The sequence below is a fragment of the Vidua chalybeata genome, chromosome 8 (genome assembly GCF_026979565.1).
Source record: "Vidua chalybeata isolate OUT-0048 chromosome 8, bVidCha1 merged haplotype, whole genome shotgun sequence".
Classification (NCBI taxonomy): domain Eukaryota; kingdom Metazoa; phylum Chordata; class Aves; order Passeriformes; family Viduidae; genus Vidua; species Vidua chalybeata.
In genome coordinates, this window is record NC_071537.1 from 5423106 (window position 1) to 5567284 (window position 144179).

Here is a 144179-nt window from a genome sequence, read left to right on the forward strand (position 1 = left end):
AATCCTAGGACTACCATGGACTAGATACAGTCAAGTTGCCTGCACAGAAGTGCATCGCTGCAAACGCCCTAAAGAATTTAGGTCATGTATTCTGCCATAAATTTTAATTGCCTCTTAATGAAACTAAACTTGCTCATTGCAGCAAACATCCCAAGACTATTCCCTTATTAAATTATTTTCATATGGATACAGCTTGAGAAAAATAGAATTTCATTGGGAACTGCCTCATATTATTCACTGGTAAGCTACAAGAATTGAAATAACATTACTAAAAGGATTTCAAAAGCATTCAATAAAGACTCCTTTAATAGAGGATAGGTGTGAGAATTAAAACAATCTACTAATTGCACAATTTATCCTGCAGTGCCTCCCATAGGGAGGAAGAACATCTGTAGGTAAAAATAATTAGATCTGTTTTTCAATAGGAGACCACAGTGAAATATTGGATACTCTTTTGAATAACTCCAGGCTCAATTCTCCCCAAAACCACAAGAACTTTACCTTGCAAAGGCAGAAAAGCCACTTGGGTAGGAAAAAAGGATGCTTGCAGACTATTGTTTGTTTTTCCAGATTGAATTAAATGAAGAAAACTCTCCCAACCCTTTATGGGGCTGCCTGAAAAAAACACTTCTAATCTAACATATTTCTGCCCTCAAATATAATTTATAGTTTGGGTGCCTCATGGGTTTTTATGAGTCTTTTTGAGGAAATATACTGAGACCTAAACACTAGCAAGACTAGTTTTATTTCAAATTACCACTATCAAATATGCCTAAATACACACAGGTGATTGGAAAAGAAAAAAATAAATACATGGCTCACTGCTCAGACTCCTGTACAAAACCAGAAAAACCTAAAGAACACCCCTGAAAGCCACAAACTTGGGGAAGACTGAATCAGAAGCAATATTTCCAAAAACTCCAGAAGAACAGGATTAAACCTGTGGCAATTCTGATAAGTTACTTTTATCTTTTATTTCCTACAGATATAATCACACAACATTATAGTCACAGCCACTTAAGCACAGCAATTACAGAGCAATCACTCTTCACCATCCATTTTTAAGTAGTTTAGGTTCCAGAAATCACAACTGTAGTTCTGTTTGGGGTTGTTTGGGGTATTTTTTAGGCAAAACTAAAGAAAGGTAAGCAGGGATGGAAGCAATTCTCCAGAAGTAGAAAAAAATATTAGTTCAAAAGTGCCATAAGTGTTGTTCCAGGTGTACCAGACCAGGCAGATTTGTGTTGCAGTGCTCCATGGTGCAGAGGAGCTGCCAGTTTGTGTCAAAGCTGCCACTGCAGAGCACAGATTCCTTCCCAATTCCCTCAGAGCCACACCATTTCCACCACAAACCACGTGCAATATAACATTGAGCCACAGCCAAAGCACATCCCAACAATAGTTTGCATTATATTAGACTGATTTCACCAGCAATCCTTTTCCCCTTCAATCATTTTTTTTTAATCCTTAATCATATTTATTCATTGTGGCAAGTGTCAGACCTCATTCACTCATTGCCAAGCTGGTCTCAGCCACCCTCTGCAGCATCCCAGGAGCTACAGAAGCCCCCAGCTCACTTGGATCTCTGCTGTGAGCACAACCAGGGCTGAAGCAGCTGCACTTGGGAGCTCCTGTAACCCCCCAGGGCTGCAGAGATTGAGACTGATGCAACTGCTCCTGGTCTGCAGCAGCACCTCTCACCGTGCCACACAGAAAGCACAGTAAAAAACACCAAACATCTTCTCAAAAGTTCAAACAAAAGGGCAAGCCAGGTGTATTGGGTTCCTCTTTTCACTCACTTCCATGATGTGTTATGCAATTATCTTATTTCTGTGCAAAATATAAGAATAATTTTCTGAATTTTCTCTTGGCTTGCTGGTGCTGAATACTATGGAAAGCTGCACTGGCATGAGCAATAAGCTTCAAACCATGAGCAGATTAAAAAGTGCAGTCTAAGGATGAACAGCTCCTCAAAAAATCAGTGTTTGCTACACCCCCAAAAAGGGACCTAGAATGAGATTTTTCTTATCAATCCCATGGCACCGAGCCAGAACTATGTGATTTTTAAGGTCCCTTCCAACACAAACCATTGTGTGATTCTGTAACAGGGGAGGGATGGGCAGCAGTGGGAGGGAAGGGATGGTTTCTAAGCTGCTTTGGTGACAGCAGTGGCTGCACAGCCCCAGCACCACCCACACACGTGACAGCATCACCTTGCCTTGCACATCTGTGCCTTATTTTCATTTGCACAAGTTATAACCAGATAGGACACAATCACTGGGCTCTCTTGAGCATCAAGACATCAAAGGATGGTTGCAAAGCACCAGCAGAGCTTCAGATGAGAGGTTTCATTGCCAGGAAGAGTGCTGGTGATAGAAATCTGGGGGAAGATGTGCTCAAACCCAGCCCTGGTGTGTGACACACCCTCAGGGAAGTTAATACAGAGCCCCACAATTAAAGAAATTCATCACCCTCCCATCTCGTGCCAGCTTTTTACCTTAATGCAATGCACAAGGAAGACCAAGGAAAGTAGAGAAACCAAGGAATTACTTTGACAAATGTTCCCTTTCAAGCCCTGTCAGCCTGGGGAAGCAGGTAATATTTCTCATAGACTCTGCAACTTGCCAAACATCCAAGATTTAACTGCCAGGGCATAACCCAGGTGCAAAGGCTCAGCAGCTGCAGGCTGGGAGAGCCCTGTGCTGGGAACAGAAGCTGGAGCAGCTGGAACCCACCAGCCCATCCCAGGAGCCCACCCTGTGCCCTGCTGCACCAACACCTTCCACAGTGGGAGCCCCTGGAGCACAGCACAGTGTGAAGAACAGAACAAAGGGCAGAAAAACCAGGGGCTCAGAGGTGATTAGAGGCTCCTACAAAGCATCTCTTGCAGAGCAGCTCCCTCACTGTCCCCCACCTGTGACACCAGGGAGCTGAGGCACACAGAGCCATCCCAGCCCCTGGGAACTGGCCACTTGGTGGAACCCAGAATGTCCCTTGGACACTTGGATGTTCCAGGCCCAGGTCAGAAGCATCTGAGACCCTGGCATGCAGCCAGAAACCCCTGTGGCTTTGAATCTGATCCCTGGAACAATTTACCAACCTGGCAGGAAGAACAAGAAATCACAAGAGTGATAATATAGAATAATAGAAGTACAGGGGTACTTTGAGTGCTGTACAGGGGGGGTTTAGGCCTTGTACAGAGGGGTCTGAGTTTTGTACATGGGGGTCAGAAGTTCTAAGATGGAGGGATTTGGGCGTGCCCTGTCCTCCTTCTTTCTCCTTCCTATCCCCCATGTTCATGGTGATGTTGGCACTCACAGATTGGTTTAGAGTAGAAAGTCACCATTCAATATAGGTAATAATAATTAGAGAAAAACCATAAACATTTAACACATAATGTGTGATATAAAAGATGGCACCAGCCCCCTGGGCAGTCAGAGAGTGTCAGAGACAGTGTCTGTGTGTGTGCCTTTGTCTGACCTGCTGAATGGACAGCAGCAATTCAGGAAGAAATTCTTTTAGTTAACATACAATAAACTACCTTGAGACCAGACAGCTGAAGACTGCTGAGTCTTTCTTTGAAGGCACGGGTTGGAAGAGAGACTTTTCCATCTTTCAGGGCCACCCCAATCTGGGGGTGAGCCCTGGCAGTCACTCTGCCTGGTCTATTGCCCTGGCCACAAATAGAGAATGAGCTTTTTACTTCAGTTTTTAATTTGCTTATTGCTTCTCAGAACCCTCACCATGAGAAGCAAGCCATGAGGCCATATTTTCTAAAGCAGCTCAGATCACAGGGTAAGAGAAAACCAAAGACACAGTGGAAAAAAATGGCACAGCAAAATCCATGATCTAAACTACAGCTGAACCTCAGCTGCAGACCCATCCCTGGCTGACCCTGCCATCAAAAAAGAGCCAAGGGTCTGTAACTGCAGAGTTAGTCCCACTTTCCTAAGACAACAGAAAATTTAAGTGCAAAATATTTATATTCAATTTATTGTGCAGAGTCACAAGCCCAAGTACAGCCACCCAGCCTGTCCCAGGGGCTGGCCAGCAGCAGCCCAAAAAACACTCTGACAACACCAAGAGGGCAGAAAACACCCCACCAACTTCCTCAAAGCACTTTAAATTTAATTCTTTTTTTCATAAAATCAAGAAGATTAACAGAGAATATTAACACTGAGCTCAGGCATCCCCCCCTTCCTGCTCCTTCCAGCTCAGCTAAAAGATTTTTATATCAGCTGTGGGGGGGGGAGTCAGGGATCACTGCTGATTTCTAAGTTTCACCTGGCCAGGAGATCAGGCACCAGCTGGGATGGGGACTGTTCTGTCTCAGCGTTTGCATGTGTTTTGTATTGCTGTGATTTGGCTTTGGGATTGGGAGGTCCTCTTATGTCAGACACCTCATCCCTTATAATTACTATAATTACTATGCCACCTCCTCTCAGAAATACTGGCCTTTAGAGTGGAAATGAAACTCCTAAACTCTGATGCCACAAACTGAAGGGTGACTGCACTGAGGCAGCAGCACCACTTTTTCACTTCATGGAATTCTAATGTTTTTCTCTATTTTGACAAAAAAAATAGGAGAACTATTATTTAAAATAATAACTATTCACAAAGTTGTTGCTAACACACATCATTGCCTTCTAAAACAGCCATTTCCTGAAAAAAAGAAGAGAAAGAATAGCATCATTACTGGAAAAGCAAGTTTTGAAAGAGTCACTTTATTTGGCATGGCAGACACACTGTGCCTTTAATTTGGTTTTTGACAACCACACAAACGAGTCAAAAAATGAAGCAGGCATGAAATGGATGGTGCTCTCTTGAATCAAAACTTCTAACAAAGGTGGTATTTAGGTTTCAGTTTCTTCTGTCACACAATCAGCTGTGTGCCTTTCCAAGAGTCACTCACTGGGAACTGGAATCGCTGGAAACAATTTCAGTGCAAGCCCAGAGCACACTGACCAAGGTGCAAAAGAGGGCAGAGTCTGTCCTGGAGCAAACAGCACTTGGGGGAAATTATTCCCAGTTAAAAGGTTCATTATGGCTTTTGAAGCACTTCTGCAGTAATGGGAAAAAAAACAATAAAAAAGCTGAATTCTTCCAGTAGGCTCTGCCTTTTTATTCAGCTGATCGAAGTGGGTCCCATTTCCTGCTTCTTGGAACAGAAAATTGCTTTTTGAGCTGAACTTTTTGGCACTAAACAGCTTTATAATTTTTGTCTTGTTTAGAAGGAACATTTTAGCAATTTTGTTGAACAGCAGAAGAAAAATAATTTAAATTTCTTTATGTGAGATAACTTATGAAAATAATTTTTCTGTACAAAATTCATTAGAATAACACATTAAAAAAAACCACACAAAGCCATCAGCCTTGACATCCAGAAAGTTTGTATGAATATTTTTTTAATTATTTGAGATGGAAATCCAAGCTTACAAGATCATCACTGTAACCCTGTAACACTGTGACCCTATTCATATAACATGAGTAAAGGACCTGAGGGCTTTTTCTAGAATTCATATTTAACAATTACTTAATTTCTTGTCATTACTGAAAAGAAAATTCTGGCAGTTTTGTGTTTCAATTATTTAGTGATACATTTGGCACACAGGCATTTCCCTATATAAAATTATGACACTTTCAGACAGGGATAAGTTGAGTGTTTTCTTGGCTGGGCACAGTGCCTGGCAAAATCTAATTAAGTATTAAGGAAAAGTTTCCCTATTTCATATTGAATGCTTATATTTGTCATTCAGATCCCTTTGCTTCCAGTATTGGAATAAAATATTAAAGAATGCAAGGTGCAAAGGTGTCCAAGAATCTCCAACAACAATTGTATCATGTGCTGTTAAAAATAAATAAAAGAAAACCAAATAAACATTGTAGAAAAAAAAATTCCTAAAAGTGTATCATAGCTCATATTGCATTTGAACAAATGGATGATGATGGAAAGCACAGCTTGCTTTGTACTTGAATACTGATGGTTATATCTGAAGGAGTTATTTTTCTGAATAAAATAGGTTTTGTCTATTTCAGGCAAGCAGTTCCATTTATGTTAGATATTTTCACATGATTACCTTAAAAGACCATGTAGCTTATTCCAGCTTTTGCCTTGATTGCATAAATCAGCAGTTATTTTAATCTAAGTGGAAAATATTCCGACTTGAGACCCAAACAGGGCAAAACTGTCTGCTGAGCCATCTATGTAGCTTTAAAAGCTCCGTGTTATCCCGGCTGTCATTTCTGTTTGCCTCAGAGGGGAAAGCTGTCTTTGATCCCATTAGCCCTGCTGGAAGAGCAGCCTGGAACCAGCCAGGGCCAAGGGAGCAGCTCCACTGGTGCTGCTCAGCTGGGCTGGCACTCAGCCTGAGGAGTGCTGGGCTTTCATTCCTGCCACACCAACCCCACTGCTTCCCTGGGCCTCTCCCCCAGCTGAAGCCCCTGCTCTCAGGAGCAGCAGCTGAAATAAAAGCCTTTTCCCAGGATGTGCTGGCCAGCAGCACCTGAAAGCAACAGGAGTGCTCTGAATGGTGCCCTGCGGGGTCAGGAAGGATTTGGGACCAGGAGGATGCAGGTTTGGGGAGGAGGGTCCAGCAGGGAGCTGAGGGCAGTGCTTGGAGAAGCTGTGAGGACACCTGAGAAAGATCATGGAAACATGGAATGGGTTGGAAGGGACCTTAAGGCCATCTCCTTCCACCCCTGCCATGGCAGGGACACCTCCCACTGTCCCAGGTGCTCCAAGCTCCATCCAGCCTGGCCTTGGGCACTGCCAGGGATCCAGGGGCAGCCACAGCTGCTCTGGGCACCTGTGCCAGGGCCTGCCCACCCTCCCAGGGAGGAATTTCTTCCTTACACCCAATCTAAATCTGCCTCCTTCAGTTTGAGCTCATCCCCCTTTGTCCCATGGCTCCATCCCTTGTCCCAGGTCGCTCTCCAGCTCTCCTGGAGCCCCTTCAGGCAATGGGAAGGTTTCTGAGATCTGCCTGGAGCCTCCTCTTCTCCAGGCTGGACTTGCCCAGCCTCTGCCCACAGGAGAGGTTCCTCATCCCTCTGAGCATCATTTCTCACCATTTTTCCAGATGTTTCCCAGGCCAGCAATAAGCTCTTTGTTCTTTCTCCATAGGCTTCCGAGGTTTTCAAATGAGGTATAAAACCAATCCTCTCTGCTTTGCAAATAATTTCTCTTTCTGTTGCCTATTTTTGTCTTCTAAGCTCCAAATGAAGCTTCCAAGCTGGTGCTGAAAAAGGAGCAGGAGCGTGGAGGAAGGGCTGGTGCCATGTCCAGAGCCTGCATTTGGCTCTTTTCTGCCCAGTGCATGAGGAACCTTTCCAGAGCTGTGATATGGATATTCACACATTAAATTCAATGCTATGACCCAAGACTCTCCAGTTTTTCCATTTCAGTGCAGCTGGCTCATCCCATCAGGGTGATTTAGGCTTCAGTTGCTTTACTTTTTTCCCCAACCAGCTGGAATTGGCCACTTAGTCACCAAAGTTGATATGGTATCCAGCAATATTAATTAGTCTGTCGAGTAAGCCTAATAAAGAGCAAAGCTTTGTATTTCTCTATTCTATTTCCTAATTAATTCACTGTATGCACTTCACAAAGTGTTTTATAAGGAAGCAGATACAAGCTGCCAAGACTTCTTCCCCTGTAAAATAAAGGCTCTGCTGCTTGTATTGGGAATAATTTTAGCAGGCTGAAAAAAACAGAGTAAGGCATTGGACAGAAATAAGCATTGGTATTGAAAGATTAGATATATTCCAGTTCAGCCATGGGATTTTGAACATTTCATTTCCACCAGGGTCTCATTTTATGAGCATATAGATAATTTTGCTATGGCATGTGACTGAGTTGATTTCATTGCTGCATTGTCTAGAAGTATCTAAATTCCCAAGTAAGGAACAGTGAGCTATGGACAAGGGGATTTCCTTTTTCTTGTCTCATCCACAATCCCTAAGGAGTCCCTGCTTTGCTGTCAGCCACCATCATAAGCTGGAACAGTTTTTAAAAGTGAGGAAAAATACTGAAGTTGTTTGGTTTTGACACCCCTCAGGGAATGGGTGACACTCCACTGCCACTCCTTTGGGCATGGCTGGAAGGATTTATTTCATTTTTCAGTTTTCCACCATCTCATTTTCAATTCCCTGAACTTACATGTGAGATTCTTCCTTAGCAGATATCAACCTTAATGCTGATAAAAAGTTAATGTAAATGTGATCTAGTTTTAGGGTGTGTTTTAGTGGTTTTGTTTTTTTGTTTTTTTAAAGCTTTTATTTCAAGTAAGATGTTTGATGGAAAGAGCAAAACAGAGGCAAGGGAATTCTCCCTTTGCAAGCAAATGTCATGCAGGAAGGCTGTTTTTATTTGGCACAAATAGTTTTTAAAATATATATATTTATTGTTTGACTCCACACCTCCTGTCCAGACTCCAGATTTTATCCCATAGCTTCAGTCAGGCTGCCTTAAATAAGCTTTCATAGAGTAAGGAAAGAGTTGGGCAAAAAGTTAATTTGAAGCAATTTTGATCTATGTGATTACACATGCCTGACAGGAAAGACAGTGGCACAGAACTAATAAAAAGGGAGGGGGGGGGAAGCTGGAGAATGGGAGAGGAAACAAAAAGGTAAAAATGGGTTTAATGCACAAAGATCTATCATGCAGAGTTGAAAAGCCAGACTGTGAAAAGCCAATTAGTGCACCAAATATGAAAAGCACCCGAATTAAGTAGAGAGAACATCATCAAAGAGAGCTGAGATAGGGATGTTCCCAGCATGCAGACATAAAGACATTGCAGATGAGTATATAAGAAAATGTTTTTAAAAAGAAATGAAATGCAGTGGGAATTCAGTAAAAACAAGCCTGTAATGGGCAAATGATAGGCTGTGAAATAAAGTAGAAAAGCCAAATCTTTATAGTGTCTAACACTGACAAAACACTTTAAGGCTGAGTTTATGAGGTTCTGTGCCATAGACATTAAAATTTAGAAAGCAGATTTGCTGTTTGATGCATGTTTTTATTTACTCCCTTGGAGTGTTAATGAGCAGAAAAATGGATTCTGGTATAATACCCATGTTACCAGAACAAAAAAAAAAAAAAAAAAATGGACCAACATTAGCATTGATGTTTTAAATGATTAAAAAATGTCTTGAAAATTGTATCTCCTATTAAGCAACTTGGATGCTCCTTTTGGTCTGAACACACTGAGAACTGCTTTGATATAAAAGTCAAATTTGTAAGTAATTTTTCTGCATTTGGAGTGGTCAGCTGCTGGCTTTTATTCAAAGGAGATCAAACAGAAATGATTTTTCTAGTCCTCTTCCATTTGGATAAAGAAAACTGTTTAGACAGTAAAATAACAAATAAAAAGTTGCTTGAGTTTCTAGCAATTACTGACAGAAATGGGTTTAAAACCCCAAATACAATGAGAAAATATTTTAGCAAACTATTTACACTGAGATATGAGAACCCTGAATTAAGGAATGTGGGTGTTTCCTGCAGGCTAAATGAATCCTGTCTCTGTATCCTTGAGTATTTCATATTTCTGGAGGCAGTCAGTACCAAAAGCTAATGTCAACACCCAGGATTCTCATTGAGCTCAAGTTCATATTTTAGTTCAGTCACCATGCCAAGATGATTTGCAGTGCATGTGGAAATTTTGCTGCCTGCTCTTCACATGAGGATTTTTTTCTTTCAAATAATAAATTCCCTACAGTCAGAGGTTAGCTTTGCAATCAGGACAGTAAATACTGAATTGCTGTGAAACCTGAGCACTGCCTTAATCTTTGGGATTTTTTTTTTTTTGTGGGTTTTTTGGGTTTTTTGTTTGTTTGTTTGTTTGTTTGTTTGACCTTTAAAGATGTGACTTCTACCAGAGGTTTTGCTCAAGCTTTGAGGACAAGACTGATCTGTGCCCACAGCGGGGGCTTGGAATGAGATGATCTTTAAGGTCCTTTCCAAGCCAAATCATTCAACAATAATGAATTAACTATCTCACTCTGTGAATTATGTCTCACCCTATAAATTAACTATCTGACACACCAAAATCTGTTTTTCAGTCCTGGTTCAAAGATTCCATCATGAAATATGATGAGAGACCTGGCAGGCCTTGGGTTGTTGCTTTGCACAACAAACCACAGGATCACAACATGCTGGATATTTCACTTCCCAGTGAAAGCAGCTCCATGAAGATTCCCTAAAGAAGTTAATTCTAGCTTTGAGCTGAAATGACAGCTGCAGGTTAGTGGAGACCTCAACAAATAAGTATTGCTGGAGGAATGAACCTCCTGCAGCTCAGCCTCCAAGAAAACACATCCAAAGCTTCAGATGAACCAACTTTGGCTGTGTTAGAAATGCCAATTTTGTTACTTCACCATCTCTGAAACGTTGAATGTTTGATTTCACAGCTCTTCAAGTGTTATTCTAAAGCTGTTGACTGAAGACTGTGTTTAAGCTCCTGCCGATGTCTTTCAATTTATTCAGCGTGTAAAATTCAAACTTTTCCTATTTTTCTGTGACTAGTTCTTTAACCCACTAAAGCCCAACATATTCTAGAGATCTCTGATAATTTTCTGAAGAATTTATATAGCTATTTCTGTGTGTCCATGTAAAAAATATATATACATATATGTGTGTATTTACAGAACCTCCACGCTGACAAGTGTTTTTGGCATGAGAGAAATTCTCTCTCCTCCTGTTTTGCTGACTGAATTTTCAGACAGCAGAATTTTTTTCCTAAACTGAGTATTCAATTCACTCTATTTTACGGAGCAAATAAAGCCCCTAGCAGATGGCCAGCCAAGGCTATTACAGGCTGTCATTGCTTCCCACACCCACTTGTCCCTCCAGATTAGGAAATACGACTGAAGAGTTGCTTTTCCTCATGCACTTTTTCCTATTTCCGTTGCCAGTGAACAGATGATGCCTCGCAGATATCTCCAGCTCTTCCCCAAACACTCTGCTGCCATTCCAAGGGGTTGCTTTGCTTTCCTATCTCAGAGAAGGAAAATGGAAGTTTTAAAGAGGTAAAACACCTGCTCCCTGCAAAAGGGAGTGCAGCATTTCACAGCACAAATAAAATCTGGTTGGGCCAGAACTTGAAGAAAAATCCGATTTATGCCCAAAAAAATGTGCTTTCCCCAGAGCCATCAGTATAACGTGTCCACATCCACCAGGAAGATTTCTGCTGCAGAGTAATCATTCACAAAACAGACTCACAGGTGGTTGTAGCTCAGGAATTTCTCACAAACCAGGCATTTGTTTCTTCATTTCCAGCCCTTTCCTTGTCCCCCCTTTGCCTGGCAGGACACTGAGGCACAGCAGCACACCCAGCAGTGCAGGGAAGCCCTGAGGCTGGCTGGGAACGGATGTGATCGAAGCACAACTTATTTCACAGTAATTAATCCATTTTTCACTCCTCAGTGCCTCCCCAGTTTTGCTGTGTGTCTGCAGGTCGCAGGAGAAGCAGGGTGATGGAGGAGCCAGGGAGAGCAGCAGTCAGGCACCCAGCACACCCTGAGCACCCCCTGACTCTGGAACCTTTGTTATTTATTCAGGGCTGTGCTGTTTCTATGATTAGTGCTATATTTGGTATTAATTAGTTCTAACTTTTAGCCAGCTGGTTCAAATTTCCCATTAACAATTTGAGTTCCACCACTGCCACCCCTTTGGTCACTGTCCCAGCCCCAGCACCGCAGCAGAGGTTCTGTGGGAATCCCTAACCCTGCACAGCCCCTGGGCCAGGCACTGCTGGCTTTGTTTTCATTTCTAGTGATTAAAACCCTGCAGGACGCAATGTAAATGCATTTTGGTGACACGCCCTTGCTCCTGGTCATGCTTTGTGACCTTTTTGTCAGATTTTAGCATAATCTCTGAGGCTGGAGCTCTGACAGTTTGTGAGGGTGCTTGTGCACACAGCAGCTTCAGGACCTGGGCCTGAGACACACACAATTTCAGAATAAAAAGAATTTTTTATTTTATTTTATGTTTTCTTATTTTTTCTTTCTTATTTTTCCCCCCACAACACCAGTTCTACAGCTAAAGTTTACAGTCAATGGAAAATGAAAAAGCAAAAGTTGGCATAGTCAGACTAGATGGGGCTTCCACTTGCTGACAGTGATTTTTTTTTCACCATGAGGATTAAGTAGATGTATAAATACTTTCAGAATTAGCTTCCAAACACCAGATGGAAAAGTAATTGGAGTCAATGTAGAAATCTGTATTCCAAATCACTGATATATCTTTAATTCAGGGTTACAACAGGTATCTTTCGTTTGCATTTCTTATCTCACCTCTCATCTCTCTGGGCTTTATCATGCTCAGTGATGATGAATCATAAGCAGTGAAGGATATGGCTGAAATTCCCTTTCAAAATGTCATTTACAGGGCAAGCAACAAGGCAGAAGAAATGGTTTTTTTTTTTTGCTTATGAACTGAGCAAACTCACCTGGGAAGATTAAAGTGACAAATAAATGTGCCATTTCCCCCTGCCACTCTCAGAGTGACTTTCCAGAACAGAACCATACTTTAACTTGAAAGCAAAAATTACCTTTGCCAAGTAATCCATAGTAAACAATGTGATTTTAATTACAGCTCATTAGTTTTTGTTTACTGTGCCTGGGAGACACCAGCCTGTCCTGATATTCATCAAACCCTTTGTGTGGATTGCCATTAATTTTAATGGGATAAAAATGATCCCTTGAAATCCTGTGTTTTAAAAATTTAAGTATGACTTTCAACTCCTTTAGTATCAAAAAGATTTCTTACTTGCATGTTTTTGCAGACCCAAAAGGCTTGAGAACAATCCCAATGGGGCACTGCTTGCTGAGTTTAGTGACAGGTACTGCAGAAGCAATTAAAAGCTTGATGTCTTGAGTAGCTGAACGAAAATTCTGGTTTTCTTTTGTGTGCAGAAGGTCACTAAAGTGAATTTGAAGCTGGTGTGATAGCACTGGATGGCTTCTAAAAACCTGACACAGAGTTAGCAGGGTTTGACAGGGTGTGTCAAATGATTTCTGTGGAGCTCAAAAGACTCATTTCTGATAATTTTGGAAGAAAAGTGACACAAGAATATGGAAGTGCTTTTTCAAAGTTTGATAGTGAAATAAGCTTTAATAATTTAAGCTCATCCATGCCATAAATACCAAGCAACTTCACTCTGGAATTTCTAACCCAGAAGAGGAGGCCAACACTAGCTCAGCAGAAGATAAAATGAGTTGAGGAAAAAGTTTTTGATCATAGTAGTGGCCTCTAAAGCTCTGAGGAGGCTCAAAAAGATAACATCAGCTTTTAGGAACTGTTTGACTTCAAAGAAATTGCTGTCACAGAAAACTGAAAATTGATGATCCCATTTCTCTATCTTTCCCAAGCAGGTAGTTCAGAGCTGCTGTTGCTGTAAAGGGAGCATCACTCCTTAAAATCCTAAAGTCATATTCACAGCCTCTCAGTAAGGGTGGAAAAAAGTGAAATATTACCATGGAGAGAAAGCTGGAATCCAGAATATAAACCACTTTTACACAGGCTGCCCCTGGTTCTGGGTTATCCTCAACCATGAAAGGCTAGTGGCTGCAGAAGGCTGCAATGAGCAGAGTCTTTTCCTCTTTCAAAAGGTTTTTCCTCTTTCTTGCTCCAGCTGACCATTCCTGGGCTCTACCACAGTGAGCTGATGCTTCACCTGCCTTCAGGGCTGCTTTTTTTTTTTTTTTTTTTTTTTTTTTTGCCAGTCTGTGAGTTTTTTCTTTCTTGTTCCTCTTAGTCCAGTAGCAGGGCAAAAGTTAGAAGGTAGTGATATAACCCATGAGAGAAGAATGGAATAAAAATTACAGTTACATGCAAATAAAAAAAGGAGTGGTTTCCATTCCAGAAAGAATTGTTGGGATTTTACTCTTTGTTATTTATTCAGGGCTGCACTGTTCTGTGATTAGTGCTATATTTGGTATAAATTAGTTCTAACTTTTGGCCAGCTAGTGCACTAAGTATTTGTATTGCAAGCTGCCAATGCAAAAAGGTACAACATAAATCAGTCCATGTGCAGATTGGAAGGAACTTGATTCTTTTCTTCCCCCTCATTTAGCAGTGCTAAATGTTTTCTTCACTCAGAAGTATGAAAGATTATCTTAAAGTTTTCAAAATAACTCCCAGGACACTTTAATCAGTGTCTTAAAGGATGCAAGCAAACAAGAAGGGTTCAAAAAACAGGAATGACAAAAGCCCAGGCTCTGAAAAGGCTTTTTTAAAGGAAACAAAGCCTCTGTGAGCATCACTCTCTTTCAGAACTTTAATTAGGTCTCTGTTTAAAGTACATCAAAGAACAGATGGTTTTCACAGTTAATAGGCAGCTTGGAACCATTCATTATCAGTCATCCAATTCTAACCAGGAACCCCAAGAGGACACAGTTTAAGGCCAGACCATCTTTCCCAAATGGACAAGCCTGTATGCTTGTTTCTAACCTGGGGAAAGGCAAGTATGAGGAGAAGAGCTAAAGAAGTGTTTTCCTGTAATTGGAACTTTCAGCTTTTTCCATACAGAGGCCATACATGTCCTCCTGTCCCAGTGGTCAAACATTTATAAAGACCAGTATCCACCAGAAGGACAGAATTCACTCTGGTTTTGAAAGTCAGTGTCAGATGTAGGAATTTGAAGCAGACTCTACCTAAAGTACAAATCCTTAATTCCAGGATCTTTTACTGGGCTCTGAATCTCATCCATGTGATGGAAGAAATCCCAGAAGAAACAACCAGGTTCAGAAAAAGGAGTTTCAGTTTGATTCTGGTTTTCCTTAATAAGTACACATTACACTGATGAGCTACAGTAATGATCCTCTGAATTTAATCCCTGTATTATCTATTAACTTAGCAGGAAAGTTCTGTTTAAGTTTAATCACTGTCTGTGTTCCCTCAGGTGAACTTTTTACTCTTGAATTCTTTACTGGGCTCTGAATTAAGTGCTACATAATAACAACCTCTCTCTTCCCTTCAAATCCCATAGACCTTAATGAAGTTCTCAATACCAAATAACTTTGCAGTTTCTGGATGTGGCCAGAAACTGAAAAGGTTCAAATCAAAGAACCAAAAAGAAGGGACCTTAAAGCCCATCCAGTGCCACCCCCTGCCATGGCAGGACACCTCCCACTGTCCCAGGCTGCTCCAAGCCCCATCCAGCCTGGCCTTGGCATTTCCAGGGATGCAGGGGCAGCCACAGCTGCTCTGGGCACCCTGTGCCAGGGCTCAGCACCCTCACAGGGAGGAATTCCTTCCTAATATTCCATCTAAACTTACTCTAAAAGCAGATTATTTGTTCATATTGGTTCATTGTCTTGATAGAGAAATGGGAGCAGGTTTTGGATGAAGACATTGACTTACAAAAAGATGATTGCAGTGATCAGATCCAGACACTCACCACCACCTCCCAGTGCCTACAGTAACTCCTATACTTCAATGTGTTCATTTTCTGGCCTTAAAAGAGTCTCATATCATAGCAGTGACAGGCAGCAATAATAAAGCTGCAGTTCTTCATGTGTGATTTGAAAATAACAAAAGAAATTGGATTTTTGATTGATTTCCCTAAAAGAAAAAATCTTGATTGCTTGGAAATATAAAAGTATACAGCTTTGTAACTATGCATTTATATAACTGCACAAAATAAGCCTTTTTATCCTTTACAGGGAAACAGAAAAGAAAATACTATATTTTTCCAGGTGAACTCATTAAAGGCAGTATTTAGGAATTGAACATTTAACCTTTCTTGCTATAGTGATGCCACAGTGATGTATATCAAAGATTCAGTTTGTTCCACTGATTTTTATCTCTTTTTTCCATAAGCTATGTATACTGCACCATCTTAGAGACTGAATTTTTTATATAGGGATATAGGAAAGTGAACTTACACGTATTTGTATTTTTTGGCCCTTAATCATCTGTCCTAGAAAAGCAATGAGCAGGAATTCCTGTGAACAAAATGTACCTTCCATTTAAAAATAAAGCAAATTTTAGTAGCTGGCTTCAGATAATAACAATTCCTCCTTTTAACAGCTAAATGCTCCAGATGGGCATTTTCCACTGTGAGAACAGAAACCATTATTCCTGGGTAGCATGTAAAGCCAGCTCCAGTAGCCTGGTGAACACTGATGCTTTGGTGAAGTGGATTCTCTGCTTTCCTGGTGGCTTGCAGGGAAGTGCTGATGTTTGCAATGAAAAGCTGCCATCAAGCAGCTGAGTGTTGTCCCATACACCTGCTCTGCTTGGAAATGTTCACCTAAGTTGCATTTCAAGGTCACTTCTTGCCTGAATAGTCAGGCTCTGTGGTTAGATGAGGTGCAGAGCTCCCTGGAGCTCCTGCATTCCTCAGCTCTGCTTTCAGTCACAGCACACAGGCAGCCTTGCTTCCCTTTCTTCCTGCCCTCAGCTGCTTGCTGCAGCTCTGTGGATCTGTTCGTGGGAGGGGTTGAGAAATGAAACTCAACAGGTGGTGGGATTGCTACTGGCAGCCCATTTATTATCATTAGCTGGTACAAGGAAAATGGTGTTCAAGCAAAACATTAAAAAAATAAATAAAGCGAGTGACAGGGCTCTAATCCCTGTGTTTGGTGTTATTTTTAATTTCTACTAAGCCTTACAGGAACTATTCATCAAGTTCTTTTCCTGAGGAATTTTTTCTCTGTGTACATTCAGAAGACAGAATTTGCAAAAGTTATACTGATATGGTATCTATTTAGAACAAAAAAGGGGAGAGTGATCCCTTTGCTTCATTCCAAAGTACATCAAGAGGAAGGCAATCATTCCCACTGAGCTACATCAGACTGAGACCAAAGACACACAACAAACACATCAGTATTTAGCACAGTGGAGTTCTACTGATGTTAACAAAAGACACCGAACCCTGGGAAATATTACACAACAGGTTGAGCCTAGATTTAAAAAAAATGTATTAAACCAGTCTTCTAGAATATATTTTTACCTGAATCATGCTAAGACTAATTAGACAGATTTTTGGGTTCATTTTTCTTTTTTTTAAGAAAGAGGAGCTGGTGTGTGGTCACTTTGCTGCAGATTCCTGGTGGGACACTGACCCTGCCTGCTTTAATCAAGTGCTGCTCCTGTAATAACCCCTGCAATTCCAACAAATCAGGCAGCAGAAAAAAAGCAACACAAAATGGATTTGGAAAGGAGCCCCCATTCCATAATTCTCCAGCTGAACCCCAAGCCCTGGCTGCTGCCCTGCAAAGTGCAAAAGTCACCTGTGAGTGCAGGCTGGGGAAGCAGCAGGGCATTCATTCCATGTCCTAAATCCAGTGCACCTGTGGATGCACTGCTGGAAACTGCTCCCCACCCTGGGTTCATTGGTATGCTGCTCTGCTTGGGATGTCAGCAGCAGAACATGCAGTGCATGATGAGTTTAGAGAGGATTTTGGAGAGTGAACTAAAATGAGCTATCACAAATGGCAAGTGCATTGCTCTGAGTGTCACAAACATTCATTACAGCAATCCACCAGCTCCCTAAAAGTCTCCCCCCAGGCTCTAAAGACACGGGGGGTATGTCAGCTTAATTATCCAGGATACTGTGCTGCCACTGCTTCATTTGAATATTTTCTATGGTGTTGTCTGGGCTCTGGGGCAGGGTCCCACTTTCTGATGTTTTGGGGCAATACAGTGCTCTCTTCAGTACTTAAAATTTAACTGAAAGTCACAGCTCAGTTGGATAAGAGAGCTGCCCCAAATTGGTCCTGCCTGAGGAATTCTCCTGTTTCATTCACAGTAACCTCATTGCTTCCACCTAGTCTGAGCTTAAATAGAGCCCAGGGCTGGGGCAGAGGTCTCAGGTCAGGCTGTTTGGTGTCACTAAGGCTTTTTAGTGCCCTCAGAATGGTGACAGAGCTGTGCCAGGCCCTTGGGTGGTGCAAAGCAGCTCCAGCAGTGTTTAGAAGTGATGCAGGCATTTTAAATTACCCTGCATTGCCTCGATCTGCTCTTTGAAGGAGGCAAAAGGCGGAGAGAAGGAAGAAGGGGCTGAGACAGGCTCTGCATGTCCCCAGCAAAGTGTCTGCAGGTGTCAGAGAGCACCAGGAATGCACTCACGTGTTACAGAAAGGGTAAGAGCAACCAAAAGAGAGAAGTGAAGCTCATCTAGGTTATATTTTTGGATCTTTCTGCTTTCATGTCAGTGAGTTGCAGCTGCAGCTTATAAAGGTCCCAGATAAGATGCAGTCCCCCTGAAGCCCCATGGTAGCTTTGCTAATGGTTCACGATATGGGAAATGCTGATAAACAGTGCCAGGAAAAGGAAAATGGAAATCGCTTTCTCACCTCTTAAGATTGGTTAAAAAAATTCATTGTTAGCTCTAAAAATTTCATAGCATGATGAAATACAGTACAGTGCTGCGTGCTTTTCACAGAATCAGAGGGTTTTAGGGAGCACAGTGTCTCACCTGGTCCCACCTCCCTGCTCAAGCAGGGCCATCCCAGAGCACAGGCACAGGATTGTGTCCAGAGAGTTCTGGAACATCACCAGTGAGGGAGACTCCACATGCCTCTGGTCTCTATTCCAGTGCTCAGTCACTGCTCAGGGAAGTTCTTCCTCATCTTCAGGTGGAACTTCCTGGGCATCATTTTCTGCCCATTGCCTCTTCATGGTGTTAACAGCAAAGAAAATTTTTAAAAACCCTAATGGCTGCTGGTAGCAAAGTCATAGTTAATGATTTTGCAAAGACCACCCACAGCAATTTTATTTACTGTCATGTTTGGCTAGTGAGCTTGCAGGAAAATTGATCCTATTCTACACTAGAATAGCTCAAATTTTAGCAGAGTAAGTCGAGAAAGAGGATGGTGGTTGTTGGCACAAGTCCACCCCCTTTTGTACAGACACAGGTGCTTGTACAGAAAACTCCCCCAGCAGATCAGGTCACCAAGAGTACCTGGGTTCATCCTGCCCTTGGCTGGAAGTGCCACGTTGTGGTTTGAAAGCAGAGCTGTTGCTCCTGTAGAACCAGTGAAGCTCAAAAATAAGTTTGGGCTGAACTTCTTTTCAGAGCTTTGCTTATGAAGGATCCTGAAGGTGCTGTAAAACAACTTTATCTTTTCTTATGTACAAAGATTGCCTTTAAAAGTTTAGACTGTCAATTCTGACACATGTATAGATGAGTTTATAGTTTTATGATTCAGCTGGACTGGAGAGAAAACATCATCTTATGCTGACTGGTAATAGTAGAAGCTGTACTTGTCTCATCAGTGTAAATGTATTTTTTTCTTTTTCTAAACACTTTAAGGATTTTCTTCTAATTATTTTGTTACATTTTAATGAGGCATTTTGAATGAAGTTCAATTTTAATGCATGTTGAGTTTGCTCTGTTAATTAGGTCACTTCCATCTATTTTATACAAATGTTTTGGTTGTAGTTTTATACTTCCTGCAAGAACACATTGCAACCATTACTTCCTATGAGATAACAGAAATGTCATAATTTCATGTTCTGTATTAGATATAAATGGAGCTGTCATGCAATATTCCATTTCTGACATAAAACCAATAAACCAAGAGAAAAAAGAAGGTAAAAAAAACACTAAAAAAAATCCAAACAAAGCTGTGATTGATGGGCTGATGTGAGCTAGGATCCCCATGAATAATGTTAGTTACACAACATGCCAAAAGACAGAGCTTCCAAAGGGAGTGATTTTGTGATTAGTTGTAAATTGTAATCAGGACCAGAATAGTTCCAGGAATTAAATGCTGCTAAGCACAGAAATGAAGAAAATTGAAAACCATTCTCATGTTAAACAGGGCTTTGTTTTTCTTGGCATCATATTTTGTGGCAGCTGTCCTGCCTATAAAGTATTGATTTGGGGGATTTTTTAAATTGACAGCTGAAAAATCTTATTAAAACCGAGCCCAACCTGTGCTGCTGATAGTATTCCATATTATTAAATCCAAAAGAACTTTTTAAAATTTGATTTTCTCTTCGGTAATTTACCACTCACATATTAAATGTCTTGGGCAATAAAAACATCTGTCATTATTTTGCTTTCTGGATTGTCACATTTTAACTGGGGTTTTTAACATGTGAAATGCTCAGAGAGGTTTGTAGGTAAAACCATTCCTTTCATTTCAACAAAATGAAAATACAAGAAAATAATTTAATCAATATTTGATCCTACAGAATGAATTTTGCCTTCTCACAAAACATAAGCTATCTGACAACATTAGTAGGTACAACTGAAGTGCCTTAGAGAAGCTTCTGAAATTTGGTATTCTAGACCAACATGACAGAATAATTAACCCAGGCCATCTAGGTTGGGAGAATTTCAACCTGTAATTCTTTCCTTAGTGCTTAGAGTTAAAACTAAAGGGAGAAAAAAATCATCAGCGTTTGGTTTCACGTCTTGCACAGAAATTCACTTACACAAGGTCAACATTGCGTGTATTGTTGTCCCATGGATTGTCTGCACTTGCTGATAATTCATTCATTTTCTGGCTCATCAGCTCTTCCTTCCAAGAGATTAAATGGCCCTTGAGTCTCCTCAAGAAATATGAGACAGCTTGATTGCACAGGGATGACAAGAAGGATGAATGGATTGAATTTCCACATGACTCCTTCCTTTACTTCTCTTATTTCTCTGCTTCTTGGGAAACAAAAGATCTGTTGCCAGTGCAGGAAAAGCAGGATAGATCCATTGGGAGGTTTTGCTTCCCAAAAACAACTTGGGCCAGGTGAAATTTCCCTGTGAAGGAATCTTTCAGGACAGGAAAGTGCTGCTGGCTGTGGGGGACTGGCACAAACAGGAGTCTCTCACACCTATCCATTTTTCTCTGGAAAAATTCTTGCTACTGGTCTTTCCTTCCCATGTCAAAGAAAAAAAATTTAATTCAGTTCCATGGTTTTGTTTCCCTGTTCCTGAATAAAAATATGAATGAAGACCCCCTCTGAAACATGCCTTCTCAAGAAAAGTCTGTGTGAGCATCACCAATTTATGCTGCAAGACAAATTATTGTCTCAGAGCAAGATAAAGTCTTTTATTTGACCTCTTTGACTCCTGTATCTGACTATTTAATGCAAATAAACACTTATATTCCCCTTTACATCTTGGATCTTAAAAGGAAGGACCCATCATGGCTAGTTTTACATTCAAATAGGACTTTTGGTTTTGCTGCACATTTTTGTGACCTGCCTTTGCAGAGGTGTGGACTGAACTGGCCATGCAGGGAAGGGCAGGAGATTATCAGCAGGGCTTGCTCTCCAAAAACATGCCAAGCCAGATCTAAATCCCAGTGAAGCACTAACAAACTCCCATTCTCTTTCAACTGGCTTTCCATTTCTGATATGATTAATCCTCATTTTATATAGTATTTCCCACATTCCATACTGGGCATGAAAATAGCTAATTAGGTTCTGCTCAAGCAGCCTCAAAAAGGTAAAATTAAAACAAGTTCTGCAGTGTGTGTATATATATATAATGGCCAATACTAACAGAGCTCCTAAAAGCTGTAATTCCCCTTCAGAAGGAAATATCAGGGCTTCTCTGCCACAGTGCAGGGCAGAACCTGGTCTGGTTTTGAGCAGAATACACATTTAAAGCTGCTGCTATTTTTGTAGGACATGAACACACACCATGGACATAGAGTATCAAGATCTCTGGTTTACAGTACAGGTTATCTCATGGGCACCATCCCTGCCTGAGTAAAGGCATTGTCATTATCTCTGAGAAAGGTACTTAGAGTCATTCTCTGGTGTATATTAATAATGATACACTAATTGAATCCTGAAGCTCATTGCTCAGAAGCAATGGATTTGGGGCTGATAGTAGTATTTTATAGTTTTGGATAGAATGCAAGTGAGAGTGTTGCCAAGATAAACTCAAGGTTTGCTTTTATTGCTGGCAGGCATTGCAGGAGCTCCTTTGTTAGAGCTGGAATTCTGCAAAATTTATCAGCACAAAGCTCAGCCCCAAGACCTTAACTCATTGTGCTGAAGGTGAAAACCTTAATAATCTGTGCTGAAATTCCCTTACTAAAGAGAATTTAAGAAATTCCTTTCCCTCCTGAAGGAATTCTTTCTTGAAACTCAGCATGGAAAGGTAAAGATTGTGGAGTGCATTGTTATTTTAAAGGGCCCTCAAGAGAGCAAGAAATGAGACATTTATTCCCTTTGCATTGCAGGTTGCCACTGGCACATGAAGTTTACCACGGGATAATGGGCAAGGTTGGACGGGAACACTTCGTATCCATAGCAAGCCCTTGTTAAAATATTCGCAGCATATTTTGGAGCCAGACAGGGTCAGACACACCACCAAAAAACTGCAGGGGACACAAAAGGAATGGCACTATTCTTGTTTGTCCTCAGACGTGCTGTGCATGAGTGTGGTTTGGCAGGCGTCTAGAAGAGACTCTTTCCCCTCTATATTCCAATGGGATTTTCTGATCACTCTCTTGGGTACCTAAAAAGACAATTCATCCAGAGCTCTGTGCTCTTCACATAGACCTTTTCTGTGCAGCTCTGGAGTCAAGGGATCGTGGAGCTCTGTAACAAATCTTGGCAAGTGGCGCATATTCACTGGATTTGAAAGTTGGTACATTCCTAAGGGAACTGCTTACAAAGATGACAAGCCATCTGTCCCTACTTCTGGTGTTTTCTCTGCTACCATAGCCATAAGTTAAGGCAGAAATAATGTTTCCAACTCAAAAGCCTAATTTGGGCTGTAAATTGTAGGTTTGTAATGATCAAATCTAGATGAAGCCAAGCAGTGAATATTTTTTACGTTGCCCTTTGCTGGTAGGAATTTCTTCTTCTAGCACTGACGTCTTGCAGATCACTGCTCTGTTATTTGCATTTATTATGGTATATTATCACATCACCAAGTCCACATTCTGGACTCCTGCTTGTTTCACCCAGATCCAGGATTATTTACAGGTACCATTCTGCTGCACTGGCTGCTCTCTCCCAGTGGATATCCTATTATAATAAATGTGGGCAGTGTAAAAAAAACATGTTGCAGAATATTGCTTTGAATAGCAAGGGTGCACTGGAGAGTTACATACACGGACACCTGGAATGAAGAGCAGTAAAAGGAAAATATTATTTCATTTCTCTACAGACACATTGTGTGGGCAGAGCTGAGCCCTCCTGCAGGCTCTGAGTCCTCACAGCTGACTCTGACCAGAAGAAATGAGCTTGGACTCGAGGCACCAGGCAAGGAAGGGTTTTTGGAATGAGGCATTTTCCTTGGGCAGGATAAGGGGATAAGAAGCACAGCAGAGGCCCAATCATGCTCCCATCAGGGGCATCCCAGGTACTGTGCCAGGCAAAGAGCAGGAGCTACTCAGCCACAGGAGGGTCCAGCTGCCAGCACAGACAAGTTCTCTGCAAAAGGTTTTTCTACTTTGCTCCCAAATCAGTCCTTCACACTGTTTTTCTTAACAATTTCCAGCAATTAAGGTTGCAAAAACTTTCCTTCATCGTCCTACCATCAGCTTCAATTTTAAATAAATTTGGTGAACTTCAAAATCCTGACCCCTGCTAGTGAAAGCACAGGAATGCCTCAAGCTTTCCTTAGGGCTGTGGCTGATAAAGGACCAGGGTTAAGCTCATTGACTTTATGCCTGTTTTGAAAGAGTTTGTCCTTCCTACAGACTTCCAAAGTTTCACTGCTGGCCAAGCCCAATGTTTTTAGTCTACAGATTATATTAACTTCTGCTGAACTAATCCCTAATTGCTTTACCCTCAGTGCTTCCAGTACAACATCTGATATGATTAGCTAGGCCATTAATTATCTTGTACTTTAACTATGAACCTCCTGCTGAAATCCAAGGAAAGGTCAATGCATATCTGGAGAAAATCATACCTAACAAGGTCCATTTATCAGCAAATTAGGCACACTGTGAGTTCAGCACACACAGACTGTCCAAAGGGTTTTTACTCCTGTGCTAATGGTACATTAGATTTTTAGCTTGTAGTCAACAGGAGACTGCCTGGCTAAAAACTTCCCATGGACATTAGTGAACAAAAATCCTTTCTACATTATAACAATGACTCAGATTAAAGAATGCAAAGATATTTGTTAAGTAGTCCAGTCTGCACAGATACCAAATGGCACCCGAGGAGCTGCTGTTGCAGACAGTAAGGCTGTTATATGTTTTCAACCTCAAATAATAAAAAAAAAATCGTTGTTGCCACATAAACCTCCCAAGGAACAGCTTGACAAGCATTTGCTTCCATCAGTGTTAGTTATTTGCTTCCAACTTAGGCTGGCCTAAGTTCCACAGCCCAAGCTGTCGCCTCTGCTGTGGCTGAGAAGTTCTTTGGCTCACCTGAACCAGGAGCTGATGCAGAGGAAAAAGCTTTTTTTCCCTTCTGAACTACTTTTAACGTGAGTCCAGGACACCAAGCAGCCCCCCAGCTGCACAGACACATCCAAGCAGGTAGCTGAGTGACCCAAACAGGGAAAGATCCTTGTAGGGTAATGTTACTACTCCAAATATGTCAAAACAACACCTGAGTGATTGCAGAATTAATTACTGAGTTCACATTAGAGTAAAAGGAGCCTGACACAAGCCCTTTGAATGTAACACAGAGGCATTTCCACCCCTGCCTTGAATCTGCTGTGTCAGGGGTCAACTGCAGCTGGCATTTTGAACTTAATGCCATTTAAAAGAAGGGCACCACATCAAGGTCATATTAAAAATAAATTTGGGACATGATAAAATCACTCAAGTGTATTTCAGTTCAATACATCTTTGAGGGTTTATAACTTGTATAATTTCTCCTGGAGGAAGGGTTAAGCTTGGGTTCTATTATCAAAACAAAGGACAAAAGGCTGAAGAAGCTGCCCATATTCTGCACATGTATTTGGCACTTCTTTATTTCCTCTTCCAGTTTATGAGTAATAAAACATCTGGGTGCACAGAGCAGTTTTGCACAGATGGCTGAGCTCAGGAGGACTTGGGAGCCAAACCCAGTTTATTGCAGCTCCTGCTCAGGCAGCTCTCTGTGCCCAGGCACTGAGGCTGCAGTGAGCTCCTGCTTCAGAGGTTACAGGACAGAGGCTCTCAGCCCCTTTGCAAATCAAGCATTGATGATACAGGAGAAATCCCTCTTCTGCCCTCAGGGCTTTTCAAACAGGTGCCTCATTACATAAACACATAATATATACATATGCATTTATACCTAATTGTTAATTCTATCTCAGTTTGTAGTTTTTGGTAATAGCTCTTTTGATGCTGTTGTCAGGCACCACTGTGTTCTAAGTGTTATCTCCTGAGAGGATTTCACAAATCACTCAATATGACATGTCACCACATCTCAATCAATAAACTTGTACCATGACCCTATTAACAAAGAGGCTTCCAGTGGCTGAAACCACATATATTTGTACAAAGGATGGCCTGAAAAGCAAAACTAATCTTGTTCATTGACAGAGCTCAGCTCTGAGGAAGAATAGTCCCTTAACAAATCATTTAGCCAAGATATTTGCAGAGATGCTGCCACCTTCCTGAAGGACTTTGGGAGGTGATTTATTTCTGCTCTCCAGCTACAACTCCTGTTTTTCACTGTCAGTATTTTCTCCACATGGAGCTTCCACTGAGAAGTGAAGTGAGAAAACCAGAGGAAGTATTTGCCATTACAAAGCTGAGCTCCCCTTTTCCTGGCTACTTTATATGGGCAGAAATCTGACACCTGATTGTCCCTCAGATCCCTTCTACACCACTTTAGACCCTCCCTGGTGGCTGCTAGAGCTGATTATTTAAATATTTAGAGCTGTATTTTCTTAGTCCTTTGTGCAGACAGAAAAGTGGGGACAGAACAATCATCTGAACATCCTGGAATGCAGAGAACACCATGAATCCCCTAAGCTACCAACAGGTGAATAACCAAAAGTTCCACAACACCCACAACAAACCTCAGCTTAGGAAATCTTGGCTTCTCACTAAACTCAAATGAGGTCCTGGTTTCTGAATAAACCCTGTCCTACTCATGCACTCAGAGCAGTCTCGAGCATAAACATTGCTTTGGTTGTATTCATGGGGCCATTTTAACAAGATTATATTAAAAGTTATTTGAACTTATTTTTGGCAGAAAGTGAGCTGCAAGGTCAACTGCTTGATTGTTCTCCTCTCAGGCCTTTGTTCTCTATAACCATCTCTTAAATAGACACGTTTCACTTTTGATTGCCTGGCTTTATATGGATCTGAAGCTGGTTTATAGACATACAAAAGATGATTCTTTTACAGCCTCCATATGTAAAGGAAGCCTGGGAGTCCTGCATTTAAGAGCCATCGAGCTGAAAGCAGCACTCTTCCTGCACTTTGGGGAACTGCATTTTCCCTTCAAGGGGGTGCATTAGGTGGGTTTCTCTGCTCTCCAAACAGCTCAGCTGAGTGCCAGGAACAAACCCTGTACTCGTGGCCACCTCTGCTCAGGTCACTGAAAATTTCCACTGTGGAAAAAAGACCAATACTTTGATCTTTGGGATCTGCAACAGAGGGCAGAGCACTTTCTGGTTTGCAGTCCATAGGCTGCTTTGCAGTTAGGAATAAACCCTAAAAGGAAGTGCTGGGTGATGGTTGTGCTGTCACACAGGTCAGGGGGACCTCAGCAGGCTGGAGAAATGGGGGCTGTCCAGCAGAAAGCAGCTCTGCAGGGACAGCCCTTGGTGCTGGTGACTGTGGGTAGCACCTACATTCCTGCTTTTCTTCCCTCTGTTTGCATCACACAGCCAGAAACACAAGGTTCCCATATTCCCATGTTTTCTGGTCACACCCCACATGCAGGGCCAAGGATGCCCAAGGAGCCCGTGTGATGCAGCAGATCCCAGCTCACTGCTGCAATGCCCATTTTTCCCTCAGCCTCCCTCCTGGCAGGTCCCAGGAGCTGTGTGGTACCCAGAGCCCATCTTCTGCTTCCCTTCACCCCATTCCTGCCCCCAAGGGAAAATGGGAACTCTTTAGAGGACATCCCTGGTAAATCTGCACCTGAAGCAAATAAACACCCCCTCAGTGGCTCTGTGCAAATGCCCTGCAGGCTGCCTGTAATCATATTTACACTGGAGTGGTTCCATCAGCCTTTGGGAAGTTAATCCTGATTTACAGTTATGAAAATCAAGTCTAGAGCCAAGCTCAGAGGTCAAGAGTTGCTGTTAGAAGAGCATGAAAAAAAACCCAGACTGCTCCTATTAAATCCAAGTAGTTGCCAGTGATTCCACCATTTGGATTAAGCATAGGTTTGCCAAGAGCACTGAAATGGGAACAGGCATGTGAAATAATATTTCCCATTATTAAACAGAAATTAATGGGATTTTTTATTTCAGCTCTGGGGAACACAGCCTAATTCAAAGGGATGATTAAAAATAATAGTCCATTAATACAGCTCTGCCCCAATCCCTGCTCCTATTTGGACATCCAGTCTCTACCAGCAGTACCCTGGCACTGATCATTTTGTAGGAAATATGAAATGCAAGATTTTATTATTCATCATATGTTAAAAAAAAATAATCACATGTAGGGAGGAATCAGGGAGATTATTATGGAAATAGCATTTTAGACAGAGTTTGTAAAACATTTGTCATAATGCAGACACAAAGTTATAAATATTAATTTAACATTCATTGGGAAAGGACCAGGACAACTTCAGCACAGTTACTGGAAATTTTCAGTGCCATATCTCCCAGCACAAGGAGGAATTGTTTGACTATGCTGCTTTTACAAACAGCTGTGAGAGGTGTTCCCCAGGGACAGGAACATTCCTACTGGCAGAAGCAGGGAGTCCTGGAACAGAGGGAGAGAAGCAGTGCCTAAAACGTTTTCCAAAAAAAAAAGTTTTCAATGAAAAATTCACTTCTGTCCAAATGAGAATTTTTTGGGAAGGTAATGGATTTCTTACAGAGGCTCTGATTTTTTTTGCTTGGAATGAATTAATAAAAATTTCCACCTCCTTTCTATGCCCTGTTCCATAGATATTTTGATTCTATCTTCTAGACAATCTTTTTTTTTTTTTTTTTTTTTTTAATGCTCACAATCACTTCAGTGCAGATGAAAATATAGCAGGGAAAACTTTAGATTTTTGTATGTAGATTGACTAATTAAAGTGTAATCAACCTTACCTGTTTAATTATGCATTATAATACATACAAAAATACACCAAAATGTACTGGATATACTGGAAGCTGGGCTGTGTATGGTGTGTGTTGCAGCACACAAGGAAGATTTCTGCTGAAGAAGCAAAATATTCATTTGCAGCAGATTTAAAATCACTCTATGAACTCTATTTTATTTTTCTTTGTTTTATATAACCATGGGTTACACTCATTTTTCCTTCATGTCCAAACTTCCATTTGCTTTTAAGATGTAAGAATGGTTTGTTACTGTAGTTGCAGCACATTTTTTGTTTCTAGAAGTAGAACTAATTTTTATGCCATATTCCCAAACCAGTTTCTGCACTCCAGATGCTCCTCATTCCTGCAGCATCCTCCTGTTCCCCCTTCCATTGCAAAGGCAGCTCCTTGCCTGCCAGGGTCCCCCTGCAGCAACTCCTCTCACACACCCATAAAATCTGACAAAGGACATTGTAAAGCTTAAAAAATTCTGTCTGACAGGTTAATTTATAAAGAGACAAATATATTTATTTGTCTGTTTTGGATAAAAAGTTTCCTTTTTACCCAAACTTGCAAACTTTCTCCCCAGAGCAAGAAGGGTTTTGGAAAGCCAGTTCAGTGGGAAGCCCCAAGACTCACTAGAGGGTCACAGCCCATGGCAGGCAAGAGATGCCAAGGGAAGTGTTGGGTCTTGAGAAGCCAAACAGGAAAATCTCATTGTTGTCCTCAATTATCAAATGTGAGAGTACAAGAGAAGACGGAGATGTTATTCTTGAAGATGCAGAGAAAGGACAAAAAGCCACAGATACGAGCCCCAACCAGAAAATTTCAACTGTGTATCAGAAAAAAACCTGCAAGCCTAGTAGTCAAACATTACAACAGTGCCAGAGAGGCAAAGATCTCCAGCTTTGAACAAAGCCCTAAGCAGGGAAGTTGGACTAAGCAACCCTCCAAGCTATCTTCTGTGATTAAATACAAAATCTTGTTGAAAAGACCCACTGGAAGTAAGGTAATTTTAATTACAGCCATCAATTTGTATACACAATAATGTGTATTTTACATATATCAAGAAAAAAAAAACATATTGCATTTCAAAATTTGTTTACTGCAATAACAGAGGCAAATAGTCAGGAATAAGGCTAAGCCACTAATATTAAGGAAAGCCACAATGTGTGTGTAAATTGAAGCCAGAGGAAAGCTACAGAAGCTCAGTACTCAGAGACATTAATTCCAAGAGTTTCACAATACCTAACTCACCCCAACCTCATGAAAATGGAGTCTGGATTGCAGGGCTGGACCTAGATTATTATCTAGCACCCATAAGCTTCACATTCCTATTTACAGTAACAGTTTTGAGATGTCAAACTGCAAGGTCAAGGTAAGTGTTTTAGTTCTCGTAACTGCAGCCTACTTTCACTAAAATTGCCTTAATTAACTTAACAATAGTCTGTGATTCTATAATTACCAGATCAAAATGCCATTTTAAATTGTTCCTTATTTCAGGATACGTGAACACTGAACTAGCTGTAATATTTTCAAAGGCAAAAGTTCATTTTTACTTAAAAAAAAGCCACAATAAAACTCTTAACAGAGGCTTAAAAAGGTCTTTATAAAATAATCTCCATCACACTTACAATAGTAAGAAAATTATTCTGGTTGCTAGTTTTTAGTAAATATGAACTGGTTTGTGTAATCTGTATTAAAGATGGTTATAACTTCAGTTCACATTTCATTTCTTAAAGGGGCATGAACAAATGTGTCAAGAAAAGTAGATTATTGCCGTTTCTCATCACGTCCTTTTTACTAAGGACATGCTCCCTTGGTAGGCAAAGCATGTCTGCCAGCCAGCTGAGACAGGAGAGCTGAAGGAGAGAAGTTATGATCTGCATGCCAAAAAAACCTTCATCAATCACCTTACATTTGGCAATGGTACAATTGAGCTGATTTAAGATCAAAACTGTGTCATTCCATCCATCTCCTGAATGACAGTCCTGATCATCTCATAACTTAAGTTTGCTTGAAGTGACACAAGAAGGTAGAATCCAAGCAAGTTCTGGACTGGCAGGAAAAAAACCTCTGATGTTTATCCTCTCATATGCAACTATGAAAATACCAGATGTTCTTCAGAGGGTTTTTCACCAGGTCTGCTGGAGCAACAGGAATGGCTGTGCAGAGAGAACAGAACATGGACATATTGGAAATAGGAAATCTATCAGGTTTTCTATTCCTGCAGTAGTACTAATCAAATTAAATATGCCACCATTCAATTTCAAGAGGGCTCAAAAAGATCTAAAAATCCATACATGTTTTTAATCAAACTTTTCATACAGTAAGCCTCTGAAATGTACTTTCTGTGGACACAAATTGGCAATTACAACTGCAAACACAAAAAGCTCACAACAACTGCTAATAGGGTGTCATTTATTATACATTTTAACCAGCTGTTAGATTCTTTAGCTTTTGGTAATAAATTATCCTAGTGAGGATGGTGACAGTTTGTATGTCCAAGGTTTAATCTGCTGGTACACTTCTTTCCATTGTTTATATGGAACCTTACACTACTGTTTCACAAAGAGCAGCTCCTAGAAGATCTAAATCAAGTCACTCATACAAAATAAAATGGATGTTGCTGTCAGAGGCACCACTGATAATAATTACCTTGACACTGTCACCCTTCATATTTGAAGGTCTGAAAAGAACAGGAAAAAAGAGAAAAACCCACATGACTGCTAACACTGAGGGAGAATTTTCCACTTCAGTAATTCCAGATTCCTTCTGATGAGATAATATTTACCACAGCACATGTAAAGACATTTCTTGTCATGTGGAAAAGATCCTGGTCTTGTGGTGTGCAGCCTTCCCAAGACACCACTTCAGTGCATTCTCTCCCTCCTATTTAAGCCTCTGGTATCTGAATCCCAGTCTCAAACCCTGTCCAGTCAAGCCAGTGCTGGGGGACATTCTGAGCACTTCCTGATGGATTTAGACTTCCCTGACTGTGCTTTGCTGTGTGACACCCTGCTAAACTGTCCCCCAACAGTGTAGTTCTCAATGAAAAAACCACAATTATCCCAGTTTGTTGCAGCTGAGCAACAAACTCCTCTGAGCTCTGCACTGATAAATCATTACACCCCATTCCCCCCTGCAATGAGGCTTAAAGGCATTTCCTTTGCAGTGAGATTCCTATGATTTCAACCAGAGCCATCATAAAGAAATAGAAGTAGAGAAAAAAATCTGCAACTGTGACTTGAGACTGTGCATAAGCCATTGTGATGACTGATACACCACTGTCAGAGCTGTGCAGCCATCTGGTGCCTTTTTCCTTTTACTTCTCCATGCTTTAAAGAAATGCATTTGATCAGCCTTGACATTTTATTTAAAAAAAAAAAAAAAGCTGCTATCAACTGACCATTAGAATCATTCTGTTACAAAAGAGTACTAAAACTGTATGGTAGCAATGAAAGATACCTAAAATATTCCTCTGAAATGTCAAGCATTTCTCTTCATGCTGGGTATTTATGTACCTTGACATTATCAGCTCTTCTGAAAATGGAGAAATACATCAGAAACTATCTTGTATGATTCCAAAAAGGCAAGGTGCATATTATTTCTTCCCTGCCTCTCAAAAGAAAGTATTTTCTTTTCTGTAACATTCAGTGATGCCAACTGGTACAATACAGGTCCTTAGTTTGGAAACCTACATCGTAAAATAAAAATACCTGCAAGAATATTTCAGATCTAAGATACCCAATTGTAACATGTGCTTAGTTTCTTTTCAGAGCAAATTTCCATGCTGTGTCATTTCAGTCGTTCTACTGAAATTCTTAATCTATACAAAATAATAAAATACTGCCCTATATAAGGGTCTCATTATTTTATCAATAGCAATGTTTGACACCTTCTTAGGAGACAAACAGCTTTTTGCTGACAAATGTGCACCACTGGTCAACCAATCCAGTATTTACATTACACCAGTGAAACACTTTTGGGGTTCTTTAATCTACTGCACTGTAAATGAAGTTTCATCATATCCAATTTCACCAAATTTTCCTATTCCTGAACATTCACTGAACAACAGAACTGAGGGAGAAGCATAAGAAAGAGATCATACTTTGGTTGTATTTGTAGTGGCAATTATTACCCAGTACCAAAAGCAATAACATCAGATATCTTCTGGAAATGAAAGGAAGAAGAAAAAGGCTTCCTCTGCATTCAAGTTTAGAAATTGTTTTTGCAATCAAAATGACATTTAACGGCTGTCTGCTTCATAATTTAAACTTCAGAGGAGGAAGGGAAAGTAAAGACATCTAAGCTGTAACTGAATTTGATATGAACACAGAAGTTACATTAGAGCAAACTTACAAATTCATATTTTTATACATCAGTGCTGTGGCTGCTCAGGATTGATATTCATGGTCCTGTATATCTCTTTGAGAAAGAGCAAGGCAGTGTCTTCAGATCCCCTACGAAGAATGAAATAAATAAAACAAAAGGAAAAAAGGGAAGGGAAAAAAAAGAGGGAAAGGTTAGCTCAATATGGTCCATTTTCTAATTCTCCTAAGACACATTCCATCCTATTTCAGATCTCCAAAAAGTTTGCACAACCTCTTGGCCTAGTATTTATTTTTATGAACATAGCCTTACCTCTACCAGTTTCCTTCAAGCTGTAATTCTACCCAAGTGTTGAATTAGCTCTGCTATCAATCCTACCCTATGCATTTAGCTTTTTTCTAGGGCATTTCCTCCTCCTGTCCTCCCTGACTTCCTATGCTGCAACTCTAAATCCTCTCCTCTATCCTCTTCTTTGATGTTACTTCCTCCTCTTAATCTCCTCAAATAATGTATCACTTTTTCTCCTGAATATAGTCCACATTTCATTCTACTCATTTTGTCCCACTCCACTAATTAGCCCAGTTCGAACAGCAATATTCTAATTCTTCTCTAACTGGCAGGCCCCTAATTGTAAACAGACTATGTTAAACACCCACAGCCTTCCTCTCTTGCTTGCCACTGAAATGTTAGATAGCTCTCCAATAATTTAAAGATTAGTATCATTCAAGTGCCATGTTTCTAAGTGGCTGTTTTCCCTCCTCTTTTCCAAAATCAGAGCTTCCGGCTGTCTGAATCTAAAGTTAACATGAAGAGACTTAATTTTCTTCTTCATCTATAAAATGCTATTTAAACACACATTAACAATACCAACATAAAAAATAACAATGTTAAACAGGCAAATTTTAACAAAGTTACAGAGCTGCAGGAGTTGTTAGATGAGGGCAGCTTCCTGTGCTTTTCAAAATAAATTATATAGGGAGCCAGTGAAGGAGATTGAGATGGTCAGAACTGTGATCCTCCAAACATGAGGAACATAATTTGCAGAACACCAGTACAGATTTACAGATGCAAGCTAAGGGAATACATGTATTTTCCACAATTCAGCACAGACATTTCTTGATGGTCTCTGCATTAAATGAGCAGCAAACAAGCAAGTAGAAGGTTCAACACAGAAGCTCCAATCTCTCCAACACTCAGAGCATTTCATTTAAAGCTTTTCCCACCATTCCTTAGGAAAAAAATGCTCTCCTATTTGGGTCATTAATCACTGTGCTTATCTTCCTTGCTCGAATGACAAAAACAGCCACGGGTACCAAGCTTTTAAAATGCTGGCAGTGATCGGCTGCCACCCTGTGGAAGGAATTCCAGTCCCTTCAGCTCTGCCGGTGGAACGGCACTGCCACCACCGGGTCACCCCGACAGAGCCCAGGGCTCACAGCGGCCCGGGAACCCCTCCTCTGGCACGTGTTGAGCTTCCACCGATGATGGCTCTAATGAGAACCTTCAGGTAACACCTTCAGAGCTGTGTTTTAACATCTGGAAAAAAAACGCCTGCTGCTAAAATTACCTACTGAAAATGAAAACCTTCAGGAAGAAGGTAGAGCACTCTTTGTCCAGCACCTGCTGAACTCAGAGAGACCAGTCACTCCTCCCTCACCAACACCCCCTTTGCACAGCTCACAGCTGACACCCAAGGTTGGCTATTACATACCAAGATGTGTTGTTAAATATAGTTCACACATCCTTTGCTCTGCCAGAAGAAGCAATAAAGTTTTACCACTTATTGTAGTCTAATAAAAATCCTGTATGAACAGTTTTATTTGAAAGCTACAGTTATGAAAACGCTTCCAGAATTCTCCTTGTTTTGAAAATGACAGTAACTAAAAATGTTTGTTTGGAGTGTCAAAGGTCAAGAGAACAGCGTGCAATGTCTTTACTGCAAACAGATTTGTTCACTATTTGCTAACACAGAATTTTACTTTGAAATGGGATTAACAAATAGTGACATTCAAGCACAACACCCTGAGCCTGACACTCCTGGACAATCACATATACTGTGTCCCTTAAGCAGTATTTCTGGAATCACAGATATCTCCCCTTACCAGTAGCACAGGTGACTCTGCAAAGCAAACAGGTACTCATTGAAGCTTTCTATTGGTTTCTCTTGTAGAACATAATCAATGCGACGCCCTCCATTCAGCATCCCAACCTTCACTGAAACATCTTCATCTTTTGGAGGGTCTGGACTTTCATTGATCTTCTCAGCTAAAATCAAAGAGTTTCACATTTAAAGTATTTTCAAGCACAGCCTGCTTGACTGTAATTAAGAAATATTACCCATTTTTTCTGCTGTAATTTCCAAGTGTTTGTGATAAGACAATAAGAACCTGAACTGCCCAGCATGGTTCAGAAAGGTTACTAAACTCGAGGCTTATTTCTTTCCTAACAGTTTAAACAGTTTCCTTAAGAAGTAACTGCTGAGTGATCTCTCCCTGAACTCACTCCAACCCACAAAGCTTTCATTGTAATTCCTCTCCCACACCCAGCTGAGGAGGAGAGTGACAGAGCAGCTTTGGTGGGAACCTGGTGTTCAGCAGCGATCTCCTTTACAGGGTCAGAAAAATCAATAGCAAACAGTCACTGGGATACTCAAGTGTCAACTTGAGACAAGTAAGTTACAGAAAAACCAATAATGTGTCCATGTACCTTCCACCACCTGCTTTTCTTCCTCCTCTTGAATTTGGTTAGCTACTTTCTCCAGCTCTGCTTGCAGCTGGGTTGAAGATGTATGAGCACGTGCAAATTCATTAAGGGTCTGCCACGCACTCTTCAAAGAGCTAATAAAGCCCTGCTTCAGATCAGATCCCATCCGAGACAGAGAGTCTTTCAGCTCTGAGAAAGAAAAAACACACCAAAAAATTACTTCAGAAGATTTCAAATTACCAACTAAAAGCAGAATTAAAAAGTTCTGTTCAATAAACATCCCAATTACCAGGGGAAACAAGCCTGCTATGTCATAATGTGTGTTTCCTGCTTCTCTATTCCATTTTAAAAGATTAGGTGAAATGCAATTAATACACAATTGACTTCTTACTGAATGGGTCAGTGAAACCACCTAGATCAAAGTCAAAACAATACGGAGCAATAGATCATATTCTTCTCCTTTACTATACACACTTTTGGAGAGTTGTAACCTGAAATAAGTATCAGTGTAGTCTAGCAAAGCAGACTCACTGTAATGGACAATTCCAAAGGACAGATGCTGCAGAATTTCTCCAAGTGCCTGAACAGAGGATTTCAGGAGGGGTCATTGAACTTGCACATTCATTATTAGATGTGCAAAATTTAAGTAGAGCTGAATGTCTGATGTGCATCCATGAGCAACAAAATCAGTCCCTGCCCTCCAATGGCTCCAGAACCTCCTTTTCCCTCAGGGTTTCCAACACTGAACAGGTTCTGGTTAAACACATCATGGTGGTCATTAGATTAGGGACACCAATAAATTTCGTTTCTGCTTCACAGCTTCTTAGAAATGAAGGTGATCAAGCAACGTACAGCAATGTTTTAATGGAACTTTGGTAATGAGAAAGTTAAATCTGGAGGAAAAATGATTATTACTTTTGAATGGAATTGTGAATGCCGAACTTATGGGGCTGGGTGAAATCACCTGTGATGTTTAGGAAAAATATGGAGTCAGATATCCAGGGATATTAATTAATCTCTTAAAGTCTTACAATATTCTAATGCATAAAATGAGAAATAATGAATAGGATCCATATGAAGTAAGTTTTCTTTTTACCCAGATGAAGTCTTTTTCTGCCTTTATGATGTGGAATGAGAACTGGTTTTAAATCCATGTCTTCAATGATCATTGGTTCTAACCTGTAAGCTACTGGATCAAGCTGTTAAGAGACAACACATTGTCATTTATTTATCTTTAAAATTATTCTAATTATCACATCTCAGTGAAAAAAAATCCCTATTTATAGATTATAAACAACCATTTTTGAATTCTGCACGATTTGAATTTACAGAAATTCAGTTCGTGACATATTAAGCAGGTTCATGAACTACTTTGGTCTTGTTCTCCTACAGAAAGAGATTCTAATGAGGAAACAAAACAACAAGATTTCCTTGCACTAAATCTCTTATCAACCTTAAATTGTTAAACAAAATGAGACAGAGAAGAACAAACACTGCATGTAAATATACAAATATTCCATAAAAATCTAAAGAGTGGCCTCAAACTAATGAAAAAAAACCCTAACAACTCCCACCAAAAAAACTTCCTTAATTCTGAAAAGAAACAAGGCAAATATTATGAAAACAACCCATGCCTGGAAGTGTTTTAGGAAATGTACATAGGGAAACAAGAGGCGTAATGCTCAGAAGGTAGAACTCAGTATTCTGCCCTTCTTGCCATCTACCTCAACTAAAATCAAATGTCAAAAGCAGTGCTACTCACTGGGTGATAGATATTGAAGAACCCTTTGCAGGTAGGGAGTCTGTAGTTTTCATCAATCTTCTCCACACCCCTCACAGTAAGGAACACACCAATAGGGGAACCAAGAGCAAAGAAAATATCTGGTTCAAAGTCCAGTGCACTGTAAACCACAGAAACCTAACAGACAGAAATCAGACACATCATCTCTCAGAACTGTCAGCTTCAAAGGAACTAGCAAAAGGTCATCAACATTAAAAAAAATGATAGTGAAAAGAGAGGATTGATCAAATCCTTTAAATTGTTCAAATCATTTAAATCTACACAGTCTCACCTGGCCAGTTCCAACTTCAAAATACTCATAGTCAATGTTCACAGAAGACACAGATGCACCAACTGGGAGCTTCCTCTTTGAGTGCATCTGACCAGACTCTGAAGGTGAGACAGAAGAAATTGCCTCCTTTGATTTCTGGGTGTCTTCTTGAGTCTGGAGTGTGGCAGCCAGCACTGCTTTCCTTTCTGCTACTGCTTTCTTCTGTTCCTTTTGAGAAAAGTTTTAAAGTTAGGGAGAAAAAAGGTTAATTTCACAGCTGTCAAAATTCCTTTAATATATTCAGGATGTTAACAAGAGTGTTCAAGAATAGAAGCTACTCCACAGCAAGGAAGTCAGTTACATTTGCTTAACAACTTTTAATTTCCATCCTGAAATATGTATTTACCTGCTTGGCTGCTCTGTCTTTTACAAAATTAGCTATTTTCTTTCTAGGTCCAAGAGGTATCCCCATCTCCTTCAGGTCATCAACTGTACACATGAGCTAAAGAAACAAACACCAAACACACACATCAAAATATATTTTTCTAGTAGAAAAAGTACTTATAACTTTTCTAGTAAAATGAATAATTTCATACTGACAATGATTTATGAATTTGTTAAGTCAGTTTATAAAGCTACAGAAAATACAAAAACTTAAGACATCACACAAAGTGCCTTAACATAACTGGGTGGATGCACCACATCAAGAAGAAACAGTAAGAGCTGCAGAACACTCAGTCTTCAAGTCATGCATTGATTATCTTATCTTGCAACTGCTGTCATGGCCACAGAAGAGAAAGGAAAAACAAAACAAGAAGGAAACCCTAACATAAACCTCCATTCCCTGGGCAGCCCCTAGAAGTCAAGTGAACGTTTCTGTACCAGAGACTCCATGTCGATCCGCTCCTTTTCGAAGGTGCTGGCATACTCTGACAAACTGAGCACTTCCAGAGTCTTCTGCAGAGTGGGAACATCCTCCTCTGCTTCAGCCTCACAAAGGTCATCAGCAGAAGTAGCAATGGAGGAGCCCAAGGAACTGGTATCTTCAGTCATCTCAACAAAACAGCACACAAACAGAATCACACCCTCTAACCGTGGAAAACCAGTAAGCAGCAAGTAAAACCAAGTTTAACTATTTTCTCTTAAAAACATTATCAAACAAGCTCTGTAAATATATATCCATTTTCAGTGAAACAGGATACAGACTTTCCACTAAAATAGACCTGCAAAATAAATATTTAAAAATTACTATGAGAGACAACACACTCAAAAATGCTCTCTTTTATTCCTCAAACAACTGGTCACCATTTCTAGTGTAAACCCAGATTCTTTCCCTTTTATACATCTGCCCCATCACTTACTGTTAGATCAAGTTACATGTTCACAAGGGTCAAAGCTGATGTTCACCACCAAATCTCATTACTGGCCTACTTGAAACTTGAGAAATCTAATCAATTTGTCCCGAGAAATGACAATATTTACAAAACAGCATCTTTCCATTAACATGTTTAAATGTACTATCAAAACCCACAAACTGGGATCAGCTAATAAATTCTGAAAAGTTAAGAAAAAAAAATGACTGAAAATTTCAGATCTATAGGCCTGGAAAGACCAGCATGCAAATTACCTGTTTATCATGAACAGCCACGTCCTTCACACTCCCATTAACACCGGAGAATGGTCCAGAATTTACTGATGAAGCCAAGTCCTTCTGGTTAGACAGTATGTCAAATAGAATTAAGGAACCTGCAAACAGGAATTAGAGTTGATTTGGGAAAAGTATCAGGTTTTCTTGTCCCTCAATCTTGAGCAAGATTTATATGCAATAGTGATGTCACAGTATAGTTTGATTAAGAGATGGCTGAATTAAAATACCCATATATTAACTTGAATATAATCACTCTCAGCTAAAAGCAACCCCTTTTCTTCCCTGTTCATGCTTTATGTAGTTGCCATGACTAAACTATTTTTCCTTAAACTCCTGAGACTGTTTGATATGCTGGAGGAAAAGTTCCAGTCCAAACCAGTATGCCAATATTCTGCTCTAACACTTATTCTACCTTCCAAAAACTGATTGTACTTTTACTAAGTGGGGGTTCTGAGATATAGACACCCACCTAACAAGACACCCGATAACCTGTTAACTTTTAAACACAGATTAGACACTAAGTTTTCATGAAGGGAAGTAACTTTCTCTCAAAGCCTGATAAACTCAGCTGTTGAGAGGAGTTTGTCAGCTGTTTTCTGAAAGACAGCCATGCCCTAACAGCTAATTTGAGTTTTATGCATAACAAAGGGGGCATTTTCCTTTTAAGAGGAACTGATTTGGGCTAAAAGCAGCATTCCTCAGACAATCACCTAAGCTGTGCCCAGCCACAGAGACTCCCCCTTTGAAGTCGGGGTTGCGGCTCATGAAGAGCGCGTACAGGCGGTTCATTTCCATGCCCACTTTATCCACGATGGTCTGGCAGTAGGTGGGGCTGTTGTAGAACAGGATGTCGAGCAGCGTTTCGTTGGTGAAGTGCCTCAGGCGACCAATGCTCGGCAAAGTGATTTTCTTTATGTTCCTGGTAACAGAGAATCGTTAAAAGCATGAAAGGCTTTTAAGAAATGCTCGTGAGAACTTTGTTAGCTTTTGAAATTAATGCAATGTAAATGCTACAGAAAGGGTCTCTAAAGAGATTTTTAAAAACCATACAGCCTTCAGGCGTCGTTGCATATTCACACATTAATGCTACCTGCTGATTGTAATATTTGAGAAAGATACAGCTCTTTTTTTTTCTCTCCAGGCTGAAGGGATGCCTGAAATAACCTCTTTTCTATTCCAATACTGTTCTCATAAAGTACCAGGGAAGTTTGGTGAGCAGACTGAAGTGGAAGAGAAAAAGGAACTCGCATATAAAATCAGAATCACAGAATGGTAATATTCTCTTTTTGAAGAAAAAGCTTGGCATCACCATCTGCCTGCCTGGAGTCAAGACAGCTGCATTGGAATTGCTACAGACTTGAGACTGCCTGGTTTGATTAACAGAGTAAAGATCCCTCCTCATGCAGTGCACAAATGCAAATAAAACACCAAGGCTGGAGGAAAGCAAATGGTGAGATTTGACTGAGCTACAACAGTCTGGAGAACATCAGCATCGCTTTAAGTGGCACAGGTCACCACCTTCACAATTTTTACTTCCCCAGCTTTAAGCAAGGGAAACAGCTTGAAATGTGAAGTCACAGCAAAGGGTTAGGCACAGAGAAGGGATTTAAAACAGATTTTTAAATGCTGTAACACTCCTACCCAAATATAGATACTTTGCTTCAAATAAAGAACTCCTTAGCTCAAGTGCCTAATCATAATTCAGGCACTCCTCTGGGACTGGACAGAGGGCTCAATGTCTTCCTCAGAAATAACTGCTAGGGTCAAACTCAATCAGACTGCAGGAAAGTAAAGATTAGAAACCTCTCCACTCTAAATTGTGCACACCTCATCCTTGTGATCACAATTTCTACACACTCACTCATCATCAAGTATCATGCATTGGCCACTCTCATGCAAATCCAGTATTGAAAAATTGTGTGCATGAAAATAAACAAGAGAGATATTCCTCACACCCTTCCAGCTTTCCAAATGCTCCTCATCAAAATGTTAATTTTAAAAAAATCTGCAGATCTCTCTAATCCAGTCATATGCATATGAACTGCTCTTTTTCTCCACTTTCCATAACCCGTTAAACAGCAGCTTTTAAGATGTTTTCAACATTAAACAACACCCTCACCTCACCTGTCTACACCTGTTGCATCTCCATGCAGAGAACTGTGCCAGTGAACTGGAAGGAATTCCACCCTGCTCACTTTGCGTTCCTCCAAATACTTCTTGAAGTGAGTCTGCAACAACTTCAGAGAAACAGTCCTAAAATCATCAACTGAAGAAAAAGAATAATGAAAATTTGATAGCTGCAGTACTCAAGTAACACATAAATAATCCCTCCTTCCCCTTAATTTCACAGAATACAAATGATGGAAAGTGGAAAAATCTTTCCAAGTATTACTATTCTAACAAAGTACACATTTTTGTGAGAGTGGATTTTTTAGCAAGCTTCTATTTATCTCACGACGACTGCCTGTTCACTCCATAACCAGACAGGGCTTGCTTTATTTACTCAGTTGTAACAGAGTATATTAAAAAAAAAAAGCAAACACAAAACCACGCCACACACACAAGCCACACAAAGCAAATACATCCACTCACACCACAGAAAGAAAAAGCAAAAAATTCAATCAACCAAAAAACCCCTCATCACATATCCCAAAACCCAAATCACCACACAAGTGTGATATTGAGTACTAGTAATAACAGCTAAAGCTTCAAGTTTGACAGAACACAGATTCTGCCTTTGGAAAATAATAATGAAAAAATTGAATTTGTTAACATTAGAGACTTTTCTTTAAAAAAAAATATAAAGATGTGCTTATCTGAATATGAGCTAGAGAAAGCCACATTTGAACAGCAAGAATACAACTGCTCATTATACAAGCCCAAACTTACCACATTCAACAATGCTTCTAAACCTCAAGTCACATACAGGACCTATGCCATGAACCATAAATACCAGATGGTCAATTTGGGACATTTCTCCTGTAGAAAAAAAAAAAAAAAAGGAAAACATTCAGAGTACCAATATGTACAGCAGGAGTCAAGTTCAGTGTCTAGCAAGTGTAATACACACTTGTTTAATAAAACCTATTACATGACATGGTCCAGAACATAACAGAGCCCACAGGACTCCTTTGATTAAAATACCCCAAAACCAGATAACCTCAGCAAACAGCTGAGATGAAGGACTAAATTTAACCTTTAGACTCCAGGCACAAACAGCACACAGCCACTCCACCTATTGTCCAGCTTCTGCACAGATCCAAACTGACTGCTCCCAGTGCAGAGCCAAGTACACCAGGAATCTCATCACCTACCATCAGGAATCTCATCATGGTCATCATCAATTCCACGTTTCACCACTCTTGGCCTTGCCTGCCCATCTTGAGTGGTGCCCCATTCATCTGGTGTGGCAGAAGGCTGGAACTGAACTATGACCTGCAACAAATACAGTGTCCAATTCCAACCACAGAAAAACCTCATGACTCATACTGTTAGTCTGAAAGCACTGCATGGTTGAACATACTTTTTGATTGCTTTACCTTGCATCTGAAAATCAAATGTTTTCTTCCACAAAATCCTCATTAGTGTGAAAAGCAAACAGATGACTCAAAGTAACTACTAGGTGAAGAAGCTGGGCCTGCTCAGTGATTCTGAACCATTTTAACTCCTCAGCCAAGCATTATTCAATCTCCTCCTTCCTAGTCTCCAGTATCCACTCTTCCTTAGCAGATTACTGCTAATGTGAGGAAATTAAATACTACCTGATTTATAGGTATTTTCTCCTATCACAAGGAGAAAATGGAAAAAAAAATAAGTGCAGTGCTTTTAAGGGAAGAACAGCATCTGAAGTAGTCCAAAAACACTAAAAAGTGAGTAATTCAGTAGTAGAGTTGTTTATAGTCTCAACTCATATTTATGACATCAAGTCATAAATGCTCCTTCTCTAGATTTTTACTGGACAGAATTCCCTAACCAGGATTATTAAACACTTTAAGTAGGAGCAACCATGATCCTTTCTGTCCCTTGGATAGTTCTGTGTATTAATTACTGTATCTGTGAACAGTTAATAGTATTGAACAATAAGGCTGAAGTCCAAGTCTAAGTTTTAATCACATGAGACTGTTCACTTTTAAAACTTGTCTTGCTATACCTTCTCATGGCCTGAAAATAAACAGAAACCTTCTCAGGCCCTAAGGAAACTATTTACCTTATAGCTAGATTAATGCTCTTCTCCACATGAAAGCTCTTTGTTTTAATTTCATTTGGTACAGACTGAGGTTAAACAAATTCAAATTGCTTACCATTTGCTGCCAGTTATCCCTAGCCAAAATATTTACTATGCAAACCCTTATTCTCTTTAGGTTTCAGAAAGCACTGTCTTTTAACCACATGACAGCACACTGAAGCACGCACAAGTTCAGTGTTCTGTAAACTTGATCATCTTTAATGCACACACACCTAGAACAAACAACTGGTATGTTTCATGCAAGATTAAGACCACATTCAATTTATGTTTCCATCCATTTGCCTGCTCCCCCTTAATGAATCTGCAAGACACAATAGCCAAAATCCATTACCTTAGGATTATGCATGACAATTGTCTCCCCATTTGGAAATTCAAGTCGCCGATGCCATTGATTTGTAGTTACAGCCCTTTTATATTCTGCCTGAAACAGAAAACAAGGTACACAAAATCAGCATAGCAACCTTCTCAGCATTTTGTGGCCTCATATAATACTACAGTTAAAATTCACATAACTTTCTTTATATAAAAATGTACAACTACTCAAACTACTACTACATAAACACATAAAACTACTCAAGCAGATTTTTGTGATATTCACATTCTCTGAACAGAGAGAAACATGATTCTCTCTCCCAGGATTTTTCCTGGGAAGCTGTAAGATGCAGTGAGAAAGCTCAGAGAAATAAGAAAACCATTCTTATCTCTATTCACTGCTCCTGTTTGGCACACGTGGAATGTGTTATGGAGATTGTTTACCGAAGAGTGATTTGTTAATTGGACACCAGTGATGGTTGTTTGGATTGATTGGCCAATTGGGTCAAAGCTGTGTCTTGACTGTCTCCAGACAGTCATGGGTTTTTCTTGAGTATCTTTTTAGTATCACGTAGTTCTAGTATAGTATAGTATTAATGTAATATAATTTAGCTTAATAAAAGCAATTTATTCAGCCTTCTGCAACGTGGAGTCAGAGCACGTTATTCCCAGTGTAGGGGGTCGCACTGCTTCAATAGATTTTAGATCACAGCAGTGCAGGACTGATGCAGGAGCAATGTGGCCTTCTAGACACCCCTCTTATGTTCCAGAAAGTGCACTCTGAAAATCATCTTCATGAAACAGAAAGAACTGTTTCTAAGGTGATTAACACAATGAACTCACAAGGTCTCTGCGACTTACTAACCTCCAACTTGTCACTGAAGTCCTCAGTGTAAGGGATGAAGCGGCTGTCCTTGTCTCCCTTGTAGAACCACAGGCAGCGCCTCACTTCCGAGGGCTCCTCGTCCCAGTACACGGCTTTCCTCACGCGCTCGTACAGGAAGACGTCGTAGCGGCCGCCGTCCGTGCTCAGCACCACGCTCTCAGGGTCAGGCTGGACTGGGACACACAGCCACACGTGCTTACCACACTAACACATCTCTGCCTTGTGCTCAGCACCACACTCTCAGGGTCAGGCTGGACTGGGACACACAGCCACACGTGCTTACCACACTAACACATCTCTGCCTTGTGCTCAGCACCACACTCTCAGGGTCAGGCTGGACTGGGACACACAGCCAGATGTGCTTTACCACACTAACACATCTCTGCCTTGTGCTCAGCACCACGCTCTCAGGGTCAGGCTGGACTGGGACACACAGCCAGATGTGCTTACCACACTAACACATCTCTGTCCTGTGCTCAGCACCATGCTCTCAGGGTGGGTCAGGCTGGACTGGGACACACAGCCACACATATTTACCACACTAACACATCTCTGCTCACTCAGCCCAGCCCCAGCCACTGCTGTGATCAATATTAGGCCATTAGGACTGACAGTCACACCATGGCAGAGAAGCTTTGCAACACTGTGATGCTTCTAGAATGCTTCCATATGCTCTGTACACAACAAAAAGCTTGGGAAAACTCCCAAATACAAACACTTATTCCAGAACTGACAATTTAACAAAAAGGCAACCCAAGACACAGCGAGGTGTTCTATATGAAAATCTGATACCTATTTGGGATGGTACATCTCAACGCTGAGACCACAATATCAAGCAGTGATGATGTCAGTGAAATAAATTAAGTGGCACAAAACACATCTTCAAAACATTACTTATTACTGCCACACACATGAGTGCCATTATCCCAGTATTTTCCTTTAGTCCCTCTGCTCACCTCTGGATAAGGCAGGACTTACCAGAATTATAGACCTCCTCTAGTTTTGCAGAATCCAGAATGCTGAATGGCATCCATATTTGCTTGTCCTCCACCTCCTTACAGTAGAACCAGTGGGGCTGAACTGGCTCGTATTGGTTCTGCAGCAGCACAGGAGGGGCTGGGACCAGGGGCCCTGCAGGCCTGGCAGGCTGGAGCTGGGACTGGGACGGTGGAAACTGAAAAGAGATGGGCTCAGCACCTCAGTCTCACAGGGTTTTTACAGAGCTCCTCTATATTTTGCCACAGGGAATACTCTGAACCTTTATTTCTAACATGCTTTCCTCTCAAGAACATTACCTTCCATTCTAATATTATTGTCCACTTTATCATGTGTTTGAGAACTTACACCTTCTCAAACTGAGAAAGAATGTGTATTTCATTTCCACAAACACTGTTAAAAACTGCCATGGTTTAGCATCATGATTATCTAAAAACAGTGAGATTTCCAATATTCTCTTAAATTTTCAAAAGAGCTGAACTTATTTCTTACAACCACAAAATTTGACATGAAAATAAAAACATTCTTCACATTGTTAATTTACACATAATTATGCTTTTGCATAAAGACTCCCAATTTTAACAAGTGGCCACTTCAGCAATAGCTCTCTTCCTGCAAAGTGACCAGAACAGGCAGATTCCAAACTCAAATGTAGCATCAGTGGCACAAGAAAAGTAACTGATTTTGAAAAGGTCTGCAGCTTACATAAAGCTGATTTCATACAAATTGTAGAAAAATCCAGTCAGTACAAGTAAAAGCAAGTGATGTCAGCAGTAGCAACTGCACTGGTTGATGATACATTAAAAGGGGAAAAAAAAGGGCAGCAAAATATTGTATAATATATAAAATCCAATATATAGAAGTTCTGAAATTATACAATCTAAAATGGCACTATTTAGGTTCTACTGTCTTTGCTATGTTTTGTCATTATATAACCTTCACATTCTTTATTCATGATAACAGAAATATAACAATAGCTCAGGCAAAAATAAAAACAGTTTTTGCTATTTTCAAGGCAAACGTGCTAGGTTTTATTAACCCATTGGCATTACTTTAATAATGCTTTTGTGCAGGTAGAAAACAATGAAGATTATTGCTTTATATCACACTAAATCCTCAACTAATGCGTTTCAAAGAATTTGTTGACAATTTTATGTGGCTTAGTTTCAAAAAATTCTGGCTTCACCAACAAAACCAGCTTAAAAAGAGATTTTAGCCCATATCTTTGAAATGGCTGAATGACCTGATTTAAAGCTGAGGCACGAAAAATGCAGCAGCACAGCTGAAACTCAGCAAACTCAGAAATCCACAGAAAAGAGCAACAGAACTTCACAGCCTGGCTTTGTTTCTGATGCCCAGAGGCTCACAGAGCTACAGCCTCAGGGTACACTCACTTCAAAGATCAGGAAGTTTTCCTGCAACAACAGTTCCAAGCTACTTCTAGTGAAAAGCTTTTGCTGTTGTAAATGGTTCAAGACTTCTTCAGGGTTTTTTTGCAGAGAAGAAAAATCTTCAAAAGATTAAATACACAGCTGAAAGAGGAAAGTGACTTGTTTTGCTGTGGTAGCCAGAAGGAGTCACGTACCTGTGTCAGTGGCCCCGGGGGTGTCTGGTACATCTGCACGGGTGGCACAGGGGACGCTGTGGCAGGGGGGTGGCTCTGCTGCAGCTGGGGTGGGGTGAGGTAGGGGTTGGCCCTGCTGCTCAGCGTGGTGTGTCTGTAGGGGTTGTAGCCCTGCTGCTGTGGGGTCCCCGTGGGCAGGGCAGTGCTGGCAGGTGGGGGACAGCTCTGCTGAGGGGGCTGGTATGGCGCCATTCCCACCTGGGAAGTGGGTGGTGCACTGTAAGACTGGGATTTGGGAATATGTGGTGAAAAGGCATTTTGCCCATCCTGGGACCCAGACACGAGTGGAAGTGAAGTGGGAGGTCTGGAGAAGGCTGGTGCTCCAACAGGTGTTGACACAGTTGTTAAGGGTGGCTGTCCAATACTCCCAAAGGGATCACTGCTGCTGGGAACTTGAGAGAAGTAGCTGAAAGTCTGTGGAGGGTTGGGGCTGGCTGATGTCTGACCCAAGAAGCTGTCCTCTTCCCCAACGTCTGCAGAATCATCTGCAAAAACAAAAGGATCACCAGAGACCTTGTGAGACCTTCAAATCACTGTATGGGGTCAAAATGTTCTGTAACACCATCAGCTATGGCCAAAACTGTTGGCCCCCATAAAGTTTACACATCCTTGATTCAGCACATCATAAAATGAAACAAAAAATACCAAGTCTTCAAGAACATTTAAAGTGGACCATCAAAGTCACTCAGTGTACACAGAAAAAGCAACAAATATTAAATAAGAAACCAAAATATAACTGGAGTCAGGACTTTCCCAGGGCAATTTGGCAGGCACTAAAATCCCAACTTCACTTATCCCTCAAATGCAACAACCTTGGTTCATATCCTTTCACCATGAAAACAGCTACTATGCATAGGACTTTATGCTCCTATTTTCAGGATAGAGCTTAAAAACATTTGTAATAGGCCAAACTTACAGGTTAAACCATCCATTCTTGCCTGCACCTTCAGCAGAGCCCTCTCAAGGTTTCTCATCTGTTTGCAAAGTGGCCATAATTCATGATCCCAAGCCACTTAATGAGCAGGACTTAGTCCAGTTCTCTCTAAAAATCCTACTCTAGACTTGCATAAAAGCCACATCTCTCATGCAGAAAAATCATTCTGCATAATTGCAAGAGAGGATTTAAAAATACGCAAGGCCATGAATGCCCCTTCACATGGGGAAAATAAATCAAAGTCCTGATCAATCCCAGTTTTCTATTTGGCAGTGATCTAGGAACAAGTGGGAACAAAGGAGGTTTGTCATGATTTGAGGTCTCACAGCAAGCTCACCTCAGGCTGTGATGGCCCGAGCAGCACTGCCTCCTGAGGGAACAGCACCTTGCAAGGAGTCAGTGCCATCTGCAGAAACCAGCAGTGTTTCACCTGCCTGGCAATCAAATGATGCCAGGCTGTGGGGAAGACACCACAGAGCATCTCTGCTGCTCAGTCCCCAGGCAGAGACCAAGAGTCCCTGCAGCTGCGAGCAGCCAACAGCAAATGCTTTTATCCACAGCCAACACAACTGTAATAGGGAGCATCAAGGGAGTACAGGGAAATCCACAGAGAAGTTTCCCTAGGAAGCTGCTGTTCTAATTAATTAATCATAAAAGAGGCCGCTGCCAAGATTAAAAAGAACTATTTTAACCCTCTTTTATTTAGTCTGTGCAGACTGTGTCAATTTGAGGCATCACCTGCCTCAAATTCCTCTTGCTTTCCCTTACAGCACTTGATCCCACTTTGAGGAACAAAGCCAAAATCTCTGCGTGGAGAATGCTGAAACCACTTATACCCAGTGACCACTCTGAAGTCACGCCTGGGAATCATCTCCCAGCTGCAAGCATAAGCCATTTATACTAAATAAAAGGTCTCAGCATACTAAAGAAAGGTCTTTCACATTTCATAAACACAGTGGGACAGAGAGAAGCACACTGCAAACCACACTGTCAACTCTCAGCTTTCCCAAACAACTGGCAGCAGAGCAGGCCCTTCACCTCACCGTGTCAGGCCACCATAAACATGCAGCAGTGTGCCCAAGAGCTCTCAGGGCTTTTAGCCTTCACAAAGCACCCACTATTCTCCAGTTTCAAATAGGTTTTGGAGATTTAAGCCTAAGTGCAGCTTTCCTTGCAAAATAAGGGTGACAAAAGTTCTGCCTAAAAAAAACCCTATAGGTATATATGCATGCACATGCAGTTTTCCAACACAAAATGCTAGTGTTTATCTGGACTTCTTCTAATTTTGCAAAAACTATGTTGTAAAAACAAGCACGTTGTACAAAGGTTAAAAAATGAGTTTACAGCTTTGATGTGTGTTCTCCCCATGCACAGAACAGCCTTTCTTCACCTGTGACTGTGCCAGCCTCCTGTAGATCCCTCCCCACACGAGGCAGAACTTTGTCATTCACAGACTGCCACCAGACAACCACAAGTGGCATCAGTGCACGTTGTCTCTAGGAAGACTCCTCCCACCTTACAGTAAATATATTGGTTACATCACCCACACCTGAGACAGAGAATGCATCTTACTGTCAAACTGCATAGCTCAAACCACCACCTAATCACGCTTGGAGACAGATAAACAAATGAAGGACTGCACACAGCTCCCTAATGTTGGCTGTCAGGTGTCAAATCCCTGGATTGATTCTTACTACATTTACACAATTAAAAATTATGATTGCAAATACAAAATATTCCACTTGGCAGGGAGATCCCAACAACACCTCGTTGGACAGATGGTGAGTACACTTGACTGTGGAAACAGAACATTTAACAGGACATTGGCCTTACTTGGACTGACACAGAATGGGGCACAACCTCTGACACTGAAATTCACTTCACCTACAAGACCATGAATCCTCACCTGATCAAATTTTAAGTCACACAGAGAGAATAAGATTCACCACATTAATCAAATCCCATCAGATTTTATCCTCAGCTGGCTTCAAAATGTTCAGGAAATTGCCAGGACAGCCGTTTGTGTAAAGCTAGATCAGCACTTGAAAATTGTTTTATTTTCTTAATGAAAAAATAATGTGTATTTGCATGAAAGAAAAACTATGAGGCTTGCACAAAGGAATTAGTAAATTTATCAACTACCTAGATAACTCAAGTAAGTAGAAGTAATATTGTAATGCTTTTATCCCTCCTATCCAAAAAATGTAGTTGATCTAAAAAAATATTCCAAAGCCATACTTGGCAAACATTTTATTAAATCTACAAAGAAGTACTACACTGGTTTCCAGCTGTATTAATACTTATTTTAGTTAAGATACAACAGTGCTGAAATGAAGTCTTGAAGACTCAGCATAAAACGGTTTGGGTTAAAAGGGACCTTCAAATGTCATTAGTCCAATCCCAACATGTACAACACAGTAAAATTTGAAACACCTGGTTTCTAGATTCATTTCTAATGTTTCGAGCTTTAATCTCTGACTGAACACATTCCCAAAGAAATCCATTCCTTTATCTGAAACTGCCTGAACACCAGATTTTAAGTTACACGCGCATGAATTGGGAACACCATTAAAGCTTTAGGAGAAAAGGATTAAATTAGCAAGGATATTTAAGGTGGCTGCTTAACGTGCTATTTTCAGACCGGGAAGACAGAAGATTATATGAGAGAGGGACTTAAAAAACGCGAAAACATTCAGTACGCGCTGAATGGAAGCACTGACGGGTCGGTGAGCTGGAAGCGCGATGATCAGCGCCCGTCCTTAGACACAGCGCTAAAACCACACACACAGGCATAAAGCAGGGGGAAGTAGAAGAAATTAAGTGCCGGAAAGCGGAAAATGTAATCCCGAGCAGCGTCTCTCCTGAGGCACCACCCGGCTCGGGGAGCCCCAGCGCCGGGTAGAGCCCACACGGACCGGGCCCCCCAGGCCCGCAGCCCCACTTAGAGCCCGGGTTCGGCTCTGGGGATTCTCCCGGCCCCATCGCCCCTTCCCGACGGTGGCGGGACCGGGCGGGACCCCGCACATCCCCTGAGCTCCCGGCTGCCCTCCCTCCCTGTGTCCCTCTCTCCGTACCGGCGGGCAGCAGCGCGGGGCCGGGCGGCGCGGCCGGCGCTTGGCTGACGGGGATGAAGGGCACGTTGAAGCTGAACTCGGTGGCGGAGGAGGAGAAGAGCAGGTTGGTGCCGGTGCCTCCCCCGGGCTTCGCCGCCGCCATAGCCGCGCCCCGGCCACGTCCCTGCCCCGGCCCCTTCCGCCCTCACCCAAGATGGCGGCGGCGGCCGCGCGCAGCCGTGAGGGGCGGGAGGCGGGCCCGGCCGCCATTCCCGCAGGAAGAGGAGGAGGAGGGCAAAGAGGAGGAGGAGGAGGAAGCGGAGGAAGCGGAGGAAGCGGCGGTGATCCCCGCGCTGGGCTGGCGAGCGGGACTCGGCGGCCGTAGGGTGCCGGCAGCCCCGCGGCGAGGCGCGACCCCGCCATGCCGTGCGTGGGCGACTGGCTGAACAGCCCCCTGAGCATCGTGCAGGGCATCTTCGGTGAGGCGGGGCCCGCGTCCCCGGGCGGCAGCGGGAGCGCCCCGGGGGCGCCCGGAACCGGACGGCGCTTCCCCTCGTGGGGTGGTGGCGGGGGAGCGGCGAGGCCGGCTCGGTGTCTTCTCTATCTGTCTTATAGCTTATGTATCTTGTATGCAGCGTGTTTTGTGTGTCCCGTGTATCTCTGGGTTCTGGCAGCAACGCGCGCTGTCTGCCCGCGCTGCCGAGCGCCGCTGATGTTACCAGCGCTATCAGCCCTGGCTGTTTCCGTGCTGGGCTTGATCTTAACTTAAAGAATACCGACATAAAAATTCCCGCAGCCGGTGCCTCGGCTCCTGCCCTTCCCCACTGGGGTGTTGCGGAGCTTTCCCTTCCTTCCAAGAATGGCTCTGTGCTTCTTGACTGGCCTGAAAGGGTTTGAAATGGGAAGTCAGTGAATTGCAAGGGGAATAAATTAGTCTAAGATGCACTTCCCTAAGACAGAAGTGAAAGTTGGGTTTGTTTGATATGCTGGGAGAATGCTGGGTAGAAGTCTCCTATGTGGCCGTAATGGGCACATCAATATGTTGTTTTTTGTAGCCCAAAATGCTCCAAACTCTGACTGGGAGAAGAAGGTAACCGAATACTTCAAGGAGAAGTTAAAAGAAAATAATGCTACTAACTGGGTAAGAGTGTTTTATTCTTTTCAAGTTACACTTTTTCTTAAGCTTCGTTATTTTTTCCACTTCATTGCAGCGGCTTGCTTTTGGTAAGTCCTGCCTTTTAACGATGAGCGTGCAGCTGAATTTCAGGCCCAGGCTTTGGGATGTGGAATTTGCACCTCGGCTGCCTTAACCTGAGTGCAAAGCCAGGATGTGAAATCCCAGCCCACCCATGCCCTTGCCTTCAGCACCCTCCTTCCCCCGGGCCATCGCTGCTGGGTGCTGCCACTCTGTAGCACAGTCAGTAGATGGCAGGAGATGACAAATATTGTCATTTTTGGGGAAGTGTGAGTCCCCACGAGCCGCTGGTTATAAACCTCTTCTCTCAGGAGCTTTTATCACAATGCTGCAAACTTGTGTGGGGACCTTCAGGTTTTAAGGAAAAAATGATTTTCCTACTAAAACTGTGCTTTATTGGACTGAGTCAGGCCTGGTTTGTGCAGTTTAGCAGGGAAGCTGTGCTTTAGGTTTTAAAAATAAAGTGTGCACAGTGGAGTTCAAAAGCTGATACTTTTCTAAAAGGCTGTAGCAGAAATGGGACTGATAAGGGGATTAAAAACTTTCATATCCAATCTGTTCTACCTATGATTAAAAACAGGTGAAAATTATTTGTTTTCTTTCTCTGTCAGTGAAAATATTCTGTACTTAGTATTAAATGGTAGCTTAAATCAAAGCTACCATTAATAAATGGCAAAATTGAGTAAAATTTACAACATCAGAAGGAATTGAAATCATATTTTCTTACTCAAAAAATTATGAGGGAATATACTTTTGTTAAAATGCCACTTCCTATAGGGCCACTTTTGGGTTTTGTTGCATTTTAATGTTGGATGTGGGCTTTTTCAGCAAAGATTTTCTCTTCAATTTTAGCAAACTCTATTCATATTACAAGTCTTGTTCTTTGAAGTTGTACCACGTGCTTAGGCATTGATTTTTTTTCTTTCTATTTTCCCATTGTCATGTAAAACTGTGTGAAAAAGACTTCCCCAATGTTGACTTGGAAATTAATATACAGGTTTTCCAGGACCTTTTGTTATAAGAAATTGTGCATGCAAATTGCTCTAGTACTGCTGGTACATAGCACGTGGTGGAAGTGCTGTTAAGTAGAAATAAGATAAGTGAAAAATTCTGTTTAATCCTGCAGCTGCATAATTCTAAATTTAAAAGTTGGTTTCAAATGCTGTACAGTTTTCATACAATTCCAGTAACCACTGGAATAACCACTTCTTTTATAGAAAAAAGTATTCTTTCAGTATTTGGGAACTGTTAAGTGCCTGGTAATTGTAACAATTATCTGTAACAGCCATTGCAGGAAGGTTTTGGGATAGAAACACTTTGTTGCTGCTAAGATTAGGATGGGAGATGCACTCAGAAAATATTAAGTGTGATATATATATATATATATATATATATATATATATATAAAATATATATATGTGTGTGTGTATATATAGGGGTTTGAGGAGGAGGTATGGATGGTGAAAGAATTAAGTTTTTGTGCTGGCTTTGGCTCACTTTTTTTGGCTCAATATATCCCAGTTGTATATAACAATCTCTTTTTTCACAGGTCCCATCACTGAATGATGTTCCTGTACATTACCTAAAACCCAACAGCTTAGTGAAATTTCGCTGCATGATTCAAGATATGTTTGATCCTGAGTTTTACATGGGAGTGTATGAAACAGTTGACCCAAACACAAATGCACGTGTAAGTGAAATACTGAGTTACTATTTTAGCAAATGTTTGTCATTTTACTCATTCTGGTCCTTGTATTTCTCTAGTTTGTGAGTTAAACCTATGGAGTGTGGACACTGATAGTAACTGTGTTCAGCTCCAGTGGCATCAGTAAAACACAGCCTGTTACATTTCTGTTGAGGAATAGAAAATGTTAAAGTGATGAAAGGTTTGGCAGGATGTCTGTGAGGGACTTTGAGCTTCAGTGATTTTGGTGTGATTCATGTTCAGGATGCTGTCAGAAACAGAATGATTGCATTGCCTTTTCCCTCTTGACAGGTTTTGCATTTTGGTAAATACAGAGATGTGGCAGAATGTGGGGTAAGTTATAGAAATTATATGGACTTAGAGAAGAAATATTGGATGGAAAGTTGTAGTTTTATAAGTGTGACAGAGCTTCCTTGGTACTTGGCAATGGATTCCTGACGAGACTGCTCTAAATGCAAAGTTAATCTTTGGTTTGGTTTGGAGAGTATTCATAACTGCTCTCTGGCATTCTAATTTCAGCAGGCTTCCAGCTGTTTCTGTTGTATTTAAAATTTGTTTTGGTTGAGTGGAAGGGGGAGTGCCCATGACCTTGAAACTGCCTGCTATGGAAAACGGTTACTTTTGGTAGTGCAGTACAATTTGAATCAAAACATTATATATTCACTTTTTCCTGAGTTATGTAGTCTTATATGTTAATTGTAACTTCTGGCTGATTAACTGAATCTGTGGGGTTAGTTTAAAAAAAGAAAACAAACTGTAATCAGATTTTTAACAAAATTTCTCTTGGGATTCCAGCCTCAGCAGGAAATTGATTTGAACGCCTCACAAACAGTCACCTCAGAGAGACAGACTTTCTACTGTGTTCCAGTGCCTGGTGAATCAGCATGGGTGAAAGAAATATCTTTTTTGACTGAGCCAGTGTTTTGTTATACAATCAGTGGTCACCAACTAATTCATTAGATTTAGGAGATAACTTTATTTAAAATTTCTTTTTTTCTCTTAGTGAATCTGGAGAGGTGATAGGTGTAGAAAGAGAAAAAAAGTTGATGGCATGTAATATGCACAAAGAGGATGCAACTGAATTTAGGAGCATTTATTTTGATTTCATAGACGTTTTTGCTTGGGAGAGTCTTGAAAATTTCTGTTCGTTTCTAGTTGCAAATGCTTAGGAAAAGGGAAAATTCAGTTGAGCCATTGGCACTTTCTACAGCAGGACACTGTTACACAGTAAGTCTATAAAACACCTGTAGCTGAGCATGTTAAGATTAGGATTTTGTTAAAAAACCAACAACTAAACCTTAGTGTGGTTGAGTTTTCCCTGCTCAGTCCGTGGCTTCCTTAACCCTTGATCCCACGCCTACATCAGTGCCAGCCAGGCCCGAGTGAGCCCCTCCACCTCCTACACGCCCAGTCGCCACAAGAGGAGCTATGAGGAGGATGAGGACATGGATCTGCATCCCTCCAAACAGAAGGAGCAACACATGGGTGAGAGTTGCTGTTGGTGAATAGTTGTTTTGATATTTTCCAGGATTTGGCAAAAACTCATTGCTAAAAACTGAAATATTGGCAGCTGTTTTCATTGCTATTGTTGTTGCAGCCTTTAGGATTTGGAGGCTTTGTTGAAGTCAGTGGTTTGATTTGAAGGAGTGTGGGAGAGCCTATAGTGTTATATATGTGTTGTGTGACTATCTACAGAAATTTTTAATATAAACTGGGTTTTATGCATATTCTGACCTATCTTTTTAAACATGAAGTGCAGAAAAATATTATCTTTGCAGTCCTGTGAATTGTAGGGAAAAAAAAATCATTCCCCTGGTTTAAACATTGCATTTTGAAAATCAGATTTGTGGCCATGTTTGGGTTTCCAAGACACATAGATCTTTGCCAGTACTCTCTCTCATGCTTGATTACATAAAATATGCACTTGTGAGACTTCTCATATTAAGAGTATATTTTGTCAAGTATATTGCATTATTAAATATTCTTGTCTCAGATGTCTTGTTAAATTAGTTTTATTCTGTGTTGCTCACTGAAGAAAGTTGTTCAGCTCTGCATTTCTGTTTAAAAAGCCTGCAAATCCTGTGTTTTTCAGGCAGTGGAGGTGATAACCATGGATGTGTGGAGCCAAAGAGATTAGAAACAGAAGCTTCTGCAGGTCATCATGTCATTTCTCCCAACTGCTCCCCTCCACTTGACCTAAATTTTCCCTTGCCAGGAGAGAAGGGACCAGCGTGTCTTGTAAAGGTGAGAGATGGAGAGGTGATGAGCAGGGCTGTGCTCTCTGTGAGGCAGGCAGAATCAGCCTTGCACTGGTTTGTAGGCACAGAAATGTGTCTGGAGTCCAGAATTTTGTTTCCAGAGATAATTACATTGTTTCTCTTCACTAACACAGTGTTTCTCTTCGTGAGTGCTGTATTTGACTTGCTAGAATCCTTCAGCAGCATTTATTAGAGCTTGCACCTTTTCACCCCACTTAGTTAAAAAAAAAAAAAAAAAAGATTCCAGTATTAGATGCTTGAGGGTACAGCTGGTATTTAGCCCTGGTATTTTTCTTTTAGGATATCTCCTCTAATGGAAAAACAGCTGTGAAAAACCAAGCTGAAAAACCAATAAACTACACATTTATGTATTGGATTTGAAATAGTCCTTGATTCACTGCTGTGTTATATTACTATGAGACTTTACACAAAATTTCTCTGCTATTGCTGTATTGACTTCTCTCTTATTCAGCAAATCTTGATGAATCAGAGTAGAATACAATTGTTGACACCTGTGTGGCAAAGAATGCCAATAGAAAAAGTGTGGAATCATAAAACTCCCTTTTCCAGTGTAAGCTTACTGACACTGAGGGCAAGGGGAGACCTCTTCACTCAGACTGTTCTCAGTACAGAGTTGAGTCTTCTGAGTTTCCTTTGACAGTTTTTCTGCTGTCCTGCATCTGGCCCATCTGCCTCAGCGTTTTATTTTCTGTTTGGGGCAGGTCTATGAAAGCTGGGAGAGCTTCAAAGTCAATGATGTGCTGGAGGTGTTTGGTGTTCTGTCTGTGGACCCAGTGCTGAGCATAGTGAACAGTGAAGAGAGGTAAGGCTGCCCTGGAATGCAGGTTTTTATTGCAGTGAGCAGACAAGGAAATGTGTAAGTACATGATAATTATGTTTAAGAAGTGAATTTTGTTGCTTTAAAATAGCTTGATGAGGAAAGTGTTATATTCAGCATCCTGGAAACTGAAGTTCAATGTGCTCTGGTACATCCATATCCTTGGATACCCAGTGCTTTTTTTAGGTTGTTGTACAGTCTGTAAAGCAGAAAATGCTTCTGTAACTAAATGTTTTGTACTCTTTCATGTGTACAAAACTTTCAGTGAATGAGTGAATAGTGACCAAAGCTATCAAGGAAGCTTTAAAATTATAAGTGTCCTTTTGAAGTAATTTCAAAGTCCATGAAGGCTGTTACCAGAAAAGTAAGCACTTCTGAAGAATATAAAAAAAATGTCTTGCATGTCTGCATGTAGAGCGATAGTGACCAAAATGAGTAAAAAATGGGTTGATTTTTCTATCACTGGATTAAGAAGATGTGATACCTTAATTAATGAAACTTCCCATTTCACCTGCTGTTCTGCAATTCCTTGCCTAACAAAATACAAAATCATTTAGGATGCAGGAAGTCAATTTTGAAAATAAAACTCCTGACCAAAATCTAACATAAATACTGCTGATGTCTTGAATCAGTGCACTCTGAATTATTTCTGTTGGTGAGTCTGTTTGTGTCTGGCAAGTACAATACCCAGAGTGCAATGTGAATCCTTTATAGTGCCAACTTCTTAAAAATTACCTCAGCCTGGTCAGCTGCTTTTTGTTATTGTATGTGTGACAGCTAATGCCAGACTGACAGCTCAGCTGCTCTGTCACAGGTGCTTGTGGGTTTTTTCCTGTGTCATTCTATAACAAGAAGCCAAAATGGTGGCATTTAGCAACATTTTGAATGCAAACAAAAGAAATGTCTTTTAATGGAAAGAGTGGATAGTGTGTGGGTGAACTGCTGATGTGGCTTTGAAGTTACAAAGCCTGGCAGCCTTTAAAACCAGTACAAGAAAATTAAATTGGTGCTAAACTTTACTGTCATTGGATACAGTTGCTTTAGGGAATTTACTTTCTAAAAAGGAAAATGAAAAATGAAAACCACCTGGAAGAAATTTAAGACACAAGCTTTGCTCTCCCTGAAGATGTATCTGAACTCTTAAATTAAGAGGTAATACCTCCAGGTTCCAGCAGAGGTACATTAGGATTTATTTATTCACAGTTCTTTTACTCAGCCAGTGATGGAGATGTGATGTGACTGTCTAGAAGATCTTGTCAGGCTCCAGAACCTGGTGGGATTAGAAAGTCCCACATGTGCTTACAGAGACAAATGTACTAAATGACCTTATTTTTTTAAACCTGGTGTTTACACTTCATTCAGTACAGCCTGGACAGAACAGTGTGTAATATTTTACTTGAAGCTACAGCCTATTAAATGGTGCAGCAAATAATAAATGTGATTTTCTTTGTGGGGTTTGGTTTTGAGGGTTTTTTGTTGGGTTGTTTTTTTCTTCAGAAAAATATGGCTTGGTTATTTTCTGAAAATAATAGAATCCAGATATTTTGGGTCAAGCCTGTTTTGGTGTTAATATGTCATTATGTAATTGTGATTCAGTATCTGTGGTGTTTATAAAGATCCCAAAGAAGGTGGTTTGAATGTGGGAGGAGTCACCAGGAGCTGGGAGCGGGTGTTGTTTGTTCCTCTGTTCTTGGCCTGGTTCCAGCTGCTCTGGCTCAGAGGGGGAGAAATTCCTGTGGGATGTTTCTGAGTCCAGCTGTGCTGTGCCCTCTCCCCAGGGACAGCTCAACCCTGGATCCCATGGAGTGCATGGACACGGCAGAGGAGCAGAGAGTGCACAGCCCCCCGGCCTCCTTAGTGCCCAGGATCCACGTGATTTTGGCACAGAAATTGCAACACATTAACCCCTTGCTGCCTGCCTGCCTTAACGAAGAGGAGAGCAAATCCTGTGAGTGTCTGAACTCTGGGCATTTTCCAGAACATCTGAACAAATACTGCTTCGCTGAGAGGCAGATGCCTCAACAGCAGGGTTTGAATTTAAATCTTGTTATATGGAAGAGCCATGCACAGGATGCAGATGTTTGTGTTTATATAATGTTTACATTTTTATTTGGCTGAAATAAATGTGATTTATGTGGACTTTGGTTTTGTATTCTACGTACCCAAGGGTTTTACCAAGTTTTTCAGCCATAAGATTTGTTTTCAAATGGAGTTGTGAATTGCTGGAAAATTAGATTTCCAATTTAGTGTGATACTGGAAATAAGAAACATACTGATAATATAGAGACTCATAATACTATGCACAAAATAAGGCAATTTGCTTTTAAGCAACTATGCTATTCCTTGTTTGACTGTTATTTTTTTCATTGAATTATTGCATGCAGACCTCTGGTATTTATAACTTTCTTCCTTGAGTGCCTTGTATTGCTTGTTCTGAGCAATATGTAAGAGGTTTTTTCTGCCTTTAATATAAAATGGAGCAGCTACGGATTTTATAAATTTGGCTCTACACTTTATACCCTGCTGCAAATGCATTACACAATATCTAAACTTCTAAAACAATAATTTCCAAGGAAGTGTTGAGTGATTCAGGTTATCCAAAGCCAGATGAAAAAAACCAATGAGCATTTGTTTTTTTTTTTCCTAGACTGCTTTGGAATAAACATTTTTCTTTACCAAACTGTGACAGAAAGTCAAATTTATATAGAGAGAAGAGGGTGAGAAACAAGAACATTTTCTGACATTTGTCCTCTGCTCTTTTGCCAGTTGTTTCTAATTTCATGTCTGAGCTGTCACCAGTGAGAGCAGAGTTGCTGGGCTTCCTCACCCATGCCCTCCTGGGAGACAGTTTGGCTGCTGAATACCTGATACTGCATCTCATTTCTACAGTGTAAGTATTTATATGTGTGCTGAGAATTTGTATATTTATAATTTAAAAGAAATCTCCTTCTATGAGGTTCTTCAAGCAGTCTGCAAATAAATGGCAGAAATAGCTTAAATAATACTTATTTCAGTAGTACTTTGTCCAGGTAGACTTGTCCTGTCACAATGCACACAAAGGCAGATTTCAGAGCCTGAAATAACAGTAAGTATTGATAAAAAAACCAGCTTTATGGTAGTCTATCTCTTCAGTGCTGCTTTGAGAGCTGACAAAATCTCCGAGACACTTTTAAACAGAGGTATGGAAACATCTTTTGTACTCTGCCTTCTTCTCATGAGTAGGGCAAGCCACTGACTTCCCAAAGACAGCATCTCCTGACTGCCGGAATTATTGCTTAGGTACTACAAGGTACTGAAAGGTACATTCTGGGAATTTGTTTAATTAAATGTAAACCTGTTTAATTGTAAGTTCAAGTGACCTATTTAGCGTGTGATAAGAATAAATTTCTATGTTGGTTTTAACCTATTTCTGGGTGAAAGAGCAGCATCCATTGTCAGGCCCAAATTTAATGGTAGTCATTTTAGGCTTCAAAATCAAAATGAGTTGTTTTCATTCTTTTTAGTTGGACTGTGAATGTTCCAACACTTAGCCTAGAATGTATTTTCTCTCTTAGCTAGTATCATAAAAAGGTTGAGAGGTGTCAAGAATGGGGAGAAGATACGCAGTGAGAAGAGGGAGCGGAAAGCTGAGGGCAGGTAAAAGAGATGAACAAGTGTGATAAGGAGGGAAGTTGAGATTGGGCAGCAGAAAGGAAAAGAATTAAGTCTGTTCACTGAGTCACAACAGAGTACAAGGAGAACAGAACGTCTGGGAGGCCATTGCAGGGTGCCAAGCACTGTAAATTACTGCTTTTGTGTGGTGCTGTGAGGAGCAGCTTCGCCCTGCCTCAGCTCCTTGGGCGCTGCACAAGGAAGGCAGAGGAGCTGGCTGATTTTGGTGTGTGTGTTCTGAAATCCTGCTGGCTGTCAGAGACACCACTCAATGCTGCAGCTGAATGACACCTGTCCCCAGTGTTAGCCAGGTGTTTGCCTAACCTGTGCTGGTTTTGGTGCAGCTATGCCAGACGGGATGTGCTTCCTCTGGGAAAATTCACCGTGAACCTGAGCGGCTGTCCCCGGAACAGCGCCTTCACGGAGCACCTGTACCGCCTCATCCAGCAGCTGGTGCCAGCAGTAAGCATTGCCTGGGCAGGGCTGGGGGACGTGCTCTCACTGGTTCAGCTGGTCAAGGCAGGCTGGTGAAATGCTCTCCTGCTCCCCACTTAGAGAGCAGGTAATGATAGAGATGTGGCTGGCCTGTGTGTTGAAGTCTGTGTGCCTCATCATCTAGGATGAATGTGGAATGAAATCCTCTCCTCAGAGGTATTGAACTGACAGGCAGATGCTGCATGCTTTATTTGGTCTTTCTGGATTGATATGTTTAGACATTTGGGTTATTTAATTATGATGTCATTAGGTTTGTGGATACTGCTCTGCAGAAAAGCCACAGTAATTCAATTTGGGGTCACATCAACAGTATTGCTGCAATAAATCATTTATAATTGAGCTCATCCTAGATGTGCAGAACAGGTGATAGGAATTCCTAACAGCAATAGTTTCCTTTGGGAAATTCTGAAGTATACAGCATTTGGATATTTGGGATGATAAAGCATTGCAGTGACAAGTTTTGCTTTGCTGTGCAGGTTCCCAGCCCAGCTGTAGCTGCAGGACTCCCAGCACTCCCTGGGGAAGCTGGAGCACAGCACAGGTGCTGATGGTTTGTTTCTCCTTGCAGTCCTACCACCTCCGGATGAGCATCGAGAGCATGAACCAGTCGCGCTTCATCCCCCACAAGGACTACACGGCCAATCGCCTGGTCAGTGGGCTGCTGCAGCTGGCCAGCAACACCTCCCTGGTCATCGATGAGACCCAGCTCGAGCAGGGACAGCTGGACACAGCAGGTACACAGTGTTTGGTGTCTGCAGTCTCATTTGGGAGGTTAAAAGCTGCTGTGTTTTAAGACATTGGTGATAATCGTGTCCCGCTGATAAAGGAGTCTGTTGCAAAACCGTGTGTGGTTTCTACATCCTATTGCATTCCTTTCAAGCGGCTTCCTGCAGCCTTCTCAGCCAACTTAAAATAAATTGGGAGAACTCTTTATTACCAAAATAACTCTGATTCATTAGAGTGGCCTTTCAGCTTCCTGTGATAGTGCATGAAGTGGGCAAAGCATATGCTGATGCCTTATGCTCTGTATTTTTACTGTATATCTGGAAACCATCCCTGAGAACACAGCTAAAAACTGGAGAAAAAAAATTGCTATTACTGTGTTAAAAATAGTGGGGATTCTATGCTACAAGCTGATGTAGCACTGTGTAGCATGCTTTCAGCAGAGCTTTAGAAATTAATTTAATTATAAGTCACATAAAAGAGCTGAGTTGCATATTAAAAGCTCACTACCTGGGGAATGCACAGTACAGGTGTCTTTGGTGAGTCCTGGGGCTGTCCCATGCAGGGCCAGCTGTTGGAGCCCAGTGATCCTTATGGGTCCCTTCCAACTCAGGAGATTCTCTGAAATAACAGAAAATCACTGCAAGGAACTTACTGTAAAATAAAAATGCTATCTGGAGAAAGCTGCTTTGTTTTTTTTTTTAATTACTGGTCTTAAAAGTTGCTAATTAAAATTATTCAATTGCTTTTGAGTTTTCAGTAGTTTTTGCTATTCAGCTAGTAAAGCTAGAAAATTTTGCTAAAGAATATAGTAAAATGAGTAACAAGCTCTGCATTGTCTGTTTCCATAAAAAAAAATTAAAATATTATAAACTCCCATTTAGAGAGAATTCTTGCTGTGCTGGTTTATAGGTTTTCTAAAATGTTTGTCTCTGATGTTCAAAAATGCTCAGCATTTAGTGAAAAAATAATACTTTAGGTATTAAAAGTTGCAGATAAAAAAGGCTTGCTAATTTTGTTTATTTTTTGCTGATGTGATATTGTTTGCTACGGAATTTAGAGTAAAGAAGTAAAAATTTTTCATTTCTTACAGCAGCGTTGGGAACAAAATTTAGTCCTACAGAATAGTGTCTTCAGATGCAGTAGCTAGTTTGGAACTCTTGGAAGCTACAGCTTAGAAATTTCAAATGGAAAAATGTCCCAGAAGTCAACCCTAATATTAAATTTGCCTTTATTTGCTAACTTTGCCTTTATTTACAATATACCAAATATTTAAAGGCAAAACCATAACAGTAGTTTTGTCATTTGATGCAGTAACTGCTGAAGAGAAATTCAGTTAGTCAGGTACATGTTGGTATTTCAAAGAGAGAATTCCAAGAGCCAACCAGTTAATTTGTCAATTTTCACTTTTTAGATTTTAAATAACTTAATTCCAGGTAAGGCGAGTGAGTACTATTAAAAAATATGGCAAAATTAAATTGGTAGTGTTTTTCTGCTTTTGAGGAGAGATTTCTTTTTTGGTTTTTCTCTCTAAATAGATACCTGGCTTTGTAGGGCCAATGAGGACACAAGCTATAAACTCATGTACCAAGCCAGACAAAGTTTAGGCCTGAAATCAAGAATTCTTAATTGTGACTCACATTAAGAAGTGGTTGTCTCTGTCTGGAAGACACCTCAGACACAAGAAGGAACAGGATGATTGCAGGAATCATTCTGCTGGCTGCTCCTTAAAGACAGATGGGAAACAAAAATCAGGGCTGACATTTGTTTTGGTCCAGTGCTCAGGGAATTTGCTCTTGCTCTTGCAGGTGTCCATAATGTGACAGCCCTGGGTAACCTGATCACTTGGCAGAAGGTGGATTATGACTTCAATTACCACCGGATGGAATTCCCATGCAACATTAATGTTCTCATCACTTCCGAGGGCCGCTCGCTCCTGCCGGTATGGGAGGGGCTTCCAGGTTCTGCTGGGGAACTGCAGCTGGCAGCTGCTGCCAGAGCAGGCCCTGCCAGGGACAAGTGGGGACAGGAAACGTGTCTTGTGACCAGGGAGGGTGTGACACTGGCAGTAGCTGCTGCCTTCTCCCTCGTGGCTGGAAAACACAGAGATGGAGCTTCCCTCCTCCGTTCTGAACAGGGATGGTGAGGTGGAGAAGGACCCAGGGATGGGTAAAGCTGCAGAGATGTGCTGCTCTCCAAGCCTCCCTCTGGCATGGTGGGTTCTGAGGTGACGGGCACAGATGTGGCATTGCCCCTGCAGTAGCCTGAGCTATCAAACATCTGCTTTGTCTGCTGAGCCTTTGCTCTCCTGCTTGAATCAGGAGCTGTTCAAAATGTGAGCTGGGGAATGTTTCAGAACCTTAGTTCTGGGAAATAGTGACTTCTGCTGCTTTTGAGAGTAAATTAGTCTTGGAATATAAAATAATGGGATGTGGAAAGAGATGAAATGTGATTTTTTTCTCTTTCAGTCAGATTGCCAAGTCCACTTACAGCCACAGATAATTCCCCCGAACATGGAAGAGTACATGAGCAGCCTCCTGACTGCAGTGCTGCCCTCCGTGCTGAACAAATTCCGAATTTACCTGAGTTTATTGAGGCTGCTGGACTACAGTATATCTGATGAGGTGACCAAGGTAGGGACACTTCCCTAATACGTTTTCAGCAGTGTATTTGGATGGAAAGCACGTTGACTGTACTTGCCCTGTCAGTGATTCTCCTTTAAGTTTTACAAAACCCAAACAGAAGCATTTTCACATCCTGACTGTGCCTTCTAGGGTTTGTAAAGTATATACTGAATTTATTACAGATAAGGAACAGTTGGATGTAACCTGCTTTCTAACACTCATTTTGAAAATGGGCTTTTTTCAAAGATGAGAAGTAGCCTGGTTTTACTCAGGCTCACTTCTGGACAGCTGTGAGTTGAAACGTTGAAATCTAAAGTTGTTACAGCGTTCAGCTCCTCAAAAGCTTATCTCCTCGTGGAGATCTGGTTTGCTCCATAATTCCACACTGTGTTTTTCCAGGCAGTAGAAGAAGACTTTGTGGAAATGCGCAAGAACAACCCCGAGAGCGTCACGGCCGATGACCTGCACAAAATGCTGCTCGTGGCCAGGTGGGTGTGGTGCTCTTGTCACCACTCAGGGCTTCCCCGCAAGCTGCAGACTGAGCCAGCACTTGGTCTGCAGCTGACCAAGCCAGACAGACTCTCCTCTGCCTTGTTCCTCTCAGTTAGGTAAAGTATTCCCTCCCTACTTTCATCCCATGCTTTCTTACTGCTGGAAGACAGCTGGGTGTGAGCTGGGCAGGGTTACAGCAGCTGAAGGAGCTGTTCCTGATGGCTCTTTGTGCTCCCCCAGGTTCCTGTCACTCAGTGCGGGGCAGACGACGCTGTCGAGGGAGAGGTGGCTGAGAGCAAAGCAACTGGAGGCACTGCGCAAGGCCAGGCTGCAGCAGCAGCAATGTGTCAATGGCAATGAACTCTAACACCTGCTGGATCTCACCCTGAAAATTTCTCTAATCCTAGGTGGAACCCATACTAAGATTGGAATATTGTTTATACCAGTTTTTGTAGATAATTTATACCAAAAAGTTATGGATATTTACCCTTGCGGTCTGAACACACTTAACTCTGTTCAGCCACCTAAACATATTTTATGGAATTTTTTTGGACCCTGTTTTGTAATTGAAAATTGGTAACATTGAGCAAATTGTTTGATATTAAACTTTAATACTGAGGTTGTGTAAACTTACTGCCTTTAATAATAAGAGAATGTAAGCCAGAGCCTTCCTACATAGCAGTAGTAGGCTCTGTTCTGGAGTACATTTGTGCTTTACTTTCTGCTTGGCTGAATTGTGAGGATCAGAGCTCTCAGCTGGCCAGCAGCTGCAGCTGGAGGAGGTGCTGACTTCACTCTCTGTGCTCTTCTGTGAGCTGAGGCAAGGCACACTCAGAGCAGCAGCAGCAGCATTGTGGTGATATCAGAGTGTGGTACCAAGCAGTGATTTGAGCTTTACCCATGACCAGCTCAGGTATGAAATATATTTGCCTTGTGCTTAGAGCAGACCATGACTGCTCAAATTTCTCAAATGAGCTTTATCCTGGTACAGCTTCTTAAAAAACCCCACATTGACTGGACAATGGATGATACTCCTGTGCTCGCACAAAATATATCTTTACTTTCTACCTGGCAGTACTGCAGGGTGTTTAAATGGTTTGGAAAATGTCATTGAAGCATTAAGAATGGTCTCTCCATCCGTGATCCCTGCTGTGCAGTTTGAGCTAGTCCTCAGAGGGCATGCTGGCCCTAAAGGGACTTGCAGAACTTGTTTACCAAGGGTGGTTTTAGAGTGAAAGGCTGGGAGTAATCCAGGGAGGCTCCAGAAACCTGTGATGGAGCCACTTTCACATTTTGCTTTAATTAATCCTGTTCAGAACAAGATAAAAGATTCTGGCTGAGCTTTCTTTAAGCTCAGATCCCCTTTACTTAGTACTTTCTGCAGATTGAAATCACAGGGACAGGAACCCCCTTTTTTATGGCATTTTCCTGTTCTAAACATGAGGGGTTTTGCTGTATAGCCAATCTGGATATTTTGTCTCTTCACACTAATAATACTTACTATTATGAGAAACATTTTTTGTGTATCCTAAACTTGAGCCAAGTTTGGTGCCGTTTCAAATCACTTAGAGCTTTTTGTTTTTTTTTTTTTTTGAACACTAAAAATGAATATTCATGGTTCATCTGACTTGTGCTGCATTACTGTGAAGTGAAGCAACTGAACAAATGAGGAAGGAAATTAGGTCTCTTCAAAAGGCAGCTGGGCTGGAATGCAGGGTTGGGTTCTAAGATTGCCTCAGGGGATGGTTTTGTGCCCATTGCCATTTCCAGTATTTCATAGCCAGGGATGGGACAGTTCCCAAGCTGGACGGACATTCAGCTGGAGAGGGACAGGACAAGGGGTGATGACTTCAAACTAACAGATAGATTTAGATAAAATATGAATAAACTCTTCCCTGTGAGGGTGGTGAGGCCCTGGCACAAGTTGCCTAGAAAAGCAGCACCATTCTAAGAGGATAAAGAACTGAAGTCATGGCTGTGTCCCTTGACTACCAGAGGATTGTGTCTGTAATTTTGAAAAAAAAACCCAAAGCCCTGCAGTCCCACATCCCTTAACGTCACATACCAAACCCATCTTTTGATTCCACTTTTTTATTAAAATATCTCATGTATATTGCTCACATTAAAATACAGCAGTAGTTTAATTTTAAATATAGCCACAAGTATAGACACTCAAAAAAAAGAACAAAAACCCAAACCCACATCACTTTAATAAAATAAATAAACCAAATTTGTTTATCAAAGTTTCAGGTGATAAATGATTTCAGACACAGTACAGGTCCTAAGACACAGAGCTAGCCTAGCCCAGGACACGACGTTGTGGGGACACCACGTGCAGCCTATCTACAGTACAGGGACAGGACAGAGGCACTGGGTCTGGCAGGGTGCTTACAGTCACAAACCACAGCACAGGAAGGTCCTGCTTCACAGCAGCTTCTGGACAATGTCCTAGCCTGGAATGGCATGGCAAGGCATTCCTGGGAAGGAGGATTTAACAGATGTAATCCTTTGACACACAGAGCGAAGGGGATTTTTTATCCAGTTCCCAGCATGAGCAGATGCTTCACCCTGCAAGCTGCAAAGCTGGAGCTGGTCAGGAATTTGGTCTTGAATAGATGCTGACAGCTATGCTCTAATGCAACCCTGATCTTACAAAGCAGTGCACTGGCCTTCTGCTTTAGATGTTAGTTGGGATTTTGCATCATTTTTCATCCTTGAAGAGAATCCTAGCACAGAGGGACACAGTGCCTGATGGGCAGGTATCTGGCTCATCTTGCTTTACAGAGAGAAAAAATTAGAGCAAATGGGCAGTTTGGAATTAAAAAAAAAAAAAAAAAGGAATTGCTTTAATATGGGCAAGACAATTCAAAGACATTTGCTTCATTTCCCCTCACCTCAAAACAAGTGAGGAAAAAAACCATTCTACAGAAGAAATTTGCACTGCAGGACTGTGGGTATTTCAGATTGCATCTCTAAGTTTTATCTATAATGAAAGTGTCCCAGGATGTCTGGAAAGAAAAGGATAGCAAAGAAATCTTTCTGGTTAACATACTTAAATTCAACAAAAACACATCGGTTCCCATTGTAGAGGCACAATTCATAGACAGCTGCATCTAGAACTTCATTGAAAACAAGTAAAAATACTAGTCCAAAAATAAATAAAATGTAATTTACCGGTACTTTGTTTTGCTGGTGTAGTGCAAGGTAAGTAAGGTCAGAGAAGTGCAGTATCATCCTTTGAGTATAAATACTTTCTACATAATTCAGAAGAGCTACAAAATTAGTCTCAAAAAAATAACTGTGCAACACATCTAAGACAGCATGCTTATTGAATCCCAGTGTCTAAGCTACCTGTTTAAATATGGTTTATACAGGTTCTGTCTCACCTGCCTGAGGGAATTCTGAAGCTTGGTCAGAACCAAATTCATTTGCATCTCTCACTGCTTGTAAACAAATTACCTGTTATCAATCCCAGTATCCAGTAGCAGTTCATGCCACAATAGTCCTGATGTCATTGTGTTATTTTATTAGAAGCCACAGCTAGAAGAACACTTCCCAAATGAGCAACTAGATCTGAATTATTCGTGTCTGGCATTGAGTAAACATTTCTCTCAGTTCTTTTTGTTTGATTTCATTTAAAGCTTCTGGTTCCGCAGGGCTCTTTTGGACCTTTGCCACAGCAAAATTAATCCCTTGAGTCAATCCTGCCTGGGTGATGTTGGCAACCTGGACCATGGAGCTGCGGATTTTAGCGAAGGGAGACACGGCCCTGCTGCTGCTGCCGTCAGCAGGGGAAGGAGTGGTGTGGAGTCCTGGCTCGTGGTTCCCAGACACAGATCCTGGGCTCCTGTGGGATTTACTCAAGTCGGGCCCACCGACAGCCAAGAGCTGAGGATTTGGCTCTGAAGACTGAACATCCAGCTTTGATGGCCTGGAAGGAATGTCTGCAACAGCTTCAGCCTTGGGTTCTGCCTTCTTGGCCGCGCTCCTGCTGGTTTGGGTCGGTGTGTGACTGGGCTCTTGAGAACCAGCCTCAGGCTCCAGCACATCACACCCCTTGCTCTGGGCGTCCTGCACGAACCTCTGGCAGTACACATCCATGGGCTTAGCAAACTCCAGCTCTGCGCTGTCAGCAGAAGGCATGGCAACGTCCTGGCCCTCGGCCGGCACGGGAATGCTGATGCTCATGTCGGTGCTGCTGAGGGACTGCGAGCGGCTGCCCAGGCGCGGCGCCGAGGCGATGATGCCGCAGCTGGGCAGCACGTAGTCCGTGGGGCCAATGTTCTCCAGGGAATCCGCCAGCTGCGCCTCCTCATCCGACTTGGAGTTGCTCAGGAAGTCATCGGAGTGGAACGAGTCATTGTCTGAGGCTTCTGTGTCAGATTCACTAGGGGCTTTGGGATCTACCCCTGGATTCTCCAGAGTTTCAAGGCTGCTGTCTGACTTCCAAAGATTCACTTTCAAATTTGGCTTTAAAAAATTGACTTTCACTTCAGGTTTGGCAAAGCTGCCCAGCTTCCGAAGGTTGCTGATGTTCACGTTGGATTTGGTTTGTTTCACCTTTTGATTGAGGGAGGAGAACTTGCTCAGTAAATAATTCTTGCCTTGGGCCAGGGACCCTCTGTTCTGAGACCGAATGCCAATGATGTCTTCATGAGGTTTGCTGCTCCTCCTAGAAGAGGAAGAAGATCTTTAATGTACAATCAAAGCACCAAGTATACACTGTTTCCAGTCTTATTTCTTTAATAGAAGGGGACATTTTAGTTCCTAAATTGTCCTTTCCTTGCATAAATAATAAATTTAATCCTATTTTTTACATAATAATATTGTAGCCATATAAGCTAAGCAAGCTCAAACCAACAAAGAACAGTAGCCAAACAAGGGGAACTTGCAGGCACTTTAGTTTCTGATGAAAAAGGATTTGAATTCTCCATTTTTTTAAATCCTTTGTGTATACTCAGTAGCCACATTTAGCAAATATTCAATCTGCAATACCTGTAAAAAGAACAAGTTTCTTTTCACCACACTTTCTCCCCAGCTGAGAGAAGCAGCTGAGCAGAGAGCAAAGGCAGGATACAGAAGGGTCACATCATTTAGGTACTCACCTCTCCAGCTTCTTCTCAATAATGGGCACATCCATTCCCATCGCTTGCTTTGTGATTCTCAGCATTTCTGCAATGCACTGAAGAGTGTCTGAAATCCAAGCAGCAGCCTGTCAGACCCTTAAAAACACCCTTAGAAGCCTATATTCCACAATCTACAAAGAAACAGGTCTAATTTTAACATAATTTTGTTTGGTTTTATTGCCTTTTTTTTTCTTTCACCCTGCAGAGCAGCCCTTCAAGTTGCAATTCTGATTTAAAGCTTACAAAACAAACCTAAAGAATAATCTCTCCTTCAGCCCTACAAACTCAGCATTAAGTGAATCACTGCCACACTGCCTCATTTGGGGAAGGAAGAGAAGCAATTTTATTTATTCTAATCCTTGCTGACAAAACTCAGTGCTCCAGGTATGAAGTGTTATTTTTCCCTTGTTAGTGTTCCTTTAATCTAGTTAAACAACAAGCAAGGGCATTTCCAGACACTGATTTCACTAAAGAAATCGATTTCTTTACCTCTTTAGGAGTTAATTTTAACTTCATTTTCTAAGTTTTTGGAGCAGTAAAGACCTGGACAGGGAGATTACTCTAGTTCTAGAGAGATGTTTTACTTCATAGCTGTATCTGAAACTTATTTTTCTTTCTATTAAAACAGTAACATCTGAATGGTTTTTTTTTTTCAATTGCTTTCCTACTTCACACAACAGGATTTTATTGGAGTGATTTCTGAAGAAGGAGAAATTTTAAGAGCAATGGAACAAGTGTTTTTTAGAGAAACACCAATACACTGAATACACTTCTGTGTCTAAAACTTCTACATAGGATACAAACCTTTTCCATCTTCTTCTGGGCTGCGAGCCACAGCCCTGAGTGTATGAAAATATCCACTCATTTCTTTGTATTTGTAATGCAGCCTCATGCAGGAGAACTTGGGTTTGCCAAAGAGAGTAGGCTCAGGCCCTGAGAGAGAAACCAGGAGAAATCTTTACAAATCTTTAACCAAACACTGAAAGTGATACTGCAGGGCCTGCACCTAAGGGTATGTAAGTGCTGACAGTCTTTTTCAGCCTAAAATGCTTCAAGTTTTCGTAAGAGCAGGACAGACACTTTAAATGAAAGATTTGCACGTTAACTGAACAATCAGTAACTTACAAAAAGCAATTAGACTCTCTGTATGTCTGTTACAATCCAGCCTGATTGTTTATTGCAGATCACCCATTCAAATAGAAGGAAAAAAAAAAAGTTTTACACTTTTTACATCCTGTGGGTTTTTTAGGGAATGCTCCTGCAAGGATTAAAGGGAAAGCTAATATTTTTATCAAGGGAATGCAATTGAAATTTCAAGATTTAGACCAGTACTTCAACTCTTCGGTGCACTGCATAATCTACAGCATTAAATGAGGTGTGGATGATGATGTTTCACTCTGTTCTGTACCTCAGGATACAAATCTCCACAATACACAAGTGAGGGAGACCTTTCACCTGAACAGTCAGAAATTGCACAGACACAGTGAAAGTCAGCCAGGAGATGATGAAATCACTGTGTGTTGTGTAATGGAGGATTAAACTCTGTCAGGAGGCCACACACTCCCTTCTCCCCAACTGGATCACCTTTTTCATGATTCAAAGACATCACATCTTTAATGCTTCCAGTAGAAAATGCTGGATTTAGCCTGCAGATGTTACATTCTATAGCAAATATATTAAATCAGCATAACAAGGTACTTTTGTAACAGCATGTTTGTTATCAGCCCTTGAGAAAGAAGCTTTACAAAGCTATGAAACAGATCTGAAGTACAATTTTGAGCCAGTTGCTGTGTTTGGATCAAAGGAAGAGTGCCCTGAATGCACAAATCTGTGACTCATTACAGAAGTTGGCAAAATTGTTACTTCCATTTGATAAATAATGAAATCTGTTTGGATGACTCCGTGGCTCTTTTAGGAGTTTGAAAGAGGGAAAATTTCAGAACCCTTCCAGTGATCAAAGCTTCCATTTCCAGCAGTAGGAAGAGCCTGGCATCTGTTACCAGCCAGAAGGGCCATTTCTAGGTGGGGTGCCCAGGGTTTGTGCCACACTTCAAGGACTGCTGCTTCAATACATTTGTGGGATGCTTTGATAAGTGCTCAAGCCATTGTTAAGAGCATTCAAAAAAGGACAGAGTGACTGTTTTCTTACCTATTTCTATTTTTTCCAGAGCTTCAAGACTTAACCTTTGGTACTGATTCACTTTGTCGATTTCATCATCGTAACTAGAAAAAAGAAACAGAATTTAGTGCTTCCTACTAATCTAAAGCAAAGCTACTAAAATAAACTACACATAGTAAGGGAAAGTGGTAACTTACTAGGCCACATAATAGGCAGAATTTGAAAGTAAAAGCAGCACATCCACATCCTTGTGAGTGGCATCGATGAGACTGAAGGGAAGAAAAATAAATACAGGGTAGAAGGTTTTATTTGCAGGGCTGTAACCCATGCCCAGCGTGTTCTGGGGACACTCTTTAAGAGCTGAGCACAAGTTACAAGAAGTTTTAGTCACGGTGTGTTATCAAATGGATCCATGTAAGCAACACTCTCTCTCAAACCTGAAGTTACCTAAAAGCTCAATTATGTCAGCAGAAGGTCCAAAAATAAATAAAAAGCCCACAAGCTATTAAAAATGCTACCAGAGAAATGGAAAAATACCTCAGACTCAGTGAGGGTGATGAGTCTGTGTCCTGAATAGCTGTCATACCAACCTGCTCTGCTACTTTTAGATGCTGAAGTTTAACCTGCAGGAGATCTAACCACTATTTTTCTCTTGCAAGCTCCTGAACTCTGAACTTGCTATGGAGTGAAGTTCAGAGTTCAGGCCCATTATTTTCCATGAACAGAAATCTAGACTGTCCAACTGCTGACTCATTGCCCAAGGAGCCAATCTGATCAGTTAAGTTACACTTTCCCTATAAAGCAATAAGGAGCAACAGCTCCTCAAGCACTCCCTTTTAACCACCCTTAGTTCTACAAGTTCTCTTCATGGTACCTGCCACATTTTGGCAATATTAACCAAATCCATCCATTTCCAGATGATGTCTCAAGGGTCATTCCAGCATGCACCATTTTTATGGCACTTTGGGAAAAGCACATGTTTAGATGCCTTCTCCATTTACAACTACAAGTACTCAAACCCTTCAAGCACTCTTGTCCTTCTACAGAACTGTTCACACATCAGCTATCAAAACCTTTTAACACCAGAAGTAATTAACAGAGGTGGCAGCTGATCAGTTTTAACTTTGTTCAACAAACCTTGGATCACAGTCAATGAGTGCCCACCCTCCATGGAATTTTTCATCATCTGGCAAGAGCAGTTTCATGTAGCTCTGCAGCAGCTGGCTGATCAGTTCCTGGTGGCTCCTCAGGTTCTCCTTGTGCAGCGCTTCGTGCTCCTTCTCTTTTGTAAATATGGAGTACAGGTCCTCTGTCACAGGGATACCCTGCATCAAATCTAAATAAACCCCAGGAAATATCAAGCAAGAAACAGTTAACAGTGATATATGGCAAGAGTTTGTAAATTCCTTCTAAATGTTGCATTTTAATGATGCTCTTCGTAGTCTTTCTGAAAAGAATGTTGCCTGTAACTGAAAACTCAGAAGGTATAACTCTACTTTCAGTGAAAAACAAGAGTTCCTCACAATTTTAAGAGATACTTGCTCATAAATTTAAGTTTGTCTAAAAAAAAAAAAAAAAAAGAGATACTACAAGACATTTAATGCTAAAATGAAGCTTGGGCAAGGTCTCCAATGAGTCACAGTGCATGCAATCCCTCTGAATTGAGTGTTGCTTAAATTCCAGAGTGAGTCAGACTGATCCTTGTAGTGTCCAGTACAGACATGTACCCACTCACAAAGCTTTTAAGCAACAGGGGAAAAAAAAATCAGCCAGAAAGACAAAACCAATATGATTTAATAATCTCTTCTAAATACCACAGCTCAGCTGGGCTGAAACTGTGCTCTTACCTATGACTGCTTGCCTGTAAGCATCCCTGAAACGATTCAGGTAGTATCTGTTTGCAGAGTTCACTCCATCCTTCATCACCCCTGCCAGCTTTCTTTCACCAGTCCTTGTGAAGTCACCCTGTCACACACAACGTGCAAATCTTTACATCAAAATTTGGAGCAGCAGGCTCAGCTCAAAGGATTTGACACTCTGAAACTCAGAATTGAATAGATGGAAATCCAGGAATTATCATCAAGTAACTATTTCATATAGAAGTTGAATTTTTTTTTTTTTCAAAGAGCATCTTCTGGCATTGACTCTGCACAGAATCCTGTGGTTTTGACAGACTTACAATTTCAGTAGGAAATTCCAATAGAAAACAAATCTGGACATATAAGCCAGCTAACACTGAAGCAGGACTTTCAACACATCAATCACTGTGATGCTTCAATACCTCCAAAAGAAAAAAAAAATCCCTTTATTTTTTAGCCATTAATGTAAAAGGAACACTACTGGAACAGTAGAGAAGACTGAAGCTTACTGAAAAATGGTTTTCATCTCACTGCTTTTGTTACCAAACCAAGACAAACATAACATACTGGAGGAAAGCAGCACATATCCTCACAAACTCAGAAACAAAAGGAAGTTTCTAGGCCACAGAAGGCTTAGAATTTGAATGAAAAGTTGTTTTGGTAGTTACACTTCATTAGAGAATTCTATTTTCCGAGACACACTGGCACAGAGCATTTCTAAAAGTCACATCAACTCCTATGAAGAATATTTCAAGTGTGTTTCACTTTCAAATTGAAAGAAATACCACAATTAAAATTAATTCATTTAATCCATGAACCTCAACAGTGAGTGGAGAAATCTTCCAGCAGAAGGCCTGAAAATTTAGATCTATAAATTGAGGTCTGCACTTCAGATTTAAAGTTTAATATACTCAATAAAAACAAGCATGTTATGTTCTTTAAATTTTTTTAAATATTAGTGCAATCAACTAATCAAAGCTCAGCAGAGTTATTTAAAGACAGATTTAAGTGTTAAGAGTTTCCACCATAATGATTTTTCTTATGCCAAATGCAAATACTACTAAAATTTGTTCCACCAGTTACACACAGCAAATACCTCAAATTCCATGACTTTTCAAAGCAACAGAAGTACAGAGCAAGGAGTTTCATGCTTGATCTTGGTAGACAGAGTGCATTACAGCTAATTAAGAAGAATCTTTAGAAAATACAGCTAATTAATATCTCCCTTCTACCTACATAGCCTGATCTCCAGAACCTTAGAGTATTCTTTAAGTATTTTAACTGCTTAGAAGTACTATAACCATGATAAAATATAAATGGATATAATAATTAAAATATCTCTTGAACTCTTCTCTCTGCTCTGCTTTTTGTTGAAGAGAACAGAATGCAGGGAAAGTGCAGGGAGCACTCAGCTCTTCTCTGACTCACACCAAGCACAACACAAAACACTGTTCCATTGCAAAGCCTCATCTCTCCAGAACAAAACCACAAAGAGTACTTGGTGAACTTTTAATATCTGTCTTAGGCTGGAAAATGCAAGATGTGGCCAGGGGTGTGGATTCCATTGCCGTCTGTCAGAGGTGGGGCAGTTATCTCTGTTCATTGGGCAGTTTTTCTTTATTTCTCCCACAACCAATCCTCCCTCCAGGAGATATCTGCTGTTAATAGGCCATTAATTATTAATTATCTTCTGTTCATGGCCAGTGAGTGTCCCTGCATGGCTGAGAAAATTCCATCATCCCATGGGGAGAGGCTCCACCCAGGGGAGGAGCCAGACATTCCTACCTGGATACAATCTGAGATCCTGGGACACCACAGCAGCCTTTGCCCACTGCATTCCCAGAGGAGCAGCTTTCTGCCCCACTGCATTCCCAGAGGAGCAGCTTTCTGCCCCACTGCATTCCCAGAGGAGCAGCTTTCTGCCCCACTGCATTCCCAGAGGAGCAGCTTTCTGCCCCACTGCATTCCCAGAGAAGCAGCTTTCTTTCCCCACTGCATTCCCAGAGGAGCAGCTTTCTTTCCCCACTGCATTCCCAAAGGAGCAGCTTTCTTCTCCACTGCATTCCCAGAGGAAGCCCAGGCCCATCCACACCAGCCCTGGAGCTTCAGAGGAAAACTCCAGCCTTGTCCAGGATCCCTGCTCCAGCAGAAGCACAGCTGGCACTGCAGGAGGGCTGAGCCCCCATGGAATGGGACTGCTGCCAGCACCCTGACACACAGGGTGTCAGGGCGTATTCTGACTCTGTCTATGGGTTTTTTGTACTCTTGCACTTATATTTTTAATTTTCCTAGCAAAGAACTGTTATTCCTTTTCCCATATCTTTGCCCGAGAGCCCCTTAATTTCAAAATCATAACAATTTGGAGGGAGGGGGGTTTACATTTTCCATTTCAAGGGAATGAGAAATGTCTTCCTTAGCAGACACCTGGCTTTTCAAACCAAGACAATATCCTAGGGTTTTCCCGTGCACATGAGCCCTGTAATCCAAGACATTCCTGGGGGCAGGTGAGGCTCCCCCCTTACCTTCAAGGCTGCCGTGCCCGCGTACTGCCGGCTTATGGCATCGCCGTTGTTGGCCCACATGATCTGGTAGATCCTGTTGCATTTCACTGGCAGAGGCTGCTCTGGTGGCATCACACCCAGTTTTTTGAGCTGGAATTTGACATATGTATTAATTCAGTGCCCAAAGTAAAAGTCATTCTCAGTATCAGAGCTTGGTGAAGGAAACGCTTGCCAAGTGTTTAATTGTCAGATGTTGTATGTGGGGAGGAGGAAGCCATTGTGCTGATTTGTCAGATTAAATTAATGAATTGGTGGTTTATTGCTAAACATCACATCACTGGAGGCAGCAGTAACATTAATTATGGATATTAAGTCAATCATCAAAAAAATTAGCTGAAGGAAAACAAGTTACTGTAGATTCTCAAGATACAGGAAAATTTTCAATAGAGAATCATCAAAAAACAGGCATCACAATTTTAAAATAAACAAGTTAATTTGTCTTCTATTGCAAAGGCATTCATGACCTCAAGGGTCTGAAAACAAATAAAAATAACTTCTTATGTTGGTTTATTATTAGTGCTTGCACATTTTGGACAGTTACTGTTTGTCACTGATACTAGGGTAAGATCTCTCCCTCTTAGAACACCCAGTCCTTCAGTCTTCCCCCGATAAGCCTTGGGTACAATACCAGCGTCAGGCTTTGTACACACACTGAGTGGGTAGAGCAGCACATACACAACTGCAATGCAGTCACTAAATGACAGGGATAACTTGGAACAAATCATAGGAAAACTTCCATTTACAACTGAAACTAAATGCTCAAGCACTCTTTGCAAGTTAAATGAAAATTAACACAGAGCTGCTCATTAACTCTGAAAGCCCTATCAAGTTCCCAGATGAGAGAAAGCAGGTCCAGAGGTTCCAAGGAAGAAGTGTGAGGTACGTGTAACCCTCAGTCCTTCACTCCATGCCACTGACCCTGCAATGCTCAGGGCATTTCTCAGTCATTAATTGATTCCCAAGTACTTCAGCTCCGGGATGAGAATGATGCAGCACATCTCAAGCTCACACTTCAGCAATGATTGACTCTTCACAACAATCTGTAACACTCTTGTTTTTGAAAGAATTGCCTTGGACCTCGAGAGTTACCCTGGATAGAAACCCTTTTCTAAAATAATGATTGGGGGATGGCTGATCCCTCCCCTGGTCCTCAGTACTCCTATGTGAGGAGCTCATAATAGCAGATCATAAAGAGAAACTGCCAGGTACAACAGCCAGATCCATTCACTTTTCAGCCTAATGAAGGACCCACTTCATCCTTTCTCCTTCATTTTAACCATAATCAGGTTTGCTCACTTTGGGCTGTGACTGGGGCTTTGATGTTCCAGTTACAGGACATTAAGTCTGCATTAGGTCTGTAGCAGTACTGTGTCAGTGAAGTCCTCACATGGGAACAGAGTCACCACTGAGCTTATAGAAAGCAAAGAGGAAAACTAAAGGAAAGAACTCTCAATCTGCTTGAAAATCCCTCCTCTGTACAGGGAGAACTATTCCACAGCTCAACAGCCACAGCCATCAGGGCTATTTACATCATGAATTAATTGCTCCTCTACACACAGAAGGGACAACTCATCTCCTTACTTGCTGCATCACAGTATTTCACTTCAAAGCTCCTAAAATAGCACCCAACTTGTTAGATTTTAGTCTTTTAACATCATTTCAGTGAGGCACTTGGGGGAGAAGGTGTCTTGCTTCTAAACTCTGTATTCCTACATAATTTAAACTGAAATTACTAAATCCAAACAAGACAATCCTCTCCAAGTTGTGGACAGTCCGTCCTTTCTGAAGGAAGACAGAAGGAGGCATCACTGCTCTGTACTTATTTCAAGTTTTGCATTTGTATATATTATTCCTCTCAGCTTCATGGCACTTCAAGTATTTTGCAAAGATTTTTTCACAGAGGTCAGTTCAGCATTTTTCAAACACACTGATTTCTCTGTGAGCAACAGCTGAGGTGTGAGGCACTCAGTACTCGGCAGAGCCCCTCAGTTTTACGTGCCTGCTGCTCCATGACCACTCTGGCAATAGCAGCCTGCACAACGTTGGTCCGATCCAGGCAGTCCATGCAGTTAACCCGGAAAATTCCCTCCTGCTTACAGATCACTCCAGCTTGGTCAACCCTGTCAACAGGAAGAGAACAAAAGCACACTGAGACACTGAAAATCCAGTGTAATCCATCAGCTGCATAAACAGTAGACCATTTCACACATGGAGCACTATTTATGGTTGCACTCACACTCCAGCCACACCCCACACTGAATTAACTCCTCTTGTTCCAACTTAACCTCCTCTTTAATCTAGGCTGGACATCAAACATAAATCCTAATGAGGCCACAAACTTGAGATGCAATCAGATGCTGAATTCAACTCATGCATACATAATACAAGCTTTCAAGAGCAAAGGCATTTAATTTCAAAAACAGAGTAGCCAATGATAATGACAGCAATACAGAACATTAGAGAGCAATTGATTGAGGTTGCAGCCACACATGTTACCCAAATGTATGAACTTTAATCAGTTCAAAGTAAGGTCAAACATGTCTGCTTGCTGCCAACAGTAAGGCTGCCATCCTAGGGTTTGTGGGTCAAATACAGAGTGTTTCACATTAAATGTGAGTGACCCTAAAATGTGAAAAGCAGAAATGCAGTAAACAGCACCTGAGAATTTCTGCTGTCACATGGGTAGAACTCCAACACTCCAGAAGACAAAAACTCTGACAAACAAGCTGGACACCAGAAGAGAAATATGAATCATATTGGTTTGGAGAAAATTAAGGCCTCTGAATATCTACTCATTGTTGGTATTTTCCTCTACAAATGTTCCCTACTTGTCTAGAAACAGTTAAGTACCTACCAGCACCACTTCATGTCAAGAATAATATCATGAATGGCATCAGTCAGTGTTTGAACATTTTCAAACTTCATTCCTCGGCTGAAACAGAGAATTTCACAAAAGTTAGTTTGAACTAGAGCAGTGACTTTACTTAACAACTTTATCTTATTTGTACTGTTAACAAATATGGTGCTTTGGCTAAATGAGAGAGACAAGCATTCCCTCCTGCAATGAGCTTTAAACAGGAGCCAATTGACAATGAGCCAACATCCAGAACTATTTTGCAGTACAGTTCAACGTCCAAATCCAAAGCAAGAGGTTAAAAGATCATTCAATTCCCAAAACTTAGCATTTTTTAATGCTGCTTCCATTAGGAAGAGTAAGTGTGCAGCTATTCAGGCATGTGCAACATTCTGTTCTCATTTTAGTCTCAAGAAAAGTAACTACTGTAGATTTGGAACTGGGATGGTGAGTCCTGCTTTGCCAGTGATTGTACAGAGAAAACCACCTACAGACACATCACCCCCTCCTCCCCCTACCCCAGTCGGTTATTTTTCAGGATTGTTCTCAATTCACTCCTGCTCACACAGTGCAAAAACAGTCCTGGTCACTACAGCTGTTTGTAGGAAAAAAGTAAACGAAGGAAAATGAAAATTCCTCTAAACAAAAGATTAATCATCAAATCAATCCAGGGTGCCAATAGTCCTACAGAACTCTCAAAGGCCAATACTGTTCTGAGAGGGGTTTCCCTTCCCACCACCCCCTCTGACAGTATCTATTAATGCCATACTCAGTCAGCCAGTAATGCTCTCCCAGGCCAGCTGCAATCCCTAGATTAAGTTTGGAAGTGAAGATTAAACCAGTTTAGACCCCACACAAATGCAGCCTGCTTGAGGGGAGCAGGAGAAATACATGCCTGTGACAGATGACATGCTTGGGCATGTGAGCACTGCTCTAGAGCACAGCAGCATCAGAGGGCAGTCATGAAAACAGCAACTACTCACACTGGATTAAGATAAAATCCGTGTATTTTATACTGAAATAACAACATCAGGGTCCTGAAAGAACCCATCGTGTTTTTATAGAAACAAGCAAGAGAAACAGAAATAGAAAATTAAAAGCAAAATGCTACATAGCTTGAAAAAGCAGGTCAGCCAGCTTTACACTCATGGCATGTTTAAGGAAACTCTTAAAATGTGTGACAATTAAGTTCTGCCCGATAAGTAACTGCATATTTAACAGGTCAGGGACACAACATCACAAACAGCAGTGTTTGGTTAGCCAAGCTTTAAAAAACTGTATTCTTGTTTAAAAGAACAGTGTTTCATGCAGAAGTAGAAATAATAATGAGTTTTCTCCTCAGTCATACTTGCTTTTCATGCCAATAAAAAAGATGCAAAGTGATATTTCTAAAAGGTTTCTTACCAGTGCTCATGGAAGTCAAATGAAACATAAGTCAGATTTGCATTGTTGTAGAGAAGAACTTGTTTAAGGTAAGCATCTCCAATAATCTTCTCTCTGCCTGTCTGATCCACCAAGTTAATAATAACCTGTTCAAAAGTTTAATTATTTAACACTCATCATCTGCTACAAAACTTGCTTACATTTACACCAGGCAATAACAAATAGCTTCAGAGTTAAAGATTCATAGCAATCTTGCTGAAGTTACAACCTTTGACAGACTGTACCTAAGACAAATAAACTCCAACAGCTCCCTGCCTACACAAATTTAAATACAGAGAAGCTCTGAATGCATAGGACAGGTACACAGAAATAGGGTTTGAACATTGCCATAAGTTATTCCTGGGTTTTACTGGTTATTTACAAGGATATTTGAAAAACCTAAAGTAAAATTCTCTTTACGTACCAACCTTCTAATTGTCAACAAGCTTCTAAAAAAACCCACAACACATCACTAAGAAAAACAACCTAAAAACATTAACTTTCAGCCCCTGCATTTTCATGAGATTACTATTCTGTCATGTAGCACTCACCTGCTTTTTGTAATTTTTCAGCTGTTCTTCAAAGTGTGCACGAAAACAGGACACGGTTTCATTTTCACCTACAAGGCAGAGCAGTGTTAGACAGAAACAGCCTGTTCAGCACTAAGTCCTGCTTGATGTATTAAATCATGCCCAAATTTGTACTCCAAAAAACCAACATACCTTAGCTTAAAGATAATAACTCATTGAACAAAATTACTTTTAAAGGTCTTGCATTAATTTGCTCAGCTTCAACATTGCTGTTGTAAGCAAACACGTTCTTGAATTTTGCTGCATTTTGCTTTTTGGGCAGAGGAGATGGGACAAAAAATTAACTTTTAATAAGCCTGCTTCATCCTTCTATATATGCACCACACCCACATAAACATCTCTTCCAAAAAGGACAGTTCCAGGGGGCTCTGATTTTTAGGTTTTTCTCCCAAATACTTACTCTTGTCCAGCCGGGGCCGTGGGTTATATCTGTATCCAACTTGGCTCCAGAAAACAGGCACAGAGCCTCGTGTTTGGATATAGGAAAGGGTGTGATTATGGACATGGATCAGTTGCTCTGTCTCAACATAATTTGCCACGTTTCCATTTTTATCAACACCTCTCCGCTTATACCGCATTCCTGGGGAAATGAGAATGGTCAAGTCACATGAAAGAATTTGCTTAAACATTAATAATTTATATTGCTGGTTTTGACAATGCTAACCAAAACCAAGAGTTCTAGCCCAAATCCATGATCAACAGCAGAAGTCACTCCTACCCTAGTTTATTCCTCAAAAGTTATTTTGACTACATGGAAAAAGTTTATTTAATGATACACTATGAGCAGCAGAACGTAAAGACAGGGCAGATTAAAGTCACAAATATCTCTGGTCCATCTTAAAAGACACATTTCTTCCTGTTCTGTCACATTTAGCACAAAGTTTTATTTCAGTGCTCAGTATTTTCCATAAACCTCAAGGCCACTTTTACTGGCAGAGGCTCCACTTCTCACAGAGATCCCACAAGCAGCCCAAGAGGATTTACAGGTTTCACAAAACAGAAGCCTTCCCCTCCTTGTGTAACTAATTTCCCTTTTAACTTGTGTAACTAATTCTGCCCATTAAGAAGAGATAAAGCTCCTCTGACTACAGTTTTATGCCTACCCAGTTCTGAACTGCTCATTAAACAGAAATGTGTTTGCATATCCTTGACTCAAAGGGGAGCACATCATTATTTCACAAAGGATGCAGGGGGGTAACAAGGGACAGGGAACGAGTAAGAGAGTTGGAAAAATATTCAAGGTCATGGAAATTCAGTTCCATGTCTGGAAGTAACATTGAACCAAATTTTTGAGCTGAACCTTGACAGTACAGACAGGAAGAGGTTAAAAGTAGGAAAGGGAAAGGAGTATAAAATACCTATAATAGGGATCTCTATAGAGATATTGTCAGAGCAGCATTACAGGCTTTAATCGGGGAGAAAATTCTACACAGTTTATGCTCTGGACTAGAAATCAGATGAGCATAGTAACATTCATAGTAAGAAGGAATCAATAAGAAATTTTCCTTCTAGAATTTAGTTGCTGTATCTGTGTAACAGATGTATGAAAAGTCTGCCCTTTAGTATGAAAAGGGCAGACTGTAAACTAGGTACTACTCTGAAACCCTCAACTATTTACTCCAAGTTGTTCTGACAAACCATTTCCCTTGGAACTGAATTAAATGCATCCAAGTGAGCTGTGGTACAAAGCTACTGTCCTATAGCAGGGTAAGCTCAACAGGTTTTTTTCTGGGTTTTTTGACATGTTAAAAACCCAACTGTGTAAGAAAGGAGTTGGAGACATTGGAGAGTGTCTTCAGAAAAACCAGACAGACTGAAAAGTGTGGAGTTGAACAGGATTTATGAAGCTGTAAAGTGATTCAATCTTTCTCTTTGAGATCCTAAGGTCAGGGAATAATTTGTTTGCCTTGCTACTCTAAGCCTAATAAGGTACAAGACCAAAGCACAGCCACATTTCACACCTTGCCCCTAATAAACATCTCCTGGGACACAGGCATGCACACACGTGGCTTTTCAAGCCTCTTCAGTTGCTGCCAAAGCCCTCAAAGACCTTTGAAAATTTAACTCCCATCCAAGTCTATCAAAATATATCAGCACAGAGTTATGAGCAAAGTCCTAATAAGGGGATCTCTGCAAAAATGGAACTCCACCTCAGGAATGTGACCTCCAAGGATGCACTCAGTGCTCCTGAGCAGACCAGTGAAGCTCACTCAGCAGCCAGCCCAAGTGACAGCTGTACAGTGCTGCAGGCACTGCAGCCTCTCCTCTCCCTCCTCCCAGCAGGGAAGGCTGCAGTGCAGACAAGGGCTGGCCATCTGCTGAACACTCAGTGCAGGAACCCTGGATGCTGCGAATTCCAGACTTTCTGTGCTGTCAGGCACTGACCCCCAGGAGAACTCTGCATTTGACCTGGGGCCGTGGAGAAGCTTCAAAATGGAATGGTAGAACTGGGATTGTGGGTGTGGAGTTTGAATAGAAGTGTGTGATATCACAGGGTGGAAAACTTAAGAGTTTAAGGTTTTATAATATAGCAATATATATAAGCAAGATAGAGGTTTTAGGGCAGAGGCTGGTCCTTCTTCAGCTTCTTCTCCATGGGTTTGGGTGGTTTTGTGTAATTGGATAAAGTCCACATTGCGGGGCACGGTGGTTGGTTATTGGGTTAAAAGTGAAAATAGTTTAGGTGTCATTTCTTAACTGGAGAGTTTATCCTTAAAAGATCCTGTAGGGAGAGAGATGGGGCTTCATTTTTAGTTTGTTAGAGTGAAGTGCTGCAGAACTCACAGCTTGTGAGACTAATATAGATAAGAAATAACAAACATCTGAGTCCCAACAGGAAATACCATCTCACACATTTAATCCCAACCCTGGCAAAAAAAAAAGAAGCAAAGATTCAACAACTCAGCACTGTCCACTTTTACCAGCTGCATCCCTCTGCAGTGCCCAGAAACACCCCAGCAGCCTGAGCTGTGTTTGCCTACCCGCTCTGTGCCGGCTCCGGCGGGAGATAAGTGCCACCAGAAAGGTTGGGTGGATGTCATCTACACAAGATGATTCCTGAGGAGGAGTTTCAGGACTGCTCTTATCATCATCAGAAGATTCATTATAGTTTACTACAAGTTCTTCAATTTGCACAAATCCTTGAATGATGGGGATAATCCAGAAGTCCACTTCAGCATTCTGAAGGGTACAAAAAACATTTACTGTCCTCTCGGTCCAACATTACCTACAATTACTTCTGCCATTTCTCATGTTTATAAAACATTTCCTTCACATACTTTTCATGCTTTAATTTTTGCCATATCCTTATTTCTGTAAGAGATAGCAGCATTTTTCCTCCATCAGTCACAGGGCTTTTAAATCAGGAGGAAGAAAGAAAGCAATTTTTTGTTTCTGATTTAAGGCAGTTTTAAAACCTCTGTGTGGACACATACTGTATCACATTTCTACAGGAAGGTAGAAGTTAGCCTGTTTTCAGCAACACATAACAGTATAGAGCTTCATATGGGCTAATTTAGTCCTCAAGACAACTGGTTCATGGCTCTGCACCCTAAAACACTGATTTCTTAAACAGAATCAAGATCCAAATTCCCCACTAACTCAAGGTTATCCATTTATATCTTATAACATGAAAAATACAACTCATTAAACTCCTGCATTACACACAACTTTTCACAGAGGACACAGGTTAACCCTGCTGTGACTCCATAACCATTTGTTTATTTATAATTATCCATGAAAGAGGAGTAGGGCATGAGGCAAGATGCTGTCACCCCTGAAGAAAATTAGACTTGGCCTAAACTGGCATCCAGAAGTTAGCAACTTAGTCCTTTGTCCACAAGGTTAAGTTAAAATGATGGAAGGTCATTTATTGAAGAAAGAGAGGTGGATTGCTGCTTCTTTATGTGCTCACTTGCCAGGAAAATGTTTTATTTACTCTGAACAGATGTTCAGAACAACTTGCTCTACACTGGTTTTACACTGATCAGCTACTGTGCTCAAAGAGACAAAACACTATCCTCCACTATGGAGAACCAAAATCTTATCTCAGGGAAACTTTGAAATTCAGAGGTTGTTTCTTTCCTGGCTCCTCCTCATTATCAAGTTCAGCTCTGTTGAGGGATAATCCATTTCACATTAAAACACAACTCAACTTTACCTTAAGAAATCAGCACAAACATATCACACCAAGTTATTCTACACTGCTTTATTGCATTACATGTTTTATTTCAGCCGAAGTTCACTCCTTAGCAATGATCACAGGCTGGCTGGAGGAAGAAGGCAGTGCCAGCTGCTCAGCTACAGAAGGCACAGCCCTGATCCTGACCTGTCTGCCAAGCAGGTTTGTAACCAAACCCCTACAAGGCCTTAAGCAAACATCTCAACTAAAAAGAACTGAAGAATTGTTCTCATAATACACATTAGAACTAGGACTCACATCAGTGCTGATGAGATCTTCAATCATGTGCTTGTTCCAAAAGAATCTGTCATCCACCTGTTCAGAAGACAAAAGGGCAGGTTTTGCAGTATCACAAGTTAGGTTTGGCAATATCTGAGGGAAGGACACCAGTGTCCATCAGTTTATTCACACACCTGTACAGACAAGTCAGTGCTTTAAATAAAACACTTCAGGTCATGCTGCTGCAGACTTTTGTTTCCTTGCAGCTGAGCTGGTTACAGGACAAGGTGTTCAGCTGCTGTAAAATGTGACCAACCAGGTTTGGACCACGACCATTATTGGACAGCTCATCCCCCAGGTGAAGAAACAAACACAAACAAACACACACAAGCACTCACTTTTCGCCACAGGGGTAGGTTGGTTTTCTCACAGGTGCTCTGCCTCTGCACAGAATTTGTCAGGTCATAGCTCAGGCTGTAGTAAAAGGAGTCTGAATCCATGAACATTTTGAACAACTCCTCCAATAATCTCTTCTCCAGTCTCTCTTTCTCTTTGCTTTCTCTAATCTGAAAGAACAAAAATGGCTCTCATGTCTTTCTCTGCGAGTGAGACTCCAGTCATATTTTCCATTTCTAACCTTGGGGGACAAACACTTTCCCAGTGATGAGCAGGGAAAAACTCCCAGCAAAGATAAACATAGGAGACAGCAGTCTGAGAAACATAATTCTAGTTTTAATAACTACTGTTTTGACTTCCTAATCCAAGTCATTATTGGTTAAAAGCAGTTAGATGAGATTGTACGGCATTCTCTGAGGAACCAGGCACCAAATTGTGTCCAATTCTCTATTATAAGAGATACTTATGCAAAGAAATTTATAGAAGTTTAGAACCTCACTAGAAGTTAATCCTAGTAAAAAAGAACTCTATTAGCAATTCTGCCAAAATTATGTAATTACAAAATGAAAAAAAAATAAAAATCACGGAAGAGCCACAGTTAAGTAATCAAAAAAATTAAACTGGGCATCAAGACAGTAGCTCCACATTCTGCAGTTTTTTTAATGTCTTTGTATTCCATTTGATAATCCATCAAAAGCTTTGAATTATGAACTCAACATATGAACAAAGAAGGAAACAGTAGAAAACTTTACCTTCTTTTTATTTGGAGCAGACACATTAGATTTAATTTGAGTAAGAGTCTTCAGCAGGAATTTTGTGTCATCTGGGGACTGTGTTATCTTCTCTGGCTTGTTTATCCCGAAATGGTGCTTTTTACAAAGCTAAAATAATGACATTGAATTAAAGCCAACATTTAAATACTCTTTTAAAAGTTCAAAGAAAACTGAAAGTCTACAAAAGCAAGATTTTGATGTCCACAAACCTAGGGGAGACACTGAAATTGAGGGGGAACCTGCAGGTGTCCATCTATAGCCTAATTCTCACTCTTCTATAAAAGGCATTTTCTCCTGTGATGTGAGACTCTGCCTCAATTTGACATGACTTGAGTACTCAGACTCCAACTTCCCACCCAAATTAAATTAGCACTACTCAGTTTTATTTTTGTTCCTTTATTCATTCTCTTTTGGGGAAAAAAAATAGCAACATTTTAAGTAAGGATTTCCCGTCAAGCCAAGTTATAGAATTAAGATTCCAAAATGGGATGAAAGCAAGAGAATCCATTAAAAAAATATACTTTCTCCTGGTTCAGGAAATCTTATTCTTGTGTGGTATTGCCAATGATCTTTATGAAATTTAGATATTATTTTGTTGCAATTTCCCTCCCCCACAGAACATGTGATTTCTGTTTTAAAAAATACTTTTTATCAACAAAATAGTATTTTAAAAAGCACAAAATATTCAAGACGTTTGCTTATACCAGGAAAAAAAAACAAGAGGCATTTGACTTTTATTTCAGTGAAGCAGGAGGGGGACAGTCAGAGTTCCTTGAGGATGGCCATACCTCCAGTTCCAGATCCTGAGGTTCTGTCTCAGAAAGTGGAATCACTGCAATCTTGGTTATTTTGCAAACCTCGTGATCTCCTGGAAGTTTGCCAATCAATGCTTTCTGACGAATTAAAAGCAGCCACCATGGTAAATCTGGGAAAAAAGAGATGAGTAGATGCTTTGTTTTGTCAGGAATATATTTTGATTAGTGTGCCATAAACCATTTGACTAGAAGAATCCAGTGAATGATGATTTGTTATTGTTGTGTTTTGTTATTATGCATTGCAATAAAATAAACAAAGACTTTAAAAGATTTATTCAGTCTCTAATATAAGGAGATTAACTATTCCACAGACTTACACCAAAGTAACCCCTGCTTCACCTACAGCAATTAACAATCTCTAGGATGAGGCACATTCCCACTGATGGCAGCACAATTTGAGAACAGCTGGAGCTCAGACAGCAAGTTAAGAATTTCCCTTTGTACCTCCTGTCATGTATCAAACAGCAAGACAGACACAGGTAACACCTGACTGCAAGATTCATGAGTGAAGAAATCTGATGAGCAAACGTGGACTGCACCACATAAAGCAGTTTACACGTGTTCAAAGGCTCATGACAGCATTCCTGAAGAGCATAAAGTGGTGGAGAAATTAGTGAGATAAAAATTAATGAAGATATTGGTGACAGGAGCATTCCAGACACATCCAGCCTACAGCACTTGCAGCTACAGCACCCACACTTTAATGAGACAGGGAAACACAGCAAATATTCCCACTGACTGCTGAGGAGTGCCTGGACATTCCCAGATTTCAATCCTTTGGCTAGAGCAGGGCATTCAGGAGTCAAAAGTTCTGTTAAGGGAGTTGGAAAAGGCAGAGAAAGTCCTAGAGACAAACATGCACATTCACTGCTTCTCCCAGCTGAGAAGCAGCCAACTGAGTTCAGCTGAAAAGGTGACAAAGACATAAAAAGCCTGCTGTGATAGACTTAAATATGCTCCCACACTTGTGATGGCAGAATGTGTCATGTATTGTGCCTCTGAATACGATCCACAGCCTTTGAAAAGTCTATTTAGCAGCTCTATAGCAAATACAAACCCTGTTCCCCTTGCTCAGTAAATTCTAAACAGTATTTTATCCTCTGAATGTTTAAGAAAAACACAGAAAACCCCAGCAGTTTCTTTTATCTAAAGAACAGGAATAGTCACTGCCAACAGACAACTGTGTGCTGTGACACTGCACTCCTCCCTTGAATTCTTGCATTACTGCCTTTAAAAAAAAGAGATATGTTTATGGTAGGTATTAAGAAGCCTTTAAAGATTTCAGATCCTCCTAACTACAGACATGCTGTGAGAGTCAGAGGGTGCCTCTCAAAAAGGCAGGAGGGGAAGGGGAATGAAGACAGGCACCACTTCTTTAATATGCATGGTCCTGTAAAGGGAGCCCTGTGCTGCTCCTGAACACTGCAGCAGAACCCTCATCTCTGCAGGATCAGACACCTCAGGTCAGGGGGGATCCCAGGGTGTCACCCTGATGGAGCAGAGTCAGCCCTGAGGCTGGAGCAGGGCTGTCACAAGAACAATCCAACCTGTCACACAAGCACAATCTCCTAAAACTGGTCAAAGGATACCAGATCAGGAGAGGAGAGTGACAGCAAATGGCACTCAGTGATCCTCAGTGGCCACAGGTGCTGAAGCAGCTCCTCTGTGCAGCTGTAGGGAACATGCCTTGGAGAACACCTGCCTTTGCCCCCACATCCCACCCAGCAGCCATGGGGAAAAGCAAGCTGAGGAAAATGACAGATTTTATGCAACAGCGAGAAGACCAATGAACAGGTTAAAAAAAATCCTTTTGCAAAGGAGAAGTTGAAATGCTGCCAAACCCACCATCAGCACATAAAAATGCCTATCAGTTCATCTGAAAAGATCTACCCTTTCTATGCTGATTTCTAGTAGGCAAACCCAGCAGTCTCTGAAAAGGCAGGGCAATCCAAGCTTTTACAACAGGGTGTCCAGGCAGGTATTCCTGCTGGGCAGTCCTATCATCTCATCTATTCTCATCTGCAGAAGGTTGGCCACACAATTTACTCCTAGGAGATCACCAGTGTATGTCAACAAACAAAACAGACACTCTTCTAACAAAGGCGACCATCCAGAGCTCCAGTGAATTAATCAGTAGGGTTCTGCTGGAGATTAGTGTAAGGTAAAGCAGATACACCACAGTAAAAAACTGGAAAAGGAAAAATCTCTCTGCCCAATCTTCCCCCTACCTATATTAACAAACCCTGGTAGCTGTAAAAAAGAACTTAAGAGCTTAATACTGACAAGTGAGTTGAGTATCCTTTGTCATTTTCAAAAAGGCACTGAAATGTCATCTTGGTGTACATTGCAAAACTCTTTGTATTATAGCCAGAGCCACAGAACATTGAAAGAAAACAGGAATTCCCCAGCAGATCAAAAGTAAACAGTCAAGAAGTGATTATGCAGATAAAGTATGCCCTGAAGTAAAGCTTCAACAATAGCCATAAAAGCAGCACATTATAATAGCCAGCAATATCTAAATAACTGAATCCCTAAATACAGAGAATGTGCTTCTGCAGTCAGGAGGAAAAAAACAGTTCCACAGATCAGTGACTGCCTGCTCCATGTGTGAGCTATGTGTGCACTGCAGAACAGGACAGCTGTATGCCACTCCAGAAAAGTGCACGTTTCAAGGCATCTCTCAGGATATAATGTTCATTTTCAGTGTTTTATGAACTAGGGCAGAGCAGATGGTGACAACTAGCTTGAAGTATTGCATCCAAAGGAAGCTATTACCTCTCATTCATCACTAAAATGGAAATTTACTCCTCTGTTGTTTCAACACTGTCAGCACAACGCTGCTGTTTTACTCTAACACTTCCCCAAGAATCTAGCATGCACTTTCCCCAAAATGCTTTTGCAGTAACTTTTCATAAACTGTACATGAGTTTATTACAAATGCTGCTTTCTGCATGGATTTTGATTTTAGCCAAGAAATTCTACGCTACCAATTTCATACATTTTGTTACTTGAACAACTTAAAAATTGGCTGCATGCAAAAGGAATGCTTTGGGTTGTTGACTGTATGAAATTCAGTTATATCTCAGTGAAGAGATTTCAGAACAGCCTGTAGTTTCTACCAAGATTCAGAGGCATGCTAACAAAAAAAAGCTGGGGATAAGGAAGGAAGAACTCCATTTCCCTCCTGTTTACAGAGTCTGTGGACTCTTGCCAGTAGCATTTAACCTGGGCCTTAATTAACCAGCACTGGGACACCCCAAATGAATCCAAGTACAGACTCTGCAGTGCACAGGGGGGTGCTTTGACCAAGAAACAGAAGAACCTGAGGCAGAAATGACTGTGTTAAGTGGCAATTGCTGGAACTGGTTCGGAAATCCAGCTTTGGTTATAGTCAGATATTGGACAACAAAATTAAATTATATAAAGGAGATACTTTATGCAAGAGATGTGTTTCCCTCTATATGGGAAGATTATGCAAAGACAATTTTAATGGTGCATCTTACCAAGAAAATGTTGCAGTACATCCTAAAACCATTTTCCTTTTATTCCCATTGTTACTCTGCATTTTCTTACAAGTTCTTTTGGAATGGGCCAGAAAAGAGTAGGCAATTAAATTCTTACATTCTGATATTCAACCAATGTTTTATTGTTCGGGTTTGAGTTCCCCACACACACACAAAAATAAAGTATCTGAATGTTTTAAGAAAATTCACTTTGGGGAAGAACAAAATATTGCTTTAAATAAATTTGAATCTCAAATATAAGTGTACAATTATGTTCAGAGGTACAACTGGCTCCCTCATGTCAAAAATTCTTTGAAGAATTAAAAAGTAAAGCATATAATATTGGCTAGCTGGTTTCTATGAGACAGCTTCCCTGTCACAGCAGCTTTCCTACAAATTCTCCTGTATGAGGCAAGCAATAAAACCAGCAAGATTAGGAGTAAATTAAAACCCATCCCTAGTTACAGCTGATTGGCAAGGGTATTCCAATGCTAAATTACAGACAGCCCATGACTGATTACAGGGATATTTCAAGGTCATCTTAGACAATTCCAGCATTCCTGCAATAAACAAATCTTTCAGAAACACATGAGGATCGATGACCAAGACATTCAAGTGCATACAGGCTTTGTCACAGCCCTAGAGTGCACTGGTAGCAACTCCAATACTTAAAAAGGCATTTGAAGTTCTCAGTGTTTGTGTGTGCCAAGGATTTTTAAAACCTCTTTTCAATAACAGCTGGTAACAAGGCTCTGAGCAGGACAAGCCCAAATTCACCAAATGACCTTCAAACTAATTTTTCTGATCCTGATAACCTGGGGGCAGGGAAGAAGAAATCAGAGCAGCAAGTCCTTTTGCAGGTCAGGCATTTCACCCAGCTCCTGCAGCACAGTTCTCCTGCTGAGCCTGGACAGAATTGCCATCCAGCAATGTAAAATATTTATACAACTTCTGCTGATAAAGTTTCCAGGTGACAAAGATTGATACAAGAATAAGTAATGAAGACAGGTTACTGTTACAGACTGCTAGATGATTCAGCCTGAGGATAACAAGCCACACTTGAATATGATCAAGTAGGAGTTCATTGAAAATAGCAGGTTTGAGGAGAGAGCTGTGTGAGACACCTCAGTCAGCCCTCTCCTTGTCACTGCAGCCTGATGGATGACACTCATCAGGAAATGGCACCAAATTCCAGGAGCTCTCAAAAGAAAAGTAACGATAAATAGCTGGAGGCTGTTTTTTTTTCAGATATTTAATAGTAGAAAACAAGACACCATTTATAGGACAGTTGCATCACTAAACAGCAGAATACCTACAACAAAAAAGAAAGGATGAACAGTCTGTGATGGTGTCATCTGAACAAGGCAGAGACAAAAGGAAACACTTCCACAGACCTAAGGAGAAGCTGAGTGGAATGCCTGGATGAGCTTAATTGATTCAGTAGCTCTATAGGACACATGGAAAGAAGAGATATCAGTCTTATTACCTGATAATCTTAATTTACCTGACAACAGCAAGATGACACCTGTTGAAGTATCACACTCTGGGAAAGTTTCAACTCAGATTTCATAAGCAGAGGAAGCAGCTCACAATAAACACACATGCAAAGATCTCCAGTTGCCACAACATACTAAAAAACCTTCCAGAAAGCATTTGAGGTCTCCCTTTTCCAAGGCCTTTATAACTAGACTCCCTAGAGAGAAGGGGGGGAGAAGGCTTTTGTGTACCCAAGGGCCTGGTTTTAAAACACCACACCCCCCACAAACACAAAAAACATGTGTCAAAACCAATCACTGAGCACTTTCCCACAGCAGAAAAAGCTCATTACTGGAGTTTAGCCATCATTCTTCATGGACAGCACATGCTGACCAGCACAGACAACCTGGATGAAGAGAAAAAGTGAGACTGCACAATCTGAACCACTTCATATGACCAGATCTGAAAAAGGGTGGGAATAAATCTGGAGAATGAGCACAGACAAAAATATCAGGTGAATTCAAAGAAGATGAAGTGATGTGACTAGGAGGAGGACATGACCATGAACTTCATGGAGAGGTGGGCTCTAAACTATTACTCCCAGAAACAGGACCAGGGGTCACAGTACCTGTGGAGCCACAGTAATTCCTAGGATTTATCTGCCCTACACTCATGCCAGGGTGTCCCAGTCCCTGTCCTCCATCCCATTATTGCCACCCTGAGCAATCTGTTTCTATTCAAGGGACTACAAATATCTGATCCATCTCAGCATTTAATCCATCCTGCCCTCCTGGAACACACTTGAAACTTTACCTGTATTGATCATATTGCCAGGCACTACTTTAAATGCAGGGACTCACAAAAACAATGCCACACAGCAAGGCTTTATGGCCACCTTTCCACCTGCAGGTAAATAGACAGCCAGAGCTCTACTGGCAGAGGTATCTTGCTGGACAAAGCTGGTATATATCAAAATAAATACTTATTATGGCTTCAGGAATTTGAAGCTGATAAAGCTGCAGGAGTACTGAGTTTATTTTACAGGAACACGTTACTACTATCAGTTAGAGACAAGCTTATCATTAAAATAACAATGAATTCTACACCTGCTTGAGTTTCATAGTTCTGCCATTTGACTGCAAGCAAGTTTAAGTGTTTCTCTTACTTTCAAATATTCCTCTACCAAGGCAGCAATTATTATTCAGGTTTTTATATAGCATTGAGAATTCAGGCCTTATACTTCCGTGAAAGCTTCCTTTATTAGTTTTTGCACTGTACCACAGGAGAACAACAGGAATCTCCTTGAAAGGATTATTCCAAAAGATTTGAGAATTTTATAAATCTCACATGGAGGTTCAAATAGAACTTCAAATACAAGTTTCTACTATTTGTGAATGCAGGTCTCTATTTTTATAAGACAGTGCCAAATCACAATACATTCACTGGAGAGCAGAGTGAATTTGCATGTGCAGCTATAATAGAATGACTTTGACAAGTCCATTTGGGGAGTGCTCCTCCACAGCAAAGAACACTACATCGTTCCACTGGAGCTGTGCAGGATCATTTGTAATGTCACAGAACTTCAGAAGTAAACAAATAAAACCCCCAGCAGCAGAGAGCAAAGCACATACCTGTGTGAAGCTGGACTTTCCCAATGACTCCCTCTACCAGGCCCAGACAAATGGGATTCCAAGCCAAAAGAAGATCAGTGGCTGCAAAAAAGAACAAAGTTCCTGTTTTTAAACAGTAAACCAAACAGGACAATTAAACTGAACAGTCACTCTTTCCACTTTCCCCACCTTAGAGGGTAGAAAATATAAAACAATTCCAGCAATAATAAGATGATGTACACATCCAATTTTGCTTGCTACCAAGCAGGTATGAAAAAATGACTACGTTCCCAACATAAAGCCCTACCACAGATATTTTCCACATTTCTGAGGGGCAGTAATTAAATTTAATGGAGGCTTAATTCTTCTCATATCCACTAGAATTTTTCACGTAAGCAAAATTTTACATGGCTGTAGTGAAACTGAATAGAGGTCACTGAGTTAGCAGCACAGCTTCAAAACCCAGCAGATGTTGACTTTCATCCCCAGCTCCCTCCCATTTGTATCCAATTACTATTACTTTCACATCCTCTTTCTATAAACACACACACACACACTTCCTCTTCTGTTAAAACACTCTCCACAAGTACATGGAATATCAAAGCACACAAAGTTAAGGTTTAGGTTTCTAGTTCTCCTACTCTTAACAAATTCCAGTGAACCACATAGGAAGCAGAAGAGAAAGCAAGAAGAAAATTAGTTTCTAACTGTGGTGCAGTACCTGTTCAAGGATTTGAGAGTGGGGGAAAGAAAGAAATTCCTAATTCAAATATTTATAGTGAAAACAAATACTTAAAAGCAAATATCTGTGTAGGAGAGAAAAATCTCAGAGGAGAAGAGGTTTTTCTATAACGTTTGTTATTATTTACCAAAACACACTTGTTCCAAGGTAAAAAGAGCTTCTCCACTTTTAACATCCAAACAAATTTAATATCTTAGCTATTGGTGTAAGTAGATGAACATTTGAAAGAACAAACTCACAAAAGAGTATAAATCATCTAAATAAACAAACTTTATCTACAATACCTTCATTTCTTCTTGTAAAACTGAGATCTGCAGGTGACAACTAATAGTATGATTTTTTTTTTACACCCTTGTTTTAAAACACCGAATCCTCCTTGAAACATTTGTAATTGAGGCCTTGATATTCCAAGAACACACATATTAAAAGTACTAGATTCAGCTATTTTCCTCATTAAATACAAGCATTTCCATGAGCTACAATAGAAACAGTTGCAGTCAGGGTAGATCTGGAATAAACTCATTAAATGGGATAGATCACACATGCCTGGACACTGATAAGCAAGAACTAAAAGCCTACAGTAGCAGAATTTAAAGCAATGTTTGCAGCAGCATGCAGGGCTGCAATTAATGTGTGTAACCATGCTGGACCAAATTCCTGTTTCTTCCTTCCTCTGGACAGTGACTTGAGCTGCACAGAACCTCATGTGAATAATGGCAGAATCAAATGAACTTCCCTGGGAGACTAACACAGCTGAGCATCAGGAAATCAGTGACAGTGGGTATGAGAGGTTTGATGTGCCCTCAATCCCTGCTGAAGCACCTGAACACATCTTGGATCCTCTGGCACATTTGTGCTCATACAGCACAAGTTCTAGAACAGCCTGAGCTCAGTTTCACTCCAAATAACGCACAGGAGAATCTCAGTGCCGAGTGGGAAATCTGCACTAGCAGCAAAGAGCAGTGTAGGCAGCCTCCCTCACTCCCAAACCTTCCACCTTCTTTCCCAGTTTTGTCTAAACCCTGGGACCCTTCTACAGCTGCATTGTCTCACACTTCATCTACTTATTGCCATCTTTGAATTTATCTTTGAAATTTGTTTTATCTTTGAATTTGAAATTTGAATTTAGCCTTAAATTCCTATTTCCACCAGCCAGTGATATCAATTAGCAAACAAAGCCAGACACAGGAGGAATTTAAAGAACCAAATCAATGAACCAAACCATAAACCTAGTAATCTAGAAGATATTCTATGTCTTTCTAAAACTCTGATTTCCTGCTCTGATAAAGTATTAGCAAGAAAACCTCACTTGCTATCCAGAGCCTTCCTCTAGGAGTTTACAAGAGATGAAAAAAATGAGTAAACAAGATTTTGTTTTAATTAGAGGAATAAGGAAACATTTTAGACCTGCCTGTAAAAGGACATAAGAAAACAGAACATCTTACACAGATGTTTTATTACTCTTGTGGGTTCCTCTGAGAGAGGCAGCACCAAAAAAATCCAAGCCTTCTACAGGAATCCTACTACCCCAGCAGCAGAGACACAATGAGAAATGGCTCTAAACTTTAAGCACAGACAAGCTTTGGAAAAAAAGAGAATGCATTTGGAATCAAATGCATATTGCACTTTCAGAGTTTAAAGGCAGCAAATACAGATCCACCAGCTGGGCAGCACTGTCAGTGTGATTATCAAGCTACCCATGGTAAAAGGCTGACTGCTTGAAGAAAATTTTCCATGGGGAAGGCAGGGCATGTGGGAAAAAAAGACATATTTAGCAATATATGAGGGGATTACCATGTTTTTTTCAGTGATGCAAAGAAGCCTTACAGGAGAAATGCTTGTAGACTGTGAAAAAACATCAGTGGTGGAATCACACTGACTTCCTTTTGGTGACAGCATCACTAAATTTGGGTTTCTTACACTATTTCTAGAGAATATTCTATAGGAAAGTATGTGTGACAGCACAGAGGCAAGGCAGTTTTTTAAAACTAAATAAAGCATATCTGGTTCCAACCTGATTGGAACTTTGTTATTGGTTAAAATTCAGTTTCCTGTGTGACAACCATAGCTCAGAGCCAACACCCAATCATGCTGAATAAATATCATTACAGTAAATACCAATATGAATCTCTTGCTCCTGCTAAGTGCACTCTGGAAGTAAGAAATGGATGAACCAAACAAAATAAAGGTTTAAATATAATTTCCCCCCCCCATCCCTAAAGATGGGCTTTCATGCTGTTGCCTCCAACTTTTGTCTAACACTAAAATTGATCAAGACTGTTTCCTTGCAGCCATTTGGGAAAACTGGCAGCAGCAATCTCCAGTCACTATCTTGAAAATTATAACCACTCTATATTTAAAATCATTACATAAGCAAAGATTCAGAGATCCAAGAATGATAACTGCAAGCCTGCAGATATAAGTATTTAACTGTATTATATTTTACATAATTTATGAGGTAGTCTAAGATGGTAGACAGTGCTACATGCTACAGAAGTTATCCACATCCTTTTGAAGTCATAACAATAACCATACAAAACAAAAGTGAAAATGTTCCATTCAAAGTTTTACAGGTAGCATACATGAGACCTGGCCACATTTGACTGCTGAATGCTGAAAGAACTCATGACAAACTTGATTCTTTTCTATTTTTTAAAGAAATGCCTATCAGTAAGAATTAGCCACCACAAGGCTCCGTCAAAGGAAACTCTGAACTTTCCTTACAGACAAAACAGACAATGTTTTGAGATATAATGTGAAATACAACTTATCAATAGTCACTTGTTTCCCCACACAAACTTCACTTCCTATAAATGTCATACTAATCCTCCTTTAAACCTCACAGAGCCAGGAATAAAGACTTATCAGCTTTAAACTGCAACACAGTGATGTTGAAACAAACTTCTTACAGTATTGTGCTGATGATAAAAAAGCAGTGTCAAAACAGTCATTGTCCCTGAAAGTAGAAAGTCAGAAGCTGTGTCCAGAAAGATATAAGATATCTCACTGTGAGCATGAGATGAGTCCCATGGAAGATCTTCCCTGACTTGAGGAATTCTCTGCTGTCCTCAGTGTGTTTAAATTTGAGAGAACTGCCAGTGTTTGACAGGCCTTAACACTCTGATGTATACACTTGCTCACCAAGTTTCCATCCTGAAGTACAAAATTGCTCATTCCTTCCCTTACCCTACTAAATAAATTCAAGCTATTGAAACAAATGTTGGGTTTTTTTGCTGATTCCTGTCAGAGATAAATGACCACTGCAATGCATTTACCATTCACAGTGATTGTATCAGCATTCAGTTGCAGCAGAAGTTCTGTCACAATTTCAGAACAAAACCAGCTTTGATGTCACTTCCACCACCACCAGCACCACCCTCAGAGCTCACCAGCAGTGATGCAGAGCCATGCAGCACCAGATAAAGTCTCTTTAATTCTTTATGTTTACACAAACATAACCCTGATAAAGGTGATACAAAAGCAACTTGGAAGAGCATCAAAACCCAAAACTGCTTTCTGGCTCTTCCTGCAGTCTACCACCAGCTGAACTGATCCAAGGTCAGGCACAAACTCTGATAAGAAAACAAACCATTGCTTTGGGATAAACCACTTGCTCAACACAGAACGGCTGGAGGCAAGGCTGGGGAGGAAGGCTGGCAGCTTCCTCTGGAGAAGGCAGGAAGAAAAGAAGATTTAATTTGTTATCACCTGCAGCCAGCCCCTACTGCCTGGTTCAATCCATTGAGTAGCTGTAATTGTTTCTCTTCCAACCCTGCTGCAGTTCAGAGGGCAGACACACACCTCTCATCTCCCTCGCTGCTGGCATTTGGGAGTGAACCTCAGCTAGGAAGTTTCCTGACCGTGTACTCAATACAAAACATACACATCCTCACTGGATTGCCTTCAGGTTACACCTAAGTGTACCAGCATGGACATGCATGTGTCAATTCTCAAAAAATCTTCCTGGAGTCTGACAGAGCACTAATTCTCCATCATTTTCACCACTCAATACAAGTCATAGATATTTATATAGAAAAAATAAAAGCAGAATGACTCACTATGTACAGCCAAAATAAATCATGCAGCTCTGCTAATGTAAATTTTAACACCAGAGGTGTTAATTTTCAGGAAGAAGCTTCAATATTTTAAAATAGATTTCAGGGGTTTTTTTCCCTTTAAATTGCATCTGCTTTAGATCAAAAACAACTGCAAGACTTTATTATTAGCATTATTTGACCTTTATGACCTCCTGTGGCTTTTCAAAAGAAGTCTGCTTCCAAGTTCCAATTCATCTTTGAATAGTGTTCTGGAATTTTAGCCAGGATTAAGAGATTACAAATTAACTGGGAAGACTTAAGAATATAAAGTTGAACTTCTTTCTCTTGGAGGAAATAAAGTACTACTTATGCAAATAAAACTTAGGCTAATTGAGTTTTCTTTTCAACACTGATTTCTAAAACTGTATTTAAGCTATTTGCAGAAAGATGAAGCATTAAGACATTGAGTATTACAAGCTCTTAATTGTTGTGAAGTGTTAATTTACTTATATGTTCTCCTCCAAATTTTAAATAAGTTATCCCTTCAGGTAATCACCTGTTTCATTGGGACACTTCCCTTCAGTATCTCAGCATTAAAAGAGATGAACACAAATGGGTCAAGTACAATTTAGTGACAGATTTAAAGCAGTGGGGATGGCAGCACACAATAATAGACATTTATAGTGCTGCTGCCAAAGCAGGATGCAAGTCCCAGAGAAAGCAACTAACAAAAATGAATCCCTACTACTCATCTTGATAAATAAATACTTCTTTATATTCTGGTGCAGTCAGAAAATCCCTTGAGTCACCAGGCATTGCTTGGGAAACTGGAAAACATATGGAAAGTGTTCAGTTGTCTGGAGAGCGTCCAGTGTTACATGGAATTGCACAAGGAACCCCTGTGCTGGAAGTGGAAACAAACTGCTGTCACCAGTGTTTGCTCCAAACAGAGTCTGACCCTGTGCATCAGTGGCCTGCAAACTTCTTTATCAAATGCCACACCAAGAAAAACAAAATTAGCACATATCCCAAATATGTATATTTATTTGTCCAGCAGAACAGTAAATAATTTTTATTGCATGTATAATAAAACATACAAATGATAAGAGGTTTTTAATGGGTGAAATACACGTTATTTTCAAACAGTGTTTATTTTTATTAATGGTACAAAGTATTTTCTTCCTGCACCCCCAGTGGACTGCCTTGAGCACCCACAAGCTGTGTGCACCCCACTGCAGAGACCACTGATGGCTAAATATCTGCAACAAGCTGTGATGTTCATCTCAACCCTTTGAGATAAGAATCAGCTCCTCACATCCCTTCCACAAACCTGTAAATACCACTCAGAAAACCACCCAGCAGGGACTCTTAAAATGCAAATAAGTGCCAAGCCACTGGAGCTCAGAGGGCTGGTTTTTTGCTTGGTTGGTTTGGCTTTTTTTTTTTTTTTTCTTTTTAACTTTAGATCTTCCTTTTATTCTTCACATTGCTGAACTCTGTTAGCAAACATTTTCTCAGAAGTAAAACAGAAAAGGAAAAAATCTCTTTTATCCTTCCAAAAGCAACAACTCTGCACTAATTAATATTATTCCACACCAACACACATTTATCCCCATTTTTAGCTGGTATTTCAACAAAGCTCAAGTTGTTTGAGGATATATCCTTAAAGCTAAGAAAGCAGTAGGTTGTCCGCATTTTTAAAATCCTATTTACTCTGCAAGAAGGAAACTATCAATCAGGCAGGAGAAAGATTTTATTCAAACCTACTTACAAAACTGACAGCTTAAACACTATGTTCACTCATTCTGAAGACTGTCTATTAAAAGTTTGCTCAGCTACAGCTATACAGAAAGAGCACAAGAAAGCTATTCTACGCTCAAAAAATTAAAATATAAACATTTACTGAGCAAAAGGATTTCACAATTATGGAAATCAGTTTGTTTTACTAATCACTGAGCTGACTTATGCTAATGCTCCTTAAGAGCCATGAGAGAATTACAGTGTGAGCCAAGTTGAAGCAAGGTAAAGTTTTCCCTCACTGTCACCTGTTCTTCTGATGCCATAATTAACCTTCCTCTCTGAGTGTCCAATAATCAGTCTCAAAGCACAAGAAGAGTTATGGATTGGAAACAACCATTTCTAACACTAAATATGGGGGGTTATACTCAAAAATTTGGCATGTGTTTCAGGAACAGACAGGATTTCCAGCCATTACATTACCTCCCCCTCCAATATTACTCCCTTTGGTTTTTTTTTTTTTTAAACCGCTGGGGACAATTTGACTACTCAGACAACAAGCAGCAATGTATTATTTAAATGTTCCTGGAAGGCATGCAAATATAGGGAAACTCTTAACCATCATCCATATGTGCAAAAGTTGCTGGTTTTCCTTAACTGAGAAACAGACAAGAAAAAAACCTAAAATATAGCAATTAATGACAGACCAGCGTATTTCCCATTTACATCTTAGGCAAGGTCATTTACTTTTAAATTTGGCTTAGAATTCTGTTTTCCAGTTCAAAGCATGTTCAAGGGCCTTGTTCTCAGTGTTTCAGAGACTCAGCAAACACTGCTCCAGGGCTCTATTCAAGTAAGATTTCTGCCTTAAAAGGAAAACCTCAGTGTTCAAGTGCTATTTCATTCATTTGGGTTCAGCTTTTCAGGAAAAAAGTCCTCTCCCAGTTTTTATTGGGGAAGATGTGTGGAGCAAGAAAATACAACTGATGATTAAGTATTAATATTCCTGTTTACCAAAGCCAAGCTTTAATAAAAAACAGTTTCTGCACTATTTCCAAATTCTTCCTCTAGGTACACAACCAATAATTTCTCCTCTTCTTGATACTCCACTCCCATTACTTTATTTTCTATCCCATTCCAATCCGCAACAGTTGTTTTGAAAGAACACAAGCAGCACATCAAACAAGTGGCTGTCTTGTCCTGCAGTTCAGAGTTTAAAACTTAAAATCACAAAAGTTTTCATGTTTCCTTACACATAGAGCTGAAATATCACCCACACCATTAAACTGTAAAACAACCTAACAAGAAGAACAGTGTTCTCATGAAAAAACCACAAGCCCTTGGTACAGATGCAGACCTTTCTTAATTGAAATCAGTTCTAAATATTGAAATTATCAGTATCTAAATATTGAAAAATTGAAATCTGTTCTAAATATTTTAGCTACAGTTAGTCTGCAATTTCCTATTCAATATTTAGTTAATACTAACTCATGAGATCAAAGATGAGTCACCTCTGCCAGCAAACTACAATCCACAGAAATCCACTTGAATTAGATTTATTTTAATTCCAGGAAAAAAAAAAAAAAAAAAAAAAAAAAAAAAGAACCAGCAACACCAGAATATCAAGATATGAAACTTTAGGAGTTTTTCCTGTATTTAAAACCTCAGGTCATTTCAGCATGGACAGGAATTCCAAGAAATATACACATCTAAGTTAGGACAAGTTTGGCATTTTTAGAACTCTTCACAGAAGGAAAAGGAGGGAAGAAAAAAAAAAAAAAAAAGAGAGGGGAACACCCTTGTCATATTCAACTCATCACCTGCTAAGACTCAACAGGAAAGTAAAGAAACACCTCACCTCAAGGTGTATTTAATTCTCACCAGGCTAGGCTTTAACACACTATCAACCCACTTAAGCCTCAGTTTTAGGTTTACTATGTCTTATAAAAAGAACCATGGATGGAATTACAAAGTAGATTTTACTTATAAAAGGTAGAAAATAATTTCTCTCTGATAAATATATAGGAAGATCTCACCTCAGAGTCCGGAGCTAAAACAGTGACTAATGTATGCAATGTTTAATCAGAGGAAGGACATAGAGCAGCCCAGCCCACTCCCCTGGTCCCCTCTGTTCTCTTTCACAAGAAGACAAAAGCAGCCACAGGGACCCAAGTGCTGCAGATTTGTTCAGCCTACATCCTCGCTGGGTTGCAGCTAATGCAGATCAGGTCTGACATCTGGTTTGTCACAAGTACGTGGTGCTGACAACCAAGAGAGAGGAGGGAACAGAGGAACAGAATGAGCAAGCAAGGGTGAGAAACAGTGCAGTACCCACTGCAGCTCAAAAGGTGTCAAAAAACAGCTTGAGGTTCCTTCTGAAGTAACTTGAAATCCTAAAGCTCCAGCCTCCTGTGGAATTCATTTCCCAGAATAGATAGGCAGTTTCCAAGACATACTACTGAAATTGAGGAAGGCAGTTTTGTATGAAATAACTCAGCAGCATGACTTCACACTCAGGCTGTCACCCCTCAGAGCCATGTCTAGGACTGCTCTGCAGACTTCAACTTAGCAATACAGGTTTTGGTGGCAGTGGCATCACTCCTTACACCATTCATTAGCTCAAAGCCTCCACTTGAGCACTTCCAGGCTTCCACAAAGGAACTGCTCTCCCTCCTCCAGTCTAGAGCCATGAAGAGCAGCTCAGGAATTCTGACAAGTCATTTCTACATGACTCCTGCAATGCCTTTGAGGAGTAAGGCAAGCACTTGGAATATTAGATGGCCTTATGATTTGTGATTCAGAGATGATGTCACACTATCAGACTAAGACACCTAACCTGAAATGTGTCCCCTGCTACTCTGAAAATACTGTTTGGTAACACATCCCTCACTGAAAGTATTTAAAGTGCATTGCTTCAGTCGCTGACTCACAACCATTTTCAACATATGAAAATGAACACTGTAACAATAAATTCCTAAAATGTTTGTTTGAAACAAACAAATGCTCATCTGCCTCTAGTTTACAGTTCCAGAGGTAAAACACAGCTTAACCCATCTTACTCTTGCAGAGGCAATGGAGTCTTTGAGCATGACATCCCCAAAAACTGGGTTAGATTAATCCCAATCTGTGTATCCCTCAAAAGATTTTGTAGGGTTTTTTTTTTTTTTCTCTAGAGCAATGGGAATCAGCACAATTACAAGAAATAGTTTTAGTAGCAACTGTTCCCAATCTTATTTGACATTACTGCCTGGAGTATTATCAAGGCCAGCACAATGATAATAAAAGGTTTACACCATAACTACTGCTTTTAAAAAATGGTGAGAAGAATTCAGGGTCTTCAACACTTTTTATCCTTTACACACACATATATGTGTATACATACGCAAATATAAACACAATTTATACAAACACCATTAATAAAGGAATATTTCTAATCTGTGTATAGTTACTAGTCAGGAGCAGCCACACAAAGCATAAACAAAGTATTCCAAGAGTGAAATCCTGACCAAGACCTGATGTAAGTCATTTAAGGCGTGGTTGAACAGCACATGTTTTTTAACTACACTGAAAAATGTACATTCTCAATAGTCAAATTATTAAAAAAAAAGTCTGTGATGCCAAAGTGATTCATGGATTTCCTGCAGGTGACTCATTAGTGCTTTCACTTTAGAGAATAAAAAAAACAGAAACATCTTGTAAACACAGGCTGACATCCTTCAAACGAGGGCCAACCTCAGCCTTTGCTTATGGCAAATATTTACCAAGATTATTTGCCTCTTTTTTTTTTATTCAAGCTGTTATCTCCATGATTCAAAGAGGTCAGAAATACAGCTCTCAATATTGGCATATTTCTGAACAATGCCTTTATAGTTGAGGGAGGACAGTACTTTAAAGCTTAGCATCAGTTTTTTAGATTCAGACCTACCCTCTCAAGTAATGATTTGCAACATTTACCAGTATTATCTATTTCAACCCATGAATGAGCAAAGATTAATTCAGAGCAGCCTCTGTGAGACAGAATTTTTAAAACCAAGGCCTCCAAAACCAAGCAGAGACACACAGCCAGATCACAGCCTTTTGACAGCTTATTAAACATGTCAATGAACACAAGTTATGACTTTGTTGTTTTTTTTTTAACACGGCAGTGACTCATCACACAGAAATCCATTTACTCATTTCCGGGAATGAAATTGGCCTCAATAATAAATGTTCAAATGTAATAAAATTGCAAACTTGAGCATATGCAGTTTTGTCTTAATACAAGAAAGAGCTATTGATCCAAGAAACACTTCCTGTGAGAGAACTGTTTCTTTCTTGGGCTTACTTTCAACCTGCTAAGGTATTTCATTTCACAGACCTGGAGTCCACTGTCAAGAAGATGATCCACAGAAAGGGCTGGAAAAACAAAGCTGCAAACACATGGAAATGGGAAAGCACTGCTAACAATTGAAAGTTTCAAGCAGGCCAGGGGATTTCAATATCACATTACCTTTCATTAATCTGCAGGTCACACACAATAGGGATCACATGGAAACTGCCTGAAAATGCAGAGGCAGGCAAAGGACAAAATGCTGCTGGAACAGCAGGCAGACAAACTGCTGGGCACTGGCAAAGCCTCCAGGAGGTTAAGGGACACCAAGAAAAAACACAGCAATGGCTGCATGAAAGCAAGGCATTGATGCTTTTAAAACTTAAAAGTTATCAAACACTAATCTCCAGAACTACAGGTCACTAGTTGGTGTTTTAATTACTGTGGGTCAAGGAAGAGCTTTCAGCCCAGGCAGATGGCTATAACCATCACAAACCTAGACCTGAGAGGTTTTCTCCCCTGTGAAAGCACACTTTTCACTGACTAGCAGTACTGTCTGCTAGCTTAACACCAATTATTTTGTAAGGTCACTTGCAAATCAAAGTATTGCTGTGAAGTTGATGGACAAGAATTAGTCACGCTAACTTGACACAGATTGCAATTTTATCTAAGAGACACAAACAGATTGTGCTGGGAAGACACAACTCAAGGATGAAAACATAACAAGAAAGTGCAGTATGAAAAACAGTTATTTGAAAAAAACACAGATAACAACGGTATTTGATGTTTATGTTTAAAGCTTGTCCAGCCTTTCACAGAAGCTCATAAAGTCTGCTGTGCTCAGATAGCCAACCTGGTCATACACACATTTAGCCACCGTTTTTGGCGTAAGACAGATCCCAGTTTTAGAAAGCTGTAACATCTGTGCAGCCTACCACACGTTTGGTGAAACACCCAGCTACTCAGAGTTTCTTTCTCATACAAGCAGGGTCAGCGTGATCCTTTACATCAAAGCTACATATTAGAATCACAGAGAACGACGAAAACTCTTAGAATGGTCTGGCTTGAAAGGGAGCTTAGAGACCATCTCGTTCCAACCTCCTGCCACGGGCAGGGAGCACACATTACACACAAAGCAAGGGTGGCGTTTTATTTTAGAGACGCCTTTACTCCTAGGTAGGACAGGATAATTACCATCCTTTCAAAATTCGCTTTTACACAACTCCAGCTCAATTTTTGTTCACGCTGCCTTCCCTTCAGTCTTACATTAATACACAGCGGCGCTCTGTGTGACTGCCACTTGCACTGAAGAATTCAGAAGCACTTTAGAAGCCACAGAATCACAGAACGTCAAAGGGTTGGAATGGACCCTACAGATCACCCAGTCCCTACCCAGTGCAGCCACCTGCTTAATTTCTCCTGGACGAGGCGACCCCGGGACGCATCTGCCCCAAGACGCAATGCCCGCGCACCGGGAGCATCCCTTACATAAGGCTGACACCAGCCCCACACGGCCCCTCGGCGCAGCGGTGCTCCCCGGGGATGACCGGCTGCCTCTGGCCGCCGGCACCTACCGGGGTCACAGCGGGCGCGGAGCCTCTCCCCGCTGCTTTATTTGCGGGGAAGCAGCCGCACGGAGAGGCACGGCAGCGCCAGCCGGGACACCGGGACACGCGTGACCTCCCGCGGCCCGGGGCAGCTCCTGCCAGCGGCGGGGCGATGGGCAGCGCTACCGAACCTCCGCGGCACGGCCGGGGACACCGCGCCGGCCCCGCCGCCCCCCGCCCGGCCCCGGCGCTCGGGCGGGTCCCGGCCCGCCCCTTCCCCGCGCAAGGCGGCGGGCGCGGCCGCGGGGGGTCTCACCGGCTCGCAGCTGCAGGCTGCCGTCCCTCCGGCTGCACCACAGCGCCCGCTCCCCGCTCTGCAGGATGTAGTGGTCCTTGGCTTGGAACAGCTCCATGCTCGCACGCCGGGAGCCGCCGGGAGCGAGGGACGGAGGGCGGCAGGGGAGGAAGGGGAGGAAGGGGCGCTCCCGCCGCTCCCGCCGCCGCGCGCGGCCCCGGGGCGGAAGGGGGAATGGCCGGCACGGGGGCGCGCGCTCCCGAGCGGCCGCGCGCGGGCGCGCGCGCGCTGCCCCAGAGCCGGAGCGCGAGCGGGCGCGAGCTCGGGTTCCGCTCCCGCCGCCGCACGTGACAGCGCGCGGCCCCGCCCCGCGCGCGCTTAAAGGGGCAGAGCAGGGGGCGGGGCCCGAGGGGGCGGGACCTGCGGGGGGCGGGGCTGAGCCCCGACCCTGCCCGGCGGCCCCCGGAGGTCGTGCGGCCGCTTCCCCTCAGCCCCCTCTCCTCAGCCCGCTTCCCTCAGATTGGCTCTACTCAGCCCTTTCCCCTCAGCCCCCTCTCCTCAGCCCGGCTTCCCTCAGATCGGCTCTCCTCAGCCCTTTCCCCTCAGCCCCCTCTCCTCAGCCCGCTTCCCTCAGATCGGCTCTCCTCAGCCCTTTCCCCTCAGCCCCCTCTCCTCAGCCCGGCTTCCCTCAGATCGGCTCTCCTCAGCCCTTTCCCCTCAGCCCCCTCTCCTCAGCCCGCTTCCCTCAGATCGGCTCTCCTCAGCCCTTTCCCCTCAGCCCCCTCTCCTCAGCCCGGCTTCCCTCAGATCGGCTCTACTCAGCCCTTTCCCCTCAGCCCCCTCTCCTCAGCCCGGCTTCCCTCCCATCGGCTCCCCTCAGCCCTTTCCCCTCAGCCCTTTCCCCTCAGCCCTTTCCCCTCAGCCCCCTCTCCTCAGCCCGCTTCCCTCCCATCGGCTCCCCTCAGCCCTTTCCCCTTAGCCCTTTCCCCTCAGCCCGGCTTCCCTCAGATCGGCTCGCCTGAGCCCTTTCCCCTCAGCCCCGCTCCCCTCAGTCCGGATCTTCTCATCCCCTCTCCCCTCAGTTCATCTCCGCTAAGCCCTCAGAAGGTGATACACGGTATAACTCGTGGTGGAAGGAGGCTCAGGCTCAGCACAGGGATCATCTTTATTCTAGATATTGATCCAGAAGGCGGCACCTTCCTGATGAAAGGGCAAATCATTCCCTCTGTCTCTTCTGCAAGCAACACTGGAAAATGTACCTGCAAACTTGTCACTGCTACAGACCAATCCCAGCCTTACCGAGGGCTTGTCCACAAGCTTCCAGAGCTTTTGTTTGACTACAGAAGCTGAAGTCCCACTCCCTGTGAAACTGAGGAAGAGATGGACTCAGACAGAAAGCATCCTGTCCTGCATGCAGCCAGGGGAGTGATGGAGCAGCTCTGGAGCCAGTGAAGGGCTGCTGGCTGCTTCAATTCACAAATTAAGAGATTTACCAATTATTCTTAAACCACCTACAGTAGGAGAAAAACACTACTTTCAAACCACTCTTTGAAAAGATTGGTTTCTCTTGTACTATTTTTCTCCATTGATCTACATTAGTGATGCTACAAAACACTAAGCGACTAAAGGACATTAAGAAAGGAGAAATCTCATTATTAAATGTGAACATTCAAGAGCCAGGGAAGAGCTTGCTTTTGGGACATACTGAGCAGCCAGTCTAAAAATGCATTTAAGTGCAGGCATGACTTCAGATGTATAATTTAAATAGGTTTAATTGAACATTAACATCTTGTAAGATAAGCGTGCACTTCAGAACTTTTCTGCTTTGGGACTAGGAACTGAGCTTCTCAGTGGGTCAAAACATTAGTTTGCTCCCATGTCTTTAGTCTGCACTATCATTCACTCAATATTTCTCTCTTGCAATATCATCTCTATTCTGCTTGCGTTTCCCAAATAGTTCAGTGTTGTAGCACAGTGCATAGGGTCACCATTAAAATGCTTGCAGGGATTTCAAGGACACTTGTTTTGCCCTTTTTCACACTTTGATCAGAGCTTTTTTATTTCCCTGTGGGTAGTTTTCTGTTTGCATTCAGTGGTTTTCCATAGATTCACAGCTGGGTGCTGTTTTTATGAGCCTTTCAGCTTTAGTTAGCATAGGGGGAAAAAACTGAAAGATTAATTTTGCATTTTTGCAATTCATTGTCACTAGCTGACGGTAAGGAAATGCGTAGGCTGACAATTAGTCATGCACTCTCTCAGTATTACCTGATTGCCAGCAGCTTGAGTTCAAGTTTAAATGTTGGTTAAAGGAAAGGGATGTGACTTAGTAATACTCCACACTTGGAAGTACAATTGGCTGGATAGATTGGACAAATATATCACTCTTCCTGAGCTGAAGGGTAGCAGATTTGGAAATGGCACTGTAGACAGTGGGAGGAACTTTATTTCTAAATGTCAGTCATTAAAAAGTTGTGAAATTTTTTTGTTTGTTTGTTTGGCCTCAATGCTCCTGGCAGCTTCCAGAGAAACATTAGAAAAATCTTGGGCCACCTTTTTTGATGCCAAGGTAACTACAGAAGCCTTTCTTGTTACCCTTCATGCTCCTTGCTAGTTTTTAATCCAACTGTTCTTTGTCTTTCCTATTTTCATCCCTGTGTGTCCAAGGCAACACCTCTATATTCCTCCCTGGCATTCCCTGCCCACTTCCATGTGCTTCTGTTTTCCTTTGGAGCTTAGGGAGGTTCTCTTAGTGAGGTTTCTTTCCTCCTCTGAAATATGTTTTTGAGAAGGCTTTTATGTGTTTTTTAGAGAGGGTCTGCTATGCATTAAACAGAGACTGAAGAGTCTGCTTTGCGAAGGAACCTCCTCAGAACAAGAGTAACACGAGAGGGTCTCCTGGCAGGCAATATAGTGGATAAAAGAGATTTGTTTGGGACTAGAACATTTTCTGAAGTGCCTGTAAATGTGCTACTGAAAAGTAGTTGTGTGTTTTATTTTATAACAGAAAAATACAAAACCACTGGCATGAACATTAGCTTTTTGGCAAGAAAATGAAAACTCTCAAAACCCAGGGAAAGCAGTTCTGCATAAGAATTTTTGCCTGAATTTATTTTTAGCTTTCTTTTCACCGAAGAAGCTTTTTGTGGCAGCTGTAGTTATCTCTAAAGGAAGAGGAACTCTGGTATTTCCTCCTTCACCATGAAAATCTCTTACTTGCAATGGGAATATTTCTATTTCAGTGAGCACTAGGAAGAGAACAACCTTCTCCCTTCAAAGCAATGTGTGTGTGGTTAATATCTGCAATATACTCTATGGCTTATGGACAGTGCATTGATTTCCCTCTGTTGCACTGGCTCTTAAGAGCAAATCAATGGGACCATTTTAAAAAATAAATGAGAATGTTTTGTTTGCCTACGATTCTTTTATTCTGGAATTGCAAATTGCACTTTGCCAACTACCAAGCTGGTGCACATGAAAAGATTCCTTACTGTGTTGTTGGGCTGCCTTCCTCAGTTAAAACACAGTTTATACGATACCAAGGCCACATTTAATTCATAATTTCTCCAAAGTAAACAGCAGGCTGTCCTTCATGCCCATTGCAATCAAATTTGCATCTCATTTAAAACAGATTCTACCTGCTTTTCCTCAGTCTGAAGAAGTTTATGGTTTTACTACCCTTTGGAAGAACTTATCTGCCTTTCTTTACTTTTAATTTGGGCAGGGGTTTTTCTAAAGAGCAAAATAGCTCACGTTACAAAAATTCTGCCTTTAGAAAGGGTACAAAGTAAAATTTCAGGATCACTGGAATTTGTCTTAAAAAAAAAAAGATTTTTAAAAGGTTTTTTTTTTCTGATACCATTTAGCCAATTTGAATTAATTTTGCAATTAGCTTTCATGGAAGTTGCTTTCATTTCCCTAGGGTTTTTTTTCTATTTTAATATTACAGAAACAAAAAAAATCCTCATCTTTGTAATGTTACTGGTGTCTACTGAATCTAGCTTCTTCCACAAGATGTATCAGTAGATTAGACAGTAAAACAGCAAACATAACTATATATTTTTTTTCAATGGAATATATATATCTATATATATTCCATTGAATATATATATATATATATATATATATTCGATTTTTGCATCACTATATTTTTGCATTACTTTTATTTTTGCGTGACTGTGAATACTGTGGAGGCCAAGCATCAAATGACACCTGAAGAACACAGTAGTTGCCAAGTGCTGAAGTGTTATACATGTCTTTTTGTCACTTTTCCCTGGGTTTGGCTGCCCTAGAGAAAGGAAATGTATTAGCTATTCAGTGCAAAAATCTGTCAGTCATATGTGATGGAAATAAATGCAGGAAAAGTGGGAGGGGGGTTGACTCACGTTCCTCTTGCTCCCTGTTCTCCTGGCACTCAGTATTTATACAATATTTATGAATTATTATGCGTTGTTTACATTCGTGTCATGCCCAGGAGCTCCAGTTCTGATGAGGATCCCCACTGTGCGAGGTGCTGTGCAGAGCCAGCAACGTCTGCTCAAATTCCAGGGATTCAGAGCCATTACAAAAGGCAAGGTCAATAACAGAACGAGATGTTTAAGGGATGAACATAAGGTGATGAGGCATTTTTCATCAGCTTGGAAGGCAGTGGTCTCAGCATTCCAGGATTCAAGCATTACCGAGTTGTGATGGAAAATTACTTTATTACTCCATTCAATTAATAAAGTTTTAACACTAAATATTTATATCACTCTAGTGGACTCCATTCTCTATATTGAGAATAATATGCTTTCAAAATAGCACATGTATTTGTACAGCACAGCAAAAGCCTATGCAACAAATTAACTTGGGGTCAAACTCTCCTTTCCTCACCCCAGAAGTTGTTCCAGAGGGAACTTTGCAGAGTAAGGTCTGACACGCTGTGACATTCAGCAGCAGTAGTGAATGCTGCTAAAGCCAGCTTCAATAATCCTTTCCTCCTTCCCAGCTGTGTGTTTCTATTCCTGTCCCATGCCTGCGCTGGATAGCCACAAGCATTTGTGCAGCATATTGTCAGCTGGATTTGCAGATGCACAATAACCTATTAAATACTATTTATGAAACTGGATATCCCAGTAACTGGGGTTAGAACACACTTACCTGGCCTTACTGAGCAGAAGGAGCCTGATTTTGTGCGGTCAGGACTTACCTTAGTGTCACTCAGCCAGTGCCAGTGTCCCACTGAACTGAATCAGAGCGTGTCTATGGGATGGATACGTTAACGCCAACCGTGCCTACGTTAGGAAGCAGTGCCATAGAATTGGAAAGGATTTGGAGAACTAAACAGCTGCTGCTGAGGATCCAGCTTCTGAACTATGCACACTCCAGGGGCTTCATTTAAGATTAGATCTAGTTTTGTCCTACAGACCCCTCAGCAGCTGGAGCCTGTCAGAGGCAGCTCTGCAGTTCTACCTCTCCTGTTTTCTGTTGCAACTCTTAAGGAACTCAATTCATGTGCTCACATATGGAAAGCAGAGCCCTGGGATGAGCCTCAGAGAATGTCATCCAAAGGAGCTTTTTCAGGGACCATCACCTTTCCCAAATGTCATGAGGTGGAACAGTAAGAGTGGTCTTCTGGAAGCCTTGCTGTATCTCAGACAAATTCACCAACACTGGTGAGAGAGGTGGTGATTGTTTTTAACACTGTAAGTGAAATTACTCTGGCAGAAATTTGGAGCCATCAAAAACCTCGCTGAGACACCATGGGTCTCCAAGAGAATTCATATTTAGAGAACCTCAGCCTCAACATAATGCTGTATTTACACTGCAGATACACCTCAGTGTTTAAGAGGAGTAGGGATGTGTGAAGTTCGGAAAGTGACGCTCAACCCTCTCCTCCCAAGAGCAGAATCTCTAGCTGCCAGGCAACAATTTAGGTCAAAAAATACTTATCAGCTTTTCCTTCATCTGTGGCATGTGGATAAAAAAGTCCTGTGTAGATCTTGCAATCCTCAAGCTCTTGATGCTCAGTTAAGTGCTGTGCCAGTAATTAGAATTCTTATGACTCTCAAAGGACGAAACCAGAAGATTAAAAAAACTTTATTTTCCTGTGAGACTATATGTTCTATACTTGAGTGTCTGGGAGAGATGATCATTGCTATATACAGGCTAAAAGTGTTTATTGCTGGCTTTGCTTTTCTTGTGCAATGCTATGTAGGTCATTGTCAAACTGAGGGAAAGAAGACAGACATGAGACTGAAAAAGAGGACTGAAAATCAGAAAGTGTGAGTCCTTGTCCTTGAACACATAGCAGGTTCTTTGCATCACACTTTTACATTTATGACTAAAGGTAACTTTTGTTCCCTACTATGCAAAAGTCTTATAGTCTGACTATATTGATATGTGTAAAATGTTTTAAATTGTCGTAGTGACAGGTCACATTCATATTTATATGCAGATAAATGAAAGCAGGGTCTATCTTTTATGGTGATAATAATAAAATAGAATTTATGTATGGTCACACCTCAAACAAATCAGGGAAGTTTTATATTTTTGTTGGAGTTAGGTTCTGCATTTACAGGGGGGACTGCCAGTGAGAAGCAAGACTGGTGTGGAGCAAAGTGGAATAAGAGCTACGTGAAACGCTTGGCAATGTGTTTTTCATTTTGATATTTTAATTATATTACAACATCTATCTATCTGAACAATTTATATACTGTATTTCTGTAATAGGTTTTTACCCTGGCTCAATGGCTATGTGTGATAAATCAGAGGGCTGTAACACTTTGACAGGTATGGAGCTACACAAATGACTCAGCTTCACCTGATGTTTCTGAGATACGGTCAAAGGCATTCCTAAACAAAATTTTTAAATGTCCTAGAAACTGCATATAAATGGCCAATTGCCTCTTTGGAGTAAGAGACACATGAGGAATTGCAAGGCACCCTTTCATTTATTAAGGCCATCTACACCATTACACCACAGAGGATGTAGGAGGAAGTAGAACTATCCCTGAGTGATTACTGAAGGGAAAATGACAAGCATGTGTTGTTGTTGCAGGAGTTACACTAGGTCATCAGTCCGGTAGGGCCAGGTGGAGACACCATCAGCTTGGAGAAGTAAGAGCTGACCTTTGAAAACTGACAGAGGATGAGGCCCCAGAAAGTAGGAAAGTATTCAGGTTTCTAATTTCCTGTTGTTTTCCAATGTCTGTGAAACCACTGGGCAGTTATAACTTTCTATATATTGAGGAATCTGTGCCACCATTTTGACCTTAATAAAGAGAAAGAAGGAAGAGTCACAGAATTTTAAATCTTTTCTTAAATGAAAAGAAAGAACATTAAAAAACCCCAAAGTATGTACTTTCAAGTACCTGCAAGACAACAAAGTGTGAACGGTTGAAATAATAAACATGAGATTGAATCAACATCCTTTTTTCTTATAACAGCCTAGCAGTCCTGGGCAATAGTTATGTCTTAATACGACTTTTGATCCTGTTCCTTGTGATTTCCCTGTAACTACCTAAGGAAATATGGTCCACTTCTGGCACCTCCACAGTCCTAACATTTGGGAATTTTCTCCTGGAGCGTGGTTACTAACGGTTCACATTCTAGTTTGGTACTATCCTGTACCTTTGCCAATGGCCCAAATAATGGAATAACAAATGTACTTAGGGAACTCATCATGCTAGAAGGGTCAGAAAGCCTGCTGTGTATCAGGGCTCCATTGTGAGGTTATTGTGGCAAGCTGAATAAATCACCTGAAATGAATGAAATGCCTGGCAAGAGGAAAAAATTTCATGAGTGATAATCATCTGTATAAATACAAGCTCAGGAACTCAGGAACAGTTGGTTAATCAGGAGTAATCCTAGATCATAAATTGATGGAGGAACCAGTAACAAAAAAGTGAAAAAGAAATCCATTTATACTGCAATGAATACACAGGAGCATTATGCATAAGACCTGTGCAGCAATCCTTTTACTCTGCCCTGAGTCAGACCTCAGTGGGAATTCTATATTCAGTTTGATACAACCATTTTAAGAATTATCTATAGAAAACAGGCCAAAGGAAATCAAGGGTAATCTGAACTTTAAAAGCTGTGATTTATTATTTGAAGAACAGGGACTTTTTGGACCGGCTTCTCGTTGGAAACAGGAAAACAGTCTTGAAACACACAAGAATTGCTGGAAAGAGCACAAGAATAACTGGTTTCTTTGCCCAGTGTCACTGAACCATAGAATGGTGGAGGCTGAAAGGTACCTGTGGTTCAAGCCCTCTGCTCACAGCAGGATCAGCTAGGGAAGGTTGTCCAGATTCATGTCCAGAGGGGTTTGGGTATCTCCAAAGACAGTGACTCCACCCCCACCCTGGGCAATCTGTGCCACTGTTTGACCACCCTCACAGTAAAATAAAAATTCTTAACTCTAAGTGAAATTTCCTGTATTTCAGTTTGCAGCCATTTCCTCCTGTCCCTTCACAGGATATCCATGAGAAGGGTCTAGCCCCAACTTCTTTTCTTCCTCCCTTCAGGCATTTACACACATTGAAAAGGTTCCACCCTGAGTCTTTTCATTTTGAGGCTAAACAATCCCAAGTCTTATTCCAGAAAATACAAGTACTGAGCATAACCACAGGAAGAATGAGTTAGACAAACAAAGAATGAGTTAGAAACAAAGCATTTGGCTAAAGAGGCCTGGCAATATTCTGCTCAGTGACATTATCTGGGCACTGTGCACGACTGGTGTTGTTTAAGAACAGGTTAGGCAAGACAGGAACGAGGTAATGTGATCTCTTCCTATTCACAACCTACAAGGTTTTGCTGCACCCTTAATTTTTATGAATCTCAGTCTTTTTGCCCATTTCCACATTTCTTTAACCTTCTTTTCACCCATTCCCTGTCTTTCTTGTCTCATGCATGTATCTGTCAAGCAGCAGTAGAAGTTTCTGCCAATCTGTCAAGCAGCAGCAGAAGTTTCTGTAGCAATCCCACAGAACTGCAAATACTTTCCAGCTGCAAGAAATTGCAACATCCATCCTCAACTCAACCCTCTTTGCTTTCTGAGCCTCTTCCAGCTCGGTTCTGAACCTTCTGAACAATGGGCTTCATGTCATGTCCTGTGTGCAGCTCTTGTGAGGTCACTGCCTCGTTATAAATATTGTGCAAATTGAGCTTGGGCATCCAGAGCCACCTGAGAAATTGTCACATTTCAGGCCAGTGGATTCCAGCACTTCCCTAAGGCTGTAGATACTTCACCAGAAGGTTTGGGCCACAGCTTCTCAATTTATTGTTTTAATTAAGAAAAGAAAGCCTGCTTCATAAGAGTTTTGTTTCTTTCTGTGACATTTATCAGTGCTTTTTTATTTTTTCCTAGGCAGCTGTTGTAAGCTGTGGAAGGAAAAAGGGAAAAAAAGAGAAAAAAGGTTGACATTCCATTTCTCCTCCCTCAGACATACTTACCTCTTTACAGAAAAAGCAGCCTGAATGGGCAAAAAAACCCACCCCAAAAAATGAGAAAGCAAACATGAGCAAGTCCCCAAATAACTTTCCTGCTCAACTAAACCAGTTTGAAATGAGGTTTCTGAGACCAGCTGGTGCATCACACAAGCAATTGTTCTGTTTGGCTGATTTGATTTGCCTCAAGCTGCAATGTTAATTACCGTGAAAAAAATAAACACAAACTCCAGTTAAATTTGCTAACAATCCTAAAAATAGGAGCTCCTGTCCTACTCTTAATCAAATACAGCATCCAAAAGCAAATGCAGTTTAATACTAACAAAACCAATTCTGGTCATAGGATTGATTCTTGCTTAGAGTATGTAATTTTAAATATCAGTTTTGTTTAATATATTTGATTCAGTTTAAGAAAGATAAAATGAAAAATATATGCCCTGCCACAGTTTTATAATGCCTATGGGGAAAGGATTTGGGAGCACTGGGTTACATAACTGACACTCAAATAATTCCCTGTGCTACTTGTAAACTGGAATAATGGGCACATGACCTATGCCCACGGAGTATTTCATGACTGGAAAGCACTTTGGAATCAGGTAATTAGAAGACTACATAAGTGCACACACAAGAGCATGCAAAGTTCCCTGAGATGGAAATCAGGTGAAAAATAATCCCCAACAATGTGATAATAGGATTCATTTATGTTGACACTACTCCATCATGCAAAGACCAATTTTTGCTCTGTGCTTTACATGTCCTCTTCTTACAGTCCAATTTGTTCAAGGGAAGGCTGTCTCAGCTATCAAATCATAAAAACTGGAGCAATCCTTAGAGTCAGAGGTTTGTGGTTCCTTGGCAGCTTTTATTGGTGACATAAATCACTCTGAAAGGATATGCAATCACCTCCTCTCAGGGAAAAAGTGGCTTATATGAATTCTGACCCAGCCTGGCTTTGACCAAGAGCACCCTCAACAAAAGAAATATTTACTGAATAGATTGATTGTGATTTTAATATTTTGCCCTTTCAAGACGGGTTTTTCAGAAATCAAAGTTCAAAATACCAATGCTGGTCAGAAGAGACCTCTGGAGATTGTTAGCCTAACCTTTCACTTCAGGCAGCACTTTATTTAAAAGCAGGGCTGCAATTTTATCTCTTGCTGCTCCTCACAGTACATCTTCCAAGTCTGTGTAAGGAAAAACAACTGATACAAAGCACTGGAACCACTTAAACCCCACTCTTAATTTGCGGATTTGAGGTTTTGAAGCGTTCAGGCACCTCTGAGAGCCACACCCGAGCCAAAATGATGCTTATGTGCTGATCCAAAAAATGACGTTCATGTGCCGTAAGACGGGCACGGGCGTTGCCCTCCTCCTCCGCGAGCTCCGCGCCGGTGCCTGCCCGGTGCGGGGTTCTGACGTCATCCCCGTTTTCCCGCGAATCCGCCGGGCCCGGCTCTGCCGCGGGGCGCTGCTGCCCCCTGCCGGCCGCCGCCCGCGCTGCGTCACGGGGCTCTGACGTCATAGCCGCGGCGGCCGGGCCGGGAGCGGCCCCGGCCCCGCGCCGCTGCCTCGGGTGGCCCTGGGGAAGCCTTTGTCACTGTCACCTCCTGGGTTCAGTGCTGCTCTAGCTCCAACGGGCCATTTTCTTGGTGCGCCTGCGTGGAGCCACGGAATCGCTGAATTGTCAAGGTCGGGAGAGACCTTCCAGAGGTCGTCATTGTCCGCCCCTACACCCCAGACCGCATCACCCAGTGAAACAGAGATTTTTGGAGTTCACTTAAGTTAACGAAATGAATTAAGCATTGATATTTTAGCTTGTAGAGTTATGTATTGAATTTTAACCTTTTACTTAAGGAACCTCTGCCTGGTACAAAGGGCATAAGAAAATGCAAAATCCTGAAGCTTCTTGTATAAAGAGCAATACCAGAAGAGGCGAAGAACCCAGATAAAGAAGCTCCTCTGTCTCCAAGCCTATCAGGACTGACAGACGGACTCAGATAAGCACCAAAGGACCGACAGCGCACGCGCAGAGAGGAAAAGTTCAGAAGTTCAGTCATGAGGAAGACCAAAATCTTCAGCCTCAGGACCACCGAGAGACCCCCGTGCGACCACCACAGCAAACCAGGCGTGCCCAGAAGGGCGCGGACTCATTTAGCATGAGAGGCGAGGACAGGCGTGGCCAGGGGTTGAATATGCACGAAAAAGTTGTGCAATGTATTGCATATGGAACACCTTTGGGAATAAAGGTGTGGGTCAGAGTGAGGCTCGGGGCACAAGTTTTGGAGAGCTCTCTCACTTGTGCCGGGCGCTGACAATACAGACCCACTTCATAACTACCCCAGGGTGTGGAGTCTATTTATTTATTCCACGTATCGCTTCACCAGCTCCTCTTGAACACCTCCAGGGATGGTGGCTCCACCATCTCCGTGGGCAGCCAATTCCCAATGCCTGAGAACCCAGAGAGTGAAAAAATTTTCTCCTAGTATCTAACCTTAATGTCCCCATCTCAAAATCTGTGTGATGAATGCTTAATTACCACTCACTGGTGCTGTTGGGTTCTTCCACTGAGTGGATTTTGCCTTTATCAGAGCATCATGTAACAAAACACATTCGTTAGGAACAAGTGTCTCAGATTAAGCCCAAGGAACTTCAGTTCCTTGAGCTTAGATTTTAAATTTGACAGACTCCTGGGGTTTTGTTTTGCCAAGATGTGCCTTCTGCAGATGACCTGCTTGAGTCACACGGGAAATGTCCATTTGAGCTAATACAAAAATTGAGTCTTTTCTTGCTCTGTCATTTACATAAATATATACAGGCTCTGTTCCAGCTTCTGGAAGCAAAAAAAAGCTTTGGCTGTCCAGTCCTTGAGACAGAAAATCCACCAGGGAGGACAAGGGAAATTGTAAGCACAAAAAGTTCCTTGAATCTCCTGCCCCTGAGAGGAGAGTTACAGGGAAAGAAGCAGCAGGAGGGGATTACTCTGATGGATCAGGCTTCACCAGCAACAACTAGAGACTCATGCAGACTTCCCAATGGAAAACTGAGGGACAATAAAGTAAAGTATCACCATGTGACACTGAGAGAATTTCACCCTCTTGGTGATGTAGCTTGGATGGTACAAAATGTGACTAAATTATAAGTGCTTTAAGCCTCTCTGTAAAAATCTGAGAACATATGTTTGATTTTAATGTAATTAAACCAAGAAAGCATCACTTATGGTAAAGAAATAACTTCTATCAGATTGATCAGAGGAAAGTACTATCCACACTCACAAATAATAGAGGTATGTCTCAATTCTACATTCCTCATTTGATAAAAACCACAAATTCAAGCGAGTAAGTAAAATTAGCAAACTTTTTTCTGGGTGAGCATTGATACAGGGCCTGGTTTTGCAGCTGGCTGATTCATTCTCTCCTACAGAAAAGCCAGGCCCGTCACCCCAATGCTGACTGCCCACTAATCTCAAAAGCAGGTGTCAGTGAGAGCAAGGTATTTGAGACCACAACTTCCTCAGGGTTTTTTCCACTTCAATTTACCATCCTTTCCCTCAGTTAGGTTGTGCTCAGTTTCAAGCCTTCAGGAAATTAAGACCTGCTGCTTGTGTTCACTCCAGAAGAGCTGCTGGGAAAACTCCAGGTTTGTTCTTTCTGAATCTGCAGGCTTGTATTTCTTTTGAGACTGATGGATTCGGATTGTTGGTGATGTTGAGATTTGGAATGAGGATTAGAGTTGTGGTTATGGAATAAAGAGGTGAAGAAATGAGCCAATGGCTTTCTTTTGGGTTCATAAGCTGAAAGCAACTCTAATGCCTGTGTTGGGGTAATTATCTTCATGTAGATCCCAGACTGGAAATATTTATTGGTTTTCTGTGAAGATCAAGAGTGTCACATGCAAGCAGTGTTCTCTAAAACCCAGCTTGGAAGCCAAATCTCAAAGTATCCCCTGTTAAAATGCTGGATATGTCAATGTTGTTTGTTAAACCTGGAACTGCAGGGCCCCAAGGCCTCCAATGCAAACCTGGCACCTTTTATAAGCTTTGAAAAGAAACCCTAAGAATGCAGGCATCCCCCAGAGCCTGCCCACACCGCTGGGGACCATCCTGCCAGCACAGTGGGCACATGCAAGGTGAGAAAGTTCTCTTCACTATTACAGGAAACCATTTTCCATCGCGGTGCTTCTGCTTTCCCAGCACGGCAGGAGGAAATTCTGGTGCAGGGGGGCAGCAGCACCACCCTGGGACCCTTCGTGGGGACACTCAGGAGGGTTTGGTGACATCAGCAGCGTCCCGGGAGGCGAGACTGATGCCTTGTGAAGGCTGACCTAGAACAGAGGCTGGACAGAGTTACAGAATAAAGCAGGGATTTATTAGGAGGCCTCAATGGACACACCTTGGGCAGCACAAAAGCCCAGCCAGGGCCACACCCAAGATGAACCAAAATGGTCCCAAAATGCACGAGCGCTCCCGGAGGCTCTCACTGGGATCAGCTCTGCTCCATTTGCACCTTGCAGTTCATTGTCCCATTCCAGCTTTAGCCCATGCACTCCCATCCTGCTTGTTTTTCTCTCTCCAGCCCACGTTGTTTGTGCTCTTGGGCCTGAGATTTGGATCATTTGTCCTTGGTGCCCAGCTGGAGAAGGAATTGTTTTGTCTCCCTGCTCTGTGCAGAGAGCTCACCATCCCCTGAGATGAAGCCCAGACCCTCACACTAAAGCAGCACAGAATCTGAAAAATAGAAAAGCCAAAACCTGAGGCATCAAGACCTGCACCCTGCCCTGTTCTCTCGTCAAATGACACCTATGAGGTGCCTCAGGTTCCTGTGCTGCACTGTGCCACAGCTGGATATATTCAATTCTGACTAAAATCCCTAAACAGGGATGTGCACACAGAGGGGCTGCTGGGATCACACCCTAAATCCCAGGCACAGGAGGAACCAGAACTCAGCCATGCAGTTTCTCAGCTCTATCAAATCCACATCCTCTAATTTCACAACCATGTCTGTTTCTTAGCATAGTCAAGCACCAACTATTTAAGGCAGGGATTCCCTACGCAGGTAATTGTATGTTATATAACAAGAGTTACGTGTCTAATTGTTACTGAGAGGGAAAAAAAAAGGTATAACAATAATAATTGCTATGATTCCTGCCCTCTCCAGTAGTGCCTATTTTCCTTGAAGTAATCAGGGATTTGTTGCTAGGTAGTTAATATTAAAGGTACCTTAAATATTTTAATGTGTCTATGCCTGCTGTTTCTAGGCAGCAATATTTGTTTATGATATTGTTATCCAAGCCTACCTTATATCCTTTATTCAGTGTAATCTAATACATCCATACAGTTAAACTTCAGTCCTGATACTTTTATTTCTCACAGAGTAGCATACTGAAGTAACTACTCTTTAGAATGAAAAGATATTTATGATGTACAAGATTTAATCTTTGTCAGGGTGCTACTCAACAATCTTAGGAACTACGTGAAACAAACAAGGCCATTTAAAATTTGGTAGTGCTTCAGTGCACTTTCAGCACCAGCAGATGCTTCCATCTGCCACAGTGCAAATTTCCAAAGTTTTAAAGCAAATTGGATGATTTCACTCTTGGGTGGAGAGAAGCCCAATTTGGATTGATTTACAGTTACCTTGATCCTTGTTTTCATTCTTCCAGGCATGTTCCTTCTAAAAAGCTGGCTTTATACTGGCTATGCAGTCATGCAGAAACTCTGATAAACCTTTGAGATTATTGGCTCAAGGTCAAGATGACCTTTAATTGATGAGAGAGGTTAGAGTTGAACTCTCAGCAATTTTTTTGACCAAACTCTTTAAATTTTTAAGAGAAATCTTTACATGCTCTATCTTGCTCTTTTTTCTAGGTGGCAATAGGTCAAGGGAAAGAAACATTTCATGGTTGTGGAAAGGCAGCTGGGGAGAGCAGGAATGGAGATGAGACAGGAGCTCATCATCAATTGTGACACGAGGGAAAGTCCTGGGAAAAAGTACTCACCAACACCTACTGAAATGCCCAGCTAGGGATGTGTGTTATCATTTCATCAGTCCTTTGGAAGTAAAAATTTCTGCATGTGTGGCTGCTGGGCAAAACTGCTTCAGGTTTTCCTTGCTTTCATCTCATCCTGATTTAAATAAAATAGGAAAGCTCACACTGGGTTAAACATTATGGCTCTTACTAACAGATTTTACAATCTGAGCAGTGCACTTGGAGTGGCAAGACAGAGTGCTGACAACTCCTATTCTTTGCCACAGATCAGTATGGGCTGCAGGAAAAAACCACATTATCTGCCTGCCAACCCTGTGGGAAACGCGCAAGGGAATTATTCCAGACACTGCTCATTTCTGCAAATGGAAGGAGCGGAGCTTTCCTGACAAGACAGAAATGGATGAGAACACAAAGTTCACAAAATGATGAAAAGCAATAAATCAGGGCTTCAAGTAACCCATGTGGATGGTTTTGCAAATCTCATCTGTTCACTGTCAGGGGCTGCAAAAATGCAGTAAAAAATAGGCTAAATTCCATATTATTGCTAAATTCAGTGTATTTCTTTTACTGTTTTAAAACTCAGGTAACCCCCCATTTTTAAAAATTATATTTGTGAAGTCAGATGAACAGCAGACAGATCATTGATCCACTGAATAGATATAAGCAGTAATATTTCAAAGTTTGTTACATTTTCTTGCCTGCTCACCTCATTCCTAACATAGGCACCGTATTTCATAAGGAGTTAATTATTTTCATCTCTGTTGTATCTCCAGCCTTTTTACCAAGACTTCCAACAAGGTTATCCTTTAGTGCAAACCCTATCAGTGATTTCTGTGTTTGTTGTGGCACACGTCAGAGAACATTGCACAGTCCTTGAATAGATGTCAAATCTAAAGAACCAGGGATGAAGAAAACCAGATTACATTTTTAATTCTGAAACATGAAGTGGGTCCTTACAGATCAACGCCCTTTGGAATTATTTTCTTTGGAAATATGTGTGGCAAGTGTGCTTTTCTTCTTACAGTCTGAAATTTAATGTAAGATCCTCCACTTCTGCTTGCCCTGCAATTTGCTTGTGGAGGGACATATGGAAGCTAAAGGCTGGCTGGACCTGTTCCTTCCTTTTGTGCAGATTTCCAGCTTCTGGAGTGGAAATTCCAGCAGGAACAAGTGAACTAGCCTCTTTATTCTTTTTAAGTTGCTTATTTATAGATCCTGGAAAGGTGTTTGACTGAGAATTGGTGTGTTCCCCTGCTTTGTAAGCAGCCTCTTGCCCATCTTAAAATAACTCTCTGGATTACAGAGGCTGGCATTGAGTTACATTGGTCTCTAGTGTCACAGACCATCCAGGGTCCCTTGGTGGTTCACAGGCTCAGGGACTGATCCCCTGCACAATCCTATGGATGTGTTCTTTGACAGAGCTCAGGAACCCAAATTATCCAGTCTTAAAGGCTGCTTCTTTGTGCAGCCAGGCCAATGGATCTCAGTGCCACCCATTTATCTTTAAGCAAAAAATTTATCTTAAGAAAAAAATAGTTTAAACGCACTTGTTCATTTGGCTCTCCTGGACCATTGCACATAAATAGGTGAAAGTGCCAATAAAACCACTGCTTGCTAAATGCTAAAATGATTGTGTTCATATTTCATTAATGGCAGTACTGTATCTATCCACAGAAGTTTGGCTTTGGAGTTTTAATATTTACAGTAAGGCTCCAGGAAATGGTATTTTGTATGGCTAACTTCTGGCTTCAATCTGTATTCCACAGCAAGTGCTGAGCTCAGATTAGTTTTTCCTGAAGGCCTCCTTTACCCAAGTGGCCCAGAAGGGCTGGATTTGTTTCTGTCAGAAAAACTGTTTTACTGCTGTCTTTTGTAACAAACCCAAAATTTTATGATATTCAACTTTTACAGCACTAAGGTTTGTTTCTAAGACATCTGTATTTTATTTCTTGGACAGAACAGGACCAAAAGCACAGAAATTATTGCCCATTCCTAGACCTTCAGTCTAAGCCAATTTTCCCCCATGTTTGTGTGCATTTTAAATTCATTATATAGTGCCTTCTATTTTATTACCTGAGTATTTAAAAAGATCAAGACATGCACATTTAAGGAGGGAAACTGAAAATGTAGCAAATTAAAACCTTCTCATAAGCATACCTTGACTGAGATTTGTCCTCTTCAGCAGCTGTGTGTCAGCCATCAGAAGCTGTTTTTTTATTATAATTATTTTTAAAAGAGAGACCCTCACTGAGGACATTGGATCAAGGCTCTCTTCGACTTACCTTGACCTGAGGTGCAGGGGCAGAATCTGCCTCTACAAATTACTGTGCTGCTTTACCCTCCTGGGTGGAGCATGATTTGTACCCCTTCCCTTCCCCACCTTGCCTGCAAACACAGCTGAGCCAACATCAAGCTGAAAGCAAAACAAATCCCAGATAAAGGGTTTGTTCCCCACTCTGGAGAGGAATTGGACACCAATTCCTGTCTCACCCTGCTCCTGGGGGCAATGTAACTGCTGCCCCTTCCTCAGGGCATGGCATGGTTTGGCAGTCTGTAAATAAATAGTCAAAGTGCTATAATTACAGGAAACACAATGCCTTGCTGCTGTGAGGGTTTAAATATAGAGAACAGGCCACTACTGGCATTTAAAATAGCACTAGCTGGACAAGATAGTGCAATCAGAAAATAGCCTAAGCTTTTACTGTGGTTCCATGTACAGGCTTTTCATATCCCTCCTGCTACTTTCAAATGAGCTGAATCAGTGCCTTTCACTGACAGGGGATCGTTTGCTTTTGAATAAATTGCATTGCTTGACATTTGTTCAATTTTTTGAAATGGCTACTGCAAATGCACCGTGTATTTGAAAACCTTGCATTCAACAGCACAGCTGCTGTTGTGCACAGCTGTATTTGAGAAGTAATGTAACATGATTCTGATGGTTTTAAACTCCTAAGTGCTTTCTACCTGAGTTTCAAAGCCAAGTCTCCAGCTGTCACCCAGGGTCAAAGCACAGAGCAGGTACCACCATCCTGCAGAAAGGCAAGAGAAGGAGGAATCCTCTTCCTCTCCTCTGCCAGCTCCACACATTGTTGGTACCAAGTCAAGGCAGCAAACAGGCTCTGCACAGAGTAGGTCAGCAGCTCACAGGGAATGAGTGGGAATCTTCAGCTGCTTCCTCCTTGGCCACTCCCTCCTCCCAGCCCGTGTGCAGGATTTGTAGCTATGCTGATGTGTCCAGACATATAAGCTGGACTGGGCGCAGTTTAGTCTTGAGCAAGAGAGGAAACAAAGAGAGACTATGACTCAGAGCACCAGTCTCCAGCTAGGCAGCTCCAGGGCAGCCAAATGTACTTTCCCTTATTAGGCCACATCATGAAACCTCACTGTTTTGAGTTGTACCTAATTCTGCAGTAGTACCACTGACTTTAAGAAGCAGCACTTGACAGAGCGCAGCTCTACCTCCAACTTTGCTTCTTAAAAGAACCCCTTCAGTTGTAATTCAATTTGACTCCACCTACTCTGACCAACACTGAATAATATAACATGAATCAGGCTCCATTAGCAGCAGATGACATGTTAGAAATCTAGCACCTGTTTAGCTCCCTGTAAAAACTACGTTTTTAAAACCATAATCCTAATTTCCACTGTGCCACCTCAGTCAATGAGGTAGTTTTGATCTGGATTATTTTAGTGGTCTACTAAGAGAAACCATTAAAAGACAGGGCCTTATACCTCCCATAGACTTTGCTCAGAGAGCTCAGTTCTAGAAATCTGCAGCTGATTTTTCTCAATTTAAGTATTTTTGTTACATGATGTCAGATTTGTGTCCTCAGCTGAAATGTAACCCTGCACGAGCAATGTGCCACTGAAGTGAGTTCATGCAGGAATTATGCAGGCAGCTGAACTTTCACACCTCTTCTTCTAGAATGCCTCAAATGCTGCTCCCAAAGCTGGAGCAGCCAAAAGGTTACAAGACATTGTGTATTCTCACACGGTGCTGTTCACTATGAAAATGAAACAAAAAGAAGCATCAACCTTCCACCTGCAACTAAGTAGACAGTTCACAGCCAAAATGCTACACATATTGCAGCATAATTTACATGCTATATTGTTACCTTAAAACAAAGAGTGACAGTTCCCAATGACCACTCTCAACCTGCCTATTAAAAAGAAGAGATTTTCAGATGGGCTTAGACCTTTTTTCAAATGCACTCTCATGATTCTAAGTGTAGTTCAGTAATTGATCAATTGCCTTGAGCAGATTTGTTTCAGCATTCATAAATTTGGGGTTCTATGCTGCAAGCATGCTATCAGGTGAAAGAAAATTTGCATTTGTAAAATTAACAAGTCAAGTGTAACTTCTGGATTTCATTTAGGACCCCTTCCTCCCCTGCACCGACTCTGCTGCTTTCATTTCACATGGGTATAGCTGAAAAATGGTTTATCTCTCTTGCTTAAGTGCAAATTGTTAATCCTTTGAACAAAGCATTGCTTAAAACTGTTCACAAAGTGAGAGGAATCCTACTGACTCTATGAATACAAAATGTATTTCTAAACACAAAAAAGTGTACTTCTGCATACAAAATTCTGTACTTGTTAATAAAACAATAGTGACTTTGCAGAAGAAGTTAAGATCTGGAAATTTCTGTAAGACAACCACAGATCTCAATGTTATGAACATTTCTGTCAAATGGTGACTTCCAGGGTGAGGGGGCAGAAATGCTCAGCCAAATTCCTTTCTCAATCCATAGATGTGACACAGCAACAACATCAGAAGGGAGGACATGAATAGAGAAAGGCATGGTTTGCCTTGATGAGAAAACAGCTGTCAGACTTCAACTATAATGCTGCACTAACAAATCTCTGTGTTCACAAGAGTGTATTTAAAACAAATTACTGCCTTTACAGTTCCAGCTTATAAAATCACAAGACTAAATTAGGCTTCCATATTATTTTATTTCCCTCTTAAAATATAGCATTGAAGTCCTGCACACATATAAATATCCCTACAGTTTCTTGCACACTTCCTATCCATCATTACTTAAAGTGCCCAACTGTGAACATTAAAAGTAAAAACATTACCGTTAAGAGTGGCTATACTTGCAGGAGGACTGGTATTCTGACAATGCAGGCCACTGATTTTACAAAAATCACCTGCAAAAGAATACACCTTAAACAACACGCATCAATATTAACCCTGAAGTCATTTTTCTTTTCCATTCAGCTTATCTAAAAGCAATTAATGTACAGGGTTTATTTTTGAAACATGTCTTTTACATAGTGTAAGAATAAAGGATAAATGCATCACTTTCTTTCTAGCTCCCTCCTTTCCCCACAAAGTGTTCACTGTGTCCCAAGCTGCTATGTTGATTAAAACCAGTTGAAAAGAGCTCTGGAAATGCATGCAACTTAAAATTCACTTAAACACACTTTAAGTTATAAAGTCTGAGAGATTTTGATTTCAGCACATGGCTATGGTTCAGTTGGGTTATTGGATGTGTTTGTTGTGGTGGCGAGATTGGTAAACACTTCTTCCTTGGTTTCAGGTTGATGTCTTTCCATTTTGGTTTCCTCTTTAGCATTTTTATTAGTGGTATCTCCCTTGCTCTTGACTTCCACAGGTTCAATCTCCATGATTTCCTGTGGTGGCTTAAACTCTGGCAAATTTGGCTGAAGTCCATCAACTTGAACAGGTTCTGGGACATCTTCTGCTTTCTGTTCAAGTTTTTCCAAAATGGTCTGGACCTTCCTTACACCATCTCTCCTGGCCTGGCGCACATCCGCGCGACCCTCAGGGTCCACTGAGTCTAGGGCTAGCAACTCTTTGGTCAAATACTCTTCAATCATCAAGTACTTTTTGTCAGTTTTCTTGCCTTCAAAGGAGTTGACTGCCTGCTCAAGCATTTGTACTTTCTCCAGAATTGCTTCCACTTTCAAAACACCAGGATGCTTTTGAGGTTCTCCTGTTTCCATCGTCTTCGGCGGCGCCGCTTCTTCGGGAGGAGGCCTTTCCTGGGGAGGAGCAGCCTTAGCAGGGGAAGGAGCCTTTTTATCAGCTTTCTCTGCCATGGCTGGAGGCTTCTGGGGTTGTGGTTTAGGATCTGGTTCTTGGTGGGTGACCTGGATTGGGATATATGTGGAGGGGGCCTCTGTTTCGGGCGGTGGGGCTGCCTTGTTGTCAGGCTTGACTTCAGGAGGAGGGGCTGGTCTTGGTGGCTCCTGAGCTGGGACTTGTTGCTGAGAAACCTGGTGAGCAAGGCAAGTTTTGTGTTGAGACACAACGCTCCTTATTTCCCTCTAAAGAACAAGTAATCTAACATCTAATTTTTTGTACTCCTACCAGTGCAATTTCACACACACGAGATGTTTAATCTTCCCTGAGCTTTGCTGAATTTTACTGTTTTAAACTGAAAAATAGCACTGTGCTGAACAGTTATTACAGTCACCAATCAACTCTCTCAAACATTAAATTTCAACCCACCAAATCCTGCCCATGCTCAGTAAAATCAGTCCCAAAAGCAGGTTTAAAAGACAGGACCTTTGAGCAAAGCCCTCACCTAGCTTAAGTCAGCGAGATTTCTTGCTGAAGAAAGATTTCATCCCCTTTCACCAATTAAGGGCTCATCTTTCTTGAAAAGCCAACTACTTTGAGTTTTAATCACACTTTGGATTATTCTCATCCTATTCTTGTTTTCAGGACATTCCTTTTTTGGTTAGTGCTTATTTTTAACCTTTAACCTATTTACATGCAGAGGTTACTGTGTCAATCTTATTACACTGTAGCAATTAGAGACCATCCTTGGGATTACTCCACTTTTCAATCATCAAATCAGAAATCTCTTGAAATTGAGATTAGTTTTGAAATCTTAGCAGAAAACTGGAATTTATGAGATCTGCATTTTCCTCCCCCTGCTACTCCCCTTAGTTGCTTGGGCATATAAACAGTGATTTTGAAAGATACTAAATCCAGCTCTCATGGATTTAAATGGCTGGAGTAAAATACCTGTATTTTATTTAAAACAAGCACGTAAATGGCCCACACTGAGAATCTGTTACTGCTTTACCTGTTAAACATAAAATTTGATTAGGGAGCGCAAACTCTCACCTACAAAAATAAATTAGCACTGACCTAGATTATGCCATTAAATCTTGAGTCTTCCTTGTTTTGTCCTAACCTGGCCTTTCAAAACTATTAACCTAATTCTGCTCCTGTCATTTTTAATGTGAAAAAATCTCCAGAGAGGAAATCAAGGCTTCTTTCTGTACATACCCCCTTCCACACACTCACAGTTGTCTAATTCCCAGTAGCCTTTTAATTGTAGTTTTAGTAAGAATTCTAACATGGAAAAAATGTTCAATGAGCAGCAGGTTCTATGACCAAGAACATGCTTCAAGTCACAAGAATAAAAAGCTCTGGATTTTGCTTATCCTCTTTCTTCATAGCAAAAATTACTTTGTGTATCTGATGCTATCCCCTAAATGGTTCTGAGACATCAGTGAAGTATATTTACATAGATGTCACAAATCCCACAGACCTGGTTTTCGTCTCATAAACATAATGCAATATCAGTGACCTCAGTGTAATTACACCAAATTATACTCTGACAAGAGAAGATTAAATTGTGTGTTAAATCATATTTCAGTGATCCACCACAGTCCTGACAGGTAGAAAGGCAACTTGCTGCTTATCTCAGGATCTCCCAGGCTGTTTAAATCTAGCAGTGGAGACTGCTTTAGGTGTTCTCATGTATGTGTTAGTACAAGCTCATTTTCCAGCTCTAGCCACGCTCAGGTCCCTGGCAGGTGAATCACTTCCCCATTCTACATACCTGGGGTCTGTCTACTACTGTCTGCACTCGGATGGGAGCTGGGGGCTGCATCTGGGTGCTCACTCTGGCCGGGGAGCTCTCCCGACTGGAGGAGCCTCTCTGAGCCACTCGGAACGGAGACTGCGCTCGCGCCGCCTTGGGCTCCCGCTCCTCCGGCTGGATTTTGTGGAACACTGGCTGGTGGGCTTGGAACTCGCTCTGCTGGGCAGGGTAGTGGGTCTTCTGTGCCTGGTGGTAGGCTTGTGCTGGCTGACGTGGCATATTTTCATGGATCACAGGGATTGGAATATAACCGCGAGGAAGCGGATGGCTCCCCGCGTTGGGTCTGCCAGAGGTCTGAGGGGAAACTGTTGGAGGGTCAGATGCTCCAGGAGGTTGAGGCTGCCATGAAAACAAAAAGCCATTATTAAATGTTAACCATCGTGTGTTCACAATACTTTTCATTTCTAAAGAGAAAAGGGGGCAAGCATCATAGAAACTGAACTCGTGTTTCCGGCATGCAAGGACTCCATTTCCCTGGTTTTCTGGCCAAGAGCCTCACTAGACAAACCACATAAGTTGTGAGAGCATCATTATAACAAGCAGGAACCTGAGCTACAGCATTCCCAGCCCTGAAATGAGCAGGGAGTGGATGCTCAGTCAGAATGTTTGCTGCTTTTGCATGGCTGTTCCTGTCTAAACCTGTTAAATTTGAGGTAAACTAAGCAAACAAATTACGTGCTGGAGACAAGCCCAAACCCCTAAGAGCACACAGCACTGACTTCTGATCCTGGCCACACAAACAGATTTTGTATGTTTTGTTGGGGTTTTTTTAGAGCACGTCATTAATTTGGTGATGCAGATATGGCTAATTCCCCTTTGCCCCCTCTCCTGGAAAAGGCCAGACTGGAGCTGCAAGAGGAGAGTGCAGGCAAGGCAGGAGTGAAGGGGAACAAGACCCCTCTTCTGGTGCTGATCAACTGCTCAGCTGCCCACAGAACAGCAGGAACCCTGGATAAATAAATGATGGTTTGCATTACAGCACCCATCAGTGGCACTACTGGTGGCACTGCTGATGTGCAGTGGAGGGTCCCCAACACAGGCTCTGGTCACTTGGCACCCACACTGCACTGCCTGAGCGTGTAACAGCAAGTTCTGAGGTCCTCTCTCCCTGGTTATCTCCATTAAATGGCATAGAAGACACATTCCTAAAGCCACTCTGCCGACAGGGCAAAGCTGTACACAGCTGGGAGAAGGAAAAGCTGAGCTTGTTGTCTTAGACAGGCATGGTTAGTCAAGACAGCTGAGAAACCTGCCAACAGGATTTTAATTACATTCTTCAAACTCCAAATGGGTTGCAGAGAAGATGCCACCACTGTTGAATTACAGACTTGATATGTTTTCAGCTTGGTGAAGGCTGTGTTTCCTGCTCATCTTACTTTGAATAAAAATGAGGTTTATATTTCCATATATTGCAAGAATACCAATTTGCTAATTCTCTACAGAGAGCAGGCCAAAAATCCCACCTTCTAAAACACAAAACAAGCAGGGTGACATTTTTTCAAAGAATTTCATAGTCTGAAAATATTTTCACATGCCACTGAAGGACAAAAATACTTTACAACTCACTTCTAAAGCTCCATATATGTAAATCCATTTCATACAACCGAAATTTGCAATTAGGAAGCAAAGATCCTCTGAAGTGGCCTGGGTTGTTAGCTGACTGGACACTTGTCTCTCCCACTTTGTTCACTCAGTTTGACTCATGGGGCAGAACACAAGAGGCCTGTCTGCATGCTCCACTTGTGGGGGAACCTGTGCAAACCCTAAAAAAAGCCCTCCCCTGCCACAGGGCCTGCTCAGCTCTGCATTTATCTCTGCAGAATCATTCCAGAACAGAAGCGGGTGACGCTAGGAAAAAAAACCCCATACATATTCACGCTGCCATGACTGTGCACTTTCAGTACCCTGCAAGTGTTGGGGAAAACACAATCCTGCGGGGCGAGCCGGGCGTTCTGAGCTCCCCGTGTGACATTCAGGCCATAAATGCTGCAAAGAGCGCTGCAAGCAGAGCCCAGCGCTGCTGACGCTCACCTCAGGCCCGTGCGTGGCCGGCGCCGCCGCAGCTGCCGGTGTCTGTCCACATTGTTTATCGGCCGCCGCGGCCTCCGCCGGCGACTCGGGGCCACCATAGCCCCCCCTGAGGGGTGCCTGAGCCTGCCCCGGGGCGGGCACGGCCTCTGTCTTGTACCTCTGCAGGCCTGGCTGCGGGGAGGAGAAGCAGGGGTGCTGCTGCCGGCCGTCGATGCCCTCGTGGATGACGGGGATGGGGATGTAGCCCGCCCGCAGCTTGGGGTAGCCCACGTGTCCTTCTCGGGCCGCCGGCTGCTTGGGGCTGTCGCGAGATGGGCCATTTGCTGAGGACTGGCCTTCCTGCAAGGGAGAACAGCACAGAAAACAGCTTGTTGGTAGCTCAGTAAGCGTGACAAGAGAAAGCTGCCCTAAAGGTCTGTGCAAAAAGCAGCATCAGATGCGTATGAGGAGCTCAGAGCCTCTCAGGCCTGTGCAGGGCAGCCAACAGCAGGTGCCAACACTGCAGGAAAGGGGAGGAAGCTAAAAAGCCTGCTTATGTGTGGGGCTTTTCAAAAGCATTCACTTGTTCTTTGAAATACCTGCTTAATTCCACCTGGATTTCTTATTTACCATCACTACCACTTAGCCACCAGCCCATCCTCTTCAGAGGGAGCTCATCCAATTCAAACAAGTACCAACGGGACCAAAGACATTTCCTCAGCACCTCTCAGAACACATCTGAAAAGACACTTGCAAAGATGACTAATCCCAACAGAAGCACAGATTTTGTTGGTATCATTCTCCCCACTGGCTATTTGAAGAGATACTGACACTGCACGCTGAAAATGTATTGACTTCCAGCTAAGGAGGATCTGGTTCAGTAAATATTGAAGGAAAGGGAAGACAGAATATCTTAACAAAGAGGAAAACACTGAAAATCAAGATTTAAAAATCCCTGTGTTGTCTGAGAAAACTCACTGGACAAAAAGCTCTGGCAAGGGTGGAAGTGGTTCATACTAAGAGCCCTCACAAGTCCTCTAGTAAGTTCTTCCTGCACCGGTCATTCTATTTTGAGACCCCACGAGGGCCAAGTTCCAGATGTATCTCTAAGTCAGATCATATAACAAGCACCTCTGTCATTCAGAGGGTAATGTCATTATTCAGTAAGAGGAGAATTTAATAAGGGGACATATGGTGCAAGTGTTGGAAACCCTATTTTTAAAGAGGTGTTTAAGCTGCAAAAATATTTCATGTTGCTCCTGTACACATTAACATACTAATTCATCAGGAATTCACTGTTTTACCAACCAGATTATCAGTGTTCTTCCTATACGATAGTATCACCTTAAAAACTGATTTCTGAGATTTCCTCTGAGCAATAAAACCGTAGAGAATCGAGGCTGTTATTTATGTAAACTAACAAAGACAAAAAACACTGAAAGGAACAAGTTCAAAGTCTGAGCCCCACTGTTCCATTTCCTTTTACTCATTAAAAAAAAAAAAAAAAAAAATCCTCCACAAAGGAAGAATTCTAGAAGAGGCACAGAGGAGAGCCAGGCCTAGAAAGTTCGCAGAGAGAAGCAGTCTGAAGTTGGTTTTCCCAGCTGCAGAACAAGGATGATCTCATGCCAACGTCTGCACCGGGATCCACGGATGAGTCATTTTAAATTCACCCTACCAGGAAACCACATTCCCCTGCTGCACACAGGCTGGCAGGGGCTTTCAGAACCCCACACACCGACACACACTCGCTCTTTCACCTTCCACCACCAGCACAACCCTGGCCCCGCAGCTCTGCTGGGATCCAGAGGGACGCGGTGGTACGTCAGCAAACTGCATTTGCCGGAAAATAAAAAAAAAAAACAATAAACCTGAGGTGTGCTCAGCTGACAACAATGTGAGGCCGTGCTGGAGCCAAGCGTGTGTCAGAGCCTGGGCTGGGAGGGGAGCCGACGATTCCCAGCGGGAAGCAGCACCTTGGTGCGCTGACTCCGGGCATTCTGCGAGCGCCAGCTGCTCGCCAGCGTCCCCGCTGCAGTAACCCGAGCAGCCACCCCACCTACAGCCACAGCTCCCACCGCTATAAAAAGGAGATTCCCTCACTTCCACATCTCTGCGGGAAGGGTTTAGGAGCTGGGTGGGCCTGCAGCAGCTACAGGTGCTCTGGCATGAGAAGGTGGTGGCAGCCAAAGCTGCTCCGCCCCACCTGAGGAGGGGAAGAACAGAACTGCCCAAAGGGAGGGGCTGTTTTGGGGTCTGCATTGTCTTTGATGGCTTCATTTGGGGAGAAGATCTCCAGTTTTCTGGAGTGCCCCACTATGATAAATCATTCAACATGGACAGTGTCCCACTCCCCCCACCCTCCATGAACCCCCCAAAGAGTCCAGCCATGGGCTTCCCCTCCCTTGCCTTCATGTTCAGACCCGTGGGGCTGCCCTTGTTTTGAACCTTCTCAGCAATCTGAGAAATCTGCCACTGCAACTTAAGCCCTGCTAGGAAATACAAAAGAGGCAGCCCAAAACTAAGGCATAAATCAGGTTGGACTGCTTTTTCAAAGCATCCAGTTTATAAGTTAAGCTTCTGTCAATACCTAAGGGGTTTTTGTTTTGTTGTTTTGTGTTTCTTGTAATAGACTGTCCTTCCATGATTTCTCACGTATTCTTACAGCTTCAGACAACCTGTGCTGCTCCTGTGGAAAGTTAGTATTTCAAACAGGTCCTTTGTTGCAGGCTTTTTTCCCCTGTAGTCAGGTCTAACCACAGAGGCCTCAACTGTGCAGTCATACTGGAACAGCTCTTGCTAAAAGAGCAAATGCAGCGTCCTTGTTTTTCCCACCATCAGTGGCTCCGAGGCACAGATCAGGTTTAGGAAAGGTGCTCTCATCACAACTGCACTTCCTCATCTACACTGTCCCCTTCAACACTTAATTAATACTTAACTCTGCAAACAGTTGCCTACATTAGCCTGCTTGTATCACCACATCTTTAACATTCTTTCTTCCCACCGTGGTACAATCACAAACAGGGACAATCCAGGTATTCTGAAAGTCCCATCACAGGGGAATGACACCACTGAGGAGGCCCTGGGTTTGGGGAGATGCTGCCAGTGGTTTGGGTCTGTGTTTAGTGAGAATCTGACACAGCAGCGAGTGAGTGCAGATCCCAATGTCCCTGTCTCCAAACTTCTGGCCAAAGCATTCTGTTCTGTGCAGGAGAGCCTGTGTTTCCAGCCTGGACAAACAGGTTCTGGAAGAGTTCAGGAAAAGCTCAGGTGTGCCCAGGGACAATGTGCCAATGGGGAGGAATGGACTCAAGCTCTGGAAAAGTCACCTTCACACTACATTAAAGAAATTCACAGATTTCTTCCTAATGCTTTAATTCCACAGAACAGCCAGCACAACAAAAAGTAGCCATTTTTTGGTTTTATTTGCCTTCTATCACATACAGTTCTTGCTCATTACATTAACAAACCTGTTACCTGAAAGAAGTCCAGAGCTCACATTTAATTCAAATCTGCACAGAGTGACCAACAAATGACAAGTCTTAGTCCATCATCCTTCCTGGTTTAAGTATACAAAAACAGGAACCAAATTCAGGTTTCTGCATTAAAACAAAGTGAAGCAAATTTCTCCTGCCCTCATCTAAGGAAATAAGATGTTCCTTAAAACTGAGAATAGCTACAAGCAGCAGAGTATCAACTAATTTTCACTAAGTACCAGGACTGACTATCAGCAATCCCAGCTGTGATTACACACTCAATTTACCTTGAAGAGAGAGAATCCCTCAAAAGGAGGGAGCACAAAAAAGCAAAAACTGCCTTGAGCAGCTCGGAAATTTTCACGACAGTTCCAATTGACACTTCAGGTAGTCTCAAATACACGCAGGAACTCAAACCTGATCCAGCACTTCAGGAGATGCTGAGGTAAGCCATCACATCCAGGCAAATGAGAGGTTTGGCCCAGCTGCAGGAGGGACAGTGGAGCTGTGCCTGAAGATCTGCTCAGGAGCAGGGACAGTGCTCACAGCTCTCGGGACGAGCGTTTCTGTTGTGAGGCCATCACCAGGATAAATAAAGGTGCAGCCAGCACGAGTTGTGCAACTGGAAAAAACACTTCATCCCCCCACATCCTACTGCTGGCTTCCCGTGGGAAGGGCACTGTCAGGACTGACACTAAAATCCTCCAACTTGCTCCCATTTATAAATGGCTTGAAGCCATGAGCCACTGGAATAAGAAAAGTGACAGCAAGAGCAAAAGCACAACCTTGCACCAGGGTTCCCAGCAGAGCTGTACTATCTAGAGTGGATAATGGCTAACTCCTAGTGTGCCCCAAGTCTGCTCAAGTGTTATTCCAGACCCAAACACAGAAACCTGCAAATTCAGCCACTGCTGATGCCAGCAAATTGCCACTGGAGTTTTCCAAGACAGCTCTACTGTTCAAATTAAATTTGTCAAAATATTCTGTATTCACGTTCAATGACTTGAATAGTTGTATCAAATTCAGAATCTCCCTTTTGAGACACCTTACATAATACATTTGTCATTCCTCCAATACTGAACTAGGCTACAGAATAAAGTCTAAAAACCTCCTTTGTTGCCATTGCACTCCTGCATTTTTCTTAACCTGTACTGATATTATTTGCAGTACAGTCAAATCAGTCTCTAAAGCACATGTTAGTCACACCTGTAGTACCCCTGCAGCTCTTGCAGAGCAGCAGTGCAAGTATTTAAATTGCACTGGTTTTGTAAATATTATCTAGCAAGGGGAAAACAAAATTTGCCAACGCTGCCAAGAGATTAAACAACTTCTCTGTATGCAAACAGATGGTCCACTGACTCCAGTGTCGTTCTGAACTTGTAAACTGCTGCTATAGAGTACCACACAAACAATTATTCTGGTTGCTCAAATGACTGAGAAATTACCAGTACTTCAAAAAATCTTACTTGAGAACACACCTTTCATAACTTTAAGCCCAAATCCCATCTATTTAGGAAGAAGGGAATAGCATTATTCTGTTCTTTCACCATCAAATACAGCAATATAACCAAAATGAGTGATATAGCAGCCAAGTTTCATTCACACACTTGCTCAAACCTGTATTTTACCAGAAACTGCCATGAATAACAAAAAAAAGCCAGTGGTACCCATTATTCAATTTAAGAATGAAGTAGCTATTCTATTTATTAAAGAAAATACAGCTTTTGTCATAGAAAGGCAAAACTTTAACCATTGGAATTAGATTCCACATCCACTTGTACTTTACTTCTGGCCAGACCTTCTTTCCTTCTTTGTTGCACGAACTACAGAAGTACTACACAACCTTTGCTACCAATAGAAATCAACATATCCCAAGTATTTCTCAGAAGCTCCTCATGGCTGCTGTGTGTTTGAACACATTGACAGCACAACATCAGCATGAGCTGGTTTTTACTAACACTGCCCAGAGAACTACATGAGTTGCAGGGTACCCAGTGATTTACTCACAGTGCTGACTCCAAACTTCTTACAGCCCTGCCTCAGCTGCTGCAGACATTTGCATTCTCACCCTTTTACTCACAATTTGTGCTTAAATATATAGACTGAGCACATAGGCATTTGAGCAAGATATCATTAGCTAATGACTGAAGGGAACCATGAATAAGCTTAGTTGCATGAGCTGTCTCAGTAGGACTCCGTGTCAGTCGCATCATGTAACCCAATTACAGGCCAAGCTGCTTTTGATGTTCTACTTGCTGAATGCTGAGTTTTATTTCCCAACATACACATGTGTAGGCAAACAGGCCTTTTGTTCTCTCTTGTAATTATCAAATTGTATTATACAAGCATTACATTAACATTTGCTCTAACCGATGCCATTAGAAATAAATAAGCACCATTAAAAACTGAAGGAGAAAACTAATCCTAAACTCTTCAGGACAGAGAGCCTTAATGGAGCAAATATGTTGGCTATCTTGCAGCTCAATCTTGTTCCAGGAACAAAACCTGTCCTCTTTTAATCACTAGGAAAATTCTTTCTTGAGCTGAAATGCTTTGGTGCAGACATGACAACACCTGCCCTGTGTGCCCATGAGTGGAAGTTGGCACTGAAAGCACCCGATGGGCCAAACTGAACACGTCTGAGAAAGAAACAATGAGTGCTCTTGGAGAGCTGGGATCACCACCCACCCCGCCAGCTTTAGGGGATGGAGTTAGAGAAAAGCCCTTCAGAGTGCTAAGAAATATCCTTGCCAAGGGGGATGAGAATGACACTTTATTCAGTTATTTCTGTTCACTGCCTCATTACCTAAGAAACAGGTGGCCAAACTGTTGCTTTCCTCTTAGTTATGACCCAGGAATCTGAAATACATCAGAAAGCATAAGCCTCAAAAATTAGCAAAACAATGCCTCATAAAAAAAAAAAAAGAAAAGAATAAGCAGTTAATGGTTGAAGAGTGGACTGTGAATTTCAGTTTATAGTCAGGCTTCACATTTTCATCTAAAATTTAATTTTGTACACAGCAGTTTTCTTACTTCACTTCCTTAAAGAGCAATTTTCCAACATTATAAGAGCACTTGCACATTGCACCTCTTTTATTAATTATAAGGCTTTGCCATCAACCATAAAAAACACACTTTTGTGCTACTCAGCCTACTGGTTAATGTCAGACAAGTCTCTTCCCCACCCCATGCCTGATTTTCCTGTCAGTAAAACCAAGAAGGAAAAATAAAAATAATCAAACCAACAGCTTCTGCAACTTATTTAAGATACAGCATTTCTTTTTGCCTGTAATTAAGTAATGTGATCTGTGTGAACAAGCCATTTCTTCTCATTTACATTTACCTTGGCATGAAGAGAGACCACAGCTCACCTATAGAGTGATACTGTCTGCACACCCCGAGGTATAAGGGATTGTTACCTGGCCCTATCATGGTTCAAGTGGGAACAATTCTATTTCTGCCACGCAGTCATGGAAAAGTTCTGCCTGTGCATACAAGTGTTAAAAATACAGTTCCTAGGTAAGAATGCTGCCACCTGGCACAAGTATTCTTTGTCCTTTAGATAAGGGGCACACGGTGCCTCTGTGTAGGAGTTACACAGAACCCTGCAGCAGCTTCTCTGCTTTTCCTCTTGCATTATCTCCAGTATCATTTCCTCGTGCTCCTGTCTCTTATTTCCGATTAGCCCCACCCCTTGTTTTCAGGTTAATTGATATGTCCATAAGTTAACTCCCTGCTCACCACGTTCTGACAGGTGACAGTTTAAATAACTGCACCAAGCAGCTGCAGGGAATCTGGGCAAAGCCAGGACACAACCCTCCAAAAAATCCCCTACTGATAATTTTACCACTCCTACCTATTAAGTCTTTTCTGTACAGTACCTTTTTAATCCAGTAACTAACTTATTAGCCTGACAGAATGCACATCAGCATTAGGAATGTAAAAACACTGCAGGTGGAAGAAACCTTAAATGTTACTAAGCTGACCTCACACTCCCTTCCCCCTGAGGAGAACCACTGTGAGAGGTGCAGCTTCAGAGAGGCTGTTCTGACCTCTCAATGCAATTTCTAATTTGGTCTACCAAGGATTTTTCAGTCAACTTGACCACAAGAAGTCAGCGCTCAAAAATAAGCCCTCTGCTAAAGAGATGTGAATTGAGTGACTTCAGACTTATTTGGGGAAGCAGAGAGAAAAGAGATGCAACAGCCATGAAGGGAGAGGATGGAAACTTAGGTGTAGTCAGTTGTTCCCCAGAGAAGCATCAGCAGCAGGGTGAGATGGCTTCTTCTTCCTTTGTTTAGCCTGTGCAGTCATTGCTGCAGCCAACACTTATCGTAGATCACTTTTATGGCTGCTCCCTGACTCGTGCCTGGCTGCTGCAGCTTTTATCTCCAACCCAAGGCACCGGTGAGCTATTGATCACTCCAATATCCATCAGTGAAGCTCAGCACAGTCAATTCCTTGGGTTTATTTTTAGCTGCATTATTTCCCAGGGGGTTTACTGCATGTGGAAGCAACACATAGAAGGGGCATTGATAAATACCTATACAAACCTTCTTTGTTTTCTTCTTTAAATGCAATCTATTTTTATTGACACTTTGGGGAACACCAAGTTAACAATTTAATGCCATAAGACAATCCTGCAGGAAGTATGCAGAGCTGTGATACCCTCAGTTCGCACAGAAAATAACTACAACAAATAAGCATAGGAAATGAGTAATTCTATCAAAAAAAAGGACGAGTGACACTGCTAATAAACACATTTTTTACTAGATGTATATACCTCTTCACAGTATTGATTGTGCCTTACTCCTTAAATGTCTTACAGTTAATTAATCAGATCCTTGAAAGAAAATCATTAGTCTACCAAGAAGCTTCATTAACAAATATTTTTCTGTCATTTGCAAAGTCATCCCTTATTTCTCACTGAAACAACATGAGATTTTTCCCTTTATCTCATGAAGGGCTCCCCAGTCCAACCTTATGCTGCAGTGATTTCTTACACATAACAGAAACAAACATGCAGAAGAATACTCATCCTTCAGGCCCGTAAAAAAAAAAAAAAAGTCAGACTGAATAGGGAAATAACCAAGAGCCATCTGAATTCACAAATGTACCTAAAATACAGAGTTAAATGCAAAAACAAGATCTGGTTTCGTTGCTTTCAAATGGCTTTGACATGGGTTACAATTTCAAAAGGGCCACTTCAACTTTTACCCGATTATGTATCTGGCACAGATTCCTGCAGCCAGCATGGCTACACTGATGTTAAGCCCAGGGTAAGTGAGAAGGCCAAGATCAAGCACTTGGGAACAACAGGACTTTGTAACGACACTGTCTCAGCTATATTCTTACCTAGCTAGAAAAGCTCAGTTAGCCCTAGATCTGTGCTCCAGTCATTGTCCACTTAAGAGTGCAAATCCTCATTTCATTGCCTAATCTTTTCAGAAAGGGAACAAACATTCGCAGACAGAATATTTGTGGATTTAGTGCAAGACCACCTCAAAGGTGGTTAAAAAAATTCTAATTTCACTGTCATATTTCAGTGAAAGCAATGCAGTGATGGAGTCAGCACAAGTTTGAGCTTTGTATAATCATTCTTGAAAAGGTGCATGAAATCTGACACATGCAGTCAGCTTTTGTGATTCTCAGATCACTTTTAAAAGCCCCAGGTTCTCATTTGAGCTAGGCTGAGAATAATGAAGGAAATCAGAAAGATCTCCCCATCAAATCTTTTTTTTTGCTTTAATCTGTGGTTATGTCCTTCCTACCTGTTTAGGTATTAACAAAAGTCTGGCGTCTTCAAAAATCCTTGTTGGATTTGAAAGTCAATGTCAATGGGTAATTTGCCTTCCTTGGCATTGCCCAGCTAAGAGAACATTTAAAAAAAGACATATTTCCCTTGGGCCTGATTCTAAGATTCTTTTGCTAACTAGTATCTGTCCTTGTGAATACACTGGTACTCAAGAAACTGATGATTTCAGCAGCTGTCCATGAATTCCAGCAGATACATTTAACTCGAGGCTCTGATAAATGGCTGTGTGAGAGCAGTTACACAGAACTTCTACCACCGTAAACTGGAAGACTTTTTTTAGCTAGAAATCCCAAAAAACAACAGCTCATCTCTAGAGGCATTTCTCTCTCCCAGTGAACAAACCCAAAGCACACGTTCCTGCTTACAGCGAGGAATAACAGATTTTCCTGTTTGGAAAAGAGTATGTCCCACAAAAGCTGTTCAAAAGCAAATACAGCTTTTTGTACCTGTGACAGCCCTTGCAATTGGCAGAAGAGGCACTTCTCATCACCACAGATTTCACACGAGATAGGGGTGAAAATTTGTTTTGTTTCAGGCACCCACTCAAGCAGAGGGCTGATCCACCAGACAGCTTCCAACTCTCTTCACACAATTATTGAAAGCAGCTTGAATCTGACTATTCTGTTAAATGGGTTAGTCTCAAGTGGTATTCCTGGAACAAAACCCTTTCAGTAAACAGCACACTTTTCTTTTCAAGTACATTCTGTGGTTATAAAAAACACACTATTTTTATTTTTACTACCATAACAACAAATGTTAGCAGGTGCCTCCAAAAAGGAGAGAAAACACTTTTTCCTATGCTAGTCTCAATATTCTTATTTTCAAATTGCATTTTTCTAAGACCTCTCTGTATTATTACTAAAATTTATTTATAGACCAAATGAACTAGCACTTAGAGAGCTGCAAAGGGGGTTAATTTGTGATAGAGAAATACATCCCTTCCTTTCCGAGGCCAGCTGCTCTCACACCGAGCTTTCAGTCACGGTCTGCGCTCGCAAACAGGGCAATTACTATTTTAAGAAACGGTAAATTCATAAAATAATTAACACTTCTTGAGCGCGTCGCTCCTCACGTTGTACGGGAGGCAAGGGGAGAAAAACTTTCAACAGCGGTGCAGCCGCATCCCGCGGCCGCTTCCCCGCTGCTGCAGGGACCCAGAGCCCCGATCCTGCTGTCCCCCGCCTCACCGGGGCTCCCGCAGCCCCGACCCCGCTGTCCCCCGCCTCACCGGGGCTCCCGCAGCCCCGACCCCGCTGTCCCCCGCCTCACCGGGGTCGCCCCGCAGCAGCCGCTGCTCCCGGCGCGGCCCCTCCCCGGCGGCCGCCGGTCCCGGGCTCCGGTCCAGCCCCGCTGGGCTCCGTGCCCGGGACGTGCCCGAGCCCCCGGCCGGGAGGGACGCCCCCGGAGCGCGGCGGAACCGGGCAGCGCGGCGCGCCCCGGGTTACGCGATGCTCCGCGCAGAGAAGCGCGCCCAGACCCCGGGGAATCGCTTTCCCACCGGGCAAATCCTGCTTGGCTCAAGTTTCCAGCACTTTCTGCCCACAGCCGCCGCGCTGTCGGGTCAGAGCGCTGTATTCCCCCAAGGAACGGGCTGTGTTCCCCAAAGGCCGGAGAACCCGACCCGAAAGGGTCATTCCGCAGGGCCCCGGCCGCTCTCCCCTCCGCGCCTCTCCTTCCATGGACATATTTGGACTGAGATGCGGCTTTTCCCCGAGCGTGCTTCGGAACAAAACCGGAGCGGCAGCTGCCGGCAGAGTTTGGGACCAGGGAAAAGAAAACGGGGAAAGAAAAAAGAAGTTGGAGCCCGAGCCGGATCTCTCCTTTTTTAAAGGCATCCAGCGTTCGGGCAATTCACAGCTGAAAAATAAATCAGGTTCGCCTCTCCCCTGGCAGGCCGGGCGGACTTAACCAACTTTAAATAAACATTACAGGACCGAGGTATCAAATGATTGAATGCACAAAAAAGGGACTGCAGTGCGTCAGAGACAAAAGGCAGCTCCTGCCCTCACCGCATCGCCACGCGCGGGGGGAGCGCGGCCCCCGACCCCCCTCGCCCCGCCGGGACACCCGGCCCGGGCACCCCCGCCCTACCTGCGGCGCTGCCCGCAGGCGCGGGTCGCTCCAGGTCGTGGTGCGGCTGTTGTGATCCACGAAGAAGGGCCAGCCGGTCTGCGGGTCGATCTTGATCTCCCAGCCGGGGGGCAGCGGCTCGGCGCTGCCCTCCATCTGCGGCGGCGGCGGACTCTGCGCGGCGGCGCTCATGGCGGGGCAGTGCCCGGGGGCCGCGCCGGCCGCTTTATCCGCCGCGGGCCGGGGGGCGGGGGCGCGGGGCTGGAACTGTCTGGAAACGGCGGCGCGGGAGGCGGCGGCGGGGGAGGGACGAGAGGCGGGACGCGGAGGAGGAGGAGGGCGGGGGACGGCCGAGGAGCCGCCGGCTGGAAACTTCTGGCTGTGTCCAGCGCGGCTCGGCAGACCCCCGGGGTACCGGGAAGGGCTCGCTGGGAACGCCCCGGGAGCCGCAGGCGTCCCCGGGACGGCGTGGCCGGCTCTGTGTGCAGCGAGGGCAGGGCTGCTCGCCACCGGCACC

General features: G+C 41.9%; 4 protein-coding genes across 7 annotated transcripts; 1 reads left to right on the forward strand and 3 right to left on the reverse strand.

Annotated features, from left to right (window-relative positions):
- Window positions 1-29064: 29064 nt before the first annotated feature.
- SEC23IP (SEC23 interacting protein) lies at window positions 29065-51050 on the reverse strand. Its single transcript, XM_053949797.1, has 19 exons — window positions 50877-51050; window positions 46830-47353; window positions 45227-45422; window positions 44228-44421; window positions 43382-43471; window positions 42119-42239; window positions 41694-41783; window positions 40929-41070; window positions 39515-39723; window positions 38784-38902; window positions 38039-38209; window positions 37563-37658; window positions 37178-37384; window positions 36868-37023; window positions 36202-36304; window positions 35109-35294; window positions 34505-34667; window positions 32433-32533; window positions 29065-30235 (listed from the first exon to the last, which is right to left on the reverse strand). Exons 1-18 carry the CDS (start codon window positions 51016-51018, stop codon window positions 32452-32454), a joined length of 2991 nt encoding a protein of 996 aa, XP_053805772.1. The 5' UTR covers window positions 51019-51050; the 3' UTR covers window positions 29065-30235; window positions 32433-32451.
- MCMBP (minichromosome maintenance complex binding protein) lies at window positions 50905-65454 on the forward strand. Of its 3 annotated transcripts, none has more exons than XM_053949799.1 (16): window positions 50905-50979; window positions 51911-51996; window positions 53600-53740; window positions 54047-54088; window positions 54551-54652; window positions 55111-55240; window positions 55848-55999; window positions 56736-56836; window positions 58630-58799; window positions 59618-59741; window positions 60847-60964; window positions 61566-61731; window positions 63529-63662; window positions 64189-64353; window positions 64744-64832; window positions 65077-65454. In XM_053949799.1, the coding sequence occupies exons 3-16, from the start codon at window positions 53666-53668 to the stop codon at window positions 65201-65203; spliced, it is 1695 nt and encodes a 564-aa protein (XP_053805774.1). In that variant the 5' UTR covers window positions 50905-50979; window positions 51911-51996; window positions 53600-53665; the 3' UTR covers window positions 65204-65454. The 3 variants fall into 3 exon arrangements, with proteins under 3 accessions (XP_053805774.1, XP_053805773.1, XP_053805775.1); XM_053949798.1 differs by lacking the exon at window positions 50905-50979 and adding an exon at window positions 51197-51334; XM_053949800.1 differs by lacking the exon at window positions 50905-50979 and adding an exon at window positions 51354-51482.
- A 907-nt stretch (window positions 65455-66361) lies between these two features.
- On the reverse strand, window positions 66362-107212 carry INPP5F (inositol polyphosphate-5-phosphatase F). 2 transcript variants are annotated; one of them, XM_053949795.1, is made up of 20 exons: window positions 107028-107212; window positions 94361-94441; window positions 87724-87860; window positions 86915-87043; window positions 86165-86332; window positions 85806-85862; window positions 84349-84547; window positions 81768-81947; window positions 81329-81396; window positions 80760-80884; window positions 79356-79433; window positions 78501-78621; window positions 76463-76591; window positions 73929-74046; window positions 73219-73417; window positions 72279-72350; window positions 72112-72185; window positions 70767-70895; window positions 69942-70029; window positions 66362-69508 (listed from the first exon to the last, which is right to left on the reverse strand). In XM_053949795.1, exons 1-20 carry the CDS (start codon window positions 107122-107124, stop codon window positions 68404-68406), a joined length of 3354 nt encoding a protein of 1117 aa, XP_053805770.1. In that variant the 5' UTR covers window positions 107125-107212; the 3' UTR covers window positions 66362-68403. The 2 variants fall into 2 exon arrangements, with proteins under 2 accessions (XP_053805770.1, XP_053805771.1); XM_053949796.1 differs by lacking the exons at window positions 86165-86332; window positions 86915-87043; window positions 87724-87860; window positions 94361-94441; window positions 107028-107212 and adding an exon at window positions 85961-86065 and having other exon boundaries at window positions 66364-69508.
- Window positions 107213-127356: 20144 nt separating this feature from the next.
- Window positions 127357-143873, reverse strand: BAG3 (BAG cochaperone 3). The gene is made up of 4 exons (XM_053949677.1): window positions 143684-143873; window positions 132323-132661; window positions 130250-130630; window positions 127357-128666 (listed from the first exon to the last, which is right to left on the reverse strand). The coding sequence occupies exons 1-4, from the start codon at window positions 143852-143854 to the stop codon at window positions 127893-127895; spliced, it is 1665 nt and encodes a 554-aa protein (XP_053805652.1). The 5' UTR covers window positions 143855-143873; the 3' UTR covers window positions 127357-127892.
- Window positions 143874-144179: the final 306 nt, after the last annotated feature.

Coding starts and splice junctions, on each gene's coding strand:
- MCMBP (XM_053949798.1), top strand. CDS start 51,277: ATGCCGTGCGTGGGCGACTGGCTGAACAGCCCCCTGAGCATCGTGCAG. Junction 55,241..55,847: donor ACAGAAGGAGCAACACATGG/GTGAGAGTTGCT, acceptor TGTGTTTTTCAG/GCAGTGGAGGTGATAACCAT. Junction 59,742..60,846: donor CTGCATCTCATTTCTACAGT/GTAAGTATTTAT, acceptor GTTTTGGTGCAG/CTATGCCAGACGGGATGTGC.
- SEC23IP (XM_053949797.1), bottom strand. CDS start 51,018: ATGGCGGCGGCGAAGCCCGGGGGAGGCACCGGCACCAACCTGCTCTTC. Junction 42,240..43,381: donor TTGTCATGCATAATCCTAAG/GTAATGGATTTT, acceptor TATTTGTTGCAG/GTCATAGTTCAGTTCCAGCC. Junction 32,534..34,504: donor CAGAGTCACCTGTGCTACTG/GTAAGGGGAGAT, acceptor CATTCTTCGTAG/GGGATCTGAAGACACTGCCT.
- INPP5F (XM_053949795.1), bottom strand. CDS start 107,124: ATGGAGCTGTTCCAAGCCAAGGACCACTACATCCTGCAGAGCGGGGAG. Junction 73,418..73,928: donor TTACAGGCAAGCAGTCATAG/GTAAGAGCACAG, acceptor GGGTTTATTTAG/ATTTGATGCAGGGTATCCCT. Junction 70,896..72,111: donor TCTGGAAAAAATAGAAATAG/GTAAGAAAACAG, acceptor TTTCTCTCTCAG/GGCCTGAGCCTACTCTCTTT.
- BAG3 (XM_053949677.1), bottom strand. CDS start 143,854: ATGAGCGCCGCCGCGCAGAGTCCGCCGCCGCCGCAGATGGAGGGCAGC. Junction 132,662..143,683: donor GCCTGCGGGCAGCGCCGCAG/GTAGGGCGGGGG, acceptor TCTCCCTTGCAG/GAAGGCCAGTCCTCAGCAAA. Junction 128,667..130,249: donor CAGTAGTAGACAGACCCCAG/GTATGTAGAATG, acceptor CTTGCTCACCAG/GTTTCTCAGCAACAAGTCCC.